Source organism: Podarcis vaucheri (genome assembly GCF_965113315.1).
Source record: "Podarcis vaucheri genome assembly, chromosome: 15".
Taxonomy (NCBI): domain Eukaryota; kingdom Metazoa; phylum Chordata; class Lepidosauria; order Squamata; family Lacertidae; genus Podarcis; species Podarcis vaucheri.
Window position 1 is genome coordinate 33,391,821 of NC_138753.1, and position 115,564 is coordinate 33,507,384.

Below are 115,564 nucleotides of genomic sequence, written 5' to 3' on the forward strand. Positions count from 1 at the left end.
TGTTATGGAAGACCAGGATGCTTCAATAGCAGCCTTCAGCTCTTCTGCATTGCTCGGTCTCATGTCTCTCGTCAGTCTCTTGGCAATGCCCCATAGATTCTCTATGGGGTTCAGGTCAGGCGAGTTTGCTGGCCAATCAAGCACAGTAATCCCATGGGCACTGAACCAGGTTTTGGTACTTTTGGCAGTGTGGGCAGGTACCACACTGAAAAATGAAGTCAGCATCCCCATAAAGCTCGTCTGTGGAAGGAAGCATGAAGTGCTCCAAAATCTCCTGGTAGATGGCTGCATTGACCCTGGACTTAATGAAGCACAGTGGACCAACACCAGCTGATGACATGGCTCCCCAAATCAACACAGACTGTGGAAACTTCACACCGGCAGACTGGAGGAGGGCAAATGTTGTCCCTATTTTCAAAAGGGGGAAAAGAGAGGACCCAAATAATTACCGCCCAGTCAGTCTGACATCAATACCAGGGAAGATTCTGGAGCAGATCATTAAGCAAACAGTCTGTGAGCACCTAGAAAGGAATGCTGTGATCACCAATAGTCAGCATGGGTTTCTGAAAAATAAGTCATGTCAGACTAACCTGATCTCGTTTTTTGACAGAATTACAAGCCTGGTAGATGAAGGGAACGCAGTGGATGTAGCCTACCTTGATTTCAGCAAGGCATTCGACAAGGTGCCCCATGATATTCTTGTTAAAGAAGCTGGTAAAATGCGGTCTTGACTATGTTACCACTCAGTGGATTTGTAACTGGCTGACTGACCGAACCCAAAGGGTGCTCATCAATGGTTCCTCTTCATCCTGGAGAAGAGTGACTAGTGGGGTGCCACAGGGTTCTGTCTTGGGCCCGGTCTTATTCAACATCTTTATCAACGACTTGGATGATGGACTCAAGGGCATCCTGATCCAGTTTGCAGATGACACCAAACTGGGAGGGGTGGCTAACACCCCAGAGGACAGGATCACACTTCAAAACGACCTTGACAGATTAGAGAACTGGGCCAAAACAAACAAGATGAATTTTAACAGGGAGAAATGTAAAGTATTGCACTTGGGCAAAAAAAAATGAGAGGCACAAATACAAGATGGGTGACACCTGGATTGAGAGCAGTACATGTGAAAAGGATCTAGGAGTCTTGGTTGACCACAAACTTGACATGAGCCAACAGTGTGACGCGGCAGCTAAAAAAGCCAATGGAATTCTGGGCTGCATCAATAGGAGTATAGCATCTAGATCAAGGGAAGGTAATAGTGCCACTGTATTCTGCTCTGGTCAGACCTCACCTGGAGTACTGTGTCCAGTTCTGGGCACCACAGTTCAAGAAGGACACTGACAAACTGGAATGGGTCCAGAGGAGGGCAACCAAAATGGTCAAAGGCCTGGAAACGATGCCTTATGAGGAACGGCTAAGGGAGCTGGGCATGTTTAGCCTGGAGAAGAGGAGGTTAAGGGGTGATATGATAGCCATGTTCAAATATATAAAAGGATGTCACATAGAGGAGGGAGAAAGGTTGTTTTCTGCTGCTTCAGAGAAGCGGAAACGGAGCAATGGATCCAAACTACAAGAAAGAAGATTCCACCTAAACATTAGGAAGAACTTCCTGACAGTCAGAGCTGTTCGACAGTGGAATTTGCTGCCAAGGAGTGTGGTGGAGTCTCCTACTTTGGAGGTCTTTAAGCAGAGGCTTGACAACCATATGTCAGGAGTGCTCTGATGGTGTTTCCTGCTTGGCAGGGGGTTGGACTCGATGGCTTGTGGTCTCTTCCAACTCTATGATTCTATGATTCTATGTCATTAATTTGAACCAATGGCTTCAAATTACAAGAAAGGAGATTCCGACTAAACATAAGGAAAACTTTCTGGCAGTAAGAGCCTCCCACAAGAGATGGTAGACTCTCCTTCCTTGGAGGTTTTTAAGCAGAGGTTGGATGGCCTGTCATGGATACTTTAGTTGAGATTCCTGCATTTCACAGGGTTGGACTAAATGACCCTCAAGCTCCCTTCCAACTCAGTGATTCTATGTGGTGATGGTGGTTTTCCTTTAAAAAAAAACCCCAAAACGTTGATATTGTTATGAAATTTCTACACCATACTGTACTTCATATTCCAAGGGTTGTATTCAACATACTTCTACTCACAACCATTGAAATTAATGGGCTTTACACTTGAACCTGATAGTTGGTCTGGTCTGGAATATTTTGAACGTTTAGATGTTGGCTATGAATACGGTGCTTTGGTATCTATTACTAGTTATTCTTAAATAAATGAATAAACTCCAAGCACTTTTCTGTGAGGCATGATGGTCCGAGATTGTGCATGTTCATGGTGGTATGGCAATAAGCTGTGGTGAACCCTTCTCAAGAATCACCCTGGACACTCTAAATTATTGTTGAAATAGAAGCAACCACTGAGGCGGGAATTAAAATAGTAATATTTTGCCTAACATCTCAATTCAGTAGCTCATGACTTTACATACTATGGCGGATAAAGCTTTCAATGATTCATAGCCATGATAACTAAATGGAGCCTCCATGTCAGAGGCATGGGGTCAAACAAGGAGGGGAGGGCTATCCCCTTCAGGATAACCTTCTGTAACCTTCCCAAAACATTTGGCTGCCTGCTGTTGGAAGTAAAACGCTAAACCGGCCGCTTTTTTTTAGAAAGACTACATTTCCCACAAACCTCCTCTGCCTCATGTGTTGGGGGAAAGGAAGCCTTTACGTCATTTCCTGCGGAGAAATCGGGGACGGGGCGGCATGCCTGCGCTCAGAGGCTTTTGCTCTCAACGAACGTCTGCGTAAAAGGTAGGAACACGGGGGTCGCGCGCTCACAGCGCATGTTTTAACACGGGAGCAAATCCCACAGTGTTCAATGGGCTTACTCTTGAGTAAGTGCGTTTAAGATCGCTCCTTTAGTGAAGCTGATCGCCTTCACAGGCAGCCTTATGGCGGTGTTGATTGGATCGCCCGTCTCTCCCCCACCGCTGTACATATAACAATTCTGAACCCTTTGAAAATTTTATACATATATATATATATTATATAATATATATGGGGGTTTTGGGGGCGGTGTTACTAGTTGGCCTGTTCTGATTAGCCTTCCGTGATTAGCTCTTACACTGGCCGTTTCTGTCCAAAATTAGTGGCCCGACTTCAAACCCTGAGCCACGATCACGCGTGTTCGAAGTACTGAGAACCGCACGTGGGGAGCACGCAGGATGCTAGACTGGACGGGCCATCGGCCTGATCCAACAGGGCTCATCTTCTGCCACGCACACTCACTGGGTGTAGGGTTTGAAATCCCATCGAGTAAGGATGCATCTAGGATGTTGTAATCCCTAGCAGGTAGCTTCGTTGACCTCAATAGCAGTTACTTCCGAATAAAGATACACAGGATAAGGCTGCTCGATTCACTGGTGCAAAAAGCACTTAAATGCATGTCTATTCTCATGGGCCAGTGTGTCCAATTCTCCAATAACAGTATATTTTAATGTTTTTTTCTAGTATACTTATTTTCTTTAATTAAAAAACAGTCAGTAGAGAATTGGTGTGTCGGATGACTGTGTGTTCTAGCATTATCTTCATATAGTAGGAAGAAAAAACTGCTTTCCCCACACCTTGCAGAATCTTATGCACCTCTATCATGCCCACATTTTATAAGCTAGAAACCCCTGAATGCTGTAACATTTCCTCATAGTAGAGTTGTTCTACTCCCTTAATCGTTTTGGGTTGCCACTTTCTCAACCTGCAGGAGCCTTTTTGAGGTATGGCAACCAGAATCATACACTATTCCAAGTGTTGTTGCTGCACGGATTTGTATAAGGGCCTCCTGTTGGTGGCTTCAATCGTTTTCCTAACGATCCCTAACATGGAATTTGCCTTTTTCATAGCTACTGCATGTTAGGAAAACATCTTTCTCAAGCTATCTGCCACAACTCTCAAATCTCCTTCCTGGCCAGTTAACACCAGTTCAGACGCTGTAAGTACATGTGAAGTTATTGGGGTTTTTTGCATCAGCCTGCATCACTTTCCACTGATCAAGGGAAGTAATAGTCCCACTAATATTCTGCCCTGGTCTGACTATACCTGGAGTACTGTGTCCAGTTCTGTTAAGCTGGAATATGTGTGGAGGAGGGCGACCAAGATGATAAAAGGGTCTGGAAACCAAGCCTTATGAAGAACGGTTGAGGGAATTTGGTATGTTTATCCTGGTAAAGAGGAGACTGAGAGGTGATAACTGTCTTCAGTTATCTCAAGGGCTGACACATGCAGTATGGAGCAAGCTTGTTTTCTCCTGCTATGGAAGATAGGACTTGAACCAGTGGCTTCAAGTTATAATACAGGCGATTCCGATTAAGCATCAGGAAGAACTTTCTGACAGAATTGTTTGACAGTGGAATGGACTCCCACAAGAGGTGGTGAATAAGTTAAAAAGCTGTTTTCATTACAGATCTTGGGAGAACCTTGCTTACTAAATCCTTCCATTGTTAGAACTGTCAATTAGTCCTACTCTCCACTTAGCATTCTTTAACCAGTTAAGTTCAGGTAACACATCCAAGATCACCCCATTTGCATGATACTCTCGCAGAACTCTAAAATGGTTAGGTAGACAAGACTTACCCTTACAGAAGTTATCAGCAAGACTTCTATAGGGTTGGTAATTTTATTGTTAACAGTTTCCACCAGTTTACCAGGAAAAAACATTAAGCCAACTAGGCTGTAATTTCACATTAAGGGTAAGAAAAAGTGTCAACTAGCTCAAGTTTTACAGATTCTGGCAGTTCATGCACGCAATGAGTTCTTACCCATGAAAATCATGCCACAATACTGCTTGTCTTAGAGATAGGAAGGCCTGGGAAAAACCCGGAAAAAATGGGAAAAAACCAGGGCTTTCCCCCCCAAAGCTTACCCTCCATTTTCTAGGTTTTTTCCAGGCCTTCCCATCTCTAGTCTGAACAGAGGACAGGTGTGTGCAGGCGTGTGTAGAAATTAGCCCATTGTACAAAGATAGAATTTGGACCAGTTATTCTGCCCATTTCTCCCCCTTCAGCCCTACCCACCACTGGTATATTACCCAGGAGGAAAAGCAGCCTTCTGGCTAAAGCAGTTTCCTTGCTCCACTATATAGTCATATCCCAGGTTACAGATGCTTCAGGTTGCATTTTTTGGGTTTACAGACGCGCTGAAACCTGGAAGCACCAGAACGGGATACTTCTGAGTTTCAGCAGTCGCGCATGCACAGAAGCGCTGAATTGCAACCCGCGCAGACGCACCACTGCAGGTTGCGAACGTTGCGGGTTGCAAACATGCATCCCACACGGATCACATTCGCAACCGAGCGTCCACTGTACTCAGAAGTTTCAGTGTGTTCACTGGTGCTTACACTTGCAGCCAGTCATAATTAAAATCTCCAATTGTTCATTGACTTCTCCAATATGCAACCCATATTTTATTATATCCGTAGTGTTTCCAAGTAGGGAAAGAAACTTAGAACAGAAGAAAAGCACTTTGCACGAGAACCTTAGTACAAGTAATTCTGGTTTATAGGGGAGCGTGTGGACGCCCACTGTGCTACACTCCTGCACTATCAGTGATGTTTTGGGGCTACTTCTAGGTTTGGCACCTAAACTGTGAGTTGCCTGTATAAGTATTTTATTATTACTCGCTTTTTTAATATATTTTTATTGTTTTATAAATGTGTTTGGATTTTATTGCTTAACATGTTAAAAACCTTCAATAAAATTGTTTTAAAAAATACATAGATACATAGATACGAACCAAGACAATATTCCCAATTGGAAAAGAACCACATACCCACTTGAAAGTGAAGAGTTGTTTACAATGTAGCACAGCAGTCCCACACAACAACAATTGATAAATGAGGTGAAGCTTTTGACCTGTCTTCTGTTCCGGATAAAATATTACTTTCTCAACAAATTAACCAGTCAACAGAGAAACTAGAGGCAATCCTTTTATACCACACACTTTTAATTTAATCCATACATCTAGAAGCTAAACTTTCTTTAAAAATAACAACATCATACAGAAGTATGATGATTGCGCTAGGAAGAGGAAGTGGGTTTAAAAGATCTTGCAATAAAAATAACAATTATTCTCATTGACATAAACTTTGGTTCATCTTCTGCCTGGCTTCTGAGGAGGCAATATTAATCTCTAAATGATCCTATATGGGACAACTATTCAAGAAGCACGAATAAGTAAAATCCTTTTGTGCTGTGGGAACACTCATTCTGAAAGCCAGATTTAAAACCAATAAGGATTTGAAAGGGTTTCAAAGGAAACAAAATAGCTTGGCTGCTTGCCTGGAGTAGTTGGATATTTGGGCTGTGCTAAGCAAGGCATGCTCCTGTGGATGGCGCTATAGAGACCTCTGCATTTCTAGGAGGAGTAGGTATTCCTAGGCATCACACCATTTGCCAGGTCACAGCGTATTCCCCAGCGCAGGGCAGACCTCTTCTTCTCTGTAGGCACCAGGTAGTTGTTGGGAATATAAATGTGCTGAGCCCTAGGAGGCAATTCTGACTTGCAGAGCATCTGTTCCCGGATGCTCCAGCGCACCCCTTTCCTGGGATCTTCCCCTGGTAGCCGCAGAGATTCCCAGTCATGCTTATGCTCCAAGTAACGGGCTACCCGGTCGGTCTTCATTCTGTTCCGGCTTAGCTGATCAAATCTTGGTAATATGAAGGATTTTGGGTGGCCAGCAACAATCAAGTCCTGCTCATAGGATGTGCTGCTGCGGCTCTGGCTCTCTCTTTGTGAGCTTTGGCTCTGGCTCTCTGTAGTTCTCCAGGAATAAGCCGTCTCAGACTCTGGGCAAATGCTTGGCTCACTCTCCTCCTCGGACTCTTCTTCTTCTTCTTGCTGAGTCTTCAGACTGTGCATTCTTTGACTCAACTCCCCATACTCGGGGTCACTCTGACTGCTGGTCTCTGGTGTGCTGGTGATGGACTCATCCGTCACCTCTACTTCTCCATCAGGCCTTCGCCTCAGAACTTTCCTTTTTATTATAGGTTTCCTAGCAACTCTGGGTTCCTCGGGAGTCTTTGCTTGCAAGGCGGGTCCCGAATGAAGATGCCTAATCTTCACAGGAAGTGTGGGTCTGACCAAAGAGGCCACCGAGGCTCTTGTGTAGGGGTCCAGCTGAGGTGCAAAACACATCTTCCTTGGGCTATCACCTTCTCCCTGTTCTGCGCAAAGGCGGATGAATGCCATTGCAGCTTCTTTGAGCCGATCTTCATGGCTCATGGAGGCCCAGCGGGGACGATCAAGTCCCATGAATGTTTCCATTGCTTCTCTTGGCTTGGTGCAGTCACTGATTCTGAAAGAGAGAGATGTTAATTCTCACACAGTGTGCTATATCTACCCAAAACAAGTTTAAGTACAGTGGTACCTCGGTTTTTGAGCATCTCAGAAGCCGAACGTTTGGGTTTTTGAGCGCCGAAAACCAGGAAGTAAATGCTTCTGTTTTCAAACGCACCTCAGAAGTTGAACAGTTTTCCGCTGAGTTTTTCCCAATTTTCTCCATTGAAATTGCATGTCATCCTTTGCACCTCGGTTTTTGAACATTTTTCAAGTTGAACGGTCTTCCGGAACGGATTACATTAAAAAACCGAGGTACCACTGTACTAAATTTATTCACTGATTGAATAGTCATTTACCTATTTCCAGCAAGAATTTGCTTTCACTTAAGTCAGCTTAAAAGGTAAAGGTACCCCTGCCCAGTCTTGACAGACTCTAGGGTTGTGCGCTCATCTCACTCTAGAGGCCGGGGGCCAGCGCTGTCCGCAGACACTTCCGGGTCACGTGGCCAGCATGACGAAGCTGCTCTGGCGAGCCAGAGCAGCACACGGAAACGCCGTTTACCTTCCCGCTAGTAAGCGGTCCCTATTTATCTACTTGCACCCGGGGGTGCTTTCGAACTGCTAGGTTGGCAGGCGCTGGGACCGAGCAGCGGGAGCGCACCCCTCCGTGGGGATTCGAACCGCCGACCATGCGATCGGCAAGCCCTAGGCGCTGAGGTTTTACCCACAGCGCCACCCGCGTCCTAAGTCAGCTTAGGATACAATAAAAATCCTGAGTACTGCTGCGTTACAATGTTCCCCCTTTGCAGTACGTTGGAGAACGTGTTAAGTCTTACAGTTATTAGCTGTACTGGTGGGTTTCAAATTATTTCCCAGCTTTCCAGCAAATCCTGAGGCTGCTTAGTAATATATCAGATACCACAATGAGAATCAGTAATGGTGGATCTGAATCCCTGAAAGGCATTTTGCCTGCAACTTGAAATCTTCCTCCCTGATGTTAAGTATGCTTTATGGTGCACATTCAGTTCACACTGGGAACTGCGAGACCCAACAGGGCGGACCAGTATCTCACATGAAATATGTGCACTTCAGAACAAAACCCCAGAATCCTGTGTATTATGTAGGGTTTCCTTATGCAGGAGTAGCCCATGGGTGTCAAGAGCAAACCCTTTCTGTCCCCTACACCTTGCAGTCCATGTAAACAAAAAAACATGTCCCGAAAGCCCACTGAGAATTAGTATGACTTTATCAGTAAATGGAGAAAGACATGCACTCACAATTCATTACGTTCAAATATGCAATACAGTATAGGTAGAAAATAAAAGCAGAAAGCTGGGTAGCAAGTTGACAGTCCCCAGCTGAATAGCCTCTCCTCTAGCAGCAAATACAAAAGTTTGAATTGTAGAAACTCGTTTTCCCTTCCCAGGGACTCTCACAATGGCCAGAGATGGAGCAGAAACAGAGAAGCTACTGAAGAGAGTCCAGGAACTGGAAGACATGGTGCAAAGGCTGCAAGAAAAGCTAGAGAGCAAGCAGACTGCAGGCACAGAAGGCAGCCTCTCAGCAGCAGGGAAGACTAAGAAACGGCAGCAGCGGCCATTTGATTTTAGCGCTTATGGCCAGAGACACGTGGCACTGAAGATAGCCTACCTGGGCTGGGGATATCAGGGCTTTGCTAGCCAAGAGAACACCAACAATACTATTGAAGAAAAGCTGTTTGAGGCTCTCAGCAAAACCCGACTGGTGGCCAGCAGACAGACTTCCAACTATCACCGCTGTGGGCGCACTGACAAGGGAGTCAGTGCCTTTGGACAGGTGAGTTCAGCATCTGTCTGTCCTCCATTTTTATGAAACCAACCTGCTCAACCCACAGCAGAAAATGAGGGAACCTGCTCAGAGGGTTTAGGGAGGGGGGATTTGGATTCAGCACTATAACAGAATGTGAATTAAAGCAGGGGCAGCCGCATTACCTTCTGTGATATTCCCGCTTAGCAAAGAGTTTGCACCTCAAGACATCTTAGCTCTGGTTGGAGCTGAATAGCCGTACCTTGGTTTTCGAACAGCTTAGTTCTCAAAAGGTTTTGGCTCTCGAATGCTGCAAACCTGGAAGCGACTGTTCCGGATTGCGAACTATTTTTGGAAGCCGAACGTCCAACAGGGCTTCCGATTGGTTGCAGGAGCTTCCTTCAGCCAATCAGAAGCCACACTTCGGTATCTAAACGTTTTGGAAGTCAAATGGACTTCCGGAATGGATTCCGTTCGACTTTCAAGGTACGACTGTACTGGGTGTTAGATATGCTGATATTAAAGGTAAAGGTAAAGGTACCCCTGCCCGAACGGGCCAGTCTTGACAGACTCTGGGGTTTGTGCGCCCATCTCACATCTATTGGCCGGGGGCCAGCGCTGTCCGAAGACACTTCCGGGTCACGTGGCCAGCGTGACAACGCTGCTCTGGCGAGCCAGAGCCGCACACGGAACACCGTTTACCTTCCCGCTGGTAAGCGGTACCTATTTACCTACTTGCCCCCGGGGGTGCTTTCGAACTGCTAGGTGGGCAGGCGCTGGGACCGAGCAGCGGGAGCGCACCCCGCCGCGGGGATTCGAACCGCCGACCTTTCGATCGGCAAGCCCTAGGCGCTGAGGCTTTAGAACTCATTTAATGGGGCTTCCTCCCAGGAAAGTGAGTTTCCTGAGTTATCCAGGGCTGCAAGATAAAACCTATCAGCAGATCAGTTCAGGTCCAAATAGTCATTGAGGAACCTACACCAACACCATTGTATTTGGAGAATTCTCATTGATTCCGTAAAAAATAAAATAAATATTAGAGGTGTATTCAGCTATGTTTGACTCAGAGCAGACGCACTGAAATTAATGGACCTAATTTATTCATGTCCATTAATTTCAATGGGTCTACTCCAAGTATGGCTAACTTGGGATCTAACCCTTAGGTTTGTATCCAAAGTATTGCTATGTCAATTCTACAGTTTGCGCAAGGATTGGGGAGGTGCAAGGTGCCCATGGGGGGGGGGTGTGGAGTTCTGTTGCACAAGTGTAATGCAATGAGGGCATCGGATACTGTCCATAGTGTTGTTTTTACATATTTTACTCCATATTATCCTTCTCCAATGTTTCAGGTAATCTCCCTAGATCTCCGCTCAAACCTGTCAAAGGATAAAGCAGCAAATAAACCCGAGGGCGCAACGAGGGACACAGCCACAAATACTGCAGAGGAGATCCGCTACACACACATATTGAATCAAGTGCTCCCTCATGACATACGGGTACTGGCTTGGGCCCCAGTAGATCCCAGCTTCAGTGCTAGGTTTAGTTGCCTCAAAAGGACCTATCGCTATTTCTTCCCTCGTGCTGATCTAGATGTAGCTCTCATGAATACTGCAGCTCAGAAGCTCGTGGGGACCCATGATTTTCGTAATCTATGCAAGATGGATGTAGCCAACGGTGTGACCAACTTTCAACGGACAATTCTTACTGCAGAGGTGAAGCCTGTGGCTAGAACAGAGGATGCAGAGCATGCAGACCTGCACAACCCTTTCCAAATGTACCTGTTTGAAGTGATAGGCCAAGCATTCCTCTACCACCAGGTCCGTTGCATGATGGCTATTCTCTTCCTGATTGGACAAAGGATGGAAAAGCCAGAGATTATTGATATGCTGCTGGATGTAGAGAACAACCCTCGGAAACCACAATACAGGTATGACTTTGCAAAGAAATTAAAGTATATTATATAGCCAGTATAACATTTGTGTTAGATGTGAAACAGGCTTATTTTACTCATTAGCACTGGATGCAAATCTTGGACAAAGGTCTTTCCTAGACCTAATATCAGAGAGCCGTTTTTAATCAGAGGTTATAGCGATTGAACCTGGGACCTTTTGTATGCAAGGCCTGTGTTCTGCCAGAGCTCTGAGCCATCACCATACCCCTGTCTTGCCTATGAAAATGCATGCCAGTCTTTAGCAAAGTCCTGGCAAACATAATTGGGATTTCTGTAGCTCTTAAGTACAGCTTTTCCAGTGCCATTGCTCCATAATACAATTGGACTGCAGGCAAAACCACATCAAGATGCTGAAGAGTGGGTGGAAAGGGAAGCTATAGATGTGTGTTAGTAAAGATAAAGGGACCCCTGACCATTAGGTCTAGTTGTGGCCGACTCTGGGGTTGCGGTGCTCATCTCGCTTTATTGGCTGAGGGAGCCGGCATACAGCTTCCGGGTCATGTGGCCAGCATGACTAAGCAGCTTCTGGCGAACCAGAGCAGTGCACGGAAACCCAGTTTATCTTCCCACCGGAGTGGTACCTATTTATCTACTTGCACTTTGACATGCTTTCGAACTGCTAGGTTGGCAGGCGCAAGGACCAAGCAACAGGAGCTCACACCGTCACGGGGATTTGAACCACTAACCTTCTTATCGGCAAGTCCTAGGCTCTGTGGTTTAACCCACAGCGCCACCCACGTCCCATATAGATGTCATTAGTGTGCACTAAAAACTGCACTCCCGTTACTGGCACAGAAAGATCAACACCAATTGCCTTACATGTATGGGAATCCAACACTATAAAGATTTATCACTGCTTTGTATCACATCAGATTGTTACTCAGTCTTATGCATGTACTTCCCTGTTTTAAGTCACAGGCATCTGATTTAAGCTCCTTAACACCTTATCTTCTCCTTTTCTTGCAGCATGGCAGTGGAATTTCCTCTGGTTTTGTATGACTGTGAATTTGAAAATATCCAGTGGATCTATGATCGCAATGTCCAGGAGTTTAACGTCACTCATTTACAGCAGCTTTGGGCCAACCATGCTGTTAAAACGCATATGCTGCGTAGCATGTTAAAAGGGCTTGATTTTGCTGAGATGCCTACAGAGACAGGTAGGAGGTGCAAAGTTCTGTAGAATTCTAACCGTATTCACCGTTGCTAGGTATGAGTGTTGCTCTAAGGCACTATTCTAGCGATTACATATATGGGTACAGAACTGGGTAATTTAAAAGGGGATAGAAGGAACCGGTGAATAATAATATGCTACACATGACTTGTTGACCCGTTGGCACTTGTTATGTTTTCAGGTTCAAGCAACAGCACAATTCGGTGGGGAGAGCTGAAGCCCCCAGTCCACAATCAGATCAGTGCCTTAATCGAGGGAGCAAAAGCCCGAAACTACAAGCCGTTAATGGATCGCCCCAAATGTGAAGGGTTGGAGTCTCGCATCAGTTACTTTGTGCGTAGAGGACGCATTGAACTTCCACACCTTAAGAAAACAAAGCACTCTGAAAAGGAATCAGATGAAGAGATGGAAGTTAAGAACAGCCACAGTAAAAGTGTGGAGACATACAATGATGTTCCAGAACAAGCTGCAAAGAGAGTCTGTACGAGTTCAGACTGAAGTTTCCACGCCATCTCTTATCTCCAAGCAGATATCTCCAGATCTCTTCTCATGCAAACCTATTGGGATCCTTACTTTTGTTCTTTTTAAGAACACAGGCATACCACTAAATGCTTTGCATTTAAGAAATAAACATTTTTTAAAAAAATAATAGCAGGTGTGAAATAAAATAAAATAAAAGCAGGTGTGAAATTGTTTTCAAAATACAGGCAAATCCCTTTATTAGCTCCACATTCTCTTCCTACTTTTCTTCCTACTCTTCCTACTGCTACAACCACTGAAAGCATCTATAGCTCTTAGAACAGTTGTAAGCAATTTATCATTGCCAAAACAAATCTATAAACCAGGCGGGTAACTGTATGGAGAGGAGTAAGTGGCCGCAGATTAGGGTCTTCTTATATGGCCACCACATCACAAGCTGGATATGTGAATCGGCCTTGTCATATCAATGGAGCTGGGTGTGGTGCCTTTTTTTATTTACAAGAATAAACAAGTAGTAGTGTCTTTAGGTTGGGACTTACCTCTTTCTACACTTCCTTATGTTCAGCCTCATCCTGCTCTTCCATATGGATAAAGTGATAGGAACAAAGGAGCAAAATAAAAACTAAGAAAAGCTGGACTAACTAGGTTACTAGGACCTCAGAAAAATAGAAAGAACAGTTCCTCTAGTCAGGGATGTGATGAGCAGATACGTTGTGGCCTATTAGAAAGCATAGCAGCCATTCAATAGTTACTTTAGTTAAAATTCACTTGAAAAAGATCATTTGTATGTATTATTTCATCGTACACAGGTTGTACAATGACAATAAAGGTATTGGTATTATTATTAATTTTGCATTAATTGATTTGGCACCATGCCATCTAGTCAATCCCTTTCTACTGCAGTTTACCAGTATAACTTATTCCAATGCCTGTTTACATTGGGGCCACAATCCTACAGAAGTTTAATTGGAGCTAAGCCCCACTGAATTTAGTGGAAGTCGTTCGTAAGGAAATATATTTTAAGATTGCAGCTTTAGTTTAAAGATTACCTTACTGTAATTTAAACCCACTGCTTCTACTTTTAGTGGGTCTTAAAAGAGCCACTAATCCTCTTTTGACATCCCTTTAAAATAGTTAGCGTGTGTAAAATCTGAGAGCATAAGGTTTGTTCCAGCTTGCTGTGTTGGGCTTCTCTTCCCAAGTTATTCTGAGCAATGTTGCTCTTTGAGGGGAACAGGAGTCTCCTAGCAGCTTCTCGGCACCCTTGGCAAACTACAGTTCCCAGGAGAGGCTTCTTTGGAAGAAGCAATGAGTGTTTACAGCAGTACAATGCTGCTTACATTGCAGAGTGCTGATAGGATCTAGGTTGGAAACTGAAGGCTTTTTTTAAAAAAAAAAGGTACAGAGCAAATGCTGCGGTCAGTGTGGTACTAGAGAAAGGATGGGGACCCTGTGGCTCTGGGGATGATGCTGTGCTCCATCTCTCATCCAGCCATCAGAGATTATGGCAGCTGGAGTCCTGGGCAAAGCCATGATTTATGGTTTGGGGTATTGGGGGGGGGGCACCTGTCATCCTCCTCTGTTTCCCTTGTCTACCACTCAGTCAGGTTGCTAATAATAGTAATAATATTTTATTATTATTTATACCCCGCCTATCTGGCTGGGTTTCTCCAGCCATTCTGGGCAGCTCCCAGCAGAACACTAAAAACAGAATAAAATTTCAAACTTTAAAAACCTTCCTAAACAGGGCTGCCTTCAGATGTTTTCTAAAAGTCAGATAGTTGTTTAATTCCTTGACATCTGCTGGGAGGGCGTTCCACAGGGCGGGCGCCACTACCAAGAAGGCCCTCTGCCTGGTTCCCTGTAACCTCACTTCACGCAATGAGGGAACTGCCAGAAGGCCCTCGGCGCTGGACCTCAGTGTCTGGGATGAACGATGGGGGTGGAGATTCTCCTTCAGGTATACTGGACCGAGGCCACTTAGGGCTTTAAAGGTCAACACCAACACTTTGAATTGTGCTCGGAAACGTACTGGGAACCAATGTAATAATAAATACTACTTGTTGTTGTTTAGTCGTTTCTGACTCTTCGTGACCCCATGGACCAGAGCACGCCAGGCACTCCTGTCTTCCACTACTAATATAATAATAATAATTTATTATTTATACCCCACCCATTTGGCTGGGATTCCCTACATCCTCCCAGTGACCCCAGAGATCATTTCGATTTCAAATATTCTGATTTATTTCGACTTTTAGTTAAGCATATATATTTTTATTTACTCAGCTCCCCCCCCCCCCATCCCCATGGCTGGAGTACCAACAACTGCAGAACCACAGATTTCCCACCCTGGGCTAGAGTACCAGAGGCAGGCATAGGAAGCTACCCTTCAAACCCCCCTTCGCAACGAAGCTCAGTGGACGACCCTTGAACCAACCACTGAATCTTTCGGCCTAACCTACCTCACAAAGTTCTTGTGAGAATTTTAAAAAGGGAGGGAGGGGGATGAGAGAGGTCAAGGCTCGGCCAGAAGCGAATGCGCGCGCATCTTCCACGACCGGCCACGTGCGCTTTCTGCCGGCCTGTGCCCTTCGCTTAATACCTGATCGCTGCTGCTGCCGCCGGCTCCGGCTCCTTCTGCCCTCGCGCGACGACGGTTACTCCGCCGCACAACTGCCGTTGTTCAAACCGAAAAGGAAATAGCAAGGTCCGCCCTCTTTCCATGATTGGCTCGCTCCCGTTCCGCCATCTTTCATTGGTGCGCCAACATTCTTCTCCCACCCACTGCACGTAAAGGGCTGCTTTTCATTGGATACGGAGAACGCCGCACGGCTATCTCATTGCTCGAGATTAGCCGGAACCTCTTCTAATGCCCTGACCTGCTTGGTTTGCCGCCATGGTAGCGCGCGAGCGAAAGGGGGGGCGGGCGGTGCTGGCCACGCCCACATCCGGGTTCCGTTTGCTTTTTTCGGACAGCCCTAAACAAGATGGCGGCTCAGAGTGGCGCCTCTTGCCGCGCTCTGCGGCTCGTTTTGAAAGCAGGCCGGCGGGCCTTTTCTCACAGCCAGGGCGCGGCCGCCCCTCTCAGCGCCCAGCAGCTGGCGGAGAAAATACGAGCCGAAAAGCAGGAGCAGAAAAAAAAGCAGGCCGAGGTGAGTCCGTTGGTCAGTTGGGACTCTATTTCCCAGAGTGCATTGCGCCGGGAAGGAAAGACTACACTTCCCAGCATGCAACATTCTTCAGCAGCCCTGAAAGGGGTTGGTGTGTTGTTCCATATGCACTTGTGTGCAATTTGAGGTTGGAACTCCCAACCTTTGCTTTTATTCTTTCTTTTGAAAATATTTCTTATTTGATTTTACAGCCGTAAAGTTATAACAATACCAAGTACATATCCACATTTAGAGATTTCTCTGAATATCCAAACTTCCCAGCACCCCCTGCATGGGTCTTTTTGTCAACATTTTCAACTGCATATTATTTCATGACTATATTTTGTATCTCTCCATATTGTCCATAGTGATTGTTACATTAGAAATGAGATTAAACTTCTGCTAATGTTTTCATCTGCTTACAGTGGTCTCCTAAATAATCAGCCTTTACTTCTATATCGTGTAAACACTCAAGCTCCTGGCAGAACCTAAACATAGCTTTTGTTTTTAATCTTGGATTTAACTTTTGTCGTTAAATTGTTATGTATGATTATTTATGTCATCGTTTATCACACACCACCTTATTGCTGCCTTGATGGGGCGTGGGGGAAGCAAAATACATAGCTAGTATGTGGTGTTGCTTGGGGTAGCATATCCTCTCTAAAAAAAATCCAGTTCTACTTAGGTCATTGTGGCTGCTGAGAATGTACCCTGTCCGAAACTCTTGGGAGCTGCTGCCAGTCGGTGCAGGCAATGCTGGCAATGGCCTGATTCTATATAAGGCAGCTTCCTGTGTTCCAGCTAAGTTCATCGTGGCATAAGTGTACAGGGACCAGGGACCAAGTTGGCACATGCATGGTGTTATCTTAATAAAAACAGCTTCTTGTGGTTTTTGTTAAAGTTATATATTGTTTCTTAAAATGCTCACGGAGAGGAGAAGCCTAATAGAGCTGATCTCCCAACAGTTTTAATGGAGGGGTCTGAACTCCCATCTCTCCTGCTGCTGTAACTTGATAGAACGCTGAATTACCTTGAGTGGTGGAATCCACAAGTAGAGGCTGTTTTTCCTTTCCTGCAGTGCCTGCTTTTCTGAAAGACCACCACCATGCTTTTCCACCTGCATGGGAAAAGCACCTTACAGGGAGGGGTTTTTGTTGTGGGGAAATGGCCATAGGGAAAATAAATACACATTCCACCTCTTCTTTCACAGCTTTAATTGACTTGTTTGTTGCAAGTTGGTGGCAGAGATTTATGATTTCCAGATGCAGTGCTATTTTCTTGGCAAATAGGGTGTATGTGTTTGTGTATAGAGAGATAGAGAGAGCTAGTATATTTTTTCATCAGTAGTTTCCATTCTTACCTTTTCAAAAACCATTTGCTGTATTTCTTTTTGCACATGCATGCCTATACATATTTTGTGACACCAGAAATGATACAATAAAGGATTGATGAACTACTTTGTTCTTTCTTCCCTGGTCCATCAAAGGTTCCTAAAGACAGAGTATCACGGCGGGTGCAAGAACTTGCTCAGCTAACGAAGCAGTTGCAGCGGGTTCATCCTAATGTGTTGGCCAAGGCACTAAAAAATGGAATCCTCTACCAGAACAAAGAGATTGTGGTGATTAACAAACCTTATGGCCTTCCTGTTCATGGTGAGAAAAATGAGCAATGTGATGTTACTGAAAGACTGATATAGTGGATTGGTAATTATAAAGGATGGAGGAGCTGTGGCCCTTCAGATGTTATTGGGCTTCAGCTCCCATCGGTCTCAGTCAGCATGGCAAATGGTCAGAGGTTGTCATCCAGAAACACCTAGAGGACCACAGGTTCCTCATTGCAAAGAGCCCTGCTAACTATCCAGATATCTCCTTCTCTATGACTTAATCAGTCATTGCTTTTATATGTTTTTGAGGTCTGTAGTGGCCCTTCAACAGGTTAAATATGAATTCATCCTGTGGAGCAGAATCCTAGTTACCCTACTCTCAGTGATACTGAGAAGCAGTATAACCTTCTGAATTAGATGTTGTGGGTGAGGGGATGACAAAAGGATAGTTTTCTCTCATTGTCCTCTGCTTATGAGATTCCCACATTGCCAGACTAGTGTCTTATTAACTTTAGTCTTCCCAGAAAGACATTTCTTCTACATTATAAACAATGAAACCTCAGTGCTGCATGTACATGTAGGAGCTGCCTCTGCCATTGCCACCTGTGTTCTGAGTGCTACACAGATCAGCTTGCAAATAATAATTCAGGAGGTGTTTCTCTTGCGTAAGTCTTTTCAACTTCTACTGGAAAGGTACACACTACAGAGGCAGCAACTGTGGTATGTGACTATCTCCTTCCTGGGGAAATACAATAGGGAAATACAATAGGTGGGGGGGGGTTAATCCCCCCACCAAGAAAAATCTATTTTTTTCTGCTAGGGAAGAGAGACAAAGGGGAACAAATCAATTACAGCACGTCTCAATTTCCCCATATACAGTTGCTGTTTATGCACACTCTTGGTATTCAAGTAACTTTTGGCTTCTGGCTATAATTGAACAGATGAGTGCGTGATTATGTGGACATGCAACAGTCTTTCCAATTTGCTTAGGAGATGCTTGTGAGAATCTGGGCTTCAGGAAAATTATCCTTTCAGGTCTGTGATATTGGTGTGTTCACACATTGGAGGTGAAGTTGCTAAGGGAAAAGAAATTGCTCTTTGGAGGCCATGTGATCAAGGCTGTTTCTGCTTTCCTTCCAGGTGGCCCCAAGGTAAAAATGTGCATCACTGATGTGCTGCCAGTACTGGCAAAGATGTTGGATGGCATGAAAGCTGAACCCCTTCATCTCTGTCACCGGCTGGATAAAGAAACAACTGGAGTGATGGTGCTTGCCCGGGATGAGGACACCGCACACCAGATCCAGCAGCTCTTCAAAACCCGACAGGTGGAGAAAAAATATTGGTATGAGACACATTACTGGGGTTCATATACTCTTCCCCCTCCCACTTTCAGCTTTATAAGAAACTTTGACTTCTTATAAGCCAGTAGCCCCTTCAGAACTGCATCTCTGGGACAATGCCTGTTAATGAAGTGCTGAATTCATTTTCTTTCCCTCTTGAAAGGAGAGTTGATGGCTGTAACAAGCTGAAATATGGCACTGTTCATCACTTGTTATCTTGGTAGGGCGATCTGCATCGGAGAACCAAAGCCAGAAGAGGGAGTGGTGGATATTCCCATCATGGAGAAGGAAGCCGAGGGGAATCAATTGCACTATAAAGTGAGTTTGCTTCCTGTCAGCAATGTCTTGACTTTTCTAGCCACACCATTTCCAGGAGGGCTTTCTGATGCTCTCCAGTTCTCCCAAGCACCAAGGCACTGATTTATCATTTAAGCTTTATTCCTGGGAAATTCAACACAGTGTGTGAGTTGGATTTGGAACAGCTTTCCAGTGCCAGTTCCGCAGATCATGGCAGTCAGATGGGCACATATAGGGACACGGGTGGCGCTGTGGTTTAAACCACTGTGCCTCGGGCTTGCCGATCAGAAGGTTGGTGGTTCGAATCCCCACAACGGGGTGAGCTCCCGTTGCTCTGTCCCAGCTTCTGCCAACATAGCAGTTCAGAAGCATACCAGTGCAAGTAGATAAATAGGTACCGCTGTGGCAGGAAGGTAAATGGTGTTTCTGTGCACTCTGGTTTCCGTCACGGTTTAGTCATGCTGACCACATGACCCGGAAAGCTGTCTGTGGACAAACACTGGCTCCCTTGGCCTTGTAAGCAAGATGAGCGCCGCAACCCCATACTCACCTTTGACTGGATTTAACTGTCCAGGGGTCCTTTACTTTTTACCTTTTTATATAGAGTAGTAAAGGGATCCTGCAAATTCCCAAGCTGTTAAGAGTTTTATATGATAATAGTTACATCTTGAATTTGGCCAATAGCAAATGCACAACCAGTGCAGCTTTCTGAGCAGAGGTGTCCTACGCTTACAGGACCTCACTTTTGTCAGCAACTGTGCTGCAGCATTCTGCACTCCATCTCAAGAGCAAGGGAAGCTCCACATGTCAGTAAACCAGTCTTGAAGTCACCAGTGCCTGAACTACTAGGGTCATACTCTCCCAGTCCAGGAGCAGCCATAACTTTGCACCAGCTACAACTGGTAAAGGGCCCTTCTAAACACTGACGCTGCCTGATCCTTCAGTGACAAAGTGCTGGGAGGTGGATAATGAGGGATGGACCTCTATGGCGTGATACATCTATTTATCTCTCTTTGGCTTAGATGACACTTGCGCCAAACTATCGTGTGTCCTCTGAGGATGGGAATATGTTCAAAGTCCGCAAGCACAGAGATGCCAGTATGGCAGTGACCCAGTACCGAGTGCTGAGTAGCTCCTCCTCTTCTTCCCTCCTTGAACTGCACCCAGTCACAGGTAAGGCCTCAGGAACTTCTGCAGAGTGGTGCCATCAGCACTGAGTACTTAAAAGCCTTCCTGAGCATCTCTAAGCCTGGCAGTTTGTCTTATTTGGGCATTTTAAAATTGTTATTATTATTTGCCCCTTGTTCTGTGCAATTGAATGCAGAGCAAGTTTGGTCATCTTGAAATCTTCTGGTGGAGCATACAGTAGTGTTTACCCATGCAGAAGTATATTTAATTTTACTTATTGAAAGGACTCATATGTTGATTTTCAGGGCAAAGCCCTGCTGTTCTTTGAAAGTCGGTGCAAACAGAAAAGCACATTGCCGCTGAAGTACATGTAGGAAATACAGGCTGCTGTTTGAAAAAGGAAGGCATGAATGTGCCACTTGAATTATAAGCTCTTAATTTAATGACCACTGATTTGTTCACACTATGATAGTGGTGCAGGAACGGCATTCCCTTTGGGGGCTTCATGTCAGAGGTAGATGAGTGGAGCCGCCCTTTCTCTCCTCCTTCCTCCGCCATTTCTAGCAAACTGCAAATGGGACTCAGTATGGGCAGCCCATTGCTAAGAATGAGCAGACGGGTGTATTTGGTGGTTGTGGCTTTCTCTATACATGTGTGTTTAATTTTTTCTCTTTGCCTTCCCCCTGTACGTAGGAGTGAAGCACCAAATCAGAGTCCACTTGGCCTATGGCTTAGGCTGTCCAATCCTTGGAGACCATAAATACTCCCATTGGAACAAGCTTGCACCACAGGTAAGAGAAGCATGATGAAAGGAGCTTATTCAGCGAAAGAAGACAGTAGGATGAAATAAGGGCCTCTTATGCCTCTGTTGTCACTGCACACCTATGCATGCTTACTTGAAAATTAGATTGGCACACTGGTCAGATATTGGCAGGTGTTCCTTGATCCTTGAACAGTCCTGCCTACTTATCAGGACTGTTTTTAACAATGGGTGTTTACTTAAATTTTATTTTTTTTCCCTTCCCCCCCTACCCTTTTTTGGGACAAGTGTAGGCTGACCCTGACATTTCAAGTTCAGAGTGAAAAAGAAGAACTGTTCAGCAAATTGTTCACATTTTTTTTTAAAAAAACCTTATGTAGTATTACTATGTGTTTAACTTATTTCAATTATATACTACTTAATTATAGTTGTCTCTAAGCAAGATTGACCCATACAACAGATTAAATCAGTTAAAAGCTAACTACAGTGGTACTTTGGGTTACAAACACTTCGGGTTACAGACTCCGCTAACCCAAAAGTAGTACCTCGGGTTAAGAACTTTGCTTCAGGATGAGAACATCCTGGGGCGGCAGCAGGAGGCCCCATTAGCTAAAGTGGTACCTCAGGTTAAGAATGGTTTCGGGTTAAGAACGGACCTGCGGAACAAATTAAGTTTGTAACCAGAGGTACCACTGTATTAAATCAGAAATGACTTAAAATACATGGAAATGTTGTAAGAATTACATGCAATGTTTTACTTTGGATAAACTGTTACTGTGAACAATCATCAGTTTTTTAACTTCTCATAAGTATCAAATTAGTTTATGTATGATCTTTTGAGTGCTCTGAAAACATTAGGTTTTTACAAATAGTGGACTGGTTGAGTCTCAAACCCTACTTCGAAGTAGGGCTCATTATGGCCAAAGATCCTTAAACCACAAGTAAGTTTGCTTAGGATTCAAGCCTCAGCCAAGTTCTAGAAAGGAACCTGGCTTGCATTCTTATCCATTTCAAAACATGGTGGGTGGGGTCTCAGTTTGGTAGACTGATCTCCTGCCCTGAGATGGTTGTCATCTGCTTCAAATTCCAGTCCATTCCAAACAATCACTCCCATTGCACCTGCTGCTAAATGCTTTAGGTAGGAGGGTACCAGGAACTAGTAGCCTCAGGCTACTGGCTACATAAACCTAGCTGACTTTTTACTGTGTATCAGTGACATTCTGAAAGAACCGCTTGGATGCAGATAAAAATTCATGGGCCGCCGGGTGTCCACTCCTGGTCTATGTGAACGGCTGTCACACAGAAGACTGCAAGGGCTTGGTCTGCTGCTCAAGAAGGCAGGGCAAGGTCTAAGGAGTGTATTATTCACTTATTTATTTAGAGCATATGTACCCAGCTTTCCAACCAAAAAGGTTGCCAGAGCGGCGTACATACAATACATTAAAACAAGACAGTCCCTGCCTTCAGACTTATATTCTTTTTAAAAAAAAACCAGATCTCACAATTCTTAAATAGTAGCTATAATGACCAGCTGGCATAGAAACAGATGAGGGGCAGGAAGTGACTGATGGAGCTGATCTTTCGGCAAAGCTTATGGAATGAGCCCGCTTCCCACCTTTCCTACTGAGGCAGCCTGATGGAATGACTGCAACCAGGTGACAGTTGTAGGAGAGGAGGCCTGATGGAGCTATTTAGTTATTTTAAAAAATTATTTATATGCCTCCTTTAACCAGAAGTCATCCAGGTGGTATGCCACAGAATAACAACCCACTAACACATTGAACACCTGCCAGGACACCATCAGGGAGGGACAATTCCACAAGGCTCCTTAAATTACGGGAGGGTAGATCTTGGCTGAACATCAGGAGAAATGTATTAACAGGAAGAGCAGTTCATCTCTAGAACCAGTTACCTGAAGGGTAATTGCTGGCAGTCTTCACGTAGAGGTTTGATACTCAAATCTTGGAGATTCTGTAGCCCTAGATTTCCTGCATGGAGTAGGAGTTTGGATGAGATGCTGCCATCCCAACTTGGAATCCATAGAGCACTGCTATGGCTGAATCAAAAAGAGCTTTTAGTCTGAGTTGCTGTGAAGCACTAATCCAACTGGGTGTTCACTGCATCCTTTGGCATGTGCCTGCTGCAGTCTCTAGTGCTTCTAGAACTGTCAAGGTGCATATTTATCGATCTGTTTGGAGAGGGAGCAGTACCATTTATGATATTAATATTAATTTTGTTATTATTACAAATCAGATAGCTAGAACAGAGCAGACCATTATTGCAAAAACTTAGTTCCTTTTTAATTCACTTCAACCATAAACTATTTCCTTTTCTACATTGTATAATCTGAAAAGTATCTTCCGCATACTTGCAAATTTTGAAAAGAATCTCTTGCCAAATGCACAGAATGTTCATTACATTCTACTCCATACATCCATGAACAAATCAACTGTTTGTAACTGTCCAATTCTCACCAGCGGCCAACCACTAATCATGGCTAAAGCACACCCTTTTTCTTTTTTATCATTCCTGATCCTCAAAATCTCCAAGAAGACCCATTATTCTGTCCCCTTGCCAGGTCAATTTCTAACAACATCTCTCAGAAAATTGAGAAAAAACTTTGTTACATCATTGCAAGAGAGCATTTCCACCTCCCAGCACTTGGAGATCTAAAGTGGAAAATTAAGAGATCCTTGCCCAGGAATTCACATTTAACCATTTCTTTCCTCCTTTTTTGCAGAAGCTTCCAAAGGCTGCATTGAAGAGGCTGGGCTTGGAACAAGTCAAAGCTCGCCACCTCCCACTTCACCTCCATGCCTGCCAACTCACTCTGCCTGCAAAAAACGGCAGCGAAGAAGATAAAATCCACTTGGTTTGCAAGCCACCCCTGTTCTTCATTCGCTCATTACAGCGACTGAAGCTGGAGTTCCCAGAAATACGAAATAGTGAACCAAAGCAATGATGCCTGTGTAGCTTTATTGGAGAAACGTGATTTCCTTGACCTCCTAGTTCCTGGAATTCCACTAAGTGCGGAGCTTTTTGGACTCTAAAGTGGCCAACCATGGAACTGCAAGATTTGCTTCTCCTAGAAGCCTACATCGGTCCAGAGAATCTTTGTGGCAAGTGCTGAGGCTCTGTATTCAGCTGCCATGGGAAGTGAAGACCGGGGTCCCAGTAGGTTTCAGACAGGGGTTTTTGAAGATGCAGTAGTCCTGTGACAGATATGGTGGTGGAGACAGCAGTCGAGGCATCTGAAACCCAGCCCAGTACAAACAACGTTCTTGTTGGAATAAATTGACTGAATGGGCATGATGTAGTTGTAATGGGGTTTTTGAAGAAAGACTCAGTCTGGAGTTTGTTCTGCTGCTGTATAGTGATGGAAGTCAGCTACACGTTGAGAAGCCCTTGGGTTCAAATCATGCCTCTGCTGGCTTTAGACAGCTAGACTTTCTCTTAGGCCTGGTTCACATGTAACACTCAGCCAGACCATGGCTTAATACAAATGAGTGGGTTCTGGGACAGAAGTGCTGCTGCTGCTGCTCCTGCTGCTGTGTACTATTGGAACTAAGCTATATTTTGGTTTAGTGTTGTGTCCAGACTTGAGTGTCCAAACCTACAGCCTCTAGTTTGTGGGTAACCTGTGGGCCTCTAGATGTTTGCTGGACGACAGCTCGCATCATCTATGACTATACTATATGGAACCAATAAGAGCTGGGGGGGGGGCACAAATTTCCAAGCTCTGCCCTAGTGTAATATGGAGACTGGCTGCTGCACCATGTCTAGCCTCTTTGGTTCTTGCATTTCCTCCTAAACTGCTGCTTAATTCAATAAAAAAAATTCCCCAAAGCCCTAACTGTTCCAAATGTTTTTTCTGAGTTCACATTTGCATGCTGGTGCTTTGTTTACCACTAAATATAGGATACTTGTGGCTACAATACAGTTGCAAACATAATAAGAAACTGTGGCATTTAAGGCTGTAAATACGAAGACAAAAGATGCCTTTCTAGTGGCAGCTACCAAATTCAAGCATTTAGCATCCCAGCCACTTGCATAATTTTGCATGGCTTTCTTGTTTTAGGTGTGAGGGGCAAGGTGGCATATTGATGACTGCTATATGCTGTAGTAACACAGAATTGATCCATGGAACTGCAGAATCCATCAATGAAGTGTTAGCTGTAATTTTGAAAAGGGAGGGGAAAAAACCTAAGAGTGTTTTCAACGATATGTTGAACAATAGCAACATGTTCTAATGGATGGACAGAAAATGCAACTCTAACTACAAGGCACCTTGAAGGGTTCTTAGAGAGAAGTCTGTCAATAAGATTTGGTCTTCTGAAAAATGTATCTTCAACCTTTTCAGACCCAAGACTTACTTTTAACCCAAACTTTAATTCATCTCTTAATCTTTTAACATCAATTTACAGAATGGTAGTGTTCCTGTTGCAACCCACCAGTTGATGAACAGTGTTCTAAGAGATGTGCTTTTAGTAGTAGTATTTGAATATCAGCAGTTGTGACTTCGTATGAAAATCTCCGCTGGCGCTGATATTAGGCATGTAATTCAGTGTCCTAATTAAATCAAGGACATGCTTCATCCCATACCCTACAATGTAAATGTCCAGAACAAAGGTTACCAGGGGTGAGAGCGTAGGTTAGGGAAAAGGTATTCCACACTTGAGAGTTTTGCAAGAGGGGAAGATTTGGTAGGACACTGAAACATGCTGCAAATATTGGATTGAAAACCAGTTAACCAGAACTGGGAGGTAGCAGATATTTCAGAAGGGATGGATGCCTCTGTACTCATTGCAAGAAACCAGCTATGCAAATGGCTTAGCCTTATGAATCTCTGCCTGTGTAGCTTGGATGTAGCTGGCAGTGGCTGAGCTCTCCAGATGTTTTGATGGGTATTGCAAGTGTTGGAATATTGCATTAGGGCCACCTGTCCCATCATTGACTTCTGCTGGTAAAGAGAGACATTTGGGTAGGTTGGGACATTGCTTTAGCTTTGGTAGTTGCTGGTAGAGCAGTTAAGAGACTAAGCTAGAAATCTGGAAGTTCCCAGTAGTTCCCTCTGCCATGGTCACAGACAAGCCACCTTTTCTCAGCTTCAGTCTCCCTATTTGCAACAGGATGGAATAATAATTCTGGCACCTTACAGGGTGGTAGCTAGGATGATAATAATGTGCTATACAAATGCTTAGTAGTAGTGCTTAGTGCTGCCTCAGGCTAGTGCAAAGGTTTGAAACTGAGCTGCTTTCTAATATTTCAATCAAAAATATCATTTTATCCTGCTGTCCCAGGGATGGGGAACCCTTTTCAGCCTGAGAGCCACATTCCTTCTGAACAATCACCCAGCGTCCATATGCGCAAGTGGTGGGTGGGACAAATATGAATTTTGTCCCTGCACAGTAGGCTCATTTCTTCATATTCAAACATCCCCCCTATAAACCCTCCCATCCAGCCATCAAAAGGCTCATTCCAGCCAGGCAAAAACAGTCGAGCCTGCAAAGCAGAGGGAGGTCTGAGAAGAGTGTTTGCGGTAGAGTCCCACAGGTCAGTTAGAGAGGATGGCAGGCTGCATTTGGTCCCCTGATGTTCTCCAACCAAGGATCAATTCTCCAGATCACCTGCTTTCAATTTACTACTGAAGACCTGAAGCTATAGGGTTTGCAAAACCCACAAAGTGTGCCTTTTAATATCAAGTATGGAAAGGGCTTTGCCAATCCCAGTGCATACCCCACAGGGCTAAAAATACTCCCTGAATGCAGGTGTTCTGCGTGTGATTAAGCCACCGCTGTGCTCTGAAAATGCAAGCATGGTCCACGATTCCCACTAGCCAGCTAACCCCGAAAGCCCACCCCTGCGTGTTCCTAGATGTAAAACCAAATCCACAGCCCCACATTCCTGCAGAGGCTTGCTGGAAATAACATCTGCTTATGAGAGAGGGATGTAAAACCACAAGGACCCAGCCTTGCCTTGCTATGCCTGTGGTAGACGGAGGTACATGGTGTCCCCGGCAATCCCAATGCTGCTTGCGCTATTTCTGGGGCCGACGGCAGTCACTGCTTTGTAAGAAACCAGGTTGCCTTGTAATTACCCTTCCCTTTCGCAAACATCCAAGGCTGTCATTTGCAGCTGTCCGGTGCTTAATTCTCTGCAAATAAAGCTTTCAGTTTGGCAACTGCAAACGTCAAGCTTTCAGATGCCGTTTGTGAGCAGTGCGATTGCAGCAGCTGCCTCTTCTCTTCTCTTGCCTGTGCTTGGCCCATCCGAAAAGTACCATGTCGATCGCACACACCGCGGGCGAGTATATGCTCTCGGATGCTTTGCTTCCGGATCCGAATGGCTCCAGGGCAAAGGGGCTTCGCTTGGAGCTATCGTGTGACCGCATCGTGAAGTTTGTCACTGTGGGGCTGCCCTTGCTGCTTGTGTCCCTGTCATTTGCACGGGAATTTTCGTCTGGTACGTTAACTTGCTTTCTTTACTATTACTACTATTTGTTCCAGGGTTCTAGTTAAACCGACTTAAAATATATTCTCACTGGGCTGTATCCACTCTGTGTTAGTTGCACTTTGGGCCTATGAATTAAAATCGATGTGAAAAATTTAGTGGCAGTGGCGTAGCGTGGCTTGTCAGCACCCGGGGCAAGGCAAGTAATTTGCGCCCCCTAACCCGTGGATTTGCGCCCCCTAACCCCCAGATGTTGCGCCCGGTGCGGCCGGCCCCCCCTGCACCCCCCACGCTACCCCACTGTTTAGTGGCATTGATTACAACGGGAACTAAATGCACTCTAGTCTGTCTCTAGTCCAAAATGCATTTGAACCATAGATTATGAATATTCATAATCTATCCTGCTCTATTCTCTAGCTGAAATTCATTTGTTCCAAAAACTTTTCTGCAAAAAGTTGAACACCTTTAGATGTTCTTTCTGCACTCAGATGTTTGCTAGATAATTCACTAAATTGTTTATGTACTATATATGCACTGGGATACTTGATTTTAGTATTTGTTAATTGGGGTGCAATACTATTTAGTTATTCATGTCTTGTGTGCTTCTGTATTCAGCACTTGCCAAAGTTATGTCAAGAAGCTTAAAGCACTCAAATTTGAAAATAAAAATTCGTATCTGAACTACGAACTTTATTCTGAAATTTTACATTCAAATTTTGGAAACTTCAGCCACTAAATTTTGGCTCCACCAGATGATAATTAAGAAAACGTTTGTATAAATATTTATACATCTCCCTACCTTAGGACTCTGGGTCAATTCCAATTTAAAACTTTTTTTTTTAATTTGCAAATTTAACAAGATTTTTTTTAAAAAAAATAGAAATTAAAGAAGAAAAAGAGACGAAGGAAAAAGAGAAACAATAAGCAAATAATACTAATAATAATAGACCATCATTTCACATTGTGAATGCAGTGATCACCAGATCACAAATCTTAAATGAAGCATGCAAGTTAATGTAAAAGCTCCAGGTATTCAAATAGGAATCCATACGGAATTTATTCCTATATATGAAATATGTTCAAATGTTGCCAGTGTAGTAAGGTTCTCGGACCTCTATGTAACGGATAATGGATATGTACTATTCCAGGCTGAAGTATAAGTGTCTTAGCCACCACAAGGGCTCGCAAAATCCACTTTTGTTTTCCATCTGTTAAGCCCTGTACCACAGAGGTATCATTTAAAGGCATATGGGCAGCTGCAAATATAAAGGATTTTGCCAATACAAAACAGATGCGAGTAATCACTTCAATCCCAAAAGGAATATATCACTGGAAAAGCCTACATTATATGCCTCAAAGGGAACTCTCAGCATTACACCCCCAATATCTATATGTCCTAGACACTGCCTTCCTATACAGATGTTGAAGTATCCATTATACTCAAAATATTAATTTTTGCTGATTCAGTATCAATTTCAGGTCCAATGAGAAGTTCTGTATAGATTCTAAAGCAATTTCCCAATGTTTAGGCTGAGTAATACCTTGTAATTCCCTGTTGCATGGGGAACAGATGGTTGACAATTTGTTGCAGCAAGGGTTTGTATGTGAAAAAGGTAGCATACATTCAGAAGGGGAGCCCAGAGTTCAGAAAGATTAATGATGCAATAGCATACATGTTTACTCAGAATTCCCCCCAATAGAATACACTTTTGTGTTATTTTCACTATATCCTATACCCTTTTAAAATGTGGCTGTTTCGGGGGTTATTTATATAGTTATTGTAATAGGTATGAGTTACTCGTGCGTAAGCTGGTGCCTTTCTCGGTTAATTTTGCCTTGTTATACCTTTCTGACTGCACAGCCCCTTCTCATCGTGGCTGCCTCAGTCACTGGCAGAATCCGTCAGTGGGCGTTTCTTGAACCTCTTCCAACATAAAAGTTGTTTGACACCCAGTCTCCTCCTCCTCTCACTGCGCGGGAGTCTTCTGCACAGGGAAGGCGTGGGTAGCGGAGGACCTGGGCTCTCCTCACTGATGTCCAGTGAAGAGTCCTGGAGCCCTCTCTCCAATTCCCCCGTCTGCCCCCCTTTATCCCTGGTGTTGCGCTGATTGGCTTCCCCCTCTACTGAGCTGTTTCTCCCCCTGCTGCTGGGTCCTTCGCCAGCATCATCTGGGAGCCTCCCCTTCGCCTCTCCCTCCGATGTCAGTTCCCTGACAGTTATATATTGTGATCTTTTTTGTGAACTGCTCTGAAACCTCCAGGTATAGGGGGCTATATAAATTCAATCAATATCAATCAATCAATATATTTTCACAGGCACTTTTCACTAGCACACACAATTTTGAACACATTCTGTGGCTGGAGAAATTGCATCTCAAAATTAGAAGTGCAAATTGTGTGACAATGCTTTGTCTCAGTTCATGTATTGGTATGGGAACTGCAGATTTGGTAGGTTCTCGTTTAGCACGCGGAAGTACTAGCAACCTTAATTCCTCTCCTTAAGGTAAAGGTAAAGGGACCCCTGACCATTAGGTCCAGTCATGGCCGACTCTGGGGTTGCGGTGTTCATCTCGCTTTATTGGCCGAGGGAGCTGGCGTACAGCTTCCAGGTCATGTGGCCAGCATGACTAAGCCGCTTCTGGCGAACCAGAGCAGCGCACGGAAACACCGTTTACCTTCCCGCCGTGGTGGCACCTATTTATCTACTTGTACTTTGACATGCTTTCGAACTGCTAGGTTGGCAGGAGCAGGGACCGAGCAACGGGAGCTCACCCCGCCGCGAGGATTCGAACCGCCAACCTTCTGATTGGCAAGTCCTAGGCTCTGTGGTTTAACCCACAGCGCCACCCCCATCCCCATTTCTCTCCTTACTCTGCTGTAAAAGCACATCTGCAGGGCCCCTGTAGCGGAGAAGATGAGCAAGAAGGCCTTGCAGATCACGCCCCCTCTCGCCAAGTGTGGCGAGAGCAGGCCATTTCAACGGCGGCAGACGGGTTGGGTGGGGGTGGCACATTCCCATTTCATCTGAGGTTGCTGCCCCTGCTTCCCTAAATCAAGCAAACTCTCTCTTTATGCCCCACTGTGCCCCCCACTTTTCGCCCTTCGAAATGGCCTGGAGAAAATCTCAAAGTGTTGAATTTCGGCATGTGAACTGTCGCTCCATGGGCTGGCCGTCACCAAAGGCCGGTTGTGGTAATGTAACGCAGCCAGTGCTTTTTTTCTGGGGGTTACACAGGAGTACGCATACCCCTAAACATTTTGTGAATCTTTGTACAGTACAGTCATACCTTGGGTTACAGAAGCTTCTGGTTGCGTTTTTTTGGGTTACGGACCGCCGAAACCCGGAAGTACCAGAACGAGTAACTTCCAGGTTTTGGCGGTTGTGCATGCACAGAAGTGCTAAATTGCACTTTGCACATGTGCAGAAGTGCAAATCGTAACCCACGCATGCGCAGACATACCACTGCAGGTTGCGGACACTGTGGGTTGCAAACGTGCATCCTGCACAGATCACGTTCGCGACCCAAGAGTCCACAGTACTTTTGTCCATTTACTGTACAGTGGTACCTTGGGTTACATACGCTTCAGGTTACAGACTCCGCTAACCCAGAAAGATTGCTTCAGGTTAAGAACTTTGCTTCAGGATGAGAACAGAAATCGTGCAGCAGCAGCGCGGCAGCAGCAGGAGGCCCCATTAGCTAAAGCGGTGCTTCAGGTTAAGAACAGTTTCAGGTTAAGAATGGACCTCCGGAACGAATTAAGTACTTAACCCGAGGTACCACTGTATTTATTTCCCCCGAATTGAACTATAAAATGGTGGTTTCCTTGAGTCAAAATGAGGGTAACCCTAAACATTTTTAAAGGAAAAAAACACAGTTGGGGTTATGTGATGGGGAGCAGTTTGATCAGGAGTATTTGCTGGGAGAACCGGACTCATTCTCCTCATTGACCACGAAGACCATCTGCTTGCTTGAGTCACAAGGTTGTTACTGCGGGGATGAAGCAGCATTCAGTTTCCTGCAGTTTGATGCAACAGCTGGATGAAGTACCAGCAGAAATGGCCCTGTAGGCTAATGGTTCTGTTTCTGCCTTGCTTTCCCCTCCAGGCTCCCAGATCAGTTGCTTCTCTCCCGCCAACTTCACAGGGAAGCAATCGGCCTACGTCGACGCTGTGTGCTGGGACTCCTTGCTTCACCATGACTACGATACTGTGGGAGACTCTCAATCCAGATCTCTCTGGGTCCTCAAGGTATCAGTGTGGGGCACCTTAGTGATTCAAAGGAAGGATTATTATATTTACTATTTTTTAAAAAATAAATACATTGTTTTTTCAACTTAAAATTTCACAATGATATATCAAACATAAATCATAAAAACAAGATTCCAAGGAATCTTCTGGACTCTCATCCTCCCCTATGTGGTCCTATTTGTGGGATGTAAAACACATTGCAGTCAAGTACAACATTCCTGAGCTGGGACAAACTTCCTCTGCATGTGACTAGATGTGAACATGGTCTAATCTGGCCTAGTCTGCTTGGGTAGCAAGAGCAAGGAAGAGGAGCACACCATCTTCTTTTGCTCCTCTCTTCTCCATTTTTGTTTTTCTCTATGCAGTCACTTAGGAATTAACTCCCTTGTGGGATAGTTCCACATACGAATGTACTTTTGTAACATAAGTCTGCCTTCAGGGATCAAACTGTGAACTGAATGAATGTGAGTAAACTACTTTTATATGCACTTTAATAAGATTGCCGTGTCTATTCTTTTTAAGAGGGACAAGAAGGGATCTTACCAGGAATCTTATATAGAGAGGGATGATGGGAGCTGTTGCGCAACATCTGGAGGGCACAACATTGGCCAACATCTGGGGACCCAAGGTTGAATAACGTGGTTCTAGCACACTCTCAGTATATTTTTTGTAAGGTTTCATTATTTACACTAAGTGCAGATGTCTCAAGAGGAAGTATCTTTGCTGCTCACACGTAGGGGTTCCTTGTGAAAGGTGCGCACTCATCACATGGGTGCTGGAGGCAAGGCAAGACTGTCAATACAAGACTGTGGTGGGGGCCAGCAGTATGGCCCTACCCTTTTCTCTTTTATATAAATATGTATAATTTTTATTAAATTTTCCGTTTTACAATTTAGAATACTCATTTAAACATCCTTAAAATATCCATGACTTCCCTTCTTCTCTTTTCCATAGTTCATTTTACGTATCATAAATCCCTGCATATTTTACAAAAACTAAACTGCTCAGTATTCCATTATTACATCCATCAAAACGTATTTACACTCTTGAATTTATCCTAATGCTGCCAGTGTTTTCAAGTGCACATAATTTCCCCCCATATATTCAATAAACGTTTTCCAATCTTCTTTAAAATGTATGTTCTTGTTTTCTTGGGCCCTGCCCCTTTCTCTATGCAATGAACTTTGTTATGTACTGAGTTGAATTGGATCCAAAAGGCAGCAGTCTGATTGGTCCTAGAACAATAGGATTCAGAATGCAGCAGTCTGATTGGTCCACAGGCTCCAATCCAGCTCCAGGTGGAAGTGAATACGCAACCTGATTGGCCTACAGGTGAATCCCGGAATTAGCCAATCAAGTGCAGCCCACTGTGTAAATAATGTATATAAAGCAGACATTCTAGGGGAACTTCCATTCCTCCTCACCACTATGAGCTGAATAAAGAGCATGAAATCCACTCAACTCCGAGTATATTTCAAGCTTCTTTTTCCCTTTTCAAGATGTAAAGAACTCCTGGAGAAGAGTATTCTAGAAAAATAAGTTGGGCCAAACTAGTATTTCTTTCTCCCACGCCCCTGATTCCTCGTCAGTTCTTACTGTACTTTTCTCTTTCCACCTAGGTCTTCCCATATTCCTTGCTGGTTATTGCAGTCGCCATGTACCTGCCTTCTCTGCTCTGGAGATATGCGGCTGCCTCGTCGCTGAACTGCGACCTGCTCTTCATCATCGATGAGCTGGACAAATCCTACAACCGTTCCATCCGCTTAGTGCAGCACATGGTGAAACTACAACAGTCTGGTACCGACCCAGAAGAGCTATGGGAGGAATACGACAAGTAAGCTCAAACGGATGGCTGAGGAGAAGGGGATGTAGCCAGGCGCAGGAGCCAACTCCTAGGGGCCAAGAACTCTTCAGCACCCCCATAAAATATTTGAGGGTGCCAGGGTCCCCCAGAGTTGATGGGCATTGTCGTTCAAATGGCGTATGTGGACCCCCTGTCATGAAATTCTATTCAATATAGATCCAGAGTAGATTCCAATGTATAGTTAGCAGAGTAAAAACTTAAACACGTTGCAGAATTCCCAAAAAATAGACAAGAGGCAATTGTATTTAAATCAAGCAGTGCTTTACTGCTCCTGAAGGCAAATGAGCACAATGGTCACAAATCCAATACATTCAGGATTGGCCCTGTCCATAAGAAATCCCGTTGCAGCAGACTTAATTTAAACTTGCAATAACATATAATTAAACCTTAACACTAAGCATACTATATACAGAACACCACACCAGAAGGAAAGAGAGATAGAAAGTGAAAGTGAAACCCAGGCTGCCTCTGGTCTTACTATTATAGTCAGCATGACCTTGACAGAAAGAGATAACAGAACTAGTTTAAGCCAGCTGTACTCAGCTTCTCTGAAAGAATAACCCAAACCTGAAGGAGCGTCTCCACCCCCATCGTTCTGCCCGGACACTGAGGTCCAGTGCTAAGGGCCTTCTAGCGGTTCGCTCCCTGCGAGAAGCCAAGTTACAGGGAACCAGGCAGAGGGCCTTCTTGGTAGTGGCACCCACCCTGTGGAACGCCCTCCCACCAGATGTCAAAGAGAAGAACAACTGCCAGACTTTTAGAAGACATCTGAAGGCGGCCCTGTTTAGGGAAGCTTCTAATGTTTAATAGACTATTGTATTTTAATATTCTGTTGTAAGCAGCCCAGAGTGGCTAGAGAAACCCAGCCACATGGGTGGGGTATGAATAATAAATTATTATTATTATTATTATTATTATTATTATTATTATTAGGAACCTTCTGCTTTTTTCTTTCACACAGAGAAGCTTCCAGAAGAATCCCGAACCCTCTTGAATTAATTAGAATAGGAAAGATCTCTTACATATCAGATCAATAATTTCTGTACTAAGAAATGACACACACCACCCTCGCAATATTTTATTCAAGTTGGCACCCCTGTAGTCGAGGTGGGAGGCACTCACTTTGCATGCGGAAGGTTCCAGGTTCAGTCCCTGGCATCTCCCTCTCTGATAAATTCCTGGAGAGCAATTGCCGGAAGTGACTTTAGAGCAGAAGTTCAGGTCCCTCAACTGGCCGAATGTGCAGTATAAGAGAAGCAATAGACATTACCACGCTATTCTTGCGACTGTAACTTACTTTCAACTGTTTTTAACACTATATTTTTTAAATTGCTGTAACCTGCCCTGGGCCCTTATGGTGAATGGTGGGTAAGAAATCAGATTAATATTAATAACAATATATTGGCTTAATAATGACACTAATGATAGGATTAATATTAATAATATAAAGCAGCAGTTCCCAAACTGTGGCTTGTGAACCACTGGTGGTTTGCGAGTTTCATTTAAGTGAGTCCACATTAAACATCCAGACTGATTTTGCACTGTATTTTTATTGCTTCTTCTATTTCCTATATTGCATTTGATGGTATTACAATCTGAATTCCATAGGATTCAGGTAATACAGTGGTAGCTTGCTTCCTGAATGGCTTAGTTGTCGAACAAATCAGCTCCCGAACACCGTGAGTGTTCCAGTTTGCAAACGTTTTTTGGAAGTCAAACATCCGACGTGGCTTCCGATTGAGTGCAGGAAGCTCCTGCAGCCAATCAGAAGCTGTGCCTTGGTTTTTGAATGGTTTCAGGAGTCAAATGGACTCCTGGAATGGATTAAGTTTGAGAACCAAGGTACCAATGTTTAATAAAATGCAACATAGGAAGCAAAAGAAGCAACAAAATACAATGGAAAAACATACAGCATTGAGCACAGTGAATTACAATTGCTGCAACTTCCAAAGGGGGGGACGACACATTAAGTAGTCCTCAAAGACCCTCAGCAATTTTCAAGTGGTCTGTGGGGGAAAACTTTTGGGAACCACTGATTTAAAGAATTCCACCACCACCCGCATGGTAAAACCATTAAAGTCCAGACTCCAGGACCTAAAATTGCCTGTCTGACCATTGCAGCCTCTCCTCGATCATGTTCTCTCCCCCGTAAGGCAGAGCTCCACCGACTGACCAGATCTATAGATCCAAGCTCTTTTCCAGCTATAATGGTAAACAGTCCTTGTTTCTCTCTCACCAAGGGCTCGCAGGGAACGCTATTTTGAATTCCCATTACTGGAGAGGTACCTCACCTGCAAGCAGCGCTCCTACTACCTCGTTGGGGTCTACGTGCTACGGAACCTCCTCCTCCTCTTCCTCCTTGCTGCCACCTGCTTCTACTTGGCCTACTTCCACGTGGCCGTCTTTTTCCAAGATGAGTTCAGCTGCACCATCAAGGTGGGCCTGCTAAAAGATGAGCTTCACATCCCAGGCTCGGTCCCCTGCAAGCTCGTCTTCTTCACCGTCTTCCAGGTGACCAGCATCTGCATTGGGTGTGTGTACGTCCTTCTGGGGCCCGTCGTCATCTACCACCTGCTTCAGTTGTGCCAATGGGACAAGCGGCTCCTATCCATCTACGAGATGCTGCCAGCTTTTGACCTCCTCAGCAGGAAGATGCTGACCTGCCCTCTGAACGACCTGAACATCATTTTGCTCTTCCTGCGCGCCAACATCTCGGAGGTCAAGTCCTTCAGTAGGCTGAGCGTGCTGTGCACTCTGAGGGATGTCAGGGCGGATAAGGAAGACATTGACACGGTGGTGGATTTTATGACCCTCTTGGCTGGTCTGGAGATGTTGAAGCCCAAGCACAATCTATGTGCCAATGGAAACTCGCCTCATCACAACAGTGAAATTATTGGTAAGTGATACTAGCAGAAAGCCAAGCTTTCTAACTTTTGTGGGAAAAGACCACAGCACAACTCAGATTTGTTCATGTCTTGTCAGGCTTCGGGGACTCAGCTTCCTCCCCTCCTTTGGCCGTAGATAAGCAGGACAAATCGAAAAGAGCCCCTTACCATTGAAAGAGTCTTTAATGATCACAGCAAAAGAACAAAGCAGCCATTCTCGGAATGAAGGTGTTCCCAATTAAGGTTTCCACCAACTTCTCCCCTTGGTCACTTTCACATCTTGCAGCCTGATCTTGCAACCATTGTGCTTTTTGTGTAGCCACCTTAGACCCACAGCTAATTCTCCCCTGGCCTCCTCGCTGGCCCAAGTCGGATCAATTCAGCCAGCTAGCCCTGGGGTTTATCTAATTGATTTTTGAATTTTATTGTTATTCATGTTTCTATACTGTATTTTATGCTGCTTTTATAATTAAGTGTTTTAAAGTGTTTTAAATTTGTTGTTAGCCACCCTGAGCCCGGTTTTTGAACCGGGAAAGGCGGGGCATAAATAAAATTATTATTATTATTATTATTATTATTATTATTATTATTATTATTATTTGCTCTATATGTCCTTGGACTAATAGGCTGGACAGTCTCCAGCGAGAGAGAGTCTGTTAGCTCTCTCTCTTCCAGTTCTTCTTCACTTTGCTGTTCACCCCTCAGTTTTTCCTAACTTTTATCTTCAGAATTATGCCCCTCTGCAAACCACTGCTCCAAATCTATACTGCTCCACTGCTCCTGGGCAGCTTCGGGATCCTGGTCAGGAGCAGGGGGAGGCTCCCACCATTACTTATTAGAGCAGGACTCCTCAGCCTGGTCTCTGACATGTCTGCTCCTCTTTAGGTCGTGCTAGGCTGCCGTAGCAAAACAAACAAGCAAGCAAACAAACAAATAAATAAATATTTATACCCCGCCCATCTGGCTGGGTTTCCCCAGCCACTCTGGGCAGCTTCCAACAGACCACTAAAATACAATAACCTATTAAAAATTAAAAGCTTCCCTAAACAGGGCTGCCTTCAGATGTCAAAACAAAACAAAACAACAAAACAATGAAGAGTTGTGTAGCACCTTACAGACTAACACATTTATGCCTAAATTGTTTAAAATAACAAACAAAAAATGCATCATGTTTGGCAAAATCAGTGCTTTTCTTCTAGAAGGGTATTCACCATGAAGTTGTTACAGTAAGTGTCATGTTTTAAACCAGAGCTTTTCTTCTAGGAAAAAAAAGGTACCAGTACTGCATGCCCTTTGGTACCCCCAGAAAAAAAAAGCACTGGGCAAAACAGCAACAAAAAATGTGTATCTTTGGGGAGGGGAGAGGAAATCACACTAAAATGCTGATGAATTTTCACAAGGACTTACCCTTGCAAAATTGCAAATGGATGTGAAAATGTGAAGAACTGAAGAGCAGGAATATAAGGAACCAAAACAGATAGATCTGCCCATCCCTAATCCCATTTTTCAAGCTTTTCCACTGGTGTCAGGGCCGGCCCAAGACATTTTGGCATCCGAGGTGAATGACAAAATGGTGTCCCTTCCCAACAGGAAAGGAGAGAGTGAAGATCTAAATCAGGAAGAAGAGGGGAACAAAGATCAACATTGGGATCTGCTGCCCCTGTGGATTTTGCCGCTCAAGCTTACTCACTTTGCTCAATAGGTGGGCCAGCCCAGACTGGAGTTGATGACAAGCGGTGGAATAATAGCCATAGCTATAGCCTGAACAAAACAGAATGCATGGGAACTAGCAAATTAATTTTGCATGCAGAAAAAAATGGATCTGAACGACCCTTTTGTGACATAAAGCCCTGCCTACTAGCATTCTTTGTTTACTATGAAGGAAGTCTAATTTAGTACTCTGCTTTATTTAGTCATTACTTTATGAAAATATTTGCATACTTTCTCCCCTGAATGGGGCAGCTAAGAAGAAATCACTAAGACCAAAAGATACACATGCCATCTGTGCAGCAGCAAGTTTCTCATAAAACAAGTTGCCACAAATTAGACAGCTGAAACTCTTTTATCTGCCAACCAAAACAGGCACCAAGTAAACAGAACATTTCGGCTAACCATCAAAAGTCAGGGTAAACAGAGCAGCTTTTGCTTGCAATTTAGAAAGAAAGGAGTGCCCAGATAGATTTATTAGAGATGGACAAATCTGTCCATTTCAGTTTCTCATCTTTCCATTTTTAAATTCAGTTCTCCACATATCCACATCTGTTTGCAGTTCTTGAACAAAGTAGTCATGAAAATTCATCAGCAGGTTTATTCAAATATAGACATTTTTGCCATATGCAATTCTCCAGAAGGTATTGCATATTTTAATGTTATGTTCACTAGTATCTGCACAATTTACCCTTGTATGTACATTTTTGTACACATTACTGGACTGGAGAAATGCAAAATTTAGAGAAACGCAAATTACAAAAGATGGCTCTGTTTTGGTTCACATAACATTTTTGAAAGTGTGACTTAGCTGCGGGCACCTTTAAACGCCACACAAAGTTAACTTCATGCAAAACTGCATACAAACTATTAGGAGAGATTCACCAATGAATTTCAGTGAGGACTTTGAAAAAACTGAAATGGAAATGTGCAGAACTGAATTTAAGACTGGAAAATTGAGAAAGGGAAATTCACCCATCCATCCTTATTTGCAGCTCCACGTGTCCCTCAGTTAGAAATTTAAGAGAGATTGACAAAATGGGGGCACAATTTCACATCACAAATGTATTATGTGCAAAATCAGCAAGTCTATGTGCATCATTTGCCCAACGTGCCAAACTCCTCTATTTGTGTTGCACCATGTGGGTTTAAACATTGGCAAACAATGTGGACTGCTTTCTTATTTTAAAGCGTATGCTGGGACCTGCCTGTAGCCCATGCTTTTTTTTCTGGGGGCACGCAGGGGTACGCATACCCCTAAACATTTTGTGGATCTTTGTAAAAAGGTAAAGGTAAAGGGACCCCTGACCATTAGGTCCAGTCGTGACCGACTCTGGGGTTGCAGCACTCAATTCGCTTTATTGGCTGAGGGAGCCAGCATTTTTCCGCAGACAGCTTCCAGGTCATGTGGCCAGCATGACTAAGCCGCTTCTGGCAAACCAGAGCAGCACACGGAAACGCCGTTTACCTTCCCGCTGGTACCTATTTATCTACTTGCACTTTGACGTGCTTTCGAACTGCTAGGTTGGCAGGAGCTGGGACCAAAAAACAGGAGCTCATCCCATTGCGGGGATTCGAACCGCCAACCTTCTGATCGGCAAGGTTTAACCCACAGCGCCACTCGCATCCCATGGATCTTTGTACTTTTGTCCATTTACTGTATTTATTTTTCCTGATTTGAACTATAAAATGGTGATTTTCCTTGAGTCAAAATGAGAGTACCCCTAAACATTTTTTTTGAAAGAAAAAATTCACTGCCTATAGCTCAGATTAAGTCTTGCCTTTTGGCTTTGGAGAGACGTTTTTCTGTGCCACATGATAATTACATAAGTATACTGTTGGACTTTGCTTGTGTAAACTCGTGCAATAGGGGCTCCACAGTGTGTATCCCAACTGCTTCATAATCAACTACTGTTTGTTGTAGTTGTTTTAAAAAAAGAAGTTGCGTACAAGAGAGGATTCAGGGTGTTTCAAACCATCCTGCATTTGTGGAAAGCTTTGGAAATTTACTTTGCATGGCAAGTGCCAAGGAAGGGAAAAACCAAGTGCAGTGTGACTGCTTGCTGTGCTTCTCGTTAACTGGGGAAAACAGAGTGCAGCTCCAAGGCCATGTGCAGCAAAGCACAGAGCAACAGCATGATCCCTGGATGCAGCAATGCCCCTGATATCCACCCCATCTCTAAAGAGAAATACAGTGGGACCTCGGGTTACATACGCTTCAGGTTACAGACTCCGCTAACCCAGAAATAGTACCTTGGGTTAAGAACTTTGCTTCAGGATGAGAACAGAAATCATGCTCCAGCAGCGCGGCAGCAGCGGGAGGCCCCATTATTTAAAGTAGTGCTTCAGGTTAAGAACAGTTTCAGGTTAAGAACGGACCTCCGGAACGAATTAAGTACTTAACTCGAGGTACCACTGTATGAATGAGGGAAGGCACACTGTTAGTCCCCGTTATTATTAAAAACCCTGTTCTGCTGAACACAAGCAGTCCAGCTGGCAACAGCGCGTTTAAGTGTGCAAAATCCTTTATTTACCACCTTGTCTATGTTTGCTACGGGACGCGGGTGGCGCTGTGGGTTAAACCACAGAGCCTAGGACTTGCCGATCAGAAGGTCGGTGGTTCAAATCCCCGCAACGGGGTGAGCTCCCGTTGCTCGGTCCCTGCTCCTGCCAACCTAGCAGTTCGAAAGCACGTCAAAGTGCAAGCAGATAAACAGGCACCACTCCGGCAGGAAGGTAAACGGCGTTTCCGTGCGCTGCTCTGGTTCACCAGAAGCGGCTTAGTCATGCTGGCCACATGACCCAGAAGCTGTACGCCGGCTCCCTCGCCCAATAAAGCGAGATGAGCACCGCAACCCCAGAGTCGGTCACGACTGGACCTAATGGTCAGGGGTCCCTTTACCTTTACCTATGTTTGCTCTCCACTGCAACCCTCTTCGGTTGCTTTTACTCCTGTTCAATGGATGGGAAACTTTGCGTAGTTTATTAATGATTGGTCCATAGGCCATTCGCATATCAGATAAATAAACACAGTACAAAACCCAACAGTATAAAATGCTGCACAAAACCACGTTACTGCTTAGAATCACACATCTTTAAAATACTACATAAACCACACGTAACATGTATGGAACTTACATACTGAACGGGTAAAATTTAATACAGATTTGAAAAACCCCATTGATTGTTAAAATATATTATGATTAAATAAGAGCATCCCAAACTGCAATCTCCTTGATAACTCTTTTCTGGATTTTCATTGCTGCTAGGGCAAAAAGAGAAACTTTGTGAGGTGGTCATACAAATAATTTCTCCAGTATTTGAAGCTTAAGCCCTGCTGAGTTTACCCTGCCTTCCACCCCCCTCGTGTCAAATCCTGCACCAGTAAGCCATTTCACAGATGCACATGGAATATCCTTGCAGACATTTTGTTGCATACAGCCTTCAGCTACCATGGGAAGGACTGAAGTATTACCGTACGGTAATTCCACATGGATTCAGAAGTTCCTTTTTATATATCATCATCATCTAGTCACCAGGCCATGTAAAGCAAGCATTTAATAAAAGAAACTATATAACCGTAGAACATGAATACAAGTTATCATCAATAAAATTGGCACCGTCACAGCTTTCTTCACTGGCATCAGAAGAGATCTGTTGTCTTCTTTCTTTAAAAGAAATGCACTGAATGTTTTACTGCTCTTGTCCCAGCATATTCTGGTGCAGCCCAAGAGATATTTAAAAAGCCTCTCACAGGAACACAGGAAGTTGCCCTAGGAGATTCCATAAGAGGCAAGGAAGTGTCCAGGGATGGGTTGCAGGAGGTGTGAATAAAATTCAAAACAGTGTTATAAGAAAAACTGCTCCCCTTCCCTTTTGGGGTATTCCATAGCCCGTATTGCGTCCTTAAGTGGGTTCCCTATTGATAGGAGAAAAAAACAGAGGCCAACCAGAGTATGTTGAGAAGCAAAGCGGTTAGTAAGGCTGATCTTTATTCAAGGAACAGTTGCAACAGGGTCCCCACTCACCACACGCAGGAGGAAGGAGAACCCTGAACAATGTTGTGCAAGCCCTTATATAGACTTTTGAAATTGCCCATCCTGCAGCCCAAGACCACCACCACCCCAAAACACCATATCCTGCCTGCTGGGATACCTGATAATGGTCATTGACTGCATTACCTGGGCAGCCCGGCCATTCTTTTGTGATGGTTAATACTTTAGTTCCTGAATCCAGGTCACAGATTCACCCTATTCATACACAAATATACCCTTAAGACAGGATTTGTAAGCAAAAAAGACAATAGGAAGACTTTCCTCATTTGCCTCCCTTACTGCAGAGGAATATTTGCGGTCATTGGGAGAATCAAAATCACTTCAGGATTGCTCTCCCATACTATTTTAGACACATGGTTCATATATTTAGATATGTGTTCATTTAAGAATATTTATTCTGTATTTGAGACCTTAAAATTCTTATAAAAACCATAAAAATTAATCTTTTCAAAATCCTATTGACACAATTTAGATTAATTAGTTCCACAAAACTGAAGAACTTGATCTAACAATACCAGCTTTTCAAAATCTGATAGTCTGTGTTAGAGGTGTGAATGACTGTCCAATTAGGGTTTATGAAGCATCTTCAGCAATTTGTGCCAGAGCTCGCAGAGAAGTTTGATAAAGCTTTTAAACCCCTGCCTGGAGGAAAAGAGTAGAGCATTTTGAAGAGCAAAAAAGAGGACACATTTGTCGACTTCTTCTACTTTTAACAATGGATTGCTATGATGACTCTCATCTTGCATACCTATGAAAAAGAAGACATGCCCTGGAAAAAGAAGACACATAGCAACACTACTAGATGCAATAGATAAAACTGCTAACATAGCTATGAATATGGGAGTTAAATATGAGGAACAAATTAAAAACTTGTACCTGCTCAGGAAACCCTTTGTCTTTCACTGGAACACCAGGAGAACAGATCACTGGTGAGCAGCAAGATAGAGGGAGGAAAAGGAGAGGATATGAAATCGTTCATTATTAACTTGATCCATCCCAATGTTGAAGTTTTAGACCTCTTAGAAACCACAATCTGGAAGTAGCTATCAATTTACTAATAGCTGGAACAGTGGTGATAACAGCAAAAAACTGGAAAGAGAGTAATACACCATCTTTATTTGATTGGACCGAGAAGGTATAGCCTATTTGAAAAATGATAAAATTAACGTACCTTCAAAGGACACATACAAATCAGCCAAACAGATGAATGGGGAAATGTTTTCTGGGACTTGTGACAGAGGTTTGTTTTTATTTTTTTTTAAGGCGAGTTGCCTCTCCCTGGTAGGGTGTGCAGGCTGAAAAGGCTTGGCTAAGCGAAGGTAGTTCTGGCTTCTTTAAGCAATTGAAAAGCTGAGCAGTTAGCGCTTTGCTAGCTTGTTGGAAGGACAGATAGTCCCTGAATCCCATAATATGCTTCTCAGAACACCCTGTTTGGCTTTTCTCTCTACCACTGGCACAAATTCTTCCAAAGATTCCCCATAAGAGAAGGCAGCTGAAAAAGATGATCCAGCCCTTGTTTAGACTATCAGGCTAGGCAGTGGCGTAGCGTGGGTTGTCAGCACCTGGGGCAACGCAAGTAATTTGCGCCCCCTAACCCGTGGATTTTAGCAGGGGGCAGAGAGCTGCGAGTGTGAGCGCCCCCCCAGATGTTGCGCCCGGTGCGGCCGGCCCCCCTCGCACCCCCCACGCTACGCCACTGAGGCTAGGGTTAGGAAGACCTGGGTACAGATTTCCACCCATGAAGCTCACTGGGTGATCTGGGGCCAGTGTTTCACTGTCTACTTAACCTTCCCCACTGGATTGCTACAAGTATGCAGTGGTACCTTGGTTCTCAAACTTTATCCGTTCCGGAAGTCTGTTCCCAGACCAAAGCATTCTAAAACCAAGGTGCGTTTTTCCACAGAAAGTATTGCAAAACGGATTAATCCGTTCCAGACTTTTAAAAACAACCCCTCAAACAGCAATTTAACATGAATTTTACTATCTAACGAGACCATTGATCCATAAAATGAAAGCAAGAATCAATGTACTGTACTATAAAATAAATAAGACAGTCTTGTAGCTGATTAAAATAATAATAATAAAAAATTCTTACCTGCACTGATGATAGTCCTTGTTTGGATGGGGGGGCTTTTATCCATTTCTGCAGTCACACAGTCAGTCAATCGGTAGCTGAACTGGGTTCCACACAGTCACAAAAACAAATTAACCGAAAAAGCCTCCAAAACTAATAATACGCAAAATAAATAGCAAAAACAAAAGCGCCAAACTTAATCTATTCCAGAAGTCCGTTTGACTTCCGAAATGTTTGAAAACCAAGGCGCAGCTTCTGACTGGTGCAGGCACCCCAGAAACAACAGCCGACAGCTGCATTGGACGTTCGGCTTTTGAAAAACCCTTGAAAACCAGAACACTTGCTTCCAGGTTTTAGGTGTTTGAGAATCAAAGCGTTTGAGTACCAAGGTACTACTGTGCAATGGATGAAGGCGGCAGGCAAGGGAACCATGTGCACCTGAGCACATAAGTGGGGGCAAATGTAAAGCAAGATGTTACTTCAACTGCTGTAACATGGGAAATGGCAGGCTATGTGCTACATCATGAGTGGAGAACCTGTGAACCTCCAGACTACCATGCTCACTATCCTTGACATGCTGCCTGAGGGTGATGGGAGATGCTGTCAAACATCTGGAAGTCCAAGTTTCTCTACCGCAGGGCCTGTAAGACAGAGCTATTCCGCCTGGCTTTCAACCTGAACTTAGCCTGATCTTTTATTCTCCTCCTCCCTCTCCCCTTTTCATGAAGTCCCACAACTAATTCTCCCTGGTCTCCACCCTGGCCCAAATAGGACTAATTTAGCCAGCTAGCCCTGGTCATCATCTAATGTTTATTGGATGGATTTCCCCCCTAAACTGATTTATGAATTCTGAATTTATTGTTATTCATGTTTTATATTGTATTTTATGCAGTTTTGGGTTGCATCAATTAAGTGTTTTTAAATTGTTGTTACGGATGCAGGTGGCACTGTGGGTTAAACCACAGAGCCTTGGGCTTGCCGATCAGAAGGTCGGCGGTTCGAATCCCTGCAACGGGTTGAGCTCCCGTTGTTGGGTCCCTGCTCCTGCCAACCTAGCAGTTTGAAAGCACGTCAAAGTGCAAGTAGATAAATAGGTACTGCTCTGGCGGGAAGGTAAACGGCGTTTCCATGCGCTGCTCTCGTTTGCCAGAAGTTGCATAGTCATGCTGGCCACATGACTCGGAAGCTGTACGCTGGCTCCCTCGGCCAATAAAGCGAGATGAGCGCCGCAACCCCAGAGTCGGTCACGACTGGACCTAATGGTCAGGGGTCCCTTAACCTTAAAAATTGTTGTTAGCCGCCCTGAGCCCGGTTTTTGAACCTGGATGGGCGGGGTATAAATAAAAAATTATTATTTATTATTACCCCTGTGCTACCTGGTTCCTGGATATTTGTGTATTTACTTGCATGCACAGTACATATACTGCAAAAAGAGGGTGCTCCTGTACTGCAAATTACCATATTTAGAAGATCCTGCCTGGCTTTGGTTTCATCTGTGGTCTCCTGAGCTGATCAGGTGCAAAGAAGAGACAGGCAAGAACATGGCTTTAACTCTGTGCTGTGACCCAGCCGTCTTGCCTTCCTCCTCTTCCTCTCCAGGCATGGCACCCGTCGATTGTCCATTGTCCGTGAGATACACAGTGGCGTAGTGTGGGGGGTGCAGGGGGGGCCGGCCGCACCGGGCGCAACATCTGGGGGTTAGGGTTAGGGGGCGCAAATCCACGGGTTATGGGGCGCAAATTACTTGCCTTGCCCCGGGTGCTGACAACCCACGCTACGCCACTGGAGATACAGCATCATTTTGACACAGTCTTTTCTTTCCTGCACCTAGAAATGAAGCCTGCCTTGGAATCTAAAGAAGACTGACACGCCCAACTGGCAGCGGACTGTAGACAGGGCAGCCAACAGCAGAGGAAATGGGACTGATGAACAGTGCTGGAACACAAAGACAGCCGGTGCCCCCATCCTACGTACAGCAATGAGCTGTGTGCTTTCATCGCAATTCTAAGTTGTGTCATGTTTTCCCGGTACAGGACTGCACCATCCTAAGTGCTTGCTTGCTTATTGGGTACAAAGTCCAGAGAATTTAATATTTGGAATACAATTCTTACACACTGGCTATAGGTTGCTGGCAGAATCCTGGGCCTTTTAAGTTGCGGTGCAGACAGATCGAACTTTTCCACCATGGCATGTGTGATTCACCTGTTTAATATCTGTTACAAACCTGCTGAAGGTGCAATGGCCTTTCCATGAAAAAAAAATAGTGTCTTTCTTATGTTGTATGCTAATGTTCACCCATTTGTCTCCCTTGCTGTGTTTGTTCTACAAACTAAGCATTAAATTTAATGTCACACTGATCATTTGGGGACTGGGCTCCTGTCTGACCTGGTTCTGATGTAGAAACCATGTTACCAGCTAGATCACATCAACCCGGACACAAAGTAATCCATATATTCCATCTTAAACACTAGTCCAGTCTATACAGTGGTACCTCAGGTTACCTACGCTTCAGGTTACATACGCTTCAGGTTACAGAGTCCGCTAATAGTACCTCAGGTTAAGAACTTTGCTTCAGGATGAGAACAGAAATCGTGCTCCGGCGGCGCGGCGGCAGCCGGAGGCCCCATTAGCTAAAGTGGTACCTCAGGTTAAGAACAGTTTCAGGTTAAGAACGGACCTCCGGAACGAATTAAGTACTTAACCTGAGGTACCACTGTTGCTGAGAATCCATTATCTCATGAATTGTTATAAACAGAACCAGAAATATATCTAGGAAAGTTTAATAATTTATAAGACAGTCGTTTTAGGGTGCGAAAAGGTCACTTTTTATTATTTTTTAAAAAACATAACTTACAGCCTATCCCTGGTAAATAACCAAGAGGACTTTTTTTTTGGGGGGGGGGATTTCAAGTATAAAATCCGAGAGATTTTTTCACACACACGATTCAAGACGTACGCTGAGCTCAAGAGCAGACAGCGGAAGGGAAATAAACCAAAGCATATTTGCTTGCATGCTATCCTTAAGCTTTGCATCTGCTCCTCCAAACACCTTACTCAGCAGCAGTCCGTGTATTTCCTCAAATCCAATGAACCCAGCAACAAGAGCAAGCTGTTCCTTCTTTTCTGCTCTGGTTAGCACAACAGGAACAGTCACAGTTCTTTGACGTGCAAAAGGCTGGCTCTCTGCTCCTGCAAAGCAGACACGCAATCAGTTCTACATCAGTGGTGAAGTCAAGTTACTGAGGATCTGCTACTGGAGAAACTTCTACAGCTTTTGGCTGTTTCCCCCTAAGGTGACAGAAAGGGGATGTACATCCTAATGTTCCCTTTTTGAAGTTGAAGCCCAGTGACAAATTAGGGTATTGCAATACGCAATACAACCCAAAAGGAACAGTCACTCTACACAATTAATGCTTTTTTAAAAAAAATAAAAATCAGTTTTACAAATATCTAATATCAATCATAATCTTAAACAAAGTAGGATTCACTGAATCCTTAACTTCCACCCCCCCTAAATGGGTTCCATTGTTAATCTTTTTCATCTGCATCTTATAATTTCTTCCAATTTTCTTAAAAACTCTGATTTTTGCCATAGTTCTTCTTACAAGTGTTATAACAATCCTGCCAGTGTTTTTAGTTGTTTGCAGTGTTCTCCAAGGTAACTTATGAAATTTCCCCCTTTCCTTATTAAAGTTCTTATCTTCCTGTTTTCTGATCCTCCCGGTCATTTTCACCATTTCAGCATACATTTAATGCTTTTTCAATGAGAGGTGTATGCAGTGCTATTTTTCTAGGGAAAACGGTGCCGGAACTCACCATGAACACCTCCCTTGTGTTATAATGGCAAAGGCACCCATCTGAGAGGAACCAGAAGTGAGTTCCTGTGAGTTCTGGCTGAGAAAAATTCCTGGGCATATGTGTTACTCTGCGAGGTACGATTTATTGTAGCTCTGGAACAAGGCTGCAAGAGTCCTTTGAAGTGCCAACTCAGCTCTGTTCTGGAAGCAATGAACAAATGTATTATGTTGCACTACACCTGTTTTAGGGACGTGGGTGGCGCTGTGGTCTAAACCACAGAGCCTAGGGCTTGCCGATCAGAAGGTCGGAGGTTCGAATCCCTGCGACAGGGTGAGCTCCAGTTGTTCAGTCCTAGCTCCTGCCTACCTAACAGTTTGAAAGCAAGTCAAGTGCAAGTAGATAAATAGGTACAGTGGTGCCTCGCAAGACGAAAATAATTTGTTCCGCGAGTCTCTTCGTCTAGCGGTTTTTTCGTCTTGCGAAGCAACCCTATTAGTGGCTTAGCGGCTTAGAGCTATTAGCGGTTTAGCGGATTAGCGGCTATTAAAGGCTTAGCGGCTAAAAGGCTATTAGCGGCTTAGCGGCTTAGAAAAAGGGGGGGAAGCGAAAAAAATTGCAAGACTTGCAAGACGTTTTCGTCTTGTGAAGCAAGCCCATAGGGAAATTCGTCTTGCGAAGCGCATCGAAAAACAGAAAACCCTTTCGTCTAGCGGGTTTTTCGTCTTGTGAGGCATTCGTCTTGCGGGGCATCACTGTACGACTCCAGCGGAAAGGTAAACGGCATTTCCGTGCACTGCTCTGGTTTTGCTAGAAGCGGCTTAGTCATGCTGGCCACATGACCCGGAAGCTGTACGCCGGCTCCCTTGGCCAATAAAGCGAGATGAGTGCCACAACCCCAGAGTCGGTCACGACTGGACCTAATGGTCAGGGGTCCCTTTACCTTTACACCTGTTTTAGCCCAAAGCCCTGGTTAATGCCTGCCATATTCTCCATAACATTGTGATCCTGAGAAACAGTCAATATTATGTTGGTGCCAGGATCTCCATAGCCTCTGGGCTGGATTTAGGTTTGATGAGGTCCTAAGCTACCGAAGGTAATGGGGTCCTTTATATGTCCAGGTGTCCTATGTCAACAGCAAATTGTCGCTGCTTTTTATGTTGAATATATACTATGGACCTAATAGGTATCTAAAACCATTTTACTTATTTTGGATGTATATTTTGGAAATGTACCACTCCAGAGAGTGGGGCCCTAAGCTATAGCTTGTTTAGCTTATACGTAAATCCGGCACTGCATATGATGGCATGACTTGGTTGCTTTTGCATCACCATGTGATCACCATAATAAGAGGCAAAGTGAAGTTTTGCACCTGGGAGAACATAAAATGTCATGACATTCTTGTTACTAGTTTATCTGGAATGTTCATGTGGGAAATGGGCTGCTCTACAGTCAATCAACGGTTAGATTCCCCCCCCCTGACTGCATAAATAGCTGCCAGTTTGTATTGGGTTGCCAAGGAAGCCAAGTCTGTTGCTGAGAAGAATACATCGTCCGACATTTTCTTCTCCCTGAACTGTTTTTAGAGTACCGAAATCTCTTTCAGGACATATGCATGCTTTTTTGGAGGAAAACGACCCACATCCAGGACGTTTCCCCCCAATTCTCTGATTGTAGTTGCCTCGGACCTATACTTTAGATTTACTCAAGAGACAAATGAACTTAAACAATCATGATCAAAGATAGAGGGGGTGGGGGGAAGATTCTATATATATTTCATAATGAATGCCCAACATTCAGTGAATGTTAACAATCTGAAGAAAGCATGTCTGAAAACAAATACGCATTTCAAAAAGCATATACTAGTGCTGGAGAGCATCAAAGTAGCTGGCTTGTTTTGCTTTCTTCCTGTCCTTCTCTTAAATATGTATTTTGCTTTTTTTTACCTTGTAATTTTATGCTGTGAAACACACCGAGATCTACAGATGAAGGGCAGTATAATTAATTAATTAATTAGTAAATAAGTAAGTAAGTAAGTAAGGATTATAGGGCAGTATATAAATTCAATAAATAATAAGGAAGGTTATTCAGGTAGCCTGGGCCCCGAGCCATAAACGGGATTTGTGGGTCATAACCAGAACATTGAATGGTGCCAGAAAATGTTGGTAGCCAGTGGAGCCATTCTAAGCAAGTATTTTCTGTCCTCTGTATAACCAGCTCATCAGCAATCTGGCGGCAGCAACATGGTGTTTCCAAGGGCTTTTCAATGGCAACCCCATGGAGAGGGGGGTTCTAAATGGGATGTAAACAAGTCATGTTATCACCGTGACCAAAGCAGGCATCTCGAGAAACAAGTGCAGCTAGTTTCAAACGTGCAAACACACACACACGTGTTAAAGAGTGTCACCACCCTGAGAGGCAGGCTCAGGTAAGTGACTGGCCCAATGCTTTGTACCTGCCCACTCTGAAACCCCAGATGTTGCCGGGAGGACATAAGATGGACAGGAGTGCAGGGAGCTGTTTTGAGATGTCACCTTCAGGTTGGGCAGGAGAGGGCAAGCGTTCCTGAGCATGGGCAGAGTGCCTTGTCCACACAAAGGGGCAGCTAACCCAGGCAGTGGGGAATAAGTGGGTCTATGGCAGGGGTCAGCAAACCTTTTCAGCAGGGGGCCAGTCCACTGTCTCTCAGACCTTGTGGGGGGCCAGACTATATTTTTTGGGGGTAAATGAACGAATTCCTATGCCCCACAAATAACCCAGAGATGCACTTTAAATAAAAGCACACATTCTACTCATGTAAAAACACCAGGCAGGACCCACAAATAACCCAGAGATAAATTTTAAGTAAAAGCACACATTCTACTCATGTAAAAACATGCTGATTCCCGAATCGTCCGCGGGCCGGATTTAGAAGGTGATTGGGCCGGATCCGGGCCTTGGTTTGCCTACCAATAGTCTACAGCTATTCCTGCCTGTTGGCCCTTCTGGATTGGGGCTGCTGGGACCCGGAGTCCAGCAACTACTTGAGGGCCACAGAATCCCCTCCCCCAGGTGCTTCTACTGTTGCAACTTGGCCGATGGGATTCTGCCTCAAGCTGTCCAGTTTAGGGTGCACCTTTAAAGTGGATTTAATAAACTCGGCAGGACTTCTCTGAGCTGAAGAAAGTGAGGGGCAAACACACTGCATTGAAAAGTACAGGATTAAAATTGCTTCAAGCGACATCCTGTTACCTCCTTGCAAACAAATCAGGATGAACGTTCAGTGAACTGGTTGTGTGGAAGTGACGAGGGATTGTTGCTCTTGCATCTGAAAGCAGAGCACCTGTCTTTTATGCTTTTGTGTGCGGATTCCCAGCAAATGGGAAGTCCAGGGCACTTCCAGATGACCTATTTACAGTGGTACCTCGGTTTACGAATTTAATCTGTTCCGGAAGTCCGTTCTTAAACCGAGGTGCGCTTTCCCGAATGAGGCCTCCCACTGCCAGTGCCCTTCCCCCATTTGGATTCTGTTCTTAGACCGAGGTAAAGTTCTCAAACTGGGGCACTACTTCCGGTTTTGCGGAGTTTGTAAACCAAATCATTTGTAAACAGGACTGTTCTTAAACCGAGGTACCACTGTACTGTGAATTTATTCAAATTTGTTGGCATGTGATTGCATCCCACCTGAAATTACTAACAGTCTGGAAGCTCTCCAGCTCCTCTCCTTTCAAGCATTGACCTCAAGCAATTTGACATCATCTTCTTTCAGGAGACATGGCAGAATGATCCCATATTTCTCAATGGATATAACTGCCACTACCTGCCTGCCTCTCCATCTCTAAAGGGCGGCAGATCTAGTGGAGGCCTGGCTTGCTTCATTTCCACGGAGCTGGCGCACTCTCTAACAGCCCTACCCAGCTGCAATTCCTTAGCAACAGCCGCTTTACTTAGCCTCAAGAGAACTACTCTTCTGCTGGTCAATGTCTACATTCCCCCAGGCCAAAAAAACCCTATTGCCAAGGCTTTATGGGCTGAACTAGAGGCGTTTTTAGAACCTCTTGAATCTACTTACCCGTCTGCCCTGACTATTGTGTGTGGAGATTTCAACACTCGTATAGGAACAGATGACAACAGTCTATACACTCATTTCAACCTATTTATGGACCCCGAAGAACAGACGGATATTGGTGCGACACGACTGTCCAAAGATAGCAGAAGCAATTCTTCAGGTCTCTGCTTAGTGCAGGCTGCCAGACGGAGGGAACTGCTGATATTAAACGGCAACATAGAGGGGGATCGCCCCGGGGAATATACCCATTTTTCCAAGGCAGGGGGAAGCGTCATAGATTATATTCTAATCTCAAGATTTGCCTACAGCTTTGTGAGGAAGTTCCAAGTAGGTTACAATACACTGAGTGACCACCTACCTCTAACTCTAGAGCTTGCAGGTCGGCCTTTTGACTATTCTATTGCCGAGCCACAATATATACCTTCTGCAAACTTGGGTATACTTGCTCCCAAAAGACTCAAATGGTCCCCAATACTGAATGAAAACCTAACTCACCTCCTTCAGTCAGCAGAGTTAAAGCTTATTCGATCCGCTATTGTGACAGGCAATTCAGTAGACGCGATCATGGAACGCTTTAAATTACTTTTGGAAAGACTGAAATCCCACTTAACAACAGAGATACACAGCTCCGCCACAAAGAGGGCAAAGGACGGAGCTAGCTGGTTTGACCTGGAGTGCAGGCAAACAAGGAGACAAACGAGAACAGCCTACCAGAGATATAGGAAATTAGGGACTGCCACCCTACTTAATGCTTATATTTATGTGAGACGGTCCTACAAACAATTATTAAGGAGAAAGAAATTGGAAGCTGAACGAGCCGCATGGCAAAGCTTGGTTAAGGCATCGCACGAGAAAGATACTACTTGCTTCTGGCGAACCATATCTGGTCTATTGGACCAGGAGCGCACCAATCCCATCTGCACAGTGGAACCAATGGAGTGGTTGCGTCATTTTCAATCCTTGTTTCATGACCAGGAAGTCCAACATTATAAACTACGCATCCAATTGGAGGACCTACCTCATTGGCCACCAGTAACTGCAAAGGAAGTTGAGAACCTAATTGCACAATTAAAGAACAATAAGGCCCCAGGGAACGATTATATCCCTGCTGAACTTCTGAAGTCTAACATTGGCTGGTGGGCCCCCCTGTTGGCATCTCTATTTTCCTGGATTGACTCAACGGGTCTACTTCCAGATGGCTGGACAGAGGCAATAGTTATTCCAATCTACAAAAAAGGACCTAGGCCAGACCCGGCGAGCTATAGACCAATCAGCCTTCTGCCCATACCCAGCAAACTATATGCCAAACATCTTTATATTAAGCTAACCAGCTGGCTGGAAACTGAAGCTATTTTAGCGGAAGAGCAGGTGGGTTTTAGGCAAGGCAGATCCACCATAGACCATTGCTTCACCCTAGCCTACCTAATTGACAAATATGCCAAAAAATCCCGTGGGGTGCTATACGCAGCCTTTATCGATCTAAAGGCTGCCTCCGATTCAATTCCACGTGCAAGACTCTGGGATAAATTGAGCGCATCAAGTATAGACAAAAGACTATTATTTTTGATTAGCTGTTTATATAAAGACACGGTGCTGTATGTAAGAACTTCGTTAAATGGCCATCTTATAGGACCAGTTCCTGTCAGCAAGGGGGTCAAGCAAGGTTGCATCCTGGCCCCAGTTCTATTCAACTTCTACATCAATGATATGGTTAACTGCTTGTCATCTCCGGACTTCCATGCCCCCAAACTGGCTGACAAATCAATATCCGTGCTTTTGTATGCTGATGATGCGATACTTCTATCTCGAACAAGAATAGGCTTAAATAGGCTCATAGGTGAATTTTCAGCATACTGTAGGAGAGAGCAACTGGTAATAAACTATCAGAAAACCAAAATCATGGTTTTTGGAAGGAAATGCAGACAGTATAGCTGGAGGATGGACAACCAGACAATCGAACAGGTTAAAGCCTTTAAATATCTGGGTATCGTCTTCCAGTCGACCGGGTCCTGGGATGTCCATCAAAAATATGCCAAAGAAAAAGCAGCTCAAAGCATCAAGATGCTGTCGCGCTTCTTTTACTCGAAGGGGGGCAGATATATCCCAGCAGCCTTTGAAGTCTTTCAGGCAAAACCTCTGGCGCAGTTACTGTATGGGGCACAAATATGGACGGGGAACCACTGCTCAAGTCTTGAAATTGCTCAGTCTAAATTCCTAAGGCAGATATTCGGTGTCCCCTCCTGTGTCCCAAACGCAGCTTTACGACTCGAGGCCTGCCTCCCATCTGTAGAAACTCAGAGCTGGCAAAGAACATTCAATTATTGGCTTCGCCTTAATCTAAATCCACCCGGTCTACTGTCTCTAGTAATGCAAGACCCTCATAAAAGCTTGTGGTTCAAAACTGTGCATCAAAAACTCCTTACATGCGGTCTGCATTCGCAATCCCTACTACCAATGGGCCTCAGTAAAGCAAAGAGCCTAATAGGCCAGCGCCTGAAAGACATTGAACGGCAAAACAACCTGACCATCCTAAAGAAAATGTGTCCATGGTATACTTACTCTCCCCCTGCCCACTTTGACTTCCCAGCTTCATATTTGTCTAAATTAACCATCCCAAAATACAGACGCGCCTTTACATTGGCTAGATGGGATGTTCTTCCCTCTGCCGTACTCGAAGGTCGTTACCAAAAGATTCCATTTGAAAAACGACTCTGCCCATGCAGAGACGGTAACACGGAAACAGTGTCCCACGTCCTTCTATCCTGCCCCCTTTATAAAGATCTAAGGAATGAGATTATTACTCCACTCATTCTCCCCAACCCCGGCCGTCCACAAGACATTATACTGTTCTTTCTCTTATCTGACACGGACAGTCAGACAACAGAGAAGGTCGCAAGGTACATCGAGAGAGCTGTGAAATTAAGGGCCACCATCTGAGTGACAGACGTGTTCACCTGACGGACCTCCTTTTGTTTGTTTTTATCCCCTCTATATGTTTATTTTATTTTATTTCTAATTCTTGTATAGCTGTGGCCTGTTGGCTTTGCTAATAAAGTTCTGATTCTTTCAAGCATTGTATAAACACTTAAGTATTAGATAATGGAGTTGAGAAACAAAGTCACTAATACCTTATAAGAGTCCTTATAAATACAGCAACCTGGTTTTAACATTGTAGTTTTAAATTGCTGCAATCTGCTCTGGGACCTCACTGGGGTGGGTGGTTAAGAAATGAAGAATAAATAATAACAAAGAATAGTGTGCCACTTTGTACACCGACATGTAAACATTAAAGGAACATAACGGGGGTGTGGGGAAATGCTAGGATCAAAGTGTGAAAATACAGTGACATTTCTATGCAGAACCCCGTTAAAACAAGTTAATTAAAGTGCCCACTAAATTGTACACTGCTCTGGAATCCTATACATGTTTTAAAAATAAAAGTAACGGTCATTCAGCTTATCTTCCGTAAGTTCTGAGCTGGCTGTGCCTTTTGCATTTTGGGGCATTTTGGCTCCACTGCTAACTATTTCATTCTTTATTATTTGTCACACATCACAGAGTCAGGATTTACTGAGGTTAAATCTTCTGTCTGTTTTGTCAAGAAGGCTGCCACGTTCACAATTTGCAGCTCAATCTTGTGCATATTCACTTAGAAATAAGTTCCACTGGGTTTAGTGGAGCTTACTCTCAGGATTGCATACAGCAGTTTTAGCACAATTTTAAATATTTTCCAAAATAAAAGTTAAAAATCATGTCTATTTTGTGGTGTGATCACCAGAAAAGTTCTGATTGCAGTCACAATTATATTTATATAATAGTGTTTACTGTGAAGTCCTACTATGTTCAGTGGTGCTAACTTCTATGGAGGGAACAAAAGTTTGCTATCCTATACACACTTAGCTGAGAGTAAGCCCATTCTACTTTCTATGGAGGTATGTATAGGTTAGCAACTGTGTGTGCAGAAGGTGTGTTAAATCATCTGTTTCTACATCGGAGTACTTGCGCCTCTAAACACATCCATTAGGGTAATGAGAAATGCACAAACTCATGTTTGCAACCTCACTCAAGCTGCAAATGTAAACTGTGACTGTATAAAATGGCAAGCGTTAATTTTAACATAGGTGTAATACGCTCAGAATAGAATGAATGCGGCCATCTCTAACTCCTGCACTCTCTGACTTTGCTTGCTATTAAATTCAAAAGTACATTACAACAACACACTGTTGGCATTTAATTTCCTAAATTTTATTTTTAAAGGCACAACTGAGGAAACCAAAGTGCGATATTCCCAACTTTTGAACTGACTCCTTTAAGCTGTGCTTGAAAAGAGCTGTTTAAACTGCTGCAATTTGCCAGAGAAAATATTTAACCTCACATGCTGTAAAAAGGTTGGGCCCGCTTAACAAAATCTTAGTGAGTTAAATGTATGAGTTTTAATAACATAAGCGTATATGAATATCTACATATGAGAGGGGGGAAGTTCTACAGAAGACTTTGTGTTTGCACGATGCATTCAAGGATCACAGCAGTCAAAAGGCTGGCTCTCTGTTTCTCTAAAGCAGACATGCAGTAAGTTCCACTTACCGTATTTTTCGCTCCATAGGACGCACCTGACCAAAAGACGCACCAAGTTTTTAGAGCAGGAAAATAAGAAGAAAAAATCCAACTCAAATGTTGTACTAAACTATTTAAAACAGCAAAGTGGGTGGCTCCTGTCCACTTTGCTGCTTTAAAGCGAGCCACAATATATAATGAAGAGAATGGAAAAAGGACAGACATTCCATTATAATGTAGCTGTTTTCATCATCACTGGGAAGTCAGTATTGGCAGCAGTCACAAAAATTAAAATTTGAGCATTTTACTGTTATTAATCAAGAATATTTATAGTCAGGGAGAGAAACCAGGGCTGTGCAAATGAGAAGTGCTTGGAGTATGGAGGAACAGCAAAGAGATCAAATGATTGCGCTCCAGTTCCTAAATCTCTGACGTTTTCTCAAAACAGGCCTGGTTGTTTTGAAAGGAAGATTCAAAATGGAGTGACTGAGCAAAGAACAGAGGAGGAAAAGAGGGCAGATAAATAGCTTCCATTCAATACCAAGAGAACACAATGTTTTTGGTTTGGTATAGGTGGACTGTACTTGTAAGAATTTGTATAATGAATTATAGAGTTGGAGTGGAATATCAGAGCCTCTTTTCAGCAGTAAAGATTAGCTGCTAGAAACATGGTCCACACAGGATGTCTGGTTATAGTTGCAGTTACAGATAGGTAGCCGTGTTGGTCTGCCATAGTCAAAATAAAAAAATTCCTTCCAGTAGCACCTTAAAGACCAACTAAGTTAGTTCTTGGTATGAGCTTTCGTTTGCATGCACACTTCTTCAGATACAGAGCAGTGTATCTGAAGAAGTGTGCATGCACACAAAAGCTCATACCAAGAACTAACTTAGTTGGTCTTTAAGGTGCTACTGGAAGGAATTTTTTTATTTTGGTTATAGTTGTTTAGTTTAAACTGTTACTGAGCCAGATGCCTGCTCGGTTTTAGCTGAGCTCACTAATACTGAATTGTGGAAATGCTTTGCATGTATTTATGACTATTTCTGCAAAACGGCTACCTGAAGAAATCCCCAAACTTAATATTTTTAAACTTCAAACGGAGCTCAGAATCCGGTTAGGCAATCCTTTGCAGTTGAATTAGGAGGCACTGAGAGAAAGCAATTTGCTGCTCCCCACCCCCCCTCCACCCCAGGATCACACAGCCTTCCCTCTGCTTGCAAACCTTGTCGGAGCTTCAGGGGGAATGCAAACGCTATAGGCAGAGCAGTGTGGCTCCCCCCCCCAAAGAGCACCCCAGGAGCGCAGGGCAAAGACGCACAGCCTTCCCTCTGCTTGCAAACCTTGTCGGGGCTTCAGGGGGGATGCAAAAGCTATAGGCAGAGCAGTGTAGCTCCTCCCCCCCTCCACCCCAGGATCACACAGCCTTCCCTCTGCTTGCAAACCTTGTGGGAGCTTCAGGGGGAATGCAAAAGCTATAGGCAGAGCAGTGTGCCCCCCCCCAAAAAAGCACCCCAGGAGCGCAGGGCAAAGACGCACAGCCTTCCCTCTGCTTGCAAACCTTGTCGGGGCTTCAGGGGGAATGCAAAAGCTATAGGCAGAGCAGTGTAGCTCCTCCCCCCTCCACCCCAGGATCACACAGCCTTCCCTCTGCTTGCAAACCTTGTGGGAGCTTCAGGGGGAATGCAAAAGCTATAGGCAGAGCAGTGTGGCTCCCCCCCCCCCCAAAAGCACCCCAGGAGCGCAGGGCAAAGACGCACAGCCTTCCCTCTGCTTGCAAACCTTGTCGGGGCTTCAGGGGAAAGTAAAGGCTGTAGGCAGAGCAGTGTAGCTCCTCCCCCCTCCACCCCAGGATCACACAGCCTTCCCTCTGCTTGCAAACCTTGTCGGAGCTTCAGGGGGAATGCAAAAGCTATAGGCAGAGCAGCGTGGCTCCTCCCCCACCCCCAAAGAGCACCCCAGGAGCGCAGGGCAAAGACGCACAGCCTTCCCGCTGCTTGCAAACGTTGCCGGGGCTTCAGGGGAAAGCGGAGGCAGCCGGCAGAGCACCGTGGCTCCTCCCCCGATCCCCGAAGAGCAGCCCAGCAGCGTAGGGCAACAGCGATTTGGCTCCAGGGACCACACATTCGCTCCATAAGACGCACAGACATTTTCCCTTCCTTTTTAGGAGGAAAAAAGTGCGTCCAATGGTGCGAAAAATACGGTAGGTGGTGAAATCAATCAAGTTTATCACAATCCTCTACTGGAAAAAATTCCATAGCTTCTGGCTGTGGCCAATGATTTTCATAGTGATAAGTAGAAAGTGATATACATCCTAATACTACCTTTTTCGGGGGGGCGGGGGATGTGGGTGGTGCTGTGGTCTAAACCACTGAGCCTCTTGGGCTTGCTGATCAGAAGGTCGGCGGTTTGAATCTGCGCCACGGGGTGAGCTCCCGTTGCTCAGTCCCAGCTCCTGCCAACCTAGCAGTTTGAAAGCATGCCAGTGCAAGTAGATAAATAGAAAGCTGTCTGTGGCCAAATGCTGGCTCCCTCGGCCTGAAAGCGAGATGAGCGCCGCAATCCCATAGTCGCCTTTGACTGGACTTAACTGCCCGGGTGTCCTTTACCTTTTAACTTTACTGTACTCCCTTTTTCAAAGTAGAAGCCTGGTAACAAAATTAGGGAATTTCAATATAGAATTTAACCTACGTGGAACAGAGTTGTATGTGTTACTCCAGGTGGAACAATTTATTGTAGTTCTGGAACAAAAGCTGCAGGGGAAACCCAAGAGAGTCCCCATGAAAGCCAACTCAGCTATGTTCTAGAAGTAGCAAACAAATGTATTATGTTGCGCTACACCTGCTTTAGTCCGAAGCTGTGGTCCAAATTAGGCCTTTTCCTTTGAACAGCTGCACAGAGAGAATTTTGAGCAAGTTTGCCTTGTTTCACCAAGATGATGCAGTTTCTGCAAAACTTCAGAGCAGGCAGTGAAGAAGGGACCATTAAAGGTTCATGCAAGTGCTAAGTGCAATGAAAGTTCCCCAGAGGCAACTTCTATATAATCTTTTCTGAGAAGCAACCACAACCCCCAATTTTAAGGTTCCCCTCCTCTCTGTCAGAGAGGTTTACTACATTGAGAATAATAAATAATAATAATAAAATTTATTCATATCCCGCCCTCCCCAGCTCAGGGAGGCTAACAACAATCAAACAATCCAACATTCTAAAAACATTTCATTATAAAAATTAATTAAAATCAAATTGATGGCAACCATTAAGCAAAATTATGTGCAGATTGGCAGAGGAGGGAGTCAGGCTGCGCCCTGACCAAAGGCCTGGTGAAACATAATCTGCCACTACAATTTTTCTGAACTTCATACGGCAGCCTGTGAGGCCAAAATATAAGACTGTCCACCCATCTTTCTGCTCACGATATACTCCAACCAGAGTTCTTCTGCGAAAATGTGATGAACGGAGGGGCAGGCAATCCTTCTGTGTTGTAAATAGGACATAGCTTGTAGTCGCATGGCCACTCATTCCACGCATAGCGGAGGCCGACGGTGCTATTTGGGCACTCTGGGTTGTGCAGAATCAGTGTGTGGGAAGCGCTGGTAGCAATGGATACTGGGCTCCAATGGCACAATGACTCTGCAGAGCAGCACACCTGCCAAAGAGAGAGATAGAGGACTTACCCAAACTTGCTTCAGATGAAGCCCTAGGAACTAAAGCCCTAGAATGGTAGAGTCATTCCACACATGTGTGGAAGATGCACTTGGCACCAGACTCTGGGCCAAAGTACACATTATTCAGTGGAGCCATGATCAGGCATGCCGATCTGCCCCCCACCACAAAGCAGTCAATGGGGAATGGAAATTAGATAGGAGCAGCAGTGCTAGGCAAGAGGGCATGTAACCCTTTCCCCACTATGTTGTCTTCCTCATCTAGTACCAGGGTGGATTTGATTTAAATCACGATTTAAATCACTAGACAGTAAGACCTGATTTAAATCTTCCCCCCCCAAAAAAAGACTCATTCTTGCTGGTATAATCTTAATATTTACAACCAGATGAAGGTTTCATTTTTGGAATAATCAATTTTCAGAGTAATTTTTACAGTTGCATCAAAAATTACAGATTTGGTTATACTATTAGAAATACATAGACAGATAATTATGAAATTATTGTGAGGTTTAATAAGTTGACTGCTTATATTTGGACAACTTTTCTGCTGAGCTTTATTGGAAGGAGAAAAATAATGATTTCCTTAATAACAATTTAAACAATTTATTTAACTAAAACAATAACATTAAAGCAGATGTACTCATGTTTGTTAATTGATGTGGTTAAACAATTTTTTAAAAGAAAACTTAGACTGAGTTTTAGCACACAGGAAAAACTTAAAACAAATCCTTATTTCCTGATGAATAGCCTTTGGACAATAATGTAACTTAAATAAAAAACTATCTTTAGAAAGATTTTTCCTCCAGAAGCATTTTATTTTTAAAAAACCCGATTTAAATAAAAATCAATTTTATTATTATTATTTTTTAAAAAACCATTGGTTTTTACCCACCCTATTCCTCCATTCCTGAAGTTGCTACAAGCCCAGTTAAGGGGAATAATATAATCCTGGCATCTAATATTGCTATCTGAATTGGAAAAACATAAAGGATAGAAATATAGCAGGTCCACATCCGTTCAGTCTGTTCTTTCTTATGGGACACAAACCAGGCTGGTGCTGCTGGATTCAGGAATGAGTAAACTGGACAAATGAACGGCTTGTCTAATGGGCAGCACAACTCTGTGCTTTTCCCACATGGTACACGGCAGAAAGAGTACCCCTTTCCCCTGTGGTTCTTACCTCAAACGTGTCATTGGTCAAGCGGCGAAGCAGGATATCTCCTTTATAGGAGACATTGATACTTTTGCGGGCTACATCCACCTCCACTCTCTCTGGGTATGGGCCTTGGAAAGGGATGCTTTTATCACCGTACGCTAATGCCAAGGCACCACGGAGCAACCGAGAGGCCACTGTCTGCTTATCTCGAGGATGGATGCTGCAAAGCAAGGGAAAGTAGCAGGGGGAGGGAAGAAAGGAGGGGATTACTACTGGGGTTCTGTTCAGTCCCCAGCCCTGCAGATTTACTGAGTTAAGGTAGGTACTGGGTGCACAACACAAAACCAACCATTTTTTCCAATTCTCATAAAAATCCCATTTAGCTCTCATGGATGTAGAGAAACGTTATGGTAGATGAGAACAATTGTGTTAGTTAAGGTTCATAACAGTTGTCTGAGAAAGGAGGGCAACAGATTGAGGAACGCCCCCCCCCCCACAATAGCTCTTAATTGTCCACCTACTGCCACTGTCCCTAGTCTTCTTTTTCCTCACCCCCATCTCTATACAGTCTCGGTCCTTGGCTCTGCCCCTCTCTCCATGCTTTTTGTCATTCCATTCTCCCCCTAAAAATCTCGAAGAGATAGCAAGTTATGCAGTACATGGAAGAATACAGCAAAAGTGCTTAATCCAGTTTCCTATTAGCAACCAATCAGCAAACTCTATGAAAAGCTCTTTCATCAAGTCCTTGATGCAGTCTCTCAGCTGATTGTCTTTTTCTATCTACTGTTAGATAGAAGGAGCATAACTCAGTGTTATAGCCACTGCAGTGCTAAGCAAGTAGTTCCATCGGCAAGGATTTCTGCTTGTACAATGAAGCTTCCCCCCTCCTCACACATGCCTCCAAAATTTGTTCTGAGTGTTCTCCATACCCTCCAGAACAGATCTGAGGGTATGGGGTGCTAACAGAACAAGTCCTTTGGATACCACACAATAGATCATGGGTTCTATCTTTAGTATTCCCAGGCAGGGTTAGAACAGAGTACTGTCTGAAGTTCAGGAAAGCTGCTGCCAATCACTCGACACTACTGAGCTAGATGAACCAATGGCTGACTCAGTTTAAGGTGGATCCTTATGCTATCTACTCCTACCTTTTCTGCCGTGCTTCTCTTGCACATTGACCACTTCCCTTGTCTTATGTGTAATAAATAATAATGATAATATATATACCCCGCTCATCTGGCTGGGTTTCCCCAGTCACTCTGGGTGGCTCACAGCACATATTAGAACATACTAAAACACCAAACATTAAAAACTTCCAGATACAGGGCTGCCTTCAGGTGTCTTCTAAAAGTCAGACAGTTGTTTATTTCCTTGACACCTGAGGGGAGGGTGTTCCACAGGGAGGGTGCCACTACCAAGAAGGCCCTCTGCCTGGTTCCCTGTAACCTGGTTTCTTGCAGGGAGGAAACGAGCAGAAGGCCCTCGGAGCTGGACCTCAGTGTCCAGGCTGAACGATTGGGATGGAGATGCTTCTTCAGGTATACTTGGCTGAGGCCATTTGGGGCTTTGAAGGTCAGCACCAACACTTTGAATTGTGCTCAGAAACACACTGGGAGCCAATGAAAATCCTTTAGGACTGGTGTTATATGGTCCCAGCGGCCACTCCCAGTCACCAGTCCAGCTGCTGAATTCTGCCAGCAGCTGGACCAGACCCAGCTGGGGCAGCAGCTGTTCTCATGTATGGCAGCAGCTGTACCCGTTTCTCCTTCCACTGTTCCTCCCTCTCTCCCCCCGCATCATGCCTCTGCCTCCCAGGCTACCCATCTCCTCCCTCCACCTGCCTGAAGAGCATCGGTGTAGATTCTAGGTCATCTTAGACTCCTGGCCAATAAGAGGCAAAGGTTTCCATCTCCAGATGCCTTCTGTTATAGAAGAGATTTGGCTACCTGAAAATCGTTATGGATGGTTTGGGCGGGTTTGGACAAAGAAAGAAAGTGGGCTATCTTTACCTTCCATAGGGGGAATTTTCATCACCAAGATCTATAGTCACAGCCATGAAAGTATTGAACATTTTCTTATTAGGGACAAAGCCATAGTCTGCTGTTTGGTGCCATCGAATACGTGCAAAGTTGTCATTAGGTTCCTTAGAGCGAACTGTAGATAACTGCAACACAGAACAACATTTGATATTCTGAGACGAAACCTATCTCCAGCTGTGGATGTCATAGAATTATTTTTGTTTGTGCTTCCTGCAGACAGACATGGCTCAATGACAGCACCCACAGCATACATCTAAAGCATTCTTATACCACTTTAGCAGCCACAAAGAATTTCGGGAGCTGTAGATGGTTAAAGGCTGCTGGGAAATATGGGTCTGTGAGGTTAGCACCCTGAGCAAACTACAGTTCCCGAGATTCTCTAAGGGAAGCCATGCCTGTTGAATCAGAGTAACAGCTCTAAGCAAACAGTGTGCATGTTGGCCATCAGGAACATATGGACTGTGGAAAATAGGACACCTACACATTTTGGGATCAAAGTTATGGCAGTGGTGGGAGAAGCAATACAAGCCAGCAGAAAAGGAACCACTGCTGGAATTATCTCCCGGAGCAGATCCAGAACCTGCCTTCTGATCCAGGATACAGAGAAGGGAGAGTTTTCTACAGCATGGGGGGGTTAGCTATTCCAGACTTGAGGACCACATCACCACCTGGCATACCCTGTGGGAAGGGCATGCCAATGGTGGTGATGGCTACTCCATAGATGCTAACACTGTGAACCATACACATATCACATACACACCAGATCATGAACGGGCAGGCGACTCGGCTGACTGCATTAGACCCACAGGCTGCTTCTGCGTTACAGACATAGACAAAGGCGTCAACTGTCATATTGCTAAGGAAATACATCAGAGATATAAGGCCACACAAAGTATTCACCTGAATTACTCTGTTATCCAAGACTCAAGCCTGCTCCTAAGAATGGCATCCACATTCCAAAGGCTACCACCCTGTCCTTCCACCATTTGTAGAATCACTTAACCACCAGCAGTATTGAAGGGTGTTGAGAAACCCGCAATGTGATCACGTCAGGACATGGAGTGAGTGGTTCTACACAATGTGTTTTGGAGAGGGGGCTGAGGTCCGAAGACAGATGTGAGAAAATACTTGGCTGTGGTGCAAAACATAGGAAATAGCTAGGATGGGAGACAAATTGATACCGGCTCCCGCTGCTTGCAGAAAGTGCTGCCTTCCTGCAGTTGTCTCACAGCTGATAGCTCAGGGCTCAAGCCACCACCCTATAGCCACTTACCTGGACGAAGCCAAAGGGAAAGTACCGCTGAGTTTGCCAGTCAGACCCTTCATGGAAGCCTTTCCGCCAGTCTTCTATGAGTGCGGGAAATGTGCAGTTGTACAGACTGGTGTCTATAAGGGTGTTCGCTTCACCTGTGGTAGGGCACACAAAGCAGGAAATAGCCCAGATGGGGTAGCTATAGTGACACAATTCCTGCTCAACTCTGTTGTGGGGCCTACCAGTATACCTGAAGGAGCGTCTTCACCCCCATCATTCTGCCCGGACACTGAGGTCCAGCGCCAAGGGCCTTCTGGCGATTCCCTCCTTGCGAGAAGTGAGGTTACAGGGAACCGGGCAGAGGGCTTTCTCAGTAGTGGCACCCGCCCTGTGGAACACCCTCCCATCAGATGTCAAGGAAAGAAACAATTATCTGACTTTTAGAAGACATTTGAAGGCAGCCCTGTTTAGGGAAGTTTTTAATGTTATATGTTATACTGCTTATTATTATTATTATTATTATTATTATTATTATTATTATTATTCTGCTGGGAGCTGCCCAGAGTGGCTGGGGAAACCCAGCCAGATGGGAGGGGTATAAATAATAATTTTTTTATTATTATTAATACCTACCTTGATACCAAATAACACCTTGGAGGGTCATGTTGAGAAAAGGGTGAATCATGGCGTTCCAGAGCACCGATAACATTTTGGGGCCAGAATCAATGGATGACGAAGCAGCCCTGCAACATACGAGATCGACCAATTAGAAAAGAATTTACAGCAAGCAGCCAATGCTTGATTGATTAAGCACACATCTACACAGCTCAGGCTATGTTATTGCATTGTTCTGAAGATGTCCTGGTCACATATGTCTTACCAGAGGCTTTTAAACGTAACTCTTTTAAAAAAATGTTTCAATGGTTTTTCATAAAGTGTAATACATTAGCAACATCATTTATTTTGTCAGGGTATTTGTACACCTCAGAAAAAATATGCCCCTCACTGAACTCATCCTATTTGTGCAAATATCTTGTTACACACATATCTCTCATTACTGTCAGAATAAAACAGCAAAACTGTAGAAAAGCTTTCATGGCGATAACATGTTCAAGGACTGAACCCTTTAAACCATGTTAGAACTAAACCAAGAGAAAACACCAGCTTTCCCAGGTCATGGAATATGCTTCCTCAATAAAAAAGTAAAGGTAAAGGACCCTGGACGGTTAAGGCCAGTTAAAGGCGACTATGGGGTGCTGAGCTCATCTCGCTTCAGGCAGAGGCAGCTGGTGTTTGTCTACAGACAGCTTTTCCAGGTCATGTGGCCAGCATGAGTAAACCACTTCTGGTGCAACAGAACACCATGACAGAAACCAGAGCACACAGAAACGCTGTTTACCTTCTCGCCACAGCGGTACCTATTTATCTATTTGCGCTGCTGTGCTTTCAAACTGCTAGGTTGGCAGGAGCTGGGACAGAGCAACAGGAGCTCACTCTGTCGCAGGGATTTGAACCACTGACCTTCTGATCAGCAAGCCCAAGAGGCTCAGTGGTTTAGACCACAGCGCCACCCGCGCCCCATATTTCCACAATATGTGTCAATGGTTAAGACAAATTCATGGAGGATAAGGTTATCAATGGTTTCTAGTCATGAGAGCTACACTGCTGCCTTCAGGATCAGAGGCAACATGCTTCTGGATACTAGGTGATGGAGGAAAGAAGTAGGTGGTTATTGTCCCTGTGTCCTGCTTGGGGAACTCCTAAACGTAACTGGTTGGCTTCTGGGCAGGGGAAGTATACTCTTCTTACATTCCTATCATAATGATTGCAGGGTCCAAGGTTATTCATCCGACCTGCAAAAAACTCGGCACAAGTCAGACACACTGCACTGCCTTTCTAGTGCCAGATGGGATTACGCCAGGGGTACGGAAATTTGCAGCCCTCCAGATGTTGTTTGACTCCAACTCCTATCAGCTTAGCCAATGGTTAAGGAAGATGGGAGTTTGAGTCCAACACCATCTGCAGGACCGCAGGTTGTGTGGACACTTGTGTGCTGTTTCCGCACAGGAAGGAGGTGCTGCAAAGCCAGTGAGCACACAATATTCTGTAACAGTGGAAAGCATTCAGTGTACTGAGGAACCAGTCTAACACGGCTGGAAGGAACAGAGCATACTGTCATTAACCCTCCTTACTTTTTAGAGTATCCTGAGATTGCACATTCCCGCAGTGCCCTCTTGGAAGACCAGGCCTCTATTGGTGTCCCTCCCCAGGAGGAATCTATCAGTCCTATGGGATACTTGAGCTTCTCGAACAAATACCGGCCAAAGAGCCAGCACACAGCAGAGAAGTAACTGAAGTCTCCATGGCCAAGGTTCTCTGTTCAATGCAATGTTAAAAGAAACTTTAGAGCATATACAAACTTGCAAACTAATAATGCAACTAAATGTAATACAACTACATGTTGTATTACAAAAATAATTTCTGCTGCTGTATTTTCATATATTAGCCATTGTACAGCTGTGATAGATCAGGGAATGGAATACTGAAGAACTACTACATGCTCTGCTGAAGCAGCTAATGTTGGCCACTCTTAGAAACTGTGTAGCAGGCTGTATGGATCATCATGTATCTGAGCCAGAATGAAAGTGCCCGTTGATCAGCAGAGATATTTGAGATGCTTGCTTCCATTAACTAAATCTTCAAGGTCCTTTTTTACCCTGAAGTCATGGTATAGTTCAGGAAGGAAAATTGTTCAACTCTTACTCCACCAGCCAAACCACAAACAGAAGATGTCTGCTTTTGACAGAACACACTCAAAACCTCTGCTTCAGATGGTTTGCCGGAGGTTTTGCTTTTTTTAAAAAAGACTCTTACTGGCTGTTGGAATAGACCACGGCAAGCTGACGCTGGCAAGGTCCTGCAGTTCCACTTCAGACTGGACAAGACCGGCTGAAAACACACGGACGAGTGAGTAATGGGAAGCCTCTGCAAGCTCCTTACTGGCATTGAATATCTAGGAAACAGGGCAGATTCTACTGAAATACAGTTAAGTAAAGTTCAAAACAAAGCCCTCAAATATACGGACAGGACAAAGTAACCCAAATCCAGTCCGGGGATGGTACTCATAAGAAAGAGCTATAAAGAACTGGGAATTTCTCTTACACAAGCTGCAGAACCCCCCCCCCCCCAAGGAAAAAGCAGGCCAAAATATTATACTATTTCAAACCAAAAGTTGAAGATACAAGAAACATGGAGAGCCTGCACACTCACAAATGGTCTGTCGACCGTACCTGGCATGGGAAGGATATAGAAGCAAACGGAGGAGGGGAGGGAGTCGATCTGGCAACTGAGCTACAAAAAGCAACTTTAGAAAACGAGGTCCCTGAGCAGAAGTCTCTATTGGGAGACTCAGAAACTAGGACAAACGAGCCCACCCAATCCCCTCTGCCCGGAGAGAAGGCGGGATCCCCTCCCTTGACTGAGTTGGAGGAGTGGCTGAACAACACAAGAGCACAATATTTGTGTTGCCTTCTAATCCACACATTTAGCCATCAGCCTGTAAGCTTATCAAATTCATTCCATTTGCACGTGCAGCAACCTCCTGAAGCAAAGCAATGGCCCTAACTGCAACCTGCGAATTCAGACGTAATAGCAAACCTGAAAGAAAGCCTGAACCCATGGTCTCAGATCTGGATTTGTCAGCAACAATCAAATCAAAGTTTGGGAGGCAGGCTCAGGTTTGGCTCAAGGGTGGAAACCTCTAGCCCTCCAAATGTTGTTAGACTCCAGTTCTCATCAGCCCCAGCCAGTATGGCCAGTGGTCAGAGATGATGGGAGTTGTTGTTGTGCAACATCTACAGGGTCATTCATTTCCCACCCCTGCATAAGCAACAGAAATCATGGCTTTGCATATTGTCCGAACCTGGCCTTTATCAGTACTTTTCCTCCCAATGGAGCATATGCTGCACTCTATAGTGATGTGGCTTACCTGAGAAACTGTCATTTCCATGTTACTTTGTCCACTACAAAACCAGACATCTCCAAAGTAGACATCGTTCAACGTCACATTTGATTCCTGTCCCGTCCAGTATTGCCGTATATGTATATTGAAAGGGCCACCTTGGGCCATAGGACTCAGGAGTACTTTCCAGATCCCAGAGCCTTTTTTGGGTGGGGGGGGGAGGGAGAGAATTTACAAAGATCTCAGGCTTAGATAGATAATTTATTATTGTCAAAAACTAGCTCACATAACACAATAAAAACAGCGTTCATAAAGATAAAATATACAATTGGAGCAGATTGCAGCAATAGCTCATGAATTAAAATTGAGATATATACATGCACCTGTACAACTGAGATTTGGGCTACCATAAAAAGTTGACCCTGAGGCGCCCCAAAGGGCTATTTCAGCATTTCCCTAGTAAGCTATTTTATTCTAGAGGATGATCTGTGCCTACAAATCTAGGCGCAGAGTCTGGCTACCAGCCAGGTCGTCTTAGGATCTTTGCCTAAGAGGAGAGAATTAAGTTTAGACTTGTCTGAAAGATCGGCGAGCCTCCTAAGCAAAGGATCAATGGTGTCTCTACGAATCTCAACATAAAAAGGACACCTAAGATCTCAGGCTTATTATCATATGGAATCTGTTCCAAGGAAAGTATACATGCCTAAACCAAGCCAACAGATTGCCAGAATCTCGGACCAACGATTCCTCCATTTTATCAATGCTTAACTTTTGTCACAAGAAACATTCCCTCTTTATGGGATCCCTGTACCATACTGGTACTCACAGAAGTATGCAATAGAGGCACAAAGAAGTCAAATAAAGTTGTGCCGTTCAGGAGACTGTGTGTTAGGATTGGGCAGTGGGGCAAGCTTTATATACTTTAAGAATGTAAGAACCCAAATGAATCAGACCAAGAGCCATGACCATAGTGGCCTATAGATGCCTCTGGAAAGCCCACAGGCAGGACATAAGCATAATAGCATTCTCCCACTTGTGATCCACAGCAACTGGTGCTCAGAGACATATTGCCTCCGAAACTGAAGCTAATATTTGTTTAGATGAAATATGTTTGTGCCTTTGTGCCACCTTTAACATCTAAAAATATTCTCAAGGTGGTTTGTAAAACAAAAACATGGAGCAATAATACATAGTTGGATGCAACCCCACGGCTAGTAGCGTTATCCTCCATGAATCTGCTTAATCTCTTTTATAGCCACTCAAGCTGGTGGTCATAACATCTGTTGGCAACATATCTGAGAATTTAAGGAAGCAATGTGTAAAAACCACAATTCTGCTTTTTGTTGGCTCTGAATCCGCCACTTGAATCTGCCTTTTTTACCTTTAATGTCTGTCATTTTTTCCATAACGTTGCGATCCTTAGAAACGGTCACTATTATGTTGGCGCCAGGATCCCCATAGCCCCATATGACGGCCTGACTTGGTTGCTTCTGCAGTACCATGTGATCGCCATAATAGGCGGCAAGGCGAAGCTCAGCACCTGGGAGAACACAAAATGTCATGACATTCTTGTTAGTAGTTAGGGTTTCTCTGGAATGTTCCTGTGGGAAATGGGCTGCTTTGCAGCCAATCAACAGTTAGATTTTTTTCTGATTGCAGAAACAGCTGCCAGTCTGTATCAGGTTGTCAAGGAAGCCAAGTCTGTTAGTGAAAAGAGGAACAAATCCTCAGACATTTTACTTTTCTTCACCCTGAATTGTTCTTAGATTTCAAGAAAATCTTTCATATGCATGCTTCTTTTGCCTTTTTGGAGAACCCCTCCCCAGGATGCTTTTTCATTTCTTTTTTGTGTGAAAGTATTTTTTACTGAATTATTAGCCATATAACCCAAATAACAAAATATAACTTAAGGAGACAAACACATAAAAACTAAACACAACAAAAGCAAGCATGGTATGGGATGTTATGTTCACATCAAAAAACCCGATGAAGCTGGTTAGCTGGATATCTGCAATATGATGCACAGACACATGAACCTATTGTTGAAACCTTGCATGCAACTTTTCCCAGCATCCACATTGGCATCAAAAGGCCACCCCATAAATTATCCCCATTTAATCCAGATACATTCTTTCCAGGGAAAATCCAGTAAGTTTAAAACAAAAAACCTGTTTCCAGTCACCGGCTAGCAATATTCGAACCGCTTTATTAATATTAAGCCCGACTTAATACTAAAAGTGTGATGAGAGGAAAATGAAATGCTGAAAGCACAGGGTAGTGACAGTTACATTGCAAAAGCTGACTTTTCATAACAAATGCATTGGTGAGGAAGCAAACATTCTGGATTTTTTTATTGTGCTAGAAATCACAGTTCTGGTTGCTATGCTCCAATGCTTCTCACAAAAAACCTCTCTCTGTCCTTGCTATTAGTTTTGTTTTTTGAAAGAACTGCAATCCCTTCACATCAGGAGATTCAAATAGGAAGGTGAATAAACACGAGAATTCTCTGACTAATGTGAATACAGTTGCTACCGTTTCAAATTTCCCCTCTAGCCCTTTTGTGTACATGCCTCCTAGCAAAGGACATTTTCCTGTGAGGGGCAGCTCCCGCCCTCCGCACTCACCTGCCCTCCAAACCAACAGCAACACAAGCAGCACGGAAGAAGCCATGGCCCCTCTGACCAAACAAAAGCAGGAAGTAACAGCACGTGATTCTAGGGCGTGCAGAATTCCAGCAGCTAGTTTATCTTAAAGAGGCGAGGTTCCTTGTGATCTCACAATTGACCTGGGGCAAAAAAAAGGGGATGGGTGTGGGGCATGATTTCCATTTGAAAGCGTTAGTACTGTACAGAAAAGGCAATGCATGCTTTAATAAATGCCCTCCACCAGCTGGAATGCTATATAACACGATTTCTGCTTTATTCAGCCATGTGGCTTCAGGTCTGCCATGGATAGGAATAGGTAGCCTTTGCAGTATCGTAGCCTAACATTTCTTAACCCAGCCTCTTACCATCCCTACCAGAAATATATACACGACTCCCCAAATTTGGGCTTCAGGAGTAGTCTCTTACTGCAGAGCTTTTGAGCACATGTCTAGACTTCTGCTCCTCCTGAGAAATTACCTGGACACATTAGCAAATAATGGTTTGCTGAACAAAGGATTGCAGGAGTACATAGCATTGCAACCATCGACTGTCTACAAATCCCATGTCAAATCTGTAAAATATGTTAATATTACTCGATTTAACAATACATTTATATCCCACCTTTCCTCCGTAGAGTTCAAGGTGGTTTTCACAACTTTCAACAACTTTATTCCAGAACCTTCAGAGCCTAAACTAGGCTATGGTGAATGATTTTGATAATATTTTTTATTAGTTTTCAATTACAACAATCCAATAAGAGCTTCATGATAACAATGCCAAATTATAATACAATTTCTAATACAAATCATTCAAATACCAAATTATATACCGTATTTTTTGCACCATAACTCACTTTTTTTCCTCCTAAAAAGTAAGGGGAAATGTCTGTGCGTGTTATGGAGGGAATGCCTACGGGTGGCATGCCTACGGATTTTCCTCCTCTAAAAACTACGTGCGTTATGGTTGGGTGCATGTTATAGAGCGAAAAATACGGTAATTTAGGTGGCCTTCCGCATGCTAGAATTGATGGTTTCTATAATTTCTGTAAGTGGATGATGATTTTGGCTCAAGATGGGGACTCGGGCTCCCCCCAACCTCTCCCCTCCCCCATTTTTAAATTTATTTTAACAAAGTAATAAGAATAAAAACCCCGGCATCTTAACCCCTTCGGCCAGAACAATCTCTTTGAATTTTATTTTTATCTGGCCTTTCCTCCCCAAGATCAAAGCAATGTATGCGATTGCTCACAACTCTGTGAGAGGCTCAGGTGCGCAGCTTTCCCAGAGGAAGCCCACGGCCTAACAAGGACTCACACCTGAGTCTCCCTTGGGCAAACCTGGCACCCCAACAGAGCACACCGGTTGGGGGGCTTTGTACCTGCCTGCTCCCTACTGAGCACTAAAAGGGGGCAGCTTAGGCCCTAAAGACCTTGGATGTTGCCGGGTGGAGGGCTCTCACCATCCCTACCAGAAATATATACACAACGCCCCAAATTTGGGCTTCAGGAATAATCTCTTATTGTGCATGCGTCTATACTTACTTGCAAGATTACATGTAATAAGCAGTACACTGGGGATTAGTGACCTGTTTTCCATTATTTTATAATGTGTTTTTTTTAAAAAGCACTTGCTGAAACTGCTCCTGAGAAATTACCTGGACACATTAGCAAAGAATGGTCTGTTGAGCAAAGGATGAAGGTACATAGCAATTCCGACTGTCTCTACAAATCCCATAATGTCAAATGGGCAAAATATGTCAGCATTACTCTTGATTTAACCATGCATTTATATCCAGCCTTTCTTCTGGAGAGTCCAAGGCTTCAACAACTTTATTCCAGAACCTTCAGGCTATGGCGAAGGATGATTCTGGCTCAAGAGTCTTTTATGACAGATGGGGACTTGGACTCCCCCAGCCTAACTCCTTCGGCCAAAACAATCTCTTTGCATTTTATTTTTATCCGGGCTTTCCTCCCCAAGACCGAAGCAACGTATGCGATTGCTCAGAACAACCCTGCTCAGGGTGCACGGCTGGCCCAGAGTTAGCCCGCGGCCTACCAGGCGCTGGCGTCCGAGTCTCCCTTGGGCAGCCCCGGCACCCTAACAGGGCGCACCGGGCGGCGGCTTTGTACCTGCCCGCTCCCCAACTTCGGCCGCGGCCCTGAATCCCCGGATGTTGCCGGGCTGAGGCGGCTGTGGGGGGGCGTCGCGTGACGCCGCCGCCGTTTGTTGCGTAAGGCCTTCGCGAACCCCTGAGGCGGCTGCCGGCCCCCGCTCCGCCCCGCAGAGTCCCAAGTCAATGGGCCCTGACTAGACGCGACAGGAGCGCTGGCTCCCCTGCTTCGGCCAAAAGGCTTGGCCTCGCCACCGCCTCCTTCTCTGGCCACGCCGCGAGCTTCCCCTCGCGTAAACGGGCAACCAGGTGAAACCCGAGGGCGGCGCTGAGGCAGTTTCAATAAGCGGAGGCCTCGAGTGGGCGGGCGGGCGGGGGAGGGGGCGAAACTTTTGCTTGAAAGGCGGGTCCGTCGTCCAATAGGTGGGCGGCTCCGGGCATCCGAGAGGCGGGCCTTGGTTTGGAGAACGAATCCGGGGCTGCGCGAGAGCGACCGGCCGACAGCTTCACTAACGGTTCGCTCTTGTGTCCCTCCCCGCTTGCCGTCCCGTTTGGGTTGCCAAGGTAACTGACAACAAACGCAGAGCTTTTCTCTTGGTTCTCTCAGGCGAGTTGAGAAAAAGGGCCGAGAGGTGGGGTTTCGTTGTCGCTCCCGCCGCTTCCTCTCCCGCTCCCCACAGATAGGCCGAGGTGGGATAAGACTGATAGGAGTGCGAGGAGCCGCTTTGTGACGTCACCTTCAGGTGGGGCGGGAGAGTGTTTCTGAGCATGGGCAGAGTGCCTCGTCCACACGAAGGGGCGACTAACCCAGGCAGTGGGGAATAAGTGGGTCTACGGCTAATCCTGGCCGTTGGCCCGTCTGGTTTGGGGCTGCTGGGACCCAGAGTCCAGCAACGTCTTGAGGTCCACAGAATCCACGCCCCCCCCCCGTGCTTCCACTGGTGCAATTCGGCCGATGGGATTCCGCCTCAAGCTGTCCAGTTCAGGGTGCGCCTTTAAAGTGGATTTCCTAAACTCTGTGGGACTTCTTTGTGCTGAAGAATAATAATGGCAGCTGAGTTGAGGGACTGACATTTTTAATAATAATAATAATAATAATAATAATAATAATAATAATAATAATAATAATAATAATAATTTATTTCTACCCCACCCATCTGGCCGGGTTCCCCCAGCCACTCTGGGCGGCTTTGAACATAACATTAAAATCAAAATAAAACTTCTAACATAAAAAACTTCCCTAAACAGGGCTGTCTTCAGATGTCTTCTAAAAGTCAGATAGTTGTTTATTTTCTTGACATCTGATGGGAGGGCGTTCCACAGGGCAGGCACCACTACCAAGAAGGCCCTCTGCCTGGTTTCCTGTAACTTTGCTTCTTGCAAGGAGGAAACCAGCAGAAGACCCTTGGAGCTGGACCTCAGTGTCCGGGCTGAACGATGGAGGTGGAGATTCTCCTTCAGGTATTCTGGGCTGAGGCTGTTTAGGGCTTTAAAGGTCAGCACCAACACTTTGAATTGTGCTCAGAAACTTACCGGGAGCCAAGGTAGGTCTTTCAGGACTGGTGTTACATGGTCTTGGTGGCCACTCCCAGTCACCAGTCTAGCTGCCGTATACTGGATTAATTGTAGTTTCTGGATCACCTTCAAAGATAGCCCCACACAGACTGCATTGCAGTAGTCCAAGTGGGAGATAACTAGAGCATGCACCACTCTGACGAGACAGTCTGCAGGCAGGTAGGGTCTCAGCCAGTACGGGATTAAATTTGCTTCATGCGACATCATGTTACCTCCTTGCAAACAAATCAAGATCAAAATGAACATTCAGTGAATGAGTTGTGTGGAAGTAACCAGGGATTGTTACTCTTGCATTTGAAAGCAGAGCATCTGTCTTATGTTTGTGTGTGCAGATTCCCAGCAAACAGGAGACCCAGGGCACTTCCAGACCTATTTATTGTGCATTTATTCACATTTGTTGGCATGTGATTGAATTCCACCTGAAATTAGTGACAGTCTAGAAGTGGCCCAGCTCTTCTTCTTCCAGGAAGTGCTTTTAAAAAAAGATCATTATAAAATAATGGAATTGGAAAACAGGTCACTAATCCCTAATAATAGGTATAGCTCATTACAAGTCATCTTTTAATGTATTTTTAGATTGTTGTAACCTGCTCTGGGACCTCATGGTGAAGGGAGGTTAAGAAATTAATCATAAATTAATAATATCAACCATGTTGAATGGTAACATGTTAAAGATAGACAAGAATAAACCGAGTTGGGGGAATTGCTGGGGCCAAAGATGTCTGTGACATTTCTATGCTGATCTCAAAGATAGAACAAGAAAGCACGGTGACCAGTAAATTGTACATTGCCCTAGAATCCTAAACAAAATGAAGGGTGCTATATAGGGGTGCTATCTGTGTTTTAAAATTAAAAATAATGGTCATTTTGAATTGAACCTTGAATGTAGACTTTTCTGTCTGTTTTGTCAGTAAGGCTACTAAATCCACAGTTTGCAGCTCAATCTTGTGCATATTTACATAGAAATAATAGTAATTATTATTTATAACTTGTTGCCCCAGCCATGATGGGCCGCTTCCAAAAGAATATAAGAAAAGGACAACAAAACATCAGACATTAAAGGTTTCCTGATACAGGGCTGCCTTCATTTGTCTAGGGGAGGGCATTCTGCAGAGTGGGTACCACTACCAGAAAAGGCCTTCTGCCTGGTTCTTGTAGCTTCACTTCTCACAATGAGGAAGCTGCCAGAAGGCCCTCAGAACTGGACCTCAGTGTCCAGGTTAAACAATGAGGCGGAAGATGCTCCTTCAGGTATACAGGACCGAAGCTGTATACTCACTTGAGTATAAATCCCACTGAGTTCAGTGGAACTTATTCTCAAATAAGTGTTCTCAGGACTGCAAGCAGCTACAGGCAGTAGTTATACCACAATTTAAAATATTTTCCCAAATAAAAATGACAAATTCATGTAAGTTTTGCATTTTGATCCTTTGCAGGCAGCTCAGAATGCAGAACCCATTGAGGTCAAGGAGACTTAAGTATAGTTTGATTGCAATCACAGTTACCGTATTAGCAGTACATTACTATATGTTTACTGAGAAGGAAGTTTCACTGTTTTCAGTGGTGCTTATTTCCAGGTGGTTAGCATAGGATTGCAATCCTATACATACTTAATTAAGAAAAAGTCCAATTCTGCTTGTTGTGGAGTACTTAGACATGTACGTATAAGATTGCACTGTTGAAAGTGTTTGCGAATGTATGAGTTTGTTTCCTGTTTCCAGATCTGAGTACTTGCGCTTCTAATTACATCCATTAGGGTAATGAGAGGTGCACAAACTCATATTTGTAACCTCGCTCAAGCTGTGAAGGTAAACTGTGACTGTATAAAAGGCAACTGAAATTTTAGCAGAGGTGTAATATGTCTGAATAGAATGAATTAAGGCTTCTATCTTCTGTAACTCCTGCATTCCCTGACTTTGCTTGCTACTAAATTCATAAGAAGAATTTTACAACAAACTGTTGTCATTTAATATCCCAGAGGTGCTCTATTGAATCTTTGACTTTTGTATTGACTGCTTTGCTGTGCTTTTAAACATCTGTTTGAACTGCAATTAGCGGGGACTTCCGGGTTGGCGCCATCGCCGAATGGCGGACTCTCTCCGAGCTCCGGAGGGAGTCTGCTCGGCAGGGGCTGGGTCCTACCGCGCCGGCGACGCGGGGACCCTTAAAAACCACGGGCACAGAGCCCGTGGACATGGGGACTCGGCTGGCACCGCTAGCGCCCTCCCGACTCGTGAAGGAGCCTTTTTAAAGGCTTCGGATCGGGTGCCGGGGAGTGGCGTGGTGCTGTGAGTCCATTGCTTCCCCTGCCGAGCGCAGCCGCATGCCATTCGATGGAGAGCGCTGGCTTCTTCCATTGGAAATTCGGACTATTAACAACAACCCGTGAGTAATTGGGAAACCGGGTACAAAAGGAGAAAAAAAGAAATTTTTTTCGGATTCGGCACGAGCGGGGGTGATCTAAAAAGGAAGTCAGTCCCCCCCCCCCCGATTGTAAACATTCTAAAACAAGGACTGGGTAACCAAGATCGAAAGAGAAGTTTATTGCTGATAAAAATCATTAATTCCACGATGGGAAACTACAAGAACTGTGCTGGAGGAGAAAAGTGGAGGGTGAGAGGGAAAATGCAACCCCCCTGGGAACCGGGGCGATTCGTAGAGCCTGGCGAAGAGAGACGGAGACTTTGACAGCTGTCAAAGTAGCTGTCAAAGCTGGAGAATATAAAGAGGATTTTGTTACAAGGATATTGCTGGCTAATTCTGCTACAATTTGACATAATATGGATATAAACTGTCGGAAAAAAGGAACAACAATTTGACTTTTGGATTAGAGGATACAAAGTTATTACAATCCCCCTAGAGGGGTTTCGGGACATTACAAGTGGTCGTACGTGGAAAATTACTCTGGGATTCGTACAGGACTTATCTTCTGGGAAAGCTGCAAAACTGAAATAGTATTTTGTCTACAGAGGTGTTTACATTAAAAGGAGACAATAGAATTTTCTATTGAAGAAAGGAAGGGACTGGACGTAAGTTTTTGTTCCTGAACAACAAACCTCTGTAGAGATACCAGATCTCGGAATAAGAATGTTTTAGCAGCTGAACAAGACAAGAAACCTGAGAAAGTAAGGAACAAGAAGAACAAAGGACTAACTACGACACGGAAAGAACAATGGGAGGAGCAGCAAAGACCAAGGAAATTAAAGGCCTCTATTAGACTGGATTTTTGAAGTTAAACATTATCAAAATAAATAAATTAAAAGAAAACTGGCAAGGTGGAATGGGAAAAAATCTGGCCATGGACTTGAGACCTCCAGGCTGACAACATATAGACTGATGGACATGGGGAATTCAAACCGGGGAAGGGGGGGGGAGTTTTGGATTCCAAAGGCTATGTAACCATCTTTTTGAACCTTCTTATATTTTCTATTTTCTATTTCTTTATATAACTTTTGTATATCATGGTATTCTGATTTGACATGTTTAAAAAAGGGAATTCGTGGAAGGAAATTGGGGTGGATCTTGGGGAAAAATCTTTTTTATTTTTCTGTTAACGATGAGGATGATGGTAAGATTGTATAATTTAAATTGGTTAATGGGTTAAACATATTAAGTTTTAAACTGGGAGTGAGAGCTTGTGGAGCCAAATTAATGAAAGGGGAATATAATTGGGAGGGGGAGGAGGGAGTCTTAGAAAGAAGGTAATGAAAGTAAGGCTTTAAATATATTCTATCTTTTCTTTTCTTTTCTGTTATATTTCTATATTATTGGAAACGCTAATAAATATGATTTTTTTTAAAAAAAGAACTGCAATTAGCTAGTGGAAATATGTACTGCCAAGCTTTAAAAAATAGGGCCCACTTAACCAAACCTTGGTGAGTTTAAGTGTATGAACTTTAATCACATAAACAGATAAATTTGCATATGGGGGGATTCCTGCGGAGATAGCATACTTTTTGTGTTTAGATGATGCATTCAAGCATAGCATATGTACAACAGTGCTTTTTTCTGGGGGGATGCAGGGGTATGCATACTCCTAAACATTTTGTGAATCTAAGTTTGGCATCATTGAGGGGCAGTATTTCAATATGAGTAGGAAAATGAGAGTACCCCTAAACATTTTTTTAAGAAAAAAGCACTGTGTACATACATCAGTAATTTTATTTGTATATCACCTTTCCATTGTTCAAACCATGCTCAAGGTGGCTGGCAACATGAAAAGTATACATACTTTCATAAATTGCAACAAGATATATAATTAATAAATGAACTCTTCCTTAAGCAGAGTTGCATCTCTCTTTTTATGCTAGCTTTAACACAGACACTCACAGACCCCACTCTCTATGCTCTATCCAGACACACAAGAGTCATCATCAGTATTCAAGGACACATTCCAGCCAGGAGAAAAATATTTACAGATGGTGCAGCTAGGGAGGGTATGTAGGCTGGGGACATTCTGATGGTCAGCTAGAAATTCCTGAAGAACCACATCTGGCCCAGCCCTGCACCAGGGTCCGCCTACAACAGCAGCCATCTCAGTGTCTGACCATTCACCATGAAGTCAGGAAGTCATCTGGGATTGAGGCAGGAGGTCCCTCCTCTTACAGGAAGATCTGAGGCTGCCTTCCTAGCCTTCCTTCATGCTAGCTGCACCCCCTTTCTTGAAGAAAAGGGGAGTTATTCATGCAAAAAACATCATGTTAGAAGAGGACCATCTCTTGTCTTTTTGTCTTTCATTTGTGGGCATTTTGTCTTGATATGGCACTTTCCATATAAGAACCTGTATTAAAAATAATTTTAAATTACTCTACCCCCCCCCCCGGGCATGGCTTTTCTGGTCTCATAGTAAGAAAGAGAAGGAAGTGCAGTCTGCTGTGATCCTGAAAGAAAATTATTTTAAATTAAATACCTTGTCCCTGGTTAAATGAGTTATTGTTTTGGGTTGATCAAAATGTTTTTCATCAACAGATCTCATAAATAAGGCATTGCAGCCCCAGAGTAAAGCTGCTGTTGCAGATTTCTGAATATCAGATAGCAAATTGCAGTGATGATTATTGTTATTTTGTGCTCTTTGTGTCTTAAGTATAATGTAGGCATTTGTGTTCATGCTTCATTCAGTAAATGATGCAGTGGGTGGGGAATGTATGAGTTTCATAACTTCAGTTGTAATATCTGTAACATCTGTATATATTAGACCAACAAAAATGCTGTTTTTCAACTACAAAAATAATGCATTTCTCTTGTTAATGAAGCTGCAGGTGGGATAGAAACCTATTGAGAGACAATGTCCATTCCGTTCTCCAACACCACTCAACGCATTCCTCCAGGATTTGCAAATCTGCTCGAAGGGCTTGCCAGGGAAGTCTTGAGGAGCCAGCCTGTGGATATACCAAGCTTTGCAGCCAAGTATTTTGAAACTCTTCTCATTGAAAGAGAAAGTGAGCATAAACTGAAATAATATCACATATGTTTAACATATATGTGCACACATTCTTCTCCCTAAGGAAAGATCCAAACCAACCTAATCCTATACACGGTTACTCAGAAGTCCCACTGTGTTCAGTGGGACTTCCAGGTAAGTGTGTACAGCAACCTTTCTCAACTGGTGCCCTCCAGATCTTTTAAACTACAGCTTCTATCACTCACAGTCTTTCAATATTTAGGGATGATTGAAGCTGTCCATAGCATCTGGAGGGCAGATGTGGAGGTTTACTGTTTGTGGTTGCAGCCATAAAACACTACCCAGTGCTAGCTTTACACAAACAGAGGCATTTTCTTTAGGTCATGGGCAACCTAGATTGGTGGGATGGGAAGAAGAAAATGCATTGGAAGTCTGAGGGTGCAGAGAAGACATGTTCCTCTTTCCCTTCTTGGCTGTTTGGTGTGCAAGTACAGAGTACATGGCTTGCTCTGTGAACAAGAAGCAAAGATTCCACATCTTTACACTTCCCTTTCCCAAGTTAGAAGGTTTCTTACACACTGTTGCATAGTGTGTAGACAGGTGTAGGACTTTCCTGTCTACTTTATATATACCGTATTTTTTGCACCATAACACTCACTTTTTTCCTCCTAGAAAGTAAGGGGAAATGTCTGTGCGTGTTATGGAGGAAATGCCTACGGGTGGCATGCCTACAGATTTCCCTCCTCTAAAAACTACGTGCGTGTTATGGTTGGGTGCGTGTTATAGAGCGAAAAATACGGTAGGTACTTACTATCCAGGAAAGTGTGTTGATAGTTAGTAGGATTGCATCTTGAGGCAAGGAAAAAGCCCCTGATGGATTTGAAGCCCCTTTCTTCATTTGAAGCTATTTGACAGCAATCCAAGTATGATTAATTTCATGTTGTTGTGGCCTTCTCTTGATAATGTGGTACTCCTAGTTCTCTGGGAGAATTTTTATGAAGCATTTTTTAAAAAATAGCCGGCCGGAGGAAGCAGTCTTGCTGATTGACCAAGCTACAAACATGTGGTGGTGTTTTTAATTGCAGGATGACTCACAGTGAAGCTCAGAGCAATTTGGCCTCTTCTTTGTTTTTAAAATGTCTAGTAAATGACACTTTTGGAGAAGGTTTATAGCGTTATGCAAGGAAAGTTAGTGAGCAGTGAATGTTCTGGGTGCAAGAGAAAGAACCCCTTACCATCTCACATAATTAGTTTCCCTCTTCCCAGAGGCAATACTCAGTTGTGCCTCAGAGCTGCAGGTAGAAGCCTACACTTTTTTGCTTGGAATGATACCCTCCTTTCAAAATACACTGTTCTTTAGCAGACCTTCAGAATGTAATTGGTTCTATACGTGTAGATGTTGCTAGGCAGACTGACACTCAGGAGGGTTATTTTAATTTTATAGGGCATGCAGCATCAGCAGTTTCATAATGGGGTTCTGTGAGTTCTCCACCTTTTCTCCACCTGGCCCCGAAACACAAATTGTGAAGCCAGATTTTATTATGCAACTTAAGGACACCGTGCAGATCTGTCTGCATAAGTGGGACAGGAAAAATATTTCCAAACATGGAGAGCCAGTCTAAGCTTCTTATGTTTGCTTTTTAAGAGTCTAAAAAGTCATGTTTAGGACAGGGATGGAGAGAGAGCACGTCACCCTCCAGTTGTTGTTGAACTCCAGTTACCATCAGTTCCAGCGTGCAGACTCACATACTGGGAGCCAATGTAGGTCTTTCAGAACCGGTATTGTGTGGTCTCGGTGGCTACTCCCAGTCACCAGTCTAGCTGCCGCATGAGTTGAAGATGCCATTATATATCTGTTATTGTGAATCACCTGGACTCTCCCCCCCCCTTTGGTTGTGTTGACCTTTCTTGAGTTCAGTATTTTTTTAAAGCGGCTTTCATTTCTATCCTACCTTTCCTCCAAAGAGTTCAAGGTAGTGCACCCACTTTATCTTTGCAACCTGTAATGTAGGCTAGGTTGAGAATACTAAGATGACCCAGTGAGCTTTGTAGCTGGGTGGATATGTGAACTGATATCCCCTTGATCTGAGGCCATGAAATATAACCTTGTGAGCATTTGTTTTGTTGTTTATGTTTTTAAAAATATTTTACTGTCTCAAGGGAAACTGTTGAACTGTATGAACGCCTTAAGCCTGTTTGTGTATTCCAGCCCAAAAGCAGGCTATGCATCTAAAAAGAAAGAGTTTGGGTCACAGGACACTGAGATTGTTTCCTGCCTGTGACTAATGTACCTGTGGAAGTTGTCTGCTTAGGATGGGTCATGATGAACAGAGTGGAATAAGCAGTTGTACGCAAGATGGGGTTGGTCCTCCAAAGCAGTACAAATGAAGCAGCAGCTCTCAGTTTGTGGGACCTGAAGTAGTTGCTGAAAACACGATATAGGCAGCAATACTATTGATACTTTCTTGGGAGTAAATGTTTATCTCTCAGGAGACGTGCATAGGATTGCAATGTACTAACTCCTTTTTGCACCATCTGTTACTTAAAATGGTATGAGTAGCCAGTATAGTCACTTCTCATTTTGCCACCCAACTGTCCTTGATTACCATTCTAATTCCCACCTACTCATGCAAAATTGGATACCTTAATTCAGTAAGATTGGGCAAATGTTTCATGACGTGTATCATTCCAGCTCTTACTCTACGTTTCTTTCATTATCAGACCCTTTTTCCCTGTCGAAAACAAGATGTTTTAAAGCATTGTTTTGCCCATTCACTCATTTACTATAACCCATCATACTTGGTTGTTTCTGCTCTTTTTTTGGAAGGAAATACATGTGTTCTGACTTACAATCCTGACTCAACTCCATAGAGAATCTTGCAGTTGCTTCCCCCTTTGTCTTGCACTTGGCTGTATATAAGTACACAGGTGTAAGTATAAATAGTTAAGAGATTTTTAAAAGAAAAATAATCCTACAATCCCTAAAGCTGAAAGTGCATAACTAGACCAAGACATGTTACTTGATACCTGCGTTTCATTGCAGCTGCTACTCTAAATACTTGAATGGGTAGCTTATTTTGGGTTTGTCCCCAACTAAACTGTACTTAGATTAGACACACAAGAACAATAGATCCAAGTTAGCTATGCCTATTTAATTTTAGTGACCAGCATTGGATATGACCCTTATTTTATATAAAATAATTCAGTGTTTATTTTCTTTTACAAAACTCTGTTTAGAAAGTGGTTATGATCCATGTGAATGGGGAGCAAAAATAGACGACCGATACTACAATAACCATGCCTTCAATGTAAGTCTTATTTTATGGTGGGCATATTGGGGGGATAGGATGGGGCTAACAGGCCAGAGGGTGTGGGCAGAGACAGCGTAGTAGCATAGGAAGCACTGTGGTGCTTTGGAAGGGCAGGTTAAACATCTGCCCCCCCCCTCATTGTTATGCCTGAATTGAATCAAAAGCTCAGAAATAATTCTAGGTGCTCATTTAACACTTGAATGTGCCAATTGTGTAACAGTACTATGGAAGGTGCTAGAAAAAAACAAATGTGTTTGTTGATTTGGTCACAGAGGCTATCAAGGCACATAGTCCACCCCTTCTTAGACTGTGGGTGAAGAACTTGTGACCTTAAATGTTGTCACACTTCAGTTCCCATCAATCCTGACTCACGTTGGTTGAGGAAATGGAGTCCGACAACATCTGGAAAGCTACAAGTTCCCTGATCTAGAGAAAACCACACACCCAAATGATTGTGAGCAACTCCCTAACCCTTCTCATCCTACACCTTGATTGGGCTTGAATTAAGTATCATCTGTACCACCAGACCCTGGTGCTCTTCTTGCAAGCAAGTGCATTGAAAATAGCCTTTGTTTTTGCAGGAACTTGCACCACCAGGAGGTGGTGATAAAGCAGAGGAGAAGAAGGAAGGATCTGAGGCACAGCCAGTAAGCAATCTTCAATGAGTTCACTGTACTTTTCTTGAACCTGAAGACCATTCTCAGCCCTTTGCTACATAGCTAAATCACTACTGACCTTGCCATGCTCAAAAGCTGCCGCAAGGCCAGAGTAATCTTTGCATAGAGTGCAGCAACAGTCAATTTGTCAAGATCTTTTCACTTTTCTAAATAATTTCCATTGCTTTTTACAGAGGGAGGCATCCAACTAAAACATCCCATCATCTTCCCACCATGTGCACCCTGTGCCTTCCAGAGGGTATGGGGAACCCCAAGAACAGATTGGGGAGGGGGGAGAATCTGTTGCACAAACGGAAATCCTTCTGAACACAGGACTGTGACTTACCAACTTAGATCTACTTTGGATACAACCCAGAGACTCTCATCGGTAGCAGTCTATGGAGTCCATTCTTCCCTGCATGGATTCCAGTTTCAAATCCCTAGTTGCTGATCCACTGAAAAAAAATCCTTCACTTGAAGTTTAAATGCATGGCGGGGGGGGGGGGAATTGGCCTAGTCACATAAGTGAGAGCAGTTAACACATTTCTAAATCTGCTTTAGGGATGCGGGTGGCACTGTGGGTTAAACCACAGAGCCTAGGACTTGCTGATCAGAAGGTCGGCGGTTCGAATCCCCGTGACGGGGTGAGCTCCCGTTGCTCGGTCCCTCCTCCTGCCAACCTAGCAGTTTGAAAGCACATCAAAGTACAAGTAGATACATAGGTACCGCTCCAGCAGGAAGGTAAACGGTGTTTCTGTGCGCTGCTCTGGTTTGCCAGAAGCGGCTTAGTCATGCTTGCCACATGACCTGGAAGCTGTCTGCGGACAAACGCCAGCTTCCTCAGCCAGTAAAGCGAGATGAGCGCCGCAACCCCAGAGTCGGCCACGACTGGACCTAATGGTCAAGGGTCCCTTTATCTTTACCTTTAAATCTGCTTTGGATAAAGTGGCAGACAGTGGCAATGTGGTGTGGGAAAAATTAATTAGTAACTATGAATGGATGCCAGTTGCAAATGCAATATTAGGTAAGCTTGATGGTGTCAGGTCCTTAGTTTTAAATAGAGGTAGAACAAACATTGCGAATTAGCTCCTTCTCCCATGTAAGTAGCGGGGTGGGGGGTAGGGGTGGGCAGTTGTCTCACTCAAATCAAGTAAAGAAATAAAAATACTTAACTAACTGACCAATTGCAGATAACTCGGTTCTGCCCCCCTAACATAAAGCCCCCCCAATAAATCCTGGCTACGCCCATGCCCTCTCCAAGGCATCAGGATATTTTCCTAAGCAAATCGCCCTAATCTGTATAGAAATCTTCTGGAAATCAACATCATGGGCAGCTGGCCCTATTTCAGGCATTGGCAAACTCTGGCCCTCCAGCTGTTTGGGACTACAATTCCCGTCATCCGTAGCTAACAGGACCAGTGGTCAGGGATGATGGGAATTGTAGTCCCAAACATCTGGAGGGCCAGAGTTTGCCTGTGCCTGCCCTATTTCTAACATTTCTCCAAGACACCTGGATGTTTGAGTTGGATCTCTGAACCTGCAATCAAAGGGAGCAGCTCATCAGTGAGAGCTTATGTTACACTTTTGTTCAACAAATTCCATCAGGGAAAATGTAGGCACAGCCCAACCAAGTGTTTAAAGTCCCATTGCTTTCTATGAAAAAGGCTTGCAGTGTGAGCAACACCATAGGACTAAGGTGAAACTGTCATGCTCCCTTGTTATTTCTACTGTTGCTAGAAGGTGTAATGTTAATTTAATCTTGTTACATTTATACTCTATTATTGAAATACTGCTTTTTGCATGCAGTTATAATTGCTATTGTGTTGTTTTATGATGTTACTATGAAATGGTTCTTGCAATGTTGGTTTTGAGGTGTAGTACTCTTTTCTTTGTTGTAAACCACATTAAGCATGCTTCTTTTTGTGGAAAGGCAGCAACGAATAGGATGATGATTAGGGCTGGGTGATATCTGGTTTTCAACATTGTGATATACCGCCCGATAAACATATCACCTGCTATACCACTGTAACACAATATCTGAAATAAGGTTGGAGCTATGTAGAGGCACTGACTGGCTTAATGGTTTTCTTCGCATCTTACTTTTTGCATAACACACACACACAACATGATTCGCAATATATTGGCAGGTCAGAAATTATGAAACCGGTATCATGATATGGACTTAAAGCCGGTTTTGGACAATATATTGGTATATTGCCCAGCCCTGATGATGATGATATGCATATTTAGTCAGAAGGAAGCGCTCCTGTGTTTGTGGGGATTATTTCCAGGTAGGTGTGCAGATATCTGCAGGCTTAAGCTTCTGTTCTGTTCACCCATTGAAATCACTGGGATTTGAAACTTCTTAACTATGGATGAAGTGTACCCTCTGTATTTTGTAACGTTTGAATGACATTGAAGCCTTTGTCCATTGCAGGCAAACAGATTAGGCAACTGCAGCCTATGGCATTGCTCCCCTCTCTTCTGGTAGGGGATTTTTTCTTCTTGCATCCCAAGGATGAACAGTTGGTAATATCTAAATTCTGAGTGCTAAATTCTCACATTTTCAGCAGACAAAACTTCCTTTGAAAAAATGATGGAAAGTTGCCCAAGTGACATACAGAACATCTAGCACTAAAAATAGTCCTGTGAATATATTGTGGAAAGTACATATTTAAAAAATGACAAAACAAGTTGCATTTTGTTTTCCCACCCACCCTAGGACTCATAAACCACCTTCCAAAAGGCCTTTGGAATAATGGAGGTTTGAGTTACTTTTAAAGCTCTCATTCTCTTTTTCAAAGAGAGATCTATACAGTGATACCTCGGGTTACATCCGCTTCAGGTTACATCCGCTTCAGGTTACAGACTCTGCTAACCCAGAAATATTACCTCGTATGCTGCTCTGGTTCGCCAGAAGTGGCTTAGTCATGCTGGCCACATGACCCAGAAGCTGTACGCCGGCTCCCTTGGCCAATAAAGCAAGATGAGCGCCACAACCCCAGAGTTGGCCACGACTGGACCTAATGGTTAGGGGTCCCTTTCCCTTTCACTTTACCACTGTATATCTCTTCAAACTGCTCATCTGGTTAAAGGCAAAGCTTAGACATGTACATTTGTTTTTTTCTTTTCCATTGTAAAGGAGGGAGGAGTGGAGAAACCACCAGCAGCTAGGAGTGTTATGAGCCTAACTGAAGAAGAGGCTGCTACAAAAATTCAAGCCACATACAGGGGATACAGATCAAGGAGGAACACAAAACCCACAAAAGAAGAATTGGAAGAAGTGAGGGAGGAGGAGAAGGCACCGGGAAAGGAGGAAAAGCCAAGTGAACCTGAAAATAAAGAGCCACAGTAATGCTACACAGCAACCTGCCAGCAGTCAAGTTTAGAAGTGGCGTAAGGCAAAGCCCCTGGGTCTGCTTTAGGAGCATGTGTCACGTTTATGAAATAAACAATAACCTTCAAAAATGCACCTTGTCATTCTTGGTGCTCATTAGCAGAACAGCATCCTGAATCTGTTTTAAGGCACAAATAGTGAGTCTCCTACTACTTCATCCTTTTGGCTACATTGAGGAGCAAAAGGAGGTATATGATCTTATGGCTCTGTTAATATTTCATTTGCTAAGTTGTTGTGGTTCTCTGGATGTAAAGTGCAAAGCACCTTCATGAACATTGTAGCCTGTACAATCAGACCTTGCTCTTCTTGTTTCCTTTTGTGGTTATGCCAGTCTTGGTGCCTCTGGTGGCTGGGCGGGGAATCTTTAGTTTGGGTTGGAGATTTTTATATATATAGTAAGCCCACAACTTGCATGGGGGTTACATTCCAGGGATTGTGCCTAAAGCCAAAATTGTGTATAGTCAAAACCCTTGGGGTTCAATGGCAGGCAAGATTGCCAAAGTCATTTCCCCCATAATTCTGCCCCCTTTGCACCTCCTTTTAATTTTTTTAAATTTTTTTTTTGCCATGCTCCTAAAGCTGAATTCACACAAGTTAAATGTATTTAAACATGTTTGCCAGTTTTGACCCATGTCTAATTTTTCTTTGAATCTGAACCATGAACAACACAGACCAAAAAATGTCATGGATTTTGGTAAGTACTTTAACTTCACATCCAATGGTATCGATGCTGAGTTTCAGTTTTAACACCAATACTGATTTTCAATTTAACATGGTTCCTTCCATCCCTAGAACCAGGGGGTAGAAGAAGAAGAAGAAGAGTTTGGATTTGATATCCCGCCTTTCACTCCCCTTCAGGAGTCTCAAAGCGGCTAACAATCTCCTTTCCCTTCCTCCCCCACAACAAACACTCTGTGAGGTGAGTGGGGCTGAGAGACTTCAAAGAAGTGTGACTGGCCCAAGGTCACCCAGCAGCTGCATGTGGAGGAGCGGAGACGCAAACCTGGTTCCCCAGATTACGAGACTACCGGGGTGGTTAAAGTTTTAAGTATACACTCTTTTCTTATAACTTGAATTCATTGGTTTGGGTCCTGGTCTCTGAAGCAGGAGAAAAAAAGCTTTCTCCATCCTACATGTGGCAGCCTTTTAGATATTTGAAAATGGCTATCGTTTCTCCTCTCAGTCTCATCTTATCCAGGCTAAATATATCCAACTCCTTCATAAGGCCTTGCTTCTTATAAGGCCTGGTTTCCAGACCCTTTTATCATCTTGGTTGCCCTTCTCTGAACACATTGCAGCTTGTCGATTTTCTTCTTAAGTTCTGATCTATACAAACTAACATCAGGGTCAGTTTTGAAGAGGAATCAGGATTACTTGCACCTCTTGACCCCTGCTTCCTTGACAACTCAGTTTAAGGATGTCCCACTGCCTACAGTGGAGCTTATTTGCTAGTAAATGCAGTCCTTTTTTTCCCTGGGAGTGCGCAGGGGGTACACCTAAACATTTTGTGAATCTTTGTACTTTTGTCCAAATGGTGATTTTCTTGAGTCAAAATTAGAGTACCCCTAAACATTTTTTAAGAAAAAAAGCACTGAGTAAATGTGTGTTTAAGATTGTAGCTTCAGCCTGATTCACAAGGCCAATACATATGTGAGGAAATATTTCTGAAAGGTGAGATACAAATTTCTTAACTAAATAAAAAAATGTATATATTGAGAGAGCACACTATACACTTGGTAAGGTTCTAGTAAAAGCCACACTGCGGAAGAACAAACAAAAAGCTATTACCATTTTAATGCAGACAGAAATGCTCCATTTCCATCAGAGAGTGATTGCCAAGGAAGACAAGAAGAGAAACACATGGTTGCATTTCCATCTTACTGATACATATTTTAAATAGCAGTTGTTGGGGAGAGGGGTTATGCATTTAGGGACTGTGGCATGGGGTTAACCCTCCTGCCTGGAGCTGCTATTTGCCCTGGGAGGAAAAACCTCCATACCACCATGTACCCTAAGTTTTCATTGCATGCTTGCCCTGTTTATTAAAAATGCTTTTATTTTTACCTTGTACTTCTTTTGAGACTAGCTAGCTGCTGTTGATTCCTGTATGCAGTGTATAAGCTTGTTCTCTCTTAGTTCCTTTTCTATATATCAAAATCTGTAATCAAGCTATCTTGATATTTTTGTGTCATAACATACTCCCAGATAAAAGATAGAAAATGTAAATGTTTTGGCTACCTTGTTAGTGCAGTTAAGGAGTGTTCCTAGTTAGAAGCTAGAGGAATACAACACAGTATTTTCACACCAGTAATTACTGGTGTCACAGGTATTAATGTTGCAATATTGTTAGTAAAACTACAACCACTAGATGACCCTCAGGGTCCTTCCGACTCTATGATTCTGTTATTCTAGTTGGGTAAGACAGCAACACTTCCCTTGCAGTCAACATAACGCTGTTGTTCTGTTGTACTATGAAGAAACGTGGGACATTCTATGAGTTCTACGGAGTTCACATTGTGCAATACAGTAAAATACAGCATCAGAAATAAAAGAAGCAATGAAAATGCAAATAAAAATTATACAACACCTAGTGCTGTGAATTATAGCTGCTACAACAGACAAAGAGAAGAATCAAAGTGGCCTGCCAAGACCCTCAACATTTTTCAAGTAGTTCGTGGGAAGGGGTGGATTTTTCGAACCATTGTTCTAAAGAGTGTCTTTCTAAATCATGGGGAAGGGAAGATATGCTTCAGTCATCAAAACCTTGTGGAACTTTGTTCTAGACTGAGGATGAGGAACCTGCAGCCCTCCAGTTGTTGTTACACTACAATTCCCATAATCCCAAACCTTTGACCATGTTGGCTGGGGCTCATGGCAGTCCCAACAACATCTGGAGGGCCACATCCCCCAGGCTAGTTCTGAATTTTTGTGCGAGAGAGTGTATCTTATAAAATAATAATAGTTATGTTAGGACACAGCCTGCCAAAACAAAAGCGGGGGGTTGTCATTTTTTCTTTGATTGAACACTTCCCTTTCCACTCCTCCTTAACAATATGTCTAAACCAATGATTGAAGAACAAAAGAGTTCCTTGCCTCCTTTGTGTGCTCGTGGGGTGGAAGATTAGCTCATCAGGAATCTTGTTTAATGCAAACTTAATAAATTGTCGCCAATAATTGGATATATCCCCAAGGTCTCTGCAATTATTACATGTGATCACCTGAGAGTTCTTACTCAGAGCTCTGTGAAGGGTGTATTTTTAATTTTTTTTTTTTAGGGTAAGAACATTTGTGCTGCCCTGCTCCCATGTCTCTTAAGGAGAGAGAAAAGTGATCTACATGTGCTTCTCTCTAGATGATACTTAACGGTTCTAATTTTAGTTTCCCAGCATCTCAGGAGGCTGTCACAACTCCCTTCGTGAGGGAGGAATGTGGCATCTGCTATTATCGCAAGCGTCATGAATATGCAATAGCGAAAAGGAGAATAAAGTGCTATCGTGAGGAGGTCAGAGTAAAAACTCTTGGGCATGTGTCAAGCTGATTTCTTCTAAGCTGGTAACATCCACTGCATTCCAAATGGATGAAGGGCAAAGGATTTCAGATACAGGTTTTCCTCTGTGGTATGAAGTAAAAGGAAAATTCATCAGATAACCTCTCTAAACTTCTCCCTGAGGAATAGCCATGTTGATCTCGCACTACGGCAAATGTCCTTAAAGCAGGAGTAGGGAACCTCTGACATCTGATTAGGCTTTTCAGGCCTCTCCCCCATTTGGCTGACCAGGCCATTTTGGCCAAGGCACACCCTGCTTTACACCTGGTGCCCTATATGATGTAGGGTGTGGCACAGGTAAAGACTGTAGGGCCCAAAACAGATTTGCAGCCACTGGTGGAGGAACGGGTGTGGGGAGAGCGCACTGCCGCCCGGCGGCACTATCCCGGTGGGGTGCCATTGTGGCTCCCCCCTGCGCGCTGAGCGCCACGCCCCCAGGACACTGCCATGCCCCCGGGACACACATCAGCCACACCCCCACCTGCTCTCCACCCCCCACCGGAGCTTGAAGCTCTGCCACTGATCAGCTGAGGTCAGGTGCTCAACAGGTGGGTAGTTCTGCTCACCTGTCAAGATTTCACCTGTGGGGGAGGGGAAGATAGGTTCCACACCCCTGTCTTTAAAGGCTGAACATTTAAAGGCTGAGCTTTTGTGAACTACAATGCACTTAGCAGATTTTTTTTTAAGGATTACGTTGAGCTTTGGTTACACAAATTTGTGAAGTCTTTAAAGATGCACGTTGTTTTAGCTCCACCCTTTCATTTTATTTAAAGCATACTAGCTAAAGAGACATCATTGCAATTGATTTTGTTTGAAAAATGTCTACCCCACCTTTCAGCTACAAAGCCTGCGAGATGGCTTAATTTACAAGGAGGAATTGAAGTACTTAACAAATTCGTTTTATTACTCAGTGTGGGGAGAGCAATCCTGGGCTTTGATGAAACTGCCTGGTTTTGTACTGGGTACCCTTAGGCAAAGGCTTGTGGTTGCAGGTTCAATCCTTTGCATCTTCCATTAAAAGCACCCTGGAGAAAACTTCCACTTAGCTTTTTAGAGCAGGGGTAGCCAACATCTGGCCCTCCAGATATTGTTGGACTACAACTCCCATCTTCCATGGCCATTGGCCATGCTTGCTAGGGCTGATGGAGTTGAAGGGTCACAAAGTTTCCCCAGTCCTACATTAGAAACTTCACAAGTTTAATGGGTTGTAAGTATCACTAAAAGATCTTTGGGAACTATTCATTGGGAAGAGTTACGGCAATTGTTTGCCAGCTTTCAGAAATTTTGACTGGCAACTTTAAGCCCAGCTGCCATTCAGAGTAACTGGAAGACTAAGCAAAAGGAGGCTGACTTATATGGTTTCTATTATTAATTTTAATTACCATAACAGAAGAGGGAACAGGAAGTAGGCACAAAGGGATATTCAGCAAGTGGAGATCACAGTCCATATAACTCATTTGATTCTCTTCACCCAAGAGCTCTTCCATTAGCTGCAATGGAAACAAAGAATAGGCCACGAAGACATAGTCTTGTAGATTTGGGGGACCCCCCCCCAAACCCTATAAATTAATAAATGGTAAGATTTTTATTACAGTGGTACCTTGGTTCTCAAACGCCTTGGTACTCAAAACAACTTGAAAACCAAACACTGCAAACCTGGAAGTTAAGTGTTCCAGTTTGCGAACTTCTTTCGGAAGCCGAACAAGCTCTGTTTTGAGTGTTACGTTGAGGTCTGTCTGTTTTTGCTATTTATTTTGCGTTTTTGTTTTTGCGGCTTTTTTGTTTTGTTTCTGTGACTGTGTGGAACCCAGTTCAGCTACTGATTGATTGATTAAGTGACTGCAGTACATTGTTTATTGCTTTCATTTTATGGATCAGTGGTCTCGTTAGATAGTAAAATTCATGTTAAATAGCTGTTTTAGGGGTTCTTTTTAAAAGCATGGGACAGATTAATCCATTTGTATTACTTTCTATGGGAAAGCACACCTTGGTTTTGGAACGCTTTGGTTTTGGAACGGACTTCCAGAACGGATTAAGTTTGAGAACCAAGGTACCACTGTATTTGGGATGTGACTACAAGCTGCAGAGGGACATGGGTGGTGCTGTGGGTTAAACCACAGAGCCTAGGACTTGTCGATCAGAAGGTTGGCGGTTCGAATCCCCGCAACGGGGTGAGCTCCTGTTGCTCGGTCCCTGCTCCTGCCAACCTAGCAGTTCAAAAGCATGCCATAGTGCAAGTAGATAAATAGGTACCGCTCCGGCAGGAAGGTAAACGGCGTTTCCGTGCGCTGCTCTGGTTCGCCAGAAGCGGCTTAGTCATGCTGTCCACTTGACCCGGAAGCTGTACGCCGGCTGCCTCTGCCAATAAAGTGAGATGAGCGCCGCAACCTCAGAGTCCGTCACGACCGGACCTAATGGTCAGGGGTTCCTTACCTTTTTTACAAGCTGCAGAGGAATTCCTGATTTAGATTATGCAAAACATCTTGGCCAAGGTAGGGCCTTTCAGAAACAATGCCACTGAGAGCCATTGGCAATACAAGAGTATTGCCGCCCCCTTTGTCCCAAGGTGTGAACAGAGACTGGGGGCTTGGACGGTTCCCAGGGTAACAGGGTATGAGGTGACAGGAAAAGAGAGTTTTAAGCAAGGTATTCTCAGAAGAAGGAAGGTTGGGATCAACTTGGGCAGGCTGGCTGCACTGCTCTGAGAAACAAGCCCCTCTTGAAATTACCATTCTGTAGCATCTGGACTCCCGCCATGCTGATCGATGGCGTAAATAGGTGAATAAACCATCTTTCTTAAAGCTACAGCAGTCTCTGCCATGTCGCAATTCTCCAAAGGACCACAGACCCTGGCTGAGTGCCTGGAACGCCATGGTCTCTTGCTACAGCTTGGCAGAGAGGGGGAGGCATGCAACCTTTATAACAATATGTTTAAAAAATGGGTGTAGTGCAATGGCAGTTTTGTAATGGGGTTCTGCAAATTCTGCGCTATATTATCCTCCTGACCTCAAAGCCCCAATTCCGCATCCAGACTTCATTATGCAGCTTACGGACAGTGTGCTGCTGTGTCTGTTTGCAGAAGCAGGGCAGGAGAAATGTTTCCAAATTTTAGGAACCAGACTAAGAAGTTGCATCTAGCTAAGTTCTACTGAGAGGACCGACTGAAATTAATGAACCTAACTTTCTCATTTTCATTAACTTCAATGGATCTGCTCTGAATAGAACTAGCATTGGATGAAGCCCTAAGATGGTTGTGGGTTGTTGTTTTATTTAAAGAGGTCAGAAAGCCATGTTTAGGGCCTATAGCCTAAGGTTTAGGGCCTATAGCCTAAGGTTACCATATTTTTTTCAGTGAATCCGGGGACACTTCAATTAATTAATCAATCAATTAATTAAATACTACACGTTTGGGAAATTCATTCTGCAGTGATGGCGGTGGCAGAGGGGCAGCCGCTGCCTTGACCTCAACCGCCACGTTTCCCCTTCCTCCGAGGCTTATATCTCCTTTCTCCATGAGCCTGGGCAGCCTCTGAGTTGTTGGTTCTTCGGTGATGGTGGAGGTGGGGAGGGTGGTGGAGAAGGAGGGCCGAGAGCAGTCGTGGCAAGGCTCAGGCAGCGCGATGTCTCCCTTCCCATCGGAGCAGCCCCAATCCCATTCCTACTTGCATGCAAGCAGGAGGGCATGGGGATCCCTCAGCTGGGAAGGGAGGCTTCCCATTGCCTAACTGAGAGATGCCTGCCCCCGCCTGCCTGCACGCAAGCTCTGATAGGCAGCATGAAGCCTCCCTTCACAGCTTAATTCCTGGGGTCAAGGAAGGTGGAGGCAGCCCGGAAGCTGCAACTTTGAGCCCCTGCACCACCATCATATGGGGACTTCTGAGCAGCTCCTGAAGCCAGCCAGAGCCAGCTGCTCCGGGCTGCTGAGACTGCCGCTGCTGCGTTTCCCAGGAACATTAGATGAAATCTGGGGATATTCAGGGGATGGAATTTGTCCAGGGACAGTCCCCCTTACCTGGGGACTGTCCCTGGGAAATGGGGTCATCTGGTAACCCTACTATAGCCATCCAGCTTCCAACACCCTGGTCAACTCCCACTAGTGTAGCTAATGTTGAGGGAAGATGGGAGAAGCAGTGCAAAATCGTATGGAGAGCCAAAGGTTCCCCACCAAGTCCTTTTTAGTGACAGTACTCCCTGGTGTAGAGTTGCACCCTTTTTTTCTGATGGCCGTGGCACCCACAGCATTTTTATCAAGCCATGCATATTTCATACCAGAAACCTCCATAGGCACCTGGACTCAAGTGGCATATGAAAGACTCCGAACGTAATAAATAAACAGAAACGATAGTATCATAATAATATTGCTTAAGAAGGTCATTATGCAGAGAGCCATGGCCAACAGGTTCAAAATGCTGAAGGGACATAACTTTGAACATTATCTCTGGTCTAATGCGGATAAATACCTGGCAGTAATCGGCATTTGTGTTCCCAGGTCCCTCTGTACTTTTGTAAAGGGAAAGGTAAAGGTACCCCTGACCATTAGGTCTGGTCGTGACCGACTCTGGGGTTGCGGCGCTCATCTCGCTTTATTGGCCGAGGGAGCCGGCGGACAACTTCCGGGTCATGTAGCCAGCATGACCAAGCCACTTCTGGAGAACCAGAGCAGTGCACGGAAACGCCGTTTACCTTCCCGCTGGAGCGGTACCTATTTGTCTACTTGCACTTTGATGTGCTTTTTGTTGGTTTCTGCTCTCTTCACTGTGCAGCAAAGTGCTTGTCACAAGACAATGTTTACATTCCACAGTCAGAGCACTGTTGGGTTTTCACACGGGAATGGGAAGCTGGATGTGACGTACACTGGTTTCCTGTTTTTCACTGTTCTCTCGGTGTTCGTTATTCCAAGGAGAAGGATGGTTGCTTCTCTGCTCCCGCAGAGGCAAGATGCATGTTTGTAATTTCTCAACTTTGAACTAAAAATAAAGCAACCTTAAGCATGTGGCACGTACTGTTCGTCATTCCGTTGTGCACAGGACTCTGCAATATCAACATTTTTGAACTGCTAGGTTGGCAGGAGCAGGGACCGAGAAACAGGAGCTCACCCCGTCGCGGGGATTCGAACCGCTGACATTCTGATCAGCAAGCCCTAGGCTCTGTGGTTTAACCCACAGCGCCACCCATGTCCCTAACTGTACTGTTGTACATCCCCATAAAAGACGAAAGTAAGAACAGATCTGACCACACCCCTTCCAACAAAACTGTTGTGGGGTTATGGCAGGTGTGGGGCACCTTTGGGCCTCCATAGGTTACTGAACTACAACTCCCAAAAGCTCTGGGCATTGGCCTTTCTTGCTTGATCTGATGAAAGTTGTAGTTCAGCATCTTCTGGAGGGCCAAAAGTTCCCCGCACCTAGGTCATAGGTGCAGTCATGATGAGCTCTTGCACTTCAAAATTTACTTCAAACATTTTAAGAAAGCCTGACCTGAGCTGCAAAATTGCTAGGGGTGCAAAATTTTGGCACTCGGTGCCTCCTCAACACAGCTCTGTGCTTCCATCTCTGGGCTCTGTTGAAAACGGCTTCTCTGTGCGAACCAGGAAGTGACCTCTGCAGACAATGGAATGCCTCTTCTTATCTCTGTGGCTGTGATCTCCTGGGTGATGCAGAAGCTGGTAGGCAATTGAATGTGCATGCATATTCTGTTTGTTTCCTTCCACCCCTCTGCATGGCCCAGGGCACTGGCAACCCATGCTATGCCACTAGGATCAGGTATTCCATAGAATAGTGGTTCCTAAACTGTTGTCTGCCTACTGTTGGGGCTCCCTTCCTTCTGTCCTATGGCAAAGTGGGCAACATCTGCTACTGGGAAAGAGTTGCCCTGCCTCTGGCTCCACCCATCACTAATGTGCAGCTCATGGAAGATTTCCTATGAGGGGATGCAGCCCTTCACTTAAAAAAAATAATGTTTCCCACCCCTTCCTTAGCGGGTATTCCAAATCATGACAGGACATAGAGAAAGCAGCATTCAAATATCACTGAGGTGCTCTGAGGCAACGGTTGGCAACATAATGCCTCCAGAGAAGTTGCTGGACTACAACTCCCATCACACCCACCGTTAGCCATGGTGGAGTTAAGAACCTAAGAAGATCCTTGCTGGTTCAGACCAGCAGATTCAGGTGGGACATTTTAAGGGCACCCAGTTTATCCGCAATTAGCTTGTCCCTCTCCAGTCAGCAAATCCAAACAAAGAAAGACTTGTGGTTCTCTGGTAAGGAAAGAAAGCTGGAATCAAGTTAATAGCAGATTTGAAATGGTTTGGATTAGGGGAACAAAAAGGTACCGGTAGGATTTTTCTTTCTCCCTCAGCTCAGTGGGAAGCCATCAAATCATGTAATCGCGATGAGTAATAAGGAAATGCATACTTTGGAACAAGCTCAACGTTTGTGTGGTAGGAAAGCCTTAACATTCGACTGTCCTTCACTTCTGACAAAAGTGGCTCTAGTATTTGGAGGGTGGGGCAATATGTCCTGGAAATTTTACGAAGGGTGCCTCCAGACTGTCACTGCTTTGTGGGACGGATTCAAGCACATACCAGGGATTTTTAGGCTTGTGCAGTGAAAATGGGTCAAAGAAAAGTGACCATGAAATGCGTTTAGATGTGTGGAATGAAAAATGGTTAACAGGAAGACATAGAAACACCCCCAATCAGAACGAATGCTCATTGTCATATAACCTCCCCTCAAACAAATCAGAATGAATGCTCAATAAAGACTAGATATAATCGAACCTCTGCACAGGTTTTGTGCAAGCGAATTACGATAAATGCTCAGTAAGTAGATTGTCTAGAGCAGGGGTAGTCAACCTTTTTATATCTACCGCCCACTAATGCATCTTTCTTGATGGTAAAATTTCATTAGCACCCACCAGTGCTCAATGGAAGGAGGATTCAGCTTGTGCTGTAGAACCCCCTACTGCCCACCTAGAATCCTGAAATGCCCGCTAGTGGGCGGTAGGGACCAGGTTCACAACCCCTGGTCTAGAGGAACCCTAAGGCTGCAATGCTATATGCACCCTAGCTTTGAAGTAAGGGCGTTGGAGAATTCTGACAAAAACTGCAAACAGGAGTAGGAATTGCTGACGTTTGCTTATTTATCCCATGTCCAGAATGGAAATCAATCTAGTGAATACAATCAGTATTCCCTGCTGTTGTTGCTTTCAATCTGCAAACAATATGGGATGATTACGTTTCCTCCCTGCGTCCCAATGTGCATGGTTTCCTTTGCATTGAAATGAATGGGGTAGAATAATGTAATGACAACCAGAAAGGCTGAGTAGTGGGGGTCCAGGGGTCCACCCCCCCAAAAAAAAGTTCAGTGGCAGCCATGCATGCTTGTACAGTGCAAGCACACCCCATGGCATGCTGACGTCATGCGAACACACTGGGGTATGTGTGTGCATGCATGGCATGGTGACGTTGCACAGCCCCGGGCCCCCTCAATCACGAGGGCAAGGTGACACACGGGGTGACAATTTACATTTGGAATTTTGTGACAACAGACAGTGAGACGAATATCACAGTTGTTGGTCAAAGACGGACTGCAGTGGAACAGAAACAGTGCTGCGTGCGATGAATATAGGGCAGAATGTGTATCGGGCTCCCAGTTGGGTTCCGTGCCTTCAACCCTGCAATGGGCATCAGCTACAACGGCTGGCTGTTGAATCTTATTTCAGCATTGACCATTGAATCTTGTTGCTGTTTAGTCATTTAGTCGTGTCCGATTCTTCGTGACCCCATGGACCAGAGCACGCCAGGCACTCCTGTCTTCCACTGCCTCGCACAGTTTGGTCAGACTCATGCTGGTAGCTTCGAGAATACTCTCTAACCATCTCGTCCTCTGTCGTCCCCTTCTCCTTGTGCCCTCAATCTTTCCCAACATCAGGGTCGTTTCCAGGGAGTCTTCTCTTCTCATGAGGTGGCCAAAGTATTGGAGCCTCAGCTTCAGGATCTGTCCTTCCAGTGAGCACTCATGGCTGATTTACTTCAGAATGGATAGGTTTTATCTTCTTGCAGTCCATGGGACTCTCAAGAGTCTCCTCCAGCACCATAATTCAAAAGCATCAATTCTTTGGCGATCAGCCTTCTTTATGGTCCAGCTCTCACTTCCATACATAAATCTTACTCCTCCACTGACCCTGAGGAGAGTAGGCTGGTTTAACAGTCTGAGTGGCACACATTGGAGATCCTCCAATACCTCACTGCCCCTCCCTGACCTCAGCATCTTCAAACTGAAGCAGCCGCCCCACTGATCCATGCTACCTCTCCCCATCTATGACCAAGCTCACGTTTGCGGCCCAACCTCCTCCTTCCAGAAGATTAGTAACGCCAGCAGTTCTGTTTTCTCTGTGGTGGTTTTATGAGTGGAACGAATAACATGTTAAGTTATCCTTACTTCAAAGCTGTAATTGGTACTAAGGGGGATTAAAAAACCTCAGATCGATTTGAAACTTGGAAGATCAAACAAGAATACTGCTAAGGGGTTTGAAAACCACCACTGCCTTGAAGATTAGCTTTGGGTGAGTCAGCCTGTGTGGATCAAGAAACAAACGTATCTTCCATCACTAGACTTGCGACTCCTCCTGCATTGCCAATCCACACAAGGTGCTTACATCAAATGGGTGCATATTGTGGGTTTTCCAGATACATCCCAGGGTTACAACATCCACATGATATTGTTGGCATCAAAATGCCTGTCAGTATTTCCACCCTCCATATTCATTAAAACTTGTTGCCAACAACCCGTAGGTGATATTTCAATAACCCATGTTATCTGTTCAGTGAAGTATATTTAGCATTTATCTGAATAGGAACTGGGAAGGGTCACAGCTCTGTGATAGAACATCTGCTTGGCATGCCAAAGGTCCTTTTCAATCTCCAACATCTCCAGGTAAGGTGGGGTGAGAACTGCGCCTGACGTCTTGGAGAGCCACTGCTACTCACTGTGTAGGAAATACTGTGCTAGATGGACTAATGGTCTGACTCAGTATAAGTCAGCTCCCCATGATCCTATCCTAGTTCCAGTTTGATGCTTTAATTTAGGGTTGCCACACGTCCGGATTTTCCTTGAAATGTCCAGAATTCCAATGACGGAATTAGTGTCTGGGGGGGAATTTTTGGGAAATCATCAAAATATCTGGGTTTTTGAAACTTTTCCATAAAAGCTGAACAACAACTTTTTGTGTCGGGATTTTTTACTTCTTGAAATAAGGCGACCCTATTTTAATGGGAAACAGGAAGCAGGGTAAAAGGTAATGGACCCCTGGATGGTTCAGTCCAGTCAAAGGCGACTATGGGGTGCGGTGCTCATCTCACTTTCAGGCCAAGGGAGCCGGCATTTGTCCACAGACAACTTTGCAGGTCATGTGTCCAGCACGACTAAACCACTTCTGGTGCAACGGGACACTGTGACGGAAACCAGAGTGCACGGAAATGTTGTTTACCTTCCTGCTGCAGCGGTACCTATTTATCTACTTGCACTGGTGTGCTTTCAAATTGCTAGGTTGGCAGGAGCTGGGACAAAGCAATGGGAGCTCACCCCATTGCGCGGATTTGAACCACTGGCCTTCTGATTGTCAAGCCCAAGATGCTCAGTGGTTTAGACCACAGCACTACCCATGTCCTGAGGGTGAAAGGAAAAATCCAGCAGTGAGATAGGTTGGATAGCAGCAAATCCAGGATGGGTCCAGAAAGCGACTGAGATACCTTCTGGTTAAGATCAAACAGAAAATTAGTCTCCCGTAGAGGATTACCATCAAGGTTTGAAACACCCACTGAAAGCAATAAAACTCACAAGCACCAAAATCACCTTAGTTTGAGCAGAGTCGGGATCTGAGCCACAGAAATGGAAGAGTCTTTATTTAGAAGCTGAAAGATGATTTTAATGCAAATGTTATTGAAAACGGGCAAAACAAAAGCTTCCTCCATACCAGCACAAGGGGGAGGGGAGCAACATTTGCAGTAGATAGAACCTTATGTTTGCAAGACAGAGGCACCGAGACAGACGATGAGGACTTGAGAAGTGCTATAAAAACCTCATGTTCCAAAAACAAACTTTCTGGCTGACAAACACGAGAAGGAAACACACACATTCATCTCACTTCAAGCAATCTAATTAAAAGCACTCTTGAACATAATAGCATAAGAAGTGTGGATAACCAACCTCAAATAGCCAGCATGCTTAAGTCTAATTAATGCATGAAGGAGTTAATGCCATAGAGTAAGCTGTCCTGCCAGGCTTAGCTAGGTCACTCCCCTTCTGAACTCCCTCCATGCAGAATGAAGGTGTAAATAGGTGTATAAACTATATTTCTTAAAGGTACAGCAGTGTCCTCCACGTCTCAATTCTCCAAAGGACCACCCTGGGTGAGTGTCTGGAACCCCAAGGGAGGAGGGGGAGTCACCCAACCTTTGTAATAATAAAGTCTGCCCAGCTGCTATAGACATGCTCGTGGGAGAGCATAAGAAGAGTCTGGCTGGATCAGACCAAAGGTCCATTTAGTCCAGCATTATTTTTCCTACCATGGCCTTAAGAGATGCTTCTGGGAGGTCCACAAGCAGGTAAACGAATACATTCTCCTGCTGTTGCCTCCTAGCAGCTGGTATTCAGTGGCAAAAGTGCCTCTAGACATCAAGGTTCTACATAGCTTTTGTAGCTCATAGCCATTGTTAGGCTCCATCGGTAGTATTGTATCACTTGAAACAGCCATACTACTACTACTACTACTACTACTACTACTACTACTACTACTAAAAAACAACAAAAACAAATTTTAGTTGTATCCCACCCTCGCTGGCCAAAACCATGCCTCCCCCCACCCCAGGAGAATATTGAGAAATGTATCTTGATTTGAAATTCATGGCATGCTGTACATTGAAAGAAAATTATATGAAAATGATGTATCGGTGGTACCAAATGCCTAGTAAGTTAGCAAATATGTATAAGACAGGTACAAATATCTGCTGGAAATGTAAGGAAAAAGAAGGCACCTTTTATTATATGTGGTGGACGTGTAAGGTAATAAAAGCGTTTTGGGAAATTATAATGAATTGAAAAAATGTTTAGAATAACTTTTATTTATAAACAAACCAACCCAGAGGCTTTTCTATTAGGAATTGTAGGCGCTGGAATTCCAAGGGAGCAGGAAAGATTTTTTATGTATGCGATGACAGCTGCACGGATGTTGTTAGCCCAGAGATGGAAAGAAGATAAAGTCCCTACCAGAGAAGAATGGCAAATAAAATTGTTGGGCTATGCCAAAATGGCAAAAGTGACCAGGAAGCTCAGAAACCAGGAAGACCAAAACTTTAATAAGGAATGGGGGGAAATTATAACTTACCGTATTTTTCGCTCTATAACACGCACCTGGCCATAACACGCATGTAGTTTTTAGAGGAGAGGAAAATCTATAGGCATGCCATCCGTAGGCATTTCCTCCATAACACGCACAGACATTTCCCCTTACTTTCTAGGAGGAAAAAAGTGAGTGTTATGGTGCAAAAAATACGGTACTTAGAAGGCCACTGTAAATAGCTGAAAACACTAGCAGGACTGCGATAACACTTGTAACGAGAACTACGGATATAACAGAGTTACAAAAAAATTGGATTATTTAAATAAGATGCAGTAGAACAGGGGTAACAACAGAACCCATGGAGGGGAAGGTGGGAAGTCCAGAGATTTGGAAGAATCTTTAAATTATGAATTTGTTGTGGTATGATTATAATTTGAAATTTGTAAAACCAAATAAAAATTGTTATTTTTTTTAATAAAAATTTTATTGGATTTTCACAATTTATATAAACACACACAATACACAATACAAACATACAAACACAAAAACAAACATGTATAATTTCAAATCCTTTTTTTCTTTAAACTTATTTCACCGACCTCCTCATACCTCCCCTTTCTGCATTCCAATTTCAAAATTTATTTCAGCAAATCCTCCCCCTTAATTTTATCTAATTGTTTCCTTTTCTTTTCCTCTACTTAATCTTTACAGCTATAATCCACTTACTTTCTATAACCACAACATTTTAGCACTCATTAATTTTACAATATTTCTTAAGATAAATTTTAAATTTCTTCCAATCTTCTTCCGCCGTCTCTTTCCCCTGGTCTCGGATTCTGCCAGTCATCTCAGCCAAAGCCATATAGTCTATCACCTTCATCTGCCATTCTTCCAGAGTGGGTAAGTCTTGTGTCTTTCAATACTTTGCGATGAGTATTCTTGCTGCCGTTGTAGCGTACATGAAAAATGTTCGATCTTTCTTTGACACCAATTGGCCGACAATGCTCAAGAGAAAGGCTTCTAGTTTCTTAGGGAAAGTACATTTAAGTACCTTTTTCATTTCATTATATATCATTTCCCAGAAGGCCTTAATCTTCGGGCACGCCCACCAAAGGTGAAAAAAAGTACCTTCAGTTTCTTTACATTTCCAACACTTATTATCAGGCAAATGGTAGATTTTTGCAAGCTTGACTGGGGTCATGTACCACCTGTAAATCATTTTCATAATATTCTCTCTTAGGGCATTACATGCCGTAAATTTTATACCGGTGGTCCACAACTGTTCCCAGTCAGCAAACATAATATTATGACCAATGTCTTGTGCCCACTTTATCATAGCTGATTTCACTGTTTCATCTTGTGTATTCCATTTCAGCAGTAAGTTGTACATTCTTGACAAATTCTTAGTATTGGGTTCTAACAATTCTGTTTCTAATTTTGATTTCTCCACCTGGAAGCCAATTTTCCTGTCAAAACCAAACAAAAATTATTTGGATCCCCCCCCCAAAAAAGAGAAATGTATCTTGTTCAGGGTGCTGTGTCTTGTTTGGAGGGACACCCCCCTCCTGCATTCCCCTCACAGAGCAACAATTCCCAGAGTTCCCCAGGAAGGGACATTGTTTGCTAGGAAACAGAGCTATATGCGGGAAAGAGGGGTCTCCTAACAGCTCTCAGCATCCTTAACAAATGACGCTTTCCATAGAATGGGCTAATCGCCTTCGAACGCCTTCTCAGCCAAAGGAAGATGTTGCTGTTAACCAGCGCAGGTTATTACTGGAGCAATCAGCATTAATCCTTTAAGCATCACCACATTTGCGGCGCATCACAGCCTTCAGCATTATGACATAAATACAAAGCGAAACCTGCCAAGTCTTGCAGTCGACATGACAGTAATTGCGCTTGTGTTTATAATGGCTGCGGTGCCGCACATGGTTCGACGGCTTAGCGTCAGAGCTGGTGCCAGTTCCCTTCGGAGCAATCTGCCAAGGTGGCAAGCCTCTCAACAGGTGAATTTGCAGTCAAAAGCAAGCCCTGTTTTATTTGGTCAGTGGGATTTTCTGTCCAGTATGGACCACAGACTTAGTTAAAGGAAAAGTGGGGGAAGGAATCTGTGGAGAGTGGGAATGGGGGGGGGGGTTCAACCCTTTCATCTCAGGCTGTTCTCCACCCCACCCCTCACCCCAGCAAGCTGCTCTAAATTGTGAAGGGGAAGCAAATACAGTGGTACCTTTCAAAAGTTCCCAGGGTTGGAAGTGACAAATGTTAATAAGAAATCAATGGAGAAATCCAGTTCAGTGGTACCTCAGGTTATGTACTTAATTCGTTTCGGAGGTCCGTTCTTAACCTGAAACTGTTCTTAACCTGAGGTACCACTTTAGTTAATGGGGCCTCCTCCTGCTGCCGCGCTGCCGGAGCACGATTTCTGTTCTCATCCTGAAGCAAAGTTCTTAACCTGAGGTACTATTTCTGGGTTAGCGGAGTCTATAACCTGAAGCGCATGTAACCTGAAGCGTATGTAACCCGAGGTACCACTGTAATCCGTTCTGGAAAACTGTTCGAGTTCTGAAATGTTCAAAAACTCAGTAGCCGACAGCTAGGCCTCAGGATCTTGCATTCAGCGGAAGCCTCATGGCATGTTCGACTTCCGAGACATGTTCGAAAACTGAAGCATTTACTTCCGGGTTTACGGCATTCGAAAACCGAAATGTTTGTCAACGGAGACATTCAAAAACCAAAGTACCACTGGAGCCATATGCAGGGTTGAGTGACGTCAGGTAATCGGTGGAGGAGAACAAGGCTTAATCTTTCTCCCCACCTTGCAGCAGTCCTGATCCGAATTGCCCTTGCTATGGAGCTGCTTATAAAAAATAAAAAGGAAGTTTGACCCGTAAAGTATACTGCATGTTGTATCTAGTAACTTGTTGATACCAGAACTGATGGTGTCGACTGGAAGCAGGTTCAGGAATGATTCTTCACACAACACACGACTGATTTGTGGAACTTACGGCTGCATGATTAGACGCATTCCTGGTTGGTCAAGGCCTATCAGCCATTGTTGGTTATGATGGCTAAATGGAGCCTCCAGTTTCAGAGGCAGTGTACATTTTTGGACAAGGTTTCGAGAAGAAACAACAGGAGAGGGCTGCGGCCTTCATGCCCTCTTGTGGGCTTCCCACAGGCACTTGACGAACCACTGTGGGAAACAGGATCCTAGACTAGGCCAGCCTGTCGGAGCCCCTATACGACCAGCTGTAATGGCTATTCCTCCGACGTATCTTCGGAACCCATCCAGGCTCTCCTCCGATGGTGATTGATGACCTAAGCCTTTGAATGAGACTTCAGGCACGCTCTCCATTCGCAGAGTACCCAGACAGCAGCAGCAGGAGCCAGAAATATGTGCTACATTGCTACTTTATTTCTACCTGCAGAAAACAGGAAAGATTATGTGTCTGCTCTCTGTGAGAGACAGAGAAGAACAGGAGAAAGAAACAGGAAACCAGTAACATCAACATCCATCTCCCGTCTCCTGTGAGACTTCCAACAGTCTGGAATGTCAATAGAGTCTTGTGACTCCAAGAACTGCACAACGGCATAACAGAAACCTAACAGCCTTCCCAAGCCTGACACCTTCCAGATCACTTGGACTACAAATCCCATCAGCCTCAGCCATCAAAGGCTGTCTGGGGCTGATAGGAGCAGCAGAGTGTCATTTGGACGGCTCCACTCAACGGACCTATAGGGCTCTTCTTATGATATTATTTACTTAGTAGATTTCTATCCCACTTTAAAAAATATGAATCTATATCCACAGCACCTGTCTTTTAACATTAAAAGTGTTTCACAAAACATCATGACCCATAAAATCATGGCTGTTGTTTTCAGCCGGAGCTCAGTTCTGGCACCTCTCGGGCAGACCCTCCAAGTGTCCCTATTTTTCAGGGACAGTCATGGATTTACAGAAGCCATCTCTGTTTCTGATTTGATCCCAGAATGTCCCGCTTTTCCTTAGGATGTCCCTATTTTCACTGGCAAAATTTTGGAGGGTATGGAGTTATGTGACCCCCTAGGCAAGGTGATAAGTAACTATACAACCTTTAAAAGACATCTGAAAGCAGCTCCGTATAGGGACATTTAAAAAAATGTTTTATTATGTTTTTATATATGTTGGAAGCTGCACAGAGTGTCTGGGGGCAACCCAGACAGATGGGTGGGGCAAAAATATAAGAATAATAAGAATAATGGAATAGGACGTCCCTATTTTCATCAGAGAAATGTTGAGGAGTATGTTCCTAGATGGGCACCATTGCCATTTTAAGAGAACAAGGGAGGCGTTCATGGTGAGTTCCGGCACCTCTTTTTCTAGAAAAAATGCCAGTGCATAAGATAGCAAGTTAAAAAAGCATAACTATACACAATACTTATATCTAAACATGCCTAAATATGAAGCATAAGGTCAGACAACTAGCTAGCACTAATCCTTCTGATACAGGAGAACACTGATTCTTTTTTGCGTCTGATTTTCAGACGAGCATGTTGGTACTTAAGAATGGGGGCGGGCAGGGAGGTGTAATAAATTTCAGCACCTGGTAGTGGAAAGATTTTTATTTTTATTTTAGAAATCAGTCCCCGGGCGATAAGAAAAGAGAAGCCACCGAACAGTTGCAAGATAAAGTGGGAGAATTGTAAGGTTGCTTAGCAACATCCAAGCCTTTATTTTTCGGCAGCAATTTTTTCCCATGTGGGCAGGGAGCTCAGATGGGAGAGAATACAGTTGAGCCGCGTTAATTCTCACCCTCTCACTTCGCTTGGGCTCAGGCAGGCACAAAAGTTTCGCCCAGCTTTCTCGGCGTGGATTTAATTACACAGGCGCTCACCGTTGCAAAGAGATCTCATAGTGCAGAGATATTTAGTCTGCTCTCTGCCAAACTCTTTGGAGGACGAAAGCTGATTTAAGCCCTGTTGGGGGCTGGTTGGGCTTAAATCTGAACGCTTTGCCTCGATTGGACAGAGGGGCAGGTTACGTTTCCGTGAGCTTTTAGGTGTAAGCAGCAAAGCTCCCTTCTGACAATGTAAGGACATAGCATGATCAGAGTGCTGCCACCCCAATGGGCCTTGGCACACATGCCCTCTGTTGTCCTGAGAAAACCCCTTAATCCCAGCCAGAAGCATTTTGATTAGGAATTGTAGGTACCTACATCTCAAAGGAGAGACGCGGGTGACGCTGTGGTCTACAGAGCCTAGGACTTGCCGATCAGAAGGTTGGCAGTTCAAATCCCCGCAACGGGGTGAGCTCCCGTTGCTCGGTCCCAGCTCCTGCCAACCTAGCAGTTCAAAAGCACGTCAAAGTGCAAGTACATAAATAGGTACCAGAAGCGGCTTAGTCATGCTGGCCACATGATCCGGAAGCTGTCTGCAGACAAACACCAGCTCCCTTGGCCAGTAAAGCAAGATGAGCGCTGCAACCCCAGAGTCATCTGCAACTGAACCTAACAGTCAGGGGTCCTTTACCTTTACTTTTACATCCCAAAGCAGCAGGAAAGACTTTTTATGTATGCGACAATTGCAGCATGGATGCCGTGGCATGCGTCCCGGGGGCGTGGTGTGCCGCCTGCGGGGGCATGGCGGCCGGCATGGTGGGGGTGCGCGGCGTGTGTCCGGGGGGCGGCTGCGATGGTACCCCCCTCCCTGATGGCGCCGGGGGCCGTGCGCTCCCCCACCCCCCCATTCCTCTGCCAGTGCACAGATGCTACTAGTCCAGAGATGGGAAGAAGAAAGAATCCCTACCAGAGAGGAATGGCAAACCAAGCTGTTAGACTGCACCGAAATAGCAATACTGACTGGAAAGCTCAGGACCAAAGAAGACAAAAACTTCAAGAAAGAATGGGGGGGGTATTATAATTTATTTAGGAGACCAATGTAAGCAGATGAAAACATTAGCAGGATTTTAATTTCACTTGTAATGTAACAAGCACTAAGGACAATATGGATAGACCTAAAATATAGATTATGAAATAATATGCAGTTGAAAATGTTGACAATAGGACCCATGGAGGGGGCGGGGAGAAGTCTCAAAATTCAGAGAAATCTATGCAGATATAGATTTGGTACTGTTATAAATTTATGTTTGTAAAATGAAATAAAAACAATTTCAAAAAGAAAGAAGGAAGAGAAAACCCCTTTATCCCGATTTGATTTTATTCCTTGGTAGATTTACAAAAAGAAATGCACACCCCAATAAATAAATTTTAGAAAGGGGTAAGATTAGACGCAGATGCACAAAGCATTTTTTTAACCCCCCCAAAAAATCAAGACTTCTTGCTCTCCTCTTCGTTCCCCCTTTATTCTCTGCCCTCTGCCTGCCCCTCACAGCCAGCCAGGAAAAAAAGGGGAAAAAAAGGCACAAATACAAGATGGGTGACACCTGGCTTGAGAGCAGTACATGTGAAAAGGATCTAGGAGTCTTGGTTGACCACAAACTTCACATGAGCCAACAGTGTGACGCGGCAGCTAAAAAAGCCAATGCAATTCTGGGCTGCATCAATAAGAGTATAGCATCTAGATCAAGGGAAGTAATAGTGCCACTGTATTCTGCTCTGGTCAGACCTCACCTGGAGTACTGTGTCCAGTTCTGGGCACCACAGTTCAAGAAGGACACTGATAAACTGGAACGTGTCCAGAGGAGGGCAACCAAAATGGTCAAAGGCCTGGAAACGATGCCTTATGAGGAACGGCTAAGGGAGCTGGGCATGTTTAGCCTGGAGAAGAGGAGGTTAAGGGGTGATATGATAGCCATGTTCAAATATATAAAAGGATGTCACATAGAGGAGGGAGAAAAGTTGTTTTCTGCTGCTCCAGAGAAGCGGACACGGAGCAATGGATCCAAACTACAAGAAAGAAGATTCCACCTAAACATTAGGAAGAACTTCCTGACAGTAAGAGCTGTTTGACAGTGGAATTTGCTGCCAAGGAGTGTGGTGGAGTCTCCTGCTTTGGAGGTCTTTAAGCAGAGGCTTGACAACCATATGTCAGGAGTGCTCTGATGGTGTTTCCTGCTTGGCAGGGGGTTGGACTCAATGGCCCTTGTGGTCTCTTCCAACTCTATGATTCTATGATTCTAGGATGCTTCCTCGCATCCACAGCTGCCATTGCTTGGGCAGCTGTGTTTGTGGACTTTTCACCGCTATGATTTTAAATTTGTGAGCCCTACCCATGTTTCCTGAGGAGGTTTAACAAACAGAAGGACACCGTCCTCTTTCTGTGCTCCTCCTGATGGAAACATGCAGGTGGGGACAGGTAAGGTTCTACTGAGATTTTTGTGTTAGTGGGACTGGGGGTATTCACTGTGTATGTGTGAATAGACTAGTTATAGTCTCACCTTTATTCTTGTAGATCAGAGGTGGCCAACTCCCAAGAGACTGAGATCTACTCACAGAGTTAAAGACTGGCAGTGATCTACCGCGTTTTTGGGGGTTGAGGTCGAAATTGTTTAGTTTTTTTAGGGAAGAGGAAGGCCCGTTTTTAAAGGGTTCAGGTCAAAGTTGTTGAGCTTCTTTTAGGGAGGAGGAAAGCCCCATTTTTGGGGGGCAAAAATGTTGAGCTGCTTTGGGGGGAGCCAGTGATCTACCAGTGATCTACCACAAATGTCCAGTGATCTACTGGTAGATCACAATCTACCTGTTGGATGTGCTTGTTGTAGATCTACCCCTGCTTTAAGGCATTTGCATACTGTCATCTCTTGTATATTATTTACTACAAGGTTATATCTTAATTATGCATTCTCTACATATTTTTAATTTTAATTTTCCTTAGCACTGAACCACTGCTATTCAAAAGTCAACTCTTTATTACTGCCTTTGCAATTGTTCAAGATAAAATCTGTTTTGGAAGGAGAAGAAATGAGCGCTGAACCACTCATATATTACAAGTGAACTCTTTATTTACTGCGTTTGCTATTGTTTAAGATAAAACCTATTTGCGAAAGAAGCTACTTTTGCCATTTTTATGGGTGTTTATTGTTTTCCCCCTGATAGTTGCCTTGGTGATATTACCTCGTGTCGATCGCAGTAGTCATTGTTTCACCATGCTGTTCATTGTTTTATTGTTGCTTGGGACAGCACTGGCAAAGGAACTAGGGACATTTCAATATCAAATCAGAAGCCGGGGTGGCTTTCGTAATTCCGGGACGGTCCCTGGAAAATAGGGACAGTTAGAGGGCATGCAGTTGGCATTCAGTGGCTCACTGCACTTGGTTCAGATCTAAAAGCACCATATGAAAGGCTGCAATCCTAGGCCCACATATGTCTGAGTAGACACAGAAAGCATTGCACTGTAAGTGGACTTAAGCAAGCGGCTATTTGAATGCCAGGGAACCCATGGCCCTCCAGCTGCTGTCGGACTACAGTTCCCATAATCCCTGGGCATCAGATGTGTTGGCTGCGGCTGATGGGAGTTGGAGTCCAGCAACATCTGGTGGGCCACAGCTTCCCCCATCTCTGCCCTAGTCTAAGGTCAGCTGCAGTTTGTCACAGCCGTTATATAATGAAGTCCTAGTTCCACAAGGCTGCTTTGATGTGTGGGTGTATTTGTCTTGGTTTCAAAGGCTTGAAGAAAAAAGCTATGATCTTTCTTTTTTTAAAGATACCCACAGGTGTCTGAACTATCTCTGTATAATTCCACTTGATATCACAAGTACAGGAAGTGATTGGGGCAGATTATTTGCCCATTATGGTCCTGTCTAGCTGGTGCCTGTTTCTCAGGTAGTGGTGCTGGTTCCAGTAATTTCCTATACATTTGGCTAGGCTTGAACTTGGGACCTTCTGAACAGTGGCGTAGCGTGGGGGGTGCAGGGGGGGCCGTCCGCACCGGGCGCAACATCTGGGGGGGGGCACGCTCGCACTCGCAGCTCTCTGCCCCTACCTGGCTCACTCTCTCTCACTGCAGTGCTGGCTGTGCGAATCCGATCCGAGCCGCTGGGTCGCCGCCCACTGTGGAAGGGGTGGGTGCCAGGCGTGCGGTGCAGAGAGAGAGTGAGGGACTATCTGGGGGAGGGACAGTGCAGCAGCCGCCCAGCGCAGCGCTGAGCGCGGGAGAGAACCACACCAGACCAGCCCAGGCAGCAGCAAGAAGAAGCTGGCAGCGGCAGCAGGTTAGGGGTTAGGGGGCGCAAATTACTTGCCTTGCCCCGGGTTAGGGGGCGCAAATTACTTGCCTTGCCCCGGGTTAGGGGGCGCAAATTACTTGCCTTGCCCCGGGTGCTGACAACCCACGCTACGCCGCTGCTTCTGAATACAGGGCAAGCTCTATACCACGGGGCCACACTCCCTCCCTCCCACCATCCTGGTTATCTGGGGAATAGTACCCCAGGAACACCACACATTCAGGCATGGTGATCTCTCCTGGATCCAGTTCTCCTGGTGTCCAAAGCAAACACCTTCTGGTATTCATGAAATAGCAAACCTGTGTTCTTGCTGCTTTGTTAAAGTGGCCGACAATTTGCAGAACACTTATCAAAACCTTTTACAGTGGTACCTTGATTCTCAAACTTAATCCATTCCGGAAGTCCATTCCAAAACCAAAGCATTCCAAAACCAAGGTGCGCTTTCCCATAGAAAGTAATGCAAAATGGATTAATCCGTTCAGACTTTTAAAAACAACCCCTAAACCAGCAATTGAACATGAATTTTACTAACGAGACCATTGATCCATAAAATGAAAGCAATAAACAATGTACTGCAGTCACACAATCAATCCATCAGTAGTTGAAATGGGTTCCAAACAGTCACAGAAACAAAACAAAAAAGGCGCAAAAACAAAAACGCAAAATAAATAGCAAAAACAGACAGACCTCAGTGTAACACTCAAAATGGAAGTGTGGCACTCAAATTGGAAGCCTAACACTCAAAACGGAACAAGTTCGGTTTCCAAAAAAGTTCACAAACCAGAACACTGTTTGGGTTCCAAGTTGTTTGAGTACCATGGTGTTTGAGAACCAAGGTACCATTGTACTAGGGCTGCAACTTTTAACTAACTGGTTAGGGACATAGGAAGTGACCTTAACGTTAAAACAAACCATGTCTCTCCCACACAGGAGAGGAAGGTACAGGCAGGCTTGAGGGAACCCGAAGGTTTGCAAAAGTACAAAAAAGTCTCTTTAGAAAAAATGCAGGAGGAGGAGGCACCTAAAAAGTCCTTTATGTACTCAATGGCATGGCATATTTAGGGTCTGAGAGTGAAAACAACAACAGGAGAGCCAGGTGGGGCGTGGAATGGGATGGAGCAGCTGCTAAGGGATCAAAAGACTTATAGAGTAGATAGCAGAGAGAACCACTTCTCTGTCTCATAGGTCATTTCCTGGCTCATGCTGAGAAGCTAATTTCAAAAGTTCCCAGGGTTGGAAGTGACAAATGTTAATAAGAAATCAATGGAGAAATCCAGTTCAGTGGTACCTCAGGTTAAGTATTTAATTCGTTGCGGAGGTCTGTTCTTAACCTGAAACTGTTCTTAACCTGAAGCACCACTTTAGCTAATGGGGCTTCCTGCTGCCGCTGCGTCGTCGGAGCACGATTTCTGTTCTTATCCTGAAGCAAAGTTCTTAACCTGAAGCACTATTTCTGGGTTAGCGGAGTTTGTAACATGAAGCGTATGTAACCTGAAGCGTATGTAACCTGTTACCGGAAAAATCCAAGGGCTCCCTTGGACAAAAACAAAGACACCAACCAGGATAACTTGGAGCAAAACAGCAGCCTGTAGGCTTGGCCTTTATTGAACTGTTGCAACAGGGTGTTCCCCTCACTTGCAAGAGAGAGGAAAAGACTCAGAAAGATGGTGTGCAAGACCTTATAAAAACTTTTGAAATTCCCCTCCTCTAGGTCAAGCCCACCCCCAGAAACATCATGCATACATTACAGAAAGGAGGGGTTGAGGGAGGAGTTGTGGTGGTAACCTGAGTGTCCTGTCACCTGGCTGGTTCCTCCTTTCCCCCTGCCCATGAGTCACTTCCAGGAGACAAAGGGGAGTTGGCAGTTTCCTGCCCCCAGAGGGAAGATCTGACCATTGTCCTTTGTTTCAGTCCATGCTGAATGCACTCCCATATGCAAGTTCTTTGTGATCTTGATGGTCTTCTGTCTAGGACCATCAGGGTTGGTATAGCAACTGGGCAGGGCTCCTGTGGATGTGCTGGGATGGTGAAGGGATTATGGCTGACCAGAACCAAGCCACCCCGCTTTGATAGTCCTTGTCATATGGAGTAAAATAAAAATGGAACAGTGCAAATCCGATGTATGGTTGATTTTTCTATGAATTTATAACAGAAATGTGGCATATGTAGTGTGTGAGTGTGAGTGTGTGAAGTTTGTACAAACTGAATGATTGGGGTGGGGGTTCCTGCTACAAACCTGAGGTACCACTGTATCTTTATGCAGCTGGGCTTAGGCCTTTCGCCCTCAAAAATCCATCTAACAGTGTAACTGAATGCATTTCCCCCCCACGTAAATAAGTGCCACTGAGATCAAGGGGCTCCTAGAGAAGCATGCATGAGCCTGCAACCTGCAACAGTTTAGGGAGAGGGAAACTGGAACGCGTTCTCTCAAAAGTGGGCATCTGCTTGTCTTGCACACGTTTGAAGTTTGCACACAACAGTATAGGCCAAGTGTGGGGGATTTCTGGCCCTCCGGATTTTGCTGAACTACAACTCCCACAACCCCTAGCCAATGACCATGCTTCCTGGGCTGATGGGAGCTGCAGTTCAGCAAGGTCCCCACACCTGCCCAAGACAGCCACGTTTTGCATTTTATCTCATGTTTACATTTCCCCCTCTGCAGCCTTCTGGGCAGATGCTTCACACTCACCTGAAGAGACGGGGCTCTACTACGCCATAAGAAAGGCAGCGTGGTGCAGTGGTTAAAGGTTAGAGGACCTGGGAGATGGGGGTTGAAATCCCCCTTCAGCCATGGAGGTGGTTGGGTGACCTTGAGGCAGTCACTGCCTCTCAGCCTAACACACCTCACAGGGTTGTTGTGTGAATAAAGTGAGGAGGAGGGGAGCCGTGTATGCCGCATTGAGCTCCTTGGAGGAAAGGCGGGATATAATCATAATCATAATCATAATAATAGCTTGTGGCATAATTGATTGCATCTATATCCCTTCTTTCATGATCAAACTCAAGGCACTGAACAACATTTCTCTGATGAAAATAGGGACACCCTATTCTATTGGGACGCGGGTGGCGCTGTGGGTTAAAGCCTCAGCGCCTAGGACTTGCCGATCGAAAGGTCGGCGGTTCGAATCCCCGCGGCGGGGTGCGCTCCCGCTGCTCGGTCCCAGCGCCTGCCAACCTAGCAGTTCGAAAGCACCCCCGGGTGCAAGTAGATAAATAGGTACCGCTTACCAGCGGGAAGGTAAACGGCGTTCCGTGTGCTGCGCTGGCTCGCCAGATGCAGCTTTGTCACGCTGGCCACGTGACCCGGAAGTGTCTTCGGACAGCGCTGGCCCCCGGCCAATAGATGTGAGATGGGCGCACAAACCCCAGAGTCTGTCAAGACTGGCCCGCACGGGCAGGGGTACCTTTACCTTTATTCTATTATTATTATTATTATTATTATTATTATTATTCTATTATTATTATTATTCTATTATTATTAATTTATTATTTATACCCGGCCCATCTGACTGTGTTGCCCAAGCCACTCTGGGCAGCTTCCAACATATGTAAAAAACATATTAAAACATTAAACATAAAAAAACATTCTCTGTACAAGGTTGCCTTCAGATGCCTTCTAAGGATTGTATAGCTACTTATCTCCTTGGCTTAGGGGTTTGCATAACTTCATCCCCTCCAACATT

The 115,564-nt window shown here is 44.4% G+C and overlaps 6 protein-coding genes and 1 long non-coding RNA gene across 15 annotated transcripts; 4 read left to right on the forward strand and 3 right to left on the reverse strand.

Moving 5' to 3' along the window:
• The first annotated feature begins 2,731 nt into the window (after positions 1-2,731).
• PUS3 (pseudouridine synthase 3) lies at positions 2,732-12,887 on the forward strand. Of its 3 annotated transcripts, XM_082200507.1 has the most exons (6): positions 2,732-2,814; positions 3,900-3,988; positions 8,758-9,146; positions 10,466-11,043; positions 12,034-12,224; positions 12,420-12,887. In XM_082200507.1, exons 3-6 carry the CDS (start codon positions 8,769-8,771, stop codon positions 12,734-12,736), a joined length of 1,464 nt encoding a protein of 487 aa, XP_082056633.1. In that variant the 5' UTR covers positions 2,732-2,814; positions 3,900-3,988; positions 8,758-8,768; the 3' UTR covers positions 12,737-12,887. The 3 variants fall into 3 exon arrangements, with proteins under 3 accessions (XP_082056633.1, XP_082056634.1, XP_082056635.1); XM_082200508.1 differs by lacking the exon at positions 3,900-3,988 and having other exon boundaries at positions 2,743-2,814; XM_082200509.1 differs by lacking the exons at positions 2,732-2,814; positions 3,900-3,988 and adding an exon at positions 7,355-7,644.
• HYLS1 (HYLS1 centriolar and ciliogenesis associated) lies at positions 5,980-15,457 on the reverse strand. 3 transcript variants are annotated; one of them, XM_082200637.1, is made up of 3 exons: positions 13,258-13,330; positions 10,895-10,960; positions 5,980-7,348 (listed from the first exon to the last, which is right to left on the reverse strand). In XM_082200637.1, the coding sequence occupies exon 3, from the start codon at positions 7,315-7,317 to the stop codon at positions 6,409-6,411; it is 909 nt and encodes a 302-aa protein (XP_082056763.1). In that variant the 5' UTR covers positions 7,318-7,348; positions 10,895-10,960; positions 13,258-13,330; the 3' UTR covers positions 5,980-6,408. The 3 variants fall into 3 exon arrangements, with proteins under 3 accessions (XP_082056763.1, XP_082056762.1, XP_082056764.1); XM_082200636.1 differs by lacking the exons at positions 10,895-10,960; positions 13,258-13,330 and adding an exon at positions 15,321-15,457; XM_082200638.1 differs by lacking the exon at positions 13,258-13,330 and having other exon boundaries at positions 10,822-10,960.
• Positions 15,458-15,666: 209 nt separating this feature from the next.
• Positions 15,667-24,841, forward strand: RPUSD4 (RNA pseudouridine synthase D4). Its single transcript, XM_082200628.1, has 7 exons — positions 15,667-15,870; positions 17,354-17,519; positions 18,611-18,812; positions 19,035-19,128; positions 20,130-20,280; positions 20,929-21,026; positions 23,736-24,841. The coding sequence occupies exons 1-7, from the start codon at positions 15,706-15,708 to the stop codon at positions 23,955-23,957; spliced, it is 1,098 nt and encodes a 365-aa protein (XP_082056754.1). The 5' UTR covers positions 15,667-15,705; the 3' UTR covers positions 23,958-24,841.
• A 916-nt stretch (positions 24,842-25,757) lies between these two features.
• On the forward strand, positions 25,758-47,661 carry PANX3 (pannexin 3). Its single transcript, XM_082200581.1, has 5 exons — positions 25,758-27,457; positions 31,552-31,694; positions 33,314-33,528; positions 35,799-36,454; positions 46,111-47,661. The coding sequence occupies exons 1-5, from the start codon at positions 27,277-27,279 to the stop codon at positions 46,143-46,145; spliced, it is 1,230 nt and encodes a 409-aa protein (XP_082056707.1). The 5' UTR covers positions 25,758-27,276; the 3' UTR covers positions 46,146-47,661.
• An 8,684-nt stretch (positions 47,662-56,345) lies between these two features.
• LOC309519362 lies at positions 56,346-59,793 on the reverse strand. The gene is made up of 2 exons (XR_014213817.1): positions 58,874-59,793; positions 56,346-56,701 (listed from the first exon to the last, which is right to left on the reverse strand). It is a non-coding gene; the product is annotated as an uncharacterized lncRNA (long non-coding RNA).
• Positions 59,794-59,944: 151 nt separating this feature from the next.
• Positions 59,945-73,420, reverse strand: SIAE (sialic acid acetylesterase). Its single transcript, XM_082200496.1, has 11 exons — positions 73,040-73,420; positions 71,366-71,526; positions 70,123-70,281; positions 68,769-68,941; positions 67,655-67,793; positions 66,973-67,156; positions 65,414-65,523; positions 64,802-64,935; positions 63,499-63,653; positions 61,514-61,709; positions 59,945-60,317 (listed from the first exon to the last, which is right to left on the reverse strand). The coding sequence occupies exons 2-11, from the start codon at positions 71,409-71,411 to the stop codon at positions 60,081-60,083; spliced, it is 1,533 nt and encodes a 510-aa protein (XP_082056622.1). The 5' UTR covers positions 71,412-71,526; positions 73,040-73,420; the 3' UTR covers positions 59,945-60,080.
• A 234-nt stretch (positions 73,421-73,654) lies between these two features.
• Positions 73,655-87,908, forward strand: SPA17 (sperm autoantigenic protein 17). Of its 5 annotated transcripts, none has more exons than XM_082200718.1 (5): positions 73,655-73,804; positions 80,323-80,508; positions 83,709-83,779; positions 84,364-84,429; positions 87,581-87,908. In XM_082200718.1, exons 2-5 carry the CDS (start codon positions 80,355-80,357, stop codon positions 87,791-87,793), a joined length of 504 nt encoding a protein of 167 aa, XP_082056844.1. In that variant the 5' UTR covers positions 73,655-73,804; positions 80,323-80,354; the 3' UTR covers positions 87,794-87,908. The 5 variants fall into 5 exon arrangements, with proteins under 5 accessions (XP_082056844.1, XP_082056846.1, XP_082056847.1 ...); XM_082200720.1 differs by having other exon boundaries at positions 73,677-73,804; positions 80,329-80,508; XM_082200721.1 differs by lacking the exon at positions 73,655-73,804 and adding an exon at positions 73,947-74,059.
• The last annotated feature ends 27,656 nt before the right edge of the window (positions 87,909-115,564 follow it).

Excerpts from the sequence above, each read along its gene's own strand:
- PUS3 (XM_082200507.1), top strand. The coding sequence starts at position 8,769 with ATGGCCAGAGATGGAGCAGAAACAGAGAAGCTACTGAAGAGAGTCCAG. Across the intron at positions 9,147-10,465 it reads GAGTCAGTGCCTTTGGACAG|GTAATCTCCCTAGATCTCCG; the intron begins GTGAGTTCAGCA and ends CCAATGTTTCAG. Across the intron at positions 12,225-12,419 it reads TGAGATGCCTACAGAGACAG|GTTCAAGCAACAGCACAATT; the intron begins GTAGGAGGTGCA and ends TTATGTTTTCAG.
- HYLS1 (XM_082200636.1), bottom strand. The coding sequence starts at position 15,442 with ATGGAAAGAGGGCGGACCTTGCTATTTCCTTTTCGGTTTGAACAACGG. Across the intron at positions 7,349-15,320 it reads GCGGCAGCAGCAGCGATCAG|AATCAGTGACTGCACCAAGC; the intron begins GTATTAAGCGAA and ends TCTCTCTTTCAG.
- RPUSD4 (XM_082200628.1), top strand. The coding sequence starts at position 15,706 with ATGGCGGCTCAGAGTGGCGCCTCTTGCCGCGCTCTGCGGCTCGTTTTG. Across the intron at positions 15,871-17,353 it reads AGAAAAAAAAGCAGGCCGAG|GTTCCTAAAGACAGAGTATC; the intron begins GTGAGTCCGTTG and ends GGTCCATCAAAG. Across the intron at positions 19,129-20,129 it reads GGAATCAATTGCACTATAAA|ATGACACTTGCGCCAAACTA; the intron begins GTGAGTTTGCTT and ends TCTTTGGCTTAG.
- PANX3 (XM_082200581.1), top strand. The coding sequence starts at position 27,277 with ATGTCGATCGCACACACCGCGGGCGAGTATATGCTCTCGGATGCTTTG. Across the intron at positions 27,458-31,551 it reads TGCACGGGAATTTTCGTCTG|GCTCCCAGATCAGTTGCTTC; the intron begins GTACGTTAACTT and ends TTTCCCCTCCAG. Across the intron at positions 33,529-35,798 it reads CTATGGGAGGAATACGACAA|GGCTCGCAGGGAACGCTATT; the intron begins GTAAGCTCAAAC and ends TCTCTCACCAAG.
- SIAE (XM_082200496.1), bottom strand. The coding sequence starts at position 71,411 with ATGGCTTCTTCCGTGCTGCTTGTGTTGCTGTTGGTTTGGAGGGCAG. Across the intron at positions 70,282-71,365 it reads GCTGTTGGTTTGGAGGGCAG|GTGCTGAGCTTCGCCTTGCC; the intron begins GTGAGTGCGGAG and ends GTGTTCTCCCAG. Across the intron at positions 65,524-66,972 it reads ATCTCAGGATACTCTAAAAA|GGCTGCTTCGTCATCCATTG; the intron begins GTAAGGAGGGTT and ends CGTATGTTGCAG.
- SPA17 (XM_082200718.1), top strand. The coding sequence starts at position 80,355 with ATGTCCATTCCGTTCTCCAACACCACTCAACGCATTCCTCCAGGATTT. Across the intron at positions 80,509-83,708 it reads TCTTCTCATTGAAAGAGAAA|AAAGTGGTTATGATCCATGT; the intron begins GTGAGCATAAAC and ends AACTCTGTTTAG. Across the intron at positions 84,430-87,580 it reads AAGGATCTGAGGCACAGCCA|GAGGGAGGAGTGGAGAAACC; the intron begins GTAAGCAATCTT and ends TCCATTGTAAAG.